This window comes from Trichomycterus rosablanca, chromosome 16 (genome assembly GCF_030014385.1).
Source record: "Trichomycterus rosablanca isolate fTriRos1 chromosome 16, fTriRos1.hap1, whole genome shotgun sequence".
In the NCBI taxonomy this organism is placed as follows: domain Eukaryota; kingdom Metazoa; phylum Chordata; class Actinopteri; order Siluriformes; family Trichomycteridae; genus Trichomycterus; species Trichomycterus rosablanca.
This window is the reverse complement of record NC_086003.1, coordinates 29,581,528-29,684,241: the sequence shown is the minus strand read 5'-3', so window position 1 is coordinate 29,684,241 and position 102,714 is coordinate 29,581,528. Positions and strand designations below refer to the sequence as shown.

At 42.5% G+C, this 102,714-nt stretch overlaps 4 protein-coding genes across 4 annotated transcripts; 3 read left to right on the top strand and 1 right to left on the bottom strand.

Moving 5' to 3' along the window:
- Positions 1-2,009: 2,009 nt before the first annotated feature.
- Positions 2,010-12,528, top strand: amacr (alpha-methylacyl-CoA racemase). The gene is made up of 6 exons (XM_063011245.1): positions 2,010-2,076; positions 2,856-3,110; positions 3,275-3,418; positions 5,158-5,318; positions 7,740-7,926; positions 10,156-12,528. Exons 2-6 carry the CDS (start codon positions 2,864-2,866, stop codon positions 10,563-10,565), a joined length of 1,149 nt encoding a protein of 382 aa, XP_062867315.1. The 5' UTR covers positions 2,010-2,076; positions 2,856-2,863; the 3' UTR covers positions 10,566-12,528.
- Positions 12,529-13,824: 1,296 nt separating this feature from the next.
- slc45a2 (solute carrier family 45 member 2) lies at positions 13,825-52,567 on the top strand. Its single transcript, XM_063011904.1, has 7 exons — positions 13,825-14,372; positions 19,092-19,268; positions 37,655-38,001; positions 44,770-44,913; positions 47,210-47,333; positions 50,060-50,265; positions 52,304-52,567. Exons 1-7 carry the CDS (start codon positions 13,907-13,909, stop codon positions 52,529-52,531), a joined length of 1,692 nt encoding a protein of 563 aa, XP_062867974.1. The 5' UTR covers positions 13,825-13,906; the 3' UTR covers positions 52,532-52,567.
- A 4,264-nt stretch (positions 52,568-56,831) lies between these two features.
- Positions 56,832-58,016, bottom strand: rxfp3 (relaxin family peptide receptor 3). The gene has a single exon (XM_063011850.1). It carries the CDS (start codon positions 58,014-58,016, stop codon positions 56,832-56,834), a length of 1,185 nt encoding a protein of 394 aa, XP_062867920.1.
- A 37,587-nt stretch (positions 58,017-95,603) lies between these two features.
- On the top strand, positions 95,604-102,128 carry LOC134330144 (granzyme K-like). The gene is made up of 5 exons (XM_063011140.1): positions 95,604-95,658; positions 98,979-99,123; positions 100,064-100,208; positions 100,853-101,131; positions 101,938-102,128. The coding sequence occupies exons 1-5, from the start codon at positions 95,604-95,606 to the stop codon at positions 102,106-102,108; spliced, it is 795 nt and encodes a 264-aa protein (XP_062867210.1). The 3' UTR covers positions 102,109-102,128.
- The last annotated feature ends 586 nt before the right edge of the window (positions 102,129-102,714 follow it).

Sequence of the window (102,714 nt, the reverse complement as noted above, 5' to 3'; positions counted from 1 at the left end):
TGATTGTGATTCAGCAGCTGGTTTGACTGGTCAGATTAAATCCTTCACTTGGGAGGAGCACTTTTCTTACAGTCTCTTGGTACAACTCTCTTGGCTGCCATATGGTATTAAACTCTATTAATGTTTTTTTAATAGTAGCAGCAACTGATAAAAGATCTTTAAAAAGAAAAGAAATACTTTTATGGTCACAACATTGATTGAGCCTAAGCAGGAGTTAAAGGGACAGAGTATCGTTATTTTCAGAGTATCTGTTGTTTGGGTGGTCAGCATATTGCAAGAGATTTATAAACGTTTGTGATCTCAGCATTAATTTTTATGGTGCACAAAATATTTATTGCTGAAAAACATGACTTACCTTCACCTGCACTAATGCACTGCATCAGACAGATGTTCTCTCTCTTTAACTTCTTTATTTTATACTGCAGTACATCTATTTTGCAAAGAAGCTCAGGTGAACACACCCAATAAAATGTGATAACAGTCGGGGCTTTAAGCATACAGAGGTGGGCGAGTGGGCACAGAAGTGGATGAATGAATAGATATTGTCAGCACTAGAACTGAAAAAAGTGAGTTGTTCCACAATATATTTTTACACAATATATTTTAATAAAAAAGTCAACTAGCACTTACTTCAATTGATTTAGGATATGGGCTACAAAAACATTGACGTTCTGTGAATCTGGTTGTGGAGCAGTGTACTAAACGTCAAACTTGTTGCCACTATTATAAACTTGAATATGGGCGACCCATAATTTTGTGCTGATGTGAATGAAGGCAAATACACTGAGACTCTCTCTACCTCAGCAGCCCTCCTTAACATGTGAACATTTTCCTGGAATAAAAAAACCTGATTTTAATTTTAGATTTTAAATCTGTAGTTAACAGAATGCTACAATAACTAAACACGATGGCACTAATGCAGGGTTTTACCTGGGTTGTTTACCTGGGCTTAGGTGCTTTAAAGCACACATAAAACCTATTATTTGAAAGAACATTTTGGACCTCCAGTATTTTAAGTGTAACATGCAGGTTAATGTCCACATTTAATTCATGTGTACAGATATGTGTATAGATATGTCATCAAAGGTGAATTGTGTCGTAAGAGATTTTAAAAGCATTTACAAACTTCTCTATGTTCATTTCTAAGTAATATTATCTGTAAACCTAAAATCATTAAAAGTCATAAGTTTATTATAGTGCAGTTCAGCACAATTACAGCACTATAAACTAAGTAATGCACCAGTCTGAACAAGCATTACTAAGTATTTAAAATGCACAGTGAGAAGGCTAATGTTAACGTTTAGCTAACGTCCCAAGTTACTCATTTGAAAACATTTCATGCTGGTACCTGGGTTGTTTTCGACTTTCTACAATGATCACTTATTTTTAATAACATTTCAGAGATAATATAGTTTTTCATGTTTATTATTATTATAAACTGTTTAAGTTTAGCAGGGCGCCGCTTGACGAACGTCTTGTTTTCATTTCTCACTGTAAGTTGACGACAACAGTTTAGCCGTCGGTGAGATCTTGTCAGATTCTTGTGTCCTTCAATAAGCTCAGACTCTTATTAACTCTTTAATTTTGTGGGCTTTAGACACAATCCTGACTAGCCACTGTCATGCCCTTCATTTTTGGGTTATTATAGTGGCCACCCCAGTGGTACTGGACATACCAAGATCCTGACCAACCCTATGTGGTTAGTAAAGTGAATAAATAAACGTGGTTAACATGGATTGTAACTGTTTTGGCAACATTTGCCCACTTTAAAACGTTGTTTAGTTGAATCTGGGGCTAATCTTGATTAGCTGAGGTTCGAACACAGAAGAAATATTACACATTAAAGCCAGATTTTAAGGGGTTAAAGCATGAGCACAAAGCAAGATTTAATACCGCAGCTACAAAATAAACCGAAACTAAATAAATCGCGATAATAATGACAACGTTTAAGCGATCGAGAAGAAAAACTACAAATCCCATGATTGTGTCGCTCCCCGTGACGTCATCAATGAGAGGCTACCAGCGTCAACCTTTACTCCAGTGTGCAGACTTTAGATCTGTGTGTTTGAGCGAAAGGTTTGTTATTATCATTTATTTACATTATTTATTTATTATTTAACTTTGTTAAGCGTCAAAAGTATTTGCACAGGCAGTAAAAATGCATTTCTGAGTTCATGTGCCGCTGTTAAACAGTTATAACAGTGATATTAATGTACTTTGACCTGCAGCTTGTTCATTATTCTGCTGCATTTAATGTATTTGTTTTGAAATTAACTACAATTTATTTCAATAAAATCAGCACCATTTAAAAATGTTATAATTCAGGAGATTGATATTTATACAGGTGCGAGTGCTTTTGTACAGCACGTTTTATGCACAGATGTAATTCAGATTGATTTGCAGAAATATTCAGTCAAAAGTATGTAGACACCCTGTTTAATTATTAACTTAAGGTGTTTCAGACACACCCAGTCCTGACAGGTGTATAGAATAAGTTATACAGATATGTATTATTCCTGAAGTCCTGGGTTTGATGTAAATATAAAAATATAAAAGATTAAGACTAAAAAGTGCAGTTTTAAACAGTTTGGTGTGCAGTTGTTCGTTGTGAAATGCCACAAGATGGGGATGAGGGTGGCAACTCCAAACTTCAAATAAATGCCCTTGGTTCTGGAATGGGATGTTTAACAGTCTTATTGTGAGTGTCAGGTGTCCACATACTTTAGGTTAATAAATAAAGACTTTTAAGGTTGTGGTACATAAAAATATCACCTATTTGTTGTCATTCATTCAAGCTAAGCGCTGCCATATCATCACCCCTGAAATCAGCGTCCACATATTTTCCTCTCCCGCAGGCTGTACGATGGCTCTGGCCGGAGTGCGCGTGATAGAGCTAGCCGGACTCGCCCCCGCTCCTTTCTGTGGGATGATCCTGTCAGATTTCGGGGCGAAGGTGATTCGCGTGGACAGGACGAACGTTGCCATGGCGATGGACCCACTGGGGAGAGGCAAGCGGTCCATAGCCGTGAATCTGAAGAGTCCTGAGGGCGTGGCCGTGCTGAGGAAAATGTGCGTCCAGTCAGACGTGGTTCTGGAGCCCTTCCGTAAAGGTCAGTGAGTGTAGAGATGATGATTTGATGTCTGGGGGAAAACACACTATATGGCCAAAAGTATGTGGACACCCGTCCTAATGATATAATACAAGATAATGCTTTTTTATTCTGGCTAACTAAAAATACTGATGATGGTTAATCCGCTTCCTGCTGTGTTCTAGGTGTGATGGAGAAGTTGGGTTTGGGTCCTGAGGATCTGCTGAAGGAGAATCCGCGCCTCATTTACGCTCGGCTCACCGGCTACGGTCAGAGCGGCTCGTTCGCCAAAGCTGCAGGACATGACATCAACTACCTCGCCATGTCCGGTACGTACCCACGATGGAGTGGCGTCCTGCCCGGGGTGCGTCACTGCATTATTATTATTACTTTATTATTGTTGTTAATATTACTACTACTATTATTATTATTAAATGTGTTGTTATTATTATTATTAACAGTGTTATTACCGTTATTGTTAGTAGTAATATTAATATTATAATTAATAAAAGTATTATTGCCGTTATTATTATTAGTAATATTAATATTATAATTAATAAAAGTATTATTACCGTTATTATTATTTTATTATTATTTTATTTTTGTAGTCATAGCCAATGCCGATTGAATTCCTCTTCCTCTACTGCTACAGACCTCCACTCCTGACCGAGGAGGGTCGTGACTAACACACGCCCCCTCCGACACGAGTGCAGTACCGACCGCTTCTTTTCACCTGCACCAGACAGGTTCATGCAGAGATCCGTATCAGGCACGGAGAGTCACGCACTGAGCTCTGTTATCCCTCATCTCTGCAGCAGCGTAACTGCAGCAGTTATGAGAAACCCCTACGGAACTTCCTCCCTCACTCGGACGAGCCAATTATCGTCTATATAGGCGTCTGGCCGGCTGATAGCGGAGCTGAGATTCGACCTCCCAAGCTCGAGACGTCAGCACTGATGGATTAGTGTGTTTTACTGCCACAGATTATATTTTCTTTATTAAAAATATGGGTGGGTTTAGGTGAAATGGGCACCACTAGTCTGCTGCGTGGAAAGAGATGGGACTAAAAAGTGGGCGGGGTCTTCAAGGCTGTGTAAGGACCCTGGTTAGTAGCCCAAGGCGCCTGTGGAGGAACGTGGAGATCAGCGCGTGATCCATGCGTCGGAGGGAGGGCGTGTCAGGAGAATATATCCTCCTCGTACACCATCGGGGTCTCCAGCAGAGGAAGAGGAACTGGGTACGACTGAACTGGGAGAAAAAGGGTGAAAATGTAGAAATATAATAGAAAAAAAGAGAAATGTCTTTTTTTTTTTTTAATGAAAGGAACCAGATGATTTAGATCTGATTGTGACTTAATTTGGTCTCGTTTCTTTATTCCTCCCGACGTGGCGTCTAAAGCAGAAGATGAAAAGAACGACGTCCCCCCGTGTGTTCCTCATTATTTTGGAACCAAATCGTCCACGTTCCGTGGCGCCCGAGTTCTGCTGGACATCAGATCCATATTTGTGATGTGGTGCCGTTAGTGCCTGTAATAATCAACAATGTGCAAAAATATATACAGCATACGGCCAAAAGTATGTGGACACATGACCAACAGCCCTCTCTACTCTGGGAGGGCTTTCCACAAGATTTCGAAGTGTGTCTGTAAGAATTTGTGCCTAGGCAGAAGTGCCCTGTACAGGATGTCAATTCTGTCAGGGCTGCTCTCCACGTTGGGTTGTAGTTTGGAGAAGCCGACAGTTTTGTCCGCGTGTGTATTTTTACGGCTCTGTTAGTGAGATGGATCGAGATTAATGGTGACGTTTAGAGGAGAAGAGAAGAGTGTGAGGGGTCTGAGTGGAGGAAAGCAACTTACAGTACTGTGACAGTACATTGTCTAAGCAATTGAGGGTTAAGGGCCTCGCATAAGGGCCCAACAGTGGCAACCTGGCAGTGGTGGGGATTGAACCAGCGACCCTTTGATTACTAGTCTAGTGCTCATGAATATAGTAATAAATGATAACAGTGGTATGATGTAGAGTGTAAATGTTTATCCGTCTGTCTTTCTGTCTGTCTGTCTGTCTGTCAGGGCTGCTCTCCACACTGGGTCGTAGTTCGGAGAAGCCGTACGCCCCCCTGAACCTGGTGGCGGATTTTGCCGGAGGGGGCTTAATGTGCGCTTTTGGTATCGTTCTGGCTCTGCTGGAGAGGAGCCAGTCTGGGCGGGGACAGATCATCGATGCCAGCATGGTAGGTTCAGCATTTTAGCTCAGCCTGAAACTGGCATCGTTTATTATTATTTATTATTATCGTTATTATTATTTTGTTTTATTATTATTATTTTTACTTTTATTCTTGTTGTCAATATTATTTTTATTGTTATATAACTGACATTATCATTTATATTATTATTATTATTATTATCATCATTGTAATTATTAACTTTACTGTTAACATTATTATAATGTTTTATTATTATCATTAGGGTCATTATTGTTGTTTTGTTATTATTAACAATATTATAATTTTTAGTAGTATATCATTGACATTATGATTTATATTATTATAATTTTTTTTAATAGTATTATTATTAATAGTAGTATTTTAATATTATTAATATTATTGTTGCTATTATGATTTTTTTTTATTATATTGTAATTTTTATTATTACTGGTAACATTATTATGAAATTTTATTATTATGATTATGGTCATTATTATTATTGTTGTTGTTTTGTTATTGCTATTATTATAACTGTTATTATTATTATTATTTATTATTATTGTTATTATTATTATTTATTATTATTATTATTTATTTATTATTATTATTTTATTTTTTATATTATGTATTATTATTATTTATTATTATTATATTATTATTATTTTTTTTGATATTATGTATTATTATTGTTTTTATTATTATTATTATTTATTATTATTTATTATTTTTTATTATTTTTTTATTTATTATCATTGTTATTTATTATTATTATTATTATTATTATTATTATTATTATTATTATTATTATTATTTTTCGGGTTGTTTCTGAACAGTCAAGTTTCCTGGTACCTCCTGGAGAAGGTTTGTTGTCTTTTCTAAATGACCGTGAGGGAACATCAGGGCGTGGTCGATGCTCTGTGATGGATCTTCGCTCTGTTTAAGATTTACACAGTTAAGGGTTCCTTCATTTTAGTCCAGGCCAGTTTCATTACTGAAACACCACAATTCAAAAGCAATGTCTGATTTTCATTAGTTGACTTTTATTTATTATTATTTTTGTCAGTTTTCAGTTATTTCAGTGACCGTTGTGGGTTTTTCTTTCTATAACTGAAGGGTGCCAACAGTTTTGTCCGCGTGTGTATTTTTACTGGGCGCTCAGTGCGGCTCTGTTAGTGAGATGGATCGAGATTAATGGCGACGTTTAGAGGAGAAGAGCGCGAGGGGTCTGAGTGGAGGAAAGTGACTTACAGGACTGTGACAGTACGTTGTCTAAGCAATTGAGGGTTAAGGGCCTCGCTCAAGGGCCCAACGGTTGCAACCTGGCAGTGGTGGGGCTTGAACCAGCAACCTTTTGATTACTAGTCCAGTACCTTATCTGCTAGGCTACAGCTTAGAAAAGCGGCTGTTGTTCTGGTGTTTGACTGTAGATAAGTAAATGTAGTTTTCTGTGCCAGCGCTGGTGTACGATAAAAAGGTTTGTCCCGGGCGTTCACACGGGTACGGAGTTGGCACAGCGTGAGCAGGCGCGGATGCCAAGCTAATTAGCTTGTTCAGGCAGTAACGATACGTCACGCGGTTCCTCGGAGTTAAGCGGCGATCGACCGAGTCGTGTCTGCATCGCTGTGTAAAAATCACGCCGTGCTTCATTTACGCTCCATTATCTCATCTGTTCCTGTTAGCGCTGCAACTCGCATTAAAGTGTCAGTCAGGGGTGCAAGACGCACCCCGCCGTGACCCCCTACCCACCCAAATTCCGTCTTCGCTGTAAAAATAATTGTTCTTTTTATTTATAACTGTTTGTTCATTTAGTTATTATTTCAGGACCTGTTCATCAAAAGTATGTGGACACCTGCTAAAGTCGAAGCAGGTTGCTTGTTTGAGTCTCAAAGCCACCGTGTGGCCCTTCAGCAAGGCCCCTATCCCTCGATATCTCACGGTTGTCTTTCTATTTTTGAATAAACACAAATATCATAGAAATGTTTTCGTTCTGTCAAAATAGCATTCGAGACAAGGCCTGGCTTGCAGTCGGTGTTCCAATTCATCCCACTGGAGTGAAATATGAGGCCTTGTTCTGAACCACAGACGTTCCTCCACACCAAACCTAGGAATGAAAGAAATGCGATCACAGAGCTGGGTTTGTGTACAGAGAGGCATATTCATGCTGGAACGTAAATGGGCCTTCCCTAAACTGTTGCCCTTGCCATTGATACTTGGCTTGGAGGTGGGCAAGGTGGAGACACTGAGATTCTGGGTGGGAGTGACGAGGACGGACCTCTGACACATGTGCAGTACCGACCGTAGAGTCCCGCACTGATCTCTATTATCCCCCGTCTCTGTGCAGTACCTCAGTCCGCCAGCAGAGGTCGTAACTGCAGCGCTTTACGTTGCTACCCTGTTTGGCGAGCGGCGGGGACGTGTAACCCGTGTTCTGTGTGTGTGTGTGTGCAGGTGGAGGGCGCGGCCTACGTGGGCTCGTACATGTGGAAGTCTCGCGCACTTGGGTTGTGGAGCCGACCCCGAGGGGAGAACCTGCTCGACAGCGGGGCGCCGTTCTACGACACGTACGCCACCGCCGACGGGAAGCACGTGGCGGTGGGCGCCATCGAGCCTCAGTTTTACGATCAGCTGATCCGAGGTCAGTGCGTCTGCTTCCTTCTGTGCTCGAGTGTAGAATATAATACGGCCAAAAGTAGCTGGACACCCCGGGCTTTTTGTTAACAGTAAAAACGGTAAAAACACACGCTGGAACCAGAGCTGGGGTCTCGAATACATCGTATCGTATCTCAGCTCAGCCTACCGGCTAAGGCTGAGCGGCCACATGAACAACGATTGGCCTGTTGTTCAGATATGGGCGGGACTAAGCCGGATGGGGTCTCTCTCTCATGACTGGTGCTATTACGACCTCTGCTGGCTGATTGATGGCGCCTGCACAGAGATGAGAAGAGAGTGCTCTCAGGGTGTGTCTCTCCATACACAGCGCTGAGCTGCACTGCACTCATCAAAGCGCAGGTGATAAGATGCATACGGCTGCTGCCCACGTGTCGGAGGGGGCGTGGGTTAGCTTCGTTCTCCTCAATCAGAGCGGGGATCGGCATTGGTGGAGAGGAAGCGTGACACAAGAAAATATAAACACTGTACATCCAAAAGTATTGGGACACCTGAGCTTGAGCTTGTCGGGTGTCCTATATTATTCCGTGAGATCTTGTCAGCTGGAACAGCAGCCGCTCTCATTGTCGGTATGTCTGTGGGAATTTGTGCCTGTTCCGTCAAAATAGGACCGCATTTTTTTATGGCTGGAGTTTCTTTAAACCGAGCTTCATAAGGGCCTTCCCTAAACTGTTGCTGTTGTCATTTCCTTTATGTCCCAATACTTTTGTCCATATAGTGTTTTCCACAGAGGACATTTTTGAGATGAATTGGAACGTCTGCGGCCAGCCAGGCCTCACAGATGCCCTCTACAGGCGGGGGGATGTGGGGCGTGTTTATAATAATGCACATGATTTCAGGACGTGATGTCCGAGAAGCTCACGGTCAGGCGTCCACATACTTCTGGAACGTCTGATTGGAAATGATTTATAGGACGAGCAGAATTTTATGAACGCCCCTCCAATCCTCTTAGTGATCTGATTACAGGTCATATATATGTGCCCCCCCCCTTTAATCTCGTTTCACAGCCATTACGACACCATTAGTGTTTCATTTTCCAAAAAAGTCTGGACGTGATCCGATTTCTCTCCCGTAAAGAATGGGGTCGGTCCCCGGCTGGCACCGCGGTCCGTGCCCGCCCTGCCGCGCCGTCAGCTCGTTCGTGTGCTCGACAGCGACCCCTGCTGGCTGCTCAGGGTGCCGACGGCGTGGCACGGCGCGTTCCTCCGTACCTCCCTGTATGAAGCTCCTCTCCGCCTCCTCCTGCTCAGCAGGGGGCGCCAGAGTGCGAAAGCCAAAATTCCCATGTTTAGTTACTATGTTTAATGTGCGACCCACCGACCCTGGTCTGGGTTGCAGTGAATCCAGTGCCGGTTCATCGCAGGACAGTTAGGAGCGGCCAATCCACCTTCTGCATGTCTTTGGGAGGTAGGGTGAAACCAGAGTAACCTGAGTACACCTACCCAGACATGTAGAGAACATGCCAAACTCTGGTTTAGCCATAGAAATGCAACACTGTGACACGGTTTTCAAGGTCCTTGGTTTAACTTTTGGTAGCTGCCTGCTTGGAGTTTTGTATGTTCTCCCGATGTTCCTCAGCAAGGTGGATTGGCTGTTCCAAACTGCTCCCAGGTTTGAGCGAGTAACTTCATTTGTGTGTTTTTGGGTGGCACTGGACTCACTGCATCCCCGACCAGGATGTGAACAAATCAAACTTTGTCATCCTGGTCAAGGTTTCGGTGGGTCCAGCGCCCCCCAGATGTTCAATTTGAGGTCTTATTCTATTCTTTTATCGTCTGCGGCTCTTTTTGTACAAATGGTACTGTCAAAAGTATTGGGACGCCCCTTCTAATTATTCAATTCACGTGTTTCAGCCACTACTGTTGCTAACAGGTGTAATAAATCAATAATATAAAGGACAGGATATGCTTCCAGCTTTGCAGCAACAGTTTAGGGAAGGCCCTGTCCTGTTCCAGCATGACTGTGCCCCTGTGCTTGATTTAAAGAAACCCCAGAGTCCTGACCTCAGCACCACTCAACAGCTCTGGGATGAATCGGAACACCGACACCAGTGGCCAGCCGTACACATGCTGTCATCTTGTGACTAAATGGGCACAAATTCCCACAGACGTACTCCAGATTGGATGTTCAGGCTCATGGTCAGGTGTCCGAATACTTTTTTTGTCTGATCTGTTTGTCCTGTTGGTTGTAATTTCAGGTCTGGGATTGGATCCCGCCTCCCTCCCGGCTCAGATGAGCGTCCCTGATTGGCCGGAGCTCAGACGGACGCTCGGCGCGGCGTTCGCTCAGAAAACTCAGGCCGAATGGACTCGGATCTTCGACGGGACGGACGCCTGCGTGACCCCCGTCCTGTCCCTGGACGAGGCCGGTCTGCACCCTCATAACCGGGAGCGCGGCTCGTTCGTGCGCTGCTCTCGGGACGAGGTCGGTCCGCGCCCCGCACCCGTCCTGTCTCGCACCCCGGCCGAGCCGGACCTCTCGCGCGACCCGCTGGTCGGCGAACACACCCGGCGCGTCCTGAGGGAGTTCGGCCTCGACCCGGCTCGCGTCGAGGAGCTGATCTGCTCCGGCGTCGTGGAGTGCAGCGAACCCAAATCTCGTTTATAAGGAGCGGCGGGGGAGCGGCGGCTGAATCGTTCTGAGCGGAAAGCCTCCCGCTGCCTTGAAACGCCGCCATGTTCGGGCGTGGAAGTGACGCGCGGAGGGCGTTTGAACTCAAAATAACCATGTTGGGGTTTTTTTTGGCCTCTGTTGATGCTCGGAGTCGAGCTGATTCATCCTGCGTCTTTTCGGCGGTTAGATTCAGTCTGCAGGGTCATGCGGTGAGAAATTCTGCTTCCTGTTGCAGTCCGAAAAATGATTCACAATTTTACTTGAACGGTTTATTTTCTTTATACAGAATTTAGGTGTCTCACTCGATCCTGAAGCAGTCGGACCTTTCTATCCTGAGTAAACGTACTCAGACATGTAGAGAACATGCCAAACTCTGGTTCAGCTGTACTAATGTAACACAGTACATTTACATTAAGGGCCTTGCTCAGGGGCCCAACAGTGGCAGCTTGGCTGTGGTGCGACTAGTCCAGCACCTTTAATCACTGAGCTATCACTGCCCTCTGCACAGTGACATGGTTTTCGAGGTTCTTGGTTCAACCTTGCTTTTGGTAGCGGTCTGTTTGGAGTTTTGTACGTTCTCCCGATGTGTGTTTATGTTTCCCTTGGGGGGTAGGGAGGGTTTGCTGCAGGTGGATTGGCTGTTCTAAATTGCCTAATGTGTGAGTGTTTGTTGCATCTGGGTGGCGCTGGACTGACTGCAACCCTGACCAGGATTTGAATGAACTACATTTTTTCATCATGGTCAGGGTTCCATTGGGTCCGGTGCCTCCTAGATGTTTAATTTAAAGTCTTTTTCTATTCTATTATCGTATGAGGCTGTTTCTGTACAAACGGTACAGTGTAATAAATCAATTATATAAAGGAAAAGGATCATGTGGTGAGAAATGACGCTTCCCGACGCAGTCTGGGCGCCGTTTTTAGCTTCGAACTGAAAAATGATTCACATTTTTACTCCACAGGCGAGTTTTTATTTCAACAGTTAGAATTTATACAGAATTCAGGTTTCTCACTCGATTCTGAAGCAGTCGGACCTCTTCTAACCTTCCTCACTGCCCAGAAATAAGACTGCTAGTTCATTAGAACTTTAATAATCATTATTATTATTGTTTACATTATTTTGATATATTGAAAAACACAGGTTTGAATAATGAAGTGCTTTAATGTACAGTATAAAACATTAATATTAAAGCTGTATTGTGAATCGTTGGTTTTGGAGCCCTCTCTGGTGGAAGTGTGGTATTGCAAGCAACTCGCACAAGAACTTTCTGTAAAACCTTGTTGTTCTGATCGAGTTCTGTTTTTTCGGCCACGCCCAGTCCTGACAGGTGTATAAAATCATTCATTCATTCATTGTCTGTTTTGCCACCGCTTTATCCTGGTCAGGGTCGCAGTGGGTCTAATTAAATTGGCGAAAGGCATGAAACACACAGGTCAGGTCGCCAGTCTGTACCTAGGGCGACTTTCGTAGCTCCAGTGATCCTGACTGCATGTCTTTGGACTGTGCGAGGTTCGTCCTGAAAATGATTCACATTTTTACTCAACAGACGAGTTTTTATTTCAGCAGTTAGAATTTATACAGAATTTAGGTGTCTCACTCGATCCTGAAGCAGTCGGACCTTTTCTAACCTTCCTCAATGCCCAGAAATAAGACTGCTAGTTTATTAGAATCTAAATAATCATTATTTTTATTGTTTATATTAATTTTATATATATAAAACGCAGGTCTGAAATAATGCAGTACTTTTATGTATAAAACACTGATATTAAAGCTGTATTGTGAATCGTTGGTTTTGGAGCCCTCTCTGGTGGAAGTGTGGTATTGCAATCAACTTGCACAAGAGCTTTATGTAGAACCTCATGGTTTTGATCGAGTTCTGTTTTTTTCAGCCACGCCCAGTGCAGACAGGTGTATAAAATTCAAAAAAATAAACAGATCTAATAAAATAATTTAAATCCATGCACCGCAAAGACGTTTGGCTTGATGACTTTGATATGGAGGAACTTCAGCCCCACCAAACTGCTGTTAATTAGCACAAATCCCCATACACAGACACACTTCAAAGTCTGGTGAGAAGCTTCTTGTTTGTTTTTAAATGTAACGTCCAGCAGGCTCACGGTCAGGCGTCCGAATACTTTTGACCCTATAGTGTATAGACAGTCCTCAGTAGGGGGTCTGTGGGAATTAGGTGGCCGGTTCGGTGCACCATGTGAACCGCTGTGCTGCATCTCACATGATCTCATGACGGAGGGGTGAGGGACCTCTACACATGAAAAGCAACACTATATGGTCAAAATTAATAGGACGCCACTTCTAATGATTGAATTTATGTGTTTTAGTCACAACAGTTACTTACAGGTGCAATAAATGAATGATATAAAGGATTTAAATGCTTCAAGTGTCCTACACAGAGCCCTGAGCTCAGCCCCACTCAACAGCTCTGGGATGAACCAGAACACCGACAGTGACCAGCAATATAAATCTTTTGATATAATAGGCACAAATTCCCACAGATACACTTCAAAGAAGAAGAGCGTACCATGTATTTAGCTTATATAGTTTTTATGGAAGGGGGGTTTCCTACATTAAACTTTTCCCTATAGTCATTCATTCAGGTACTGCCAGTCTGTACCTAGGGCGACTTTAATAGTTCTAATTATCTTGACTGCACGTCTTTGGACTGTGGGAGGAAACCGGAGCCCCAGGTGGAAACCCACACGGACACGGAAAGAACTGGAACGTACTGGGAAATTTCCTTGAATGGCGCAGCGGTGAAGTATGCTGGTCCACTACTGCTGACATCTGAGGGTATGGGGTTCGAATCTCAGCCGTACTATTGGTTCCAACAGCCTTGACATTGGGAGGTGCGCTCGTCAGTGCTCTCTAAGTGCAGGTCCCAAGCCCGGATAGAAATAAGAGGGTTGCGTTAGGAAGGGCATCCTAAATAAAAACCGTGCCGAGTCTGGTATGAGGACCAGATCTGCTGTGGCGACGCCTAAATACGGGCGCGGCCTTGTTTGAAGAGGTCACATGGTACCGAAGAATCCAGAGCATGAATTTAATTTAATACGCTTGATCGTTAATCTGGTACGGACTCGTGAGCACTCGCGTGTTAGGAGAAGAAGGTTTGAGAAACTTCTGTTGACACTCGGCGCTCGTGTAATCTCCAGCACGTGATCACGACCGCCCTGATGCCCTCTTGCAGCCGGGGCAAAACAGAGCCCCATTCATCCGAATCCGCCTCCCGCTCCCTCCTGACTCCCTCCCTGCTCGGTCCTGATCCTGTCTTACCCCCCCGTCAGATCTCTCAGACCTGCGCTGGAGATCAGCAGAAACCATGACTCTCCTGACCGAGGAGAAGCCCCGCCGCTTCCCCGAGCCGGTGAACCACCCCACCGTGACCCTAAAGTCCTCCTCCACAGGCTGCGAGGTCGACGGGAAGGGCGTGGACGCCACGGGAACAAGGCCGGAGTGCTCGATCATCTGCCCCGTGGAGCCCCCCAGGAGGTCCCGTGGGCGGCTCCTCATGCACGGCGCGGTGATGTTCGGACGCGAGTTCTGCTACGCCATGGAGGCGGCGTTCGTCATGCCGGTTCTGCTGAGCGTGGGACTTCCACGGAGCCTCTACAGCCTGGTGTGGCTCATCAGCCCGGTGCTCGGATTCCTCCTGCAGCCGGTCATCGGGTCGGCCAGCGACCACTGCAGGTCGGTGTGGGGGCGCAGGAGACCCTTCATCCTCACGCTCGGGGTCATAATGCTGGTCGGAATCACCATGTTCCTTAACGGCGACGCTCTGGTTACAGGTAAGAACTTCTCCAAGACGTTGGAAGCTTGGTTAGATCATAGTTGGCGTAAAGTTCTAAAGTTCTAAACACTTCTAGATGGAACTTTGATGTCTCGAAGGGTATCAGCATTATTGTAGATGGTTTTTCACGGAGCCTTCACCGAACTGATTAAAAAACCAAATACTTAAGATTCCTTAAAGGTTCCTCGGTTCTATTTCAATGTCTGGAACCATCTTTTGGACACAAAGCTTCTCCAGGTTGTACCTGGAACCTTTTTGGTTGGAGACCTCCAGATAGACCTGACGTTCCTCGTAGGTTCCTTTGATTGTTAATTATCCTGGATCGGATCGTTTCTATCCTGATGATGAACCTTTAAACGGTTCCATGACGTCAACATGAGGTTCCACATCAAACCTTTTCAGATATGAGATCCACAGTCATGTGTATTTTTGGCGTAATGGGTTCCGGAATGTGGAATCTTCTAGCCTGCAGCATTTCTCCGCCAGTGTCAAGAGTGGGGGTGCTAGCAAGGTTAGGCTAACATTGATGTGACATGAAGCTACATTTGGGGCCGTGACCACTACTATATACACAGTCGTGAAAAAGTTAGGACACGCCCACATTTATTACTACTTAAAATGTCTAAAATTAGAATCCGGTCACCACATCAGCTGCAGTGATTAAACCATCGTTAGAGGACATTGGAGTTTTATTTAAACCTCAGATGTTAGTTTGGTTTGCTCCTGATTGTTGAAGTGAGTGGTATCACCATGGTGAGATCTAAAGAGCTCTCTGAGGCTTCAGAAAGAAGCTTGTAGATGCAAATGAGTCTGGGAAGGGATTTAAAATGACCTCAGAACAATTAGAAATCAGCCGTTCCACTGTCCAGAGTGGAGAACATTTAAAACAACTGCCAACATGGTCAGGTCTGGCCGTCCTAACAAGTTCAGCCCAAGAGCAGTGCTGGGTTTTGCTCTGGAGCCCCTAGAGCTGGTTATTGAGCAGAGAATTTTGCACAAGCTGCTCAACGTAATGGACAATACCACACACCCGTTACACGACCTGCTGATTAAACAGCAAAGTGCCTTTAGTGGAAGGTTCCGCCAACTTCGCTGCAACAAAGAGCGCTATAGGAAGTCATTTCTGCCCACAGCGGTGGCAACCTATAATAACTCTCACTGGTGCAGGAGAAGGACTCAGAACCTATAACACCCACGAAAGACAATTAAACTTACAATTTGCACAGGGTACTGTTTTTATTTTTTATTTTTTATTTAAAAATTTCAAATTGCACAACGTCTGTAACTGCACCTTCAGCCCCCCCCCCCCTTTTAGTTTATTTTGTTCTTGTCCTGTTAGATGTTTTTATATTATATTATTATTTTTTATATTATTATATTTTATTTTATTTTATTCATATATGTATATTTTTAGATTTTATATCTTACTTGTATTTACATTTGTACTAATTTTTTTATTCTTTATTTACCTCATTGTAATGTCACTGTGTGATGTTTTTTGTCATAATTGTTATTGCTGCTGCGACACCACAATTTCCCTTCGGGGATTAATAAAGTACTCAATCAATCAATCAATCAATCAAGATGCATGAATGTTGTCACGGACCTACAGGAGCTCCTGCCACAGTTGATGTCAAGGCTCATGCATCTACCATCAGAAAGAGACACACAAGTTTGATTTTCATGGGAGGTGAGCAAGGAGCAAACCCTTACTGTCAAAAAAACATCAGGAGACTAAAGTTCACCAGAGAAACACAGAGACAAAGACCAGGACTTCTGGACCAATGTGCTCTGGACAGATGAATCCAAAGCTGAATTATTTGGGCGCAGTAACAGAAGACCACACACAGCATTAGAGCAGAAGAACCTCATACTACCTGTGAGGCATGGAGGTGGAAATGTCATGGTTTGGGGCTGATTTGCAGCAGCAGGGCGTGGCAAGCTCTCCATTATAAAATCCACGATGAATTTTTCACTGTATCAGAGGCTGCTTGAGGAAAATGTAAGACCATCTGTCCAAAAACTGAAGCTGAAGCAGAGGTGGACCATGCAACATGACAAAGACCCAAAACATTCCAGTAAATCCACCAAGGAACGAATCAAAAGAAAGAAACGGAGAGTTCCGGAATGGCCGAGTCAAAGCCCGGATCTTAATCCTATTGAGATGCTGTGGGGTGATTTGAAACGGGCTGTGCATGCAAGAAACCCCTCAAACCTCACACAGCTGAAGAAATTCTGCATGGAGGGGTGGGAAAAACGTTCTTCCAGTTGATGGCAGAGACGGTAGATGGTTATAGGAAATGTCTAACTGAGGTTATTTCAGCCAAAGGGGGAAACACCAGCTATTAGAGCATAGGGTGTCCTTACTTTTTCCTCACTATAAATTTCCAATTTTTGTTCTTTACATTTTACAGCTTGAGTTTAAAAGTAATTGTTTCAGTTTATTTGTTTAGTTATATAAGCTGCATCTCTCAGTACTGTTCAAATGAAGCTCAAATGTTCATATGACAACATATAAGACAAAGGTTCTCATGGGGTGTCCTAACTTTTGCACATGACTGTAGATCCCTCACCCTCACATGCACCATCAGATCAGTGGCGTCACTAGGAGCTCATGGGCCTCCTCAACGAATTTCATATAAGTATAAATAACAGTGCTGCTCGTCGGGCGGGGATGCGACGGGTCATGTGCTGCGCGCCGTGGTGGAGGTGTGAGGTTTGGGAATAAAGGGACACGACAGGGACTTCAGTGAGCGATACGACACATTAGACTGCCTAGCTCCAGCACCAGCACCCGAACTACCTATTGGGTTCAACGCTCTTCCAGTTCGATTCCCAGGTGGAGCGGTCCTGGTCCTTTCTGTATGGAGTTTTGCATGTTCTCCCAGTGATCGTGTGGATGTCCTTTAGGTGCTCTGGTTTCCTCCCACAGTCGTGCAAGTGAGATTAATTAGAGATACTAGAAATGATCCCAAGTGTGTGTGTGTGTGTCTTGTGATGGACTGATGACCTGTCCAGGGTGGAACTAAGTGTTGCAATTATGGTTAAGGGCCTTGCTCAGGGGCCCGAGAACGGCAACTTGGCGTTAGTGGGGCTTGAACCAACAGCCTATTGATTACCACTCAGAATAGTGTGAAAACAAAAACATCCAGTGAGCGGCAGTTCTGTGTGCTTGTATACTTAAAAAAAAAAAAAAAAAACATATATAAAACATATATTGTATACGTACATGATCAGATCAAATCTACTCTTTATGGGCATGTTGGAATTTGGAGGTGGACGGACTCCAAGAGCAGGAAGCCACGCCCATTTTTTCAGAATCGAATATCTATGAGATGTGCTAGCACGTGAGGTGTGGCACCTAATTGCAGAGTGAGAGCCACGTTCCAGGCGACCGTGCAGCTCTGGAAACGTCAAGTGTTCCACCTGATGGGGCAGGTCATGATCGTTAAGTGCAAATGATCCGCGCTGGTACTGAAGTGAGATTAGATCGTTAGCGTTTCCTCCGCCTGACTCTCATCGTTAAGTGCTCGGCTCTGCAGCTCCGCTAACGAACTAATCAGTCGAATTTCCTCTCGAAATCCCATCGCCACAGTCAGGCTGAAAACGGGGACAGACGTTTCATTTCTGTGGTTAAAAGAACAGCCAAAAGTATCCGGACACCTGAGCGTGAGCTTGTCGAAATGAAGTTAAACTGTGGGCTCTAAAAAGCTCCACTCCTCTGGAAAGGCTTTCCACAAGATTTTGGAGTATTTCTGTAGGAATTTGTACCTGTTCAGTCAAAAAAAAAGCAGTTATAAGGTCAGAAACTGATGCTGGACGAATAATCCCGGAATACAAGTAACGTTCCAGTTCGAAGTCAGAGCTGAAAACATCCAGTAAGCGGCAGTTCTGTGTGCTTGTATATGTAATAAAAACACAAACATCCAGTGAGCGGCAGTTCTGTGTGTTTATATACGTATAAAAGCAAAACAAAAACATCCAGTGAGCGGCAGTTCTGTGTGTTTATATACGTATAAAAGCAAAACAAAAACATCCAGTGAGCGGCAGTTCTGTGTGTTTATATATGTATATAAGCAAAACAAAAACATCCAGTGAGCGGCAGTTCTGTGTGCTTATATACGTATAAAAGCAAAACAAAAACATCCAGTGAGAGGCAGTTCTGTGTGCTTGTATTCGTATATAAGCAAAACAAAAGCATCCAGTAAGCGGCAGTTCTGTGTGTTTATATATGTATATAAGCAAAACAAAAACATCCAGTGAGCGGGAGTTCTGTGTGCTTGTATTCGTATATAAGAAAAACAAAAACATCCAGTGAGCGGCAGTTCTGTGTGTTTATATACGTATATAAGCAAAACAAAAACATCCAGTGAGCGGGAGTTCTGTGTGCTTGTATTCGTATATAAGAAAAACAAAAACATCCAGTGAGCGGCAGTTCTGTGTGTTTATATATGTATATAAGCAAAACAAAAACATCCAGTGAGCGGCAGTTCTGTGTGTTTATATACAGTATGTATATAAGCAAAACAAAAACATCCAGTGAGCGGCAGTTCTGTGTGTTTATATACGTATAAAAGCAAAACAAAAACATCCAGTAAGCGGCAGTTCTGTGTGCTTTATATGTGTAAGACAAACAAAAACATCCAGTGAGTGGCAGTTCTGTGTGCCGGTAGACACGCCCACGTGAGGTTCTTAACATGCTTCTTGTCTCTTTCAGCTGTGGTCAGTGGGCAGACCCTGAAGACCACCTGGTCCATCGTGGTGGTCATGCTGGGCGTGGTCATGTTCGACTTCGCGGCTGATTTTATAGACGGGCCGGTGAAGGCGTACCTGTTCGACGTGTGTTCTTACAAGGACAAGGAGAAGGGTCTGCACTACCACGCCCTGCTCACCGGTAGGTACAGGAGGGTGAAGGCAGGGGGGGGGGGGGGTACACACCGCTGTACATGGTCAAAAGTATTGGGACACCCGACCATGCCAGCTTGTCTGACACTTTTCATTCATTCTAATCCCATCATTTCCAGCTCTGTGGATTCAGCTGCTGACTATTCGGCCTCTTAGGAACTCTGTTAGTTGCTCTAATCCCCCTTTTCCACCGAACATACTCGGTTATTCAGTGCCAACCGTGACGTCAGCTGTGGGCGTGTCAGGTTGTGTGGACGTGGGGCGCTTGTGCCAAACTACTGACAGAGATACCAGAGCTTGTTGGCACAGATTTTACCAGCTGCAGCTCTGTGCCACCCACTCTGTGTGTGTGTGAGCATGTGTGTGTGTGTGAGCATGTGTGTGTGTGTGTGTGTGTGTGTGTGTGTGTGTGTGTGTGTGTGAGCGTGCTCAGTAGGAGGTTGGTGGTTTTGGTCATGTGCTGGATCATGAGTTAAACATGTGCTGGATCATGAGCAGCAGCAGCATCACATGACCACCACACATCAGAGGTGTGTGTGTGTGTGTGTGTGTGTGTGTGTGTGAATGTGTGTGTGTGTGGGTAGGTGTGATGTGCTAGTGTGAGTTAGCATACTTGCTAAGCTTTATTCACATGCTTACATGCACACACACACACACACACATTTTCAGCACTTTGGTTGTAAATGTGCTTTATAAATAAATTACTTACTTACTTACTTACATTTGAATAGATACACAAACAAGCATACACACACAAACTCACACAAGGTAGTGTTGGCATGTAACTCACACTAGAACATCACTCACACACACACACACACACACATACGCGTTTATGTGAAAAATGGGGACGTAAGAGAAACCGCAGTCATATCAGGACCTGCCTTTCTAAAGGTCCTGGAAACAAAATAAGACTATTTTTTGGATTTATTTAGCTCACATATCATCTCTGTCTGTTGATTTTTTAATTTTTTTACTTTTTTAAAATTTTTATATTTTTCAGGTTTATGTTAAATTTTAGGACCTAATTTCTGGTTTATGTTCATTTTTAGGACATAAAAGCACACACACTTTAAAGTCAGTTACTACTAACATATTTGGGACATAAAGAAAACTCAGGACCACATCGACAACAATTAATAGAGTATGATTAAGACACAGCTTGTTCTTATTATAAAAAACAAAACAACTAAATACTTATGATTTAAAACAGAGTTTTTAATATAGTGCCTTTTATAAACATGTAAAAGACATCACCATTCAGCATGACTTGAGAGTAACAGAAATATTGACTGCTTTTAACAAAGCTGCTTATCATTTAGACTATCAACATTGTAGTATGCATAGATTTATAAAACAGAATTATCTAAACACGATATAAAAGTGCAAACAAAATGTCAACAGATGTGCTAATATATAGTGAAGAAAATAATTATTTGATACACTGCCGATTTTGCAGTTTTCCCACCTACAAAGAATGGAGAGGCCTGTAATTTTTATCATTGGTACACTTCAACTGTGAGAGACAGAATCTAAAAAAAAAATCCAGATAATCACATTGTATGATTTTTAAATAATTAATTTGCATTTTATTGTATGAAATAAGTATTTGATCACCTACCAACCAGCAAGAATTCTGGCTCTCACAGACCTGTTAGTTTTTCTTTAAGAAGCTCCTCCTATTCTGCACTCATTACCTGTATTTATTGCACCTGTTTGAACTCGTTACCTGTATAAAAGACACCTGTCCACACACTCAATCAATCACACTCCAACCTCCTTACTATGGCCAAGACCAAAGAGCTGTCTAAGGACACCAGGGACAAAATTGTAGACCTGCACAAGGCTGGGATGGGCTACAGGACAATAGCAAGCAGCTTGGTGAGAAGGCAACAACTGTTGGTGCAATTATTAGAAAATGGAAGAAACACAAGATGACTGTCAATCTTCCTCGGTCTGCTGCTCCATGCAAGATCTCACCTCGTGGGGTAAGGATGATCCTGAGAAAGGTCAGTAATCAGCCCAGAACCACAAGGGAGGACCTGGTCAATGACCTGAAGAGAGCTGGGACCACAGTCTCAAAGATTACCGTTAGTAACACACTACGCCACCATGGATTAAAATCCTGCAAGGCACGCAAGGTCCCCCTGCTCACGCCAGCACATGTCCAGGCCCGTTTAAAGTTCGCCAATGACCATCTGGATGATCCAGAGGAGGCATGGGAGAAGGTCATGTGGTCAGATGAGACTAAAATAGAGCTTTTTGGTATCAACTCCACTCTCTGTGTTTGGAGGAAGAAGGAGGATGAGTACAACCCGTCCCAACCGTGAAGCATGGGGGTGGAAACATCATAATTTGGGGGTACTTTTCTGCAAAGGGGACAGGACGACTGCACCGTATTGAAGGGAGGATGGATTGGGGTCGTGGAAAGCGAGATTTTGGCCAACAACCTCCTTCCTTCAGTAAGAGCATTGAAGATGGGTCGTGGCTGGGTCTTCCAGCATGACAATGACCCGCAACTAAGGAGTGGCACCGTTAGAAGCATTTCAAGGTCCTTGAGTGGCCTAGCCAGTGTCCAGACCTGAACCCAATAGAAAATCTTTGGGGGCAGCTTAAACTTAATGTTGCCCAGTGACAGCCCCGAAACCTGAAAGATCTGGAGAAGATCTGTATGGAGGAGTGGGCCAAAATCCCTGCTGTAGTGTGTGCAAACTTGGTCAAGAACTACAGGAAACGTCTGACCTCTGTAAAGGTTTCTGTACCAAATATTAAGTTCTGTTTTTCCATTGTATCAAATACTTATTTCATGCAATAAAATGCAAATTCATTATTTAAAAATCATACAATGTGATTTTCTGGATATTTTTTTTTTAGATTCTGTCTCTCACAGTTGAAGTGTCTCTACGATAAAAATTACAGGCCTCTCCATTCTTTGTAGGTGGGAAAAGTTGCAAAATCAGCAGTGTATCAAATACTTATTTTCCTCACTGTATAAAACAGAAACATATCTGAACACGACATAAAAGTGCAAATAAACATCAACAGATGTGCTGTACTGTGCCAAAGTCTTGGGCATTTTATGTTTTTCATTTAATATTCTGTTTTTTTATTTGTTTTATTGGTCACTGCCCTTTGTAGTTCCACTATTACAGACTGTTGTCCATCTGTTTCTCTCTTTCTTAATCCCCTTTACTCTGTTCTGTAACTTTCAGTACCACCACAGAGCAGGTATTATTTAGGTGGTGGATGATTCTCAGCACTGCAGTGACACTGAACATGGTGGTGGTGTGTTAGTGTGTGTAGTGCTGGTATGATGGGAACAGACACAGCAGCGCTGCTGGAGTTTTTAAACACCTCAGTATCACTGCTGGACTGAAAATAGTTCACCAACTAAAATGCTGTAGGCCGCGTAAAAAAACTCCAGCAGCTCTGCTGTGTCTGATCCACTCGTAGCAACACTACACACACTAACACACCACCACCATGTCAGTGCCACTGAAGTGCTAAGAATGATCCACCACCTAAATAATACCTGCTCTGTCCTCGTAATTGTAATAGGAAATTGTAAAGCTGCTTTGAGACAATGCTTCATTGTAAATAAATTTTACTTTGGTCTTGTGGTGGTCCTGACCATTAGAAAACAGAGTAAAAGGGACTAACATGGAAACAGATGGACTACAGCCTGTAATTGTGGTACTACAATTACTGCAGTGACCACTAAAATGTAATTAAAGTCTTTTACACAGTACTTTAGAAACAGTGCTTTCTTTTAAGAGTGGTAATTCTGTTTTTGACATAGTATTTAACAGCTGTCCAGTCTCGATTTCTGAGTGCATGTGGTTCAGCAATGATGCATGAGACACGGTCTCTCTTTATGGGGACCCGACAACTCTGAATAAATGTCAGAAGATGTTTCTCAACAGCATTTACTTCTTCATTGCTCCACTTTTTCCTGTCCTTCAGGATACCTGATAAAGGAAATGTGTGCTTTGTTAATATCATATTAATATGGACTTAATTTGCAGTGCCTATAAAAAACTTTATACCCTATTCAAATTATTTTCTTTTCTCACATCATACCATGACAATAAAAATGTCTTACTTTTTTAACTGTATTTACACATTATAACACAAACTATTAACCTTGCATGAATAAGTAATCAGTCCATTAGAGTAACCATTTTTAAGTTGCTCAGGTACAACCAATCACCTTTCAGATCTTATCCTTCACTGACCTGGTCCTGACCTAAATCTAATGAGGAATAAAAAAATCGGTTGATGGATTTGAAGAGAGCAGTTTATTGCAGGTCCCCACGAAATTTGACTAACTAACAATTTTGCAAAGTTTGTTTGTTTATTATGATTTAAATGTCATGCTCAGTGATAGCTCAGTGGTTAAGGTACTGGACTAGTAAACAGAAGGTTGCCGGTTCAAGCCCCACCACCACCAAGTTGCCACTGTTGGGTCCCTGAGCAAGGCCCTTAACCCTCAATTGCTTATCGTGTTCAGCTCATTGTGTAAGTCGCTTTGGATAAAATTATAAAAAGGAGGGCGAAAAGGCAAAGATACTTCAAAAACAACTGAAGTTGGAGATTAAGGAGGGGAAACAAGCCTACAAACAGAGAGTAGAACAACAGTTACAACAGGAAGGAGTGCGTCAGGTCTGGAATGGCATGAGAAAGATCACTGGTTTGAAACAGAAGGAAGGAGGGCTGCTTGATGGTGACCAGGACACAGCTGAGGACCTGAATTTGTTCTTCAACAGATTTGAACAATCTACCTCACAATGCCTTCTACCTGTTGCACACAATGCCACCTTGTCATCAGTAACCACACCCTTAACACTTAAACCATATCAAGTGAAAACTGGATCGACTTAAGCAGGGAAAAGCAGCTGGACCTGACGGAATCTGCCCCAGGCTGTTGAGGATTTGTTCCAGTCAGCTTTGTGGCATTTTCACACACCTTTTCAACCTGAGCTTGCGTCTACAGAGGATCCCCACTCTGTGGAAAACTTCCTGCTTGGTTCCCGTTCCCAAAAAGAGACACCCAACAAATCCCAACGACTACAGGCCTGTCGCCCTTACTTCACATGTTATGAAGTCGCTAGAGAGACTAGTCCTTGCTCACATCAGACCCAGAGTGAAGGAACACATGGATCCTCTACAGTTCGCCTACCAACAAAACATCGGCGTGGATGATGCTCTCATCTATATGTTACAGAGGGCTCATGCTCATCTGGACAGTGTGGACACTACTGTGAGGATTATGTTTTTCGATTTTTCATGTGCCTTCAATACTTTACAGTCCCTGACAGAAGTTCTGTCGCTTATCCCTGTTGTGGAAACAAAAGCTTATAACCTGACTTTAAATTCATCCATTGGTTTTAGAAATGACTCATATGAAAGCTGAAACCCTCCCAAATGAGGTTTAATTTACGAAAATAAATTTGCTTCACTGCAGAAATATTGATCATTTAATGAACACAGAAAGGTCAGATTTTGGCAAGACAAAAGTTTTGTCGCCTTGTCATATAATGCACCCAATCCTAGTTTACATCCTCACCTGTGCTCACTAATTGATCGGTTAATTAGTGGGTGTGTATAAAAAGAACCCCAGCACCCCAGACCTTCACTTGAACTGCAACTTCACCTCTGACAACATGCCAAAAATCCACCCTGCGACCAAAGCCTTGATTATCAAGAGGCTGAAGACCAGATCCACTGCAGAGGTGGCTGGCACCTTTAATGTGTCTCAGCGTCAAGTACAAAGAATTAAAAAAAGATTTGAAGAGACTGGAGATGTTTTTGACAAGCCCAGGTCCGGCAGACCCCGCAAGACGACTGCTAAGGAGGAACGTTTGTTGGTTAGAAAATCCAAAGCCGGCCCCTCTTCCACTGCAGCAGAGCTCCACCAGGCCTGGTCACCTCAAGTCCCTGTGCCAACTAGAACAGTTTGTAGGATTCTGTCTCGAAATGGCCTCCATGGTCGAATCAGTGCCCAGAAGCCAGCACTAAACAAAAGGCAATTAAAAAACCGTGTGGCATTTGCCAAGGCCCACAGCCTGCTAAACGGATGGACGCTGGAAAAGTGGCAGAAGGTGGATTTCTCAGATGAATCTTCAGTTGAATTACACCACAGCCGCCACAAATACTGCAGGAGACCTACTGGAGCCCGTATGGATCCAAGATTCACCCAGAAAACTGTTAAGTTTGGTGGTGGAAAGATCATGGTCTGGGGTTACATTCAGTATGGGGGTGTGCGAAACATTTGCAAGGTGGAAGGCAATATCAATAGCCTAAAACATCAAGAAGTATTAGCTACCTCTTACATTCACAATCATAAAAGGGGTAAAATTTTGCAGCAGGATGGTGCTCCATCTCATACATCCATCTCTACATCAAAGTTCCTCAAGGCGAAGAAGATCAAGGTGCTTCAGGACTGGCCAGCCCAGTCACCAGACATGAACATCATTGAGCATGTTTGGGGTAGGATGAAAGAGGAAGCTTGGAAGACAAAACCAAAGAATCTTGATGAACTCTGGGAGGCATGTAAGACTGCATTCTTTGCTATTCCTGATGACTTCATCAATAAATTGTATGAATCATTGTCGAACCGCATGGATGCAGTCCTTAAAGCTCATGGAAGTCACACAAAATATTAAATATGGCTCTAATAGCACCACAACTTCATTCACCAATGTTATGAAACATATCTTTGTATTTGAAGTAAATTATTTGTTTGATTTTCACATTACTTTTTGTGGGCGACAAAACTTTTGTCTGGCCAAAATCTGACCTTTCTGTGTTCATTAAATGATCAATATTTCTGCAGTGAAGCAAATTTATTTTGGTAAATTAAACCTCATTTGGGAGGGTTTCAGCTTTCATATGAGTCATTTCTAAAACCAATGGATGAATTTAAAGTCAGGTTATAAGCTTTTGTTTCCACAACAGGGATAAGCGACAGAACTTCTGTCAGGGACTGTACAACCTGCACGGCTAGGTGAAAAGATGCTGAAGATGAATGTGGAACCAGCTCTAGTCTCCTTGGTTTTGGACTATCTATCTTCTAGACCACAGTTTGTGCGACTTAAAAACTGTGTCTCTGTAAAAACCTTGAGCAGTATGGGGGCCCCACAAGGAACAGTCCTGTCGCCTTTCCTGTTTACGCTGTATACATCGGACTTTCAATATAACTCTGTTATTAAGAAAACAACTGTTTTCTTCAGAAGTTTTCAGATGATTCAGCAGTCGTGGGTTGTATTAGAGCAGGATGTGAGCAGGAATACAGGGGCACGGTTAAGGACTTTGTGGACTGGTGTAGCAACAACCACCTACAACTAAACATCACAAAAACCAAAGAGATGGTGGTGGACTTTAGAAGGAGGAGGAGGGATCCTGAGCCAGTTACTATCCTAGGAACTGAGGTGGAACTTGTACCCAGCTACAGGTACCTTGGAGTTCAGCTGGACAACAAGCTGGACTGGTCTACACACATGGAGACGGTGTACAAAAAGGGGCAGAGCAGACTGTACTTCTTAAGAAGGCTGAAATCTTTTAACATCAGTAGGCCCCCTTTGTGCACCTTTTATCAGTCTGTGGTGGCCAGTGCTCTTTTCTTTGGAGTGGTTTGCTGGGGTGAGAGTGCTAGAACAATGGACTCAAACCGAATAAACCACCAGATCAAAAAGGCCAGCTCCATAGTGGGGTCTGAACAGGACTCAGTTCAGCAGGTAGCAGAGTTAAGAATGCTCACAAAGCTTAACTCAATTATCAAAAACCATTCACACCCACTTCACTCCCTGGAGGTGTTTCGACAGAGCACCTTCAGTCACAGACTGATTCCTCCTAAATGCCCAAGAAGGACAGGCCCTGCTGAGTCTGGTTCCTCTCAAGGTTTCTTCCTGTAATTTTCAGGGAGTTTTTCCTTGCCACAGTCGCCCTCGGCTTGCTCAACAGGGGTTTTTGTATCTGTTGGTCCTGGATTTTGTAAAGTTGCTTTGAGACAATGTCTATTGTAAAAAGCGCTATATAAATAAAGTTGACTTGACTTGACTGACTTGACTAAATGCAGGACTGAACGCTACAGAAAATCCTTTCTTATAACTGCTATCAGACTGTTTAACAATTCACAATAATCCAAATAAACCATTTATAAGAAATACTTACTTCTGTATGCTATGCATGCACCATTAAACCAATGGTTACATACAGTGTATCACAAAAGTGAGTACACCCCTCACATTTCTGCAAATATTTTATTATATCTTTTCATGGGACAACACTATAGAAATAAAACTTGGATATAACTTAGAGTAGTCAGTGTACAACTTGTATAGCAGTGTAGATTTACTGTCTTCTGAAAATAACTCAACACACAGCCATTAATGTCTAAATGGCTGGCAACATAAGTGAGTACACCCCACAGTGAACATGTACAAATTGTGCCCAAAGTGTCAATATTTTGTGTGACCACCATTATTATCCAGCACTGCCTTAACCCTCCTGGGCATGGAATTCACCAGAGCTGCACAGGTTGCTACTGGAATCCTCTTCCACTCCTCCATGATGACATCACGGAGCTGGTGGATGTTAGACACCTTGAACTCCTCCACCTTCCACTTGAGGATGCGCCACAGGTGCTCAATTGGGTTTAGTCCATCACCTTTACCTTCAGCTTCCTCAGCAAGGCAGTTGTCATCTTGGAGGTTGTGTTTGGGGTCGTTATCCTGTTGGAAAACTGCCATGAGGCCCAGTTTTTGAAGGGAGGGGATCATGCTCTGTTTCAGAATGTCACAGTACATGTTGGAATTCATGTTTCCCTCAATGAACTGCAGCTCCCCAGTGCCAGCAACACTCATGCAGCCCAAGACCATGATGCTACCACCACCATGCTTGACTGTAGGCAAGATACAGTTGTCTTGGTACTTCTCACCAGGGCGCCGCCACACATGCTGGACACCATCTGAGCCAAACAAGTTTATCTTGGTCTCGTCAGACCACAGGGCATTCCAGTAATCCATGTTCTTGGACTGCTTGTCTTCAGCAAACTGTTTGCGGGCTTTCTTGTGCGTCAGCTTCCTTCTGGGATGACGACCATGCAGACCGAGTTGATGCAGTGTGCGGCGTACGGTCTGAGCACTGACAGGCTGACCTCCCACGTCTTCAACCTCTGCAGCAATGCTGGCAGCACTCATGTGTCTATTTTTTTAAAGCCAACCTCTGGATATGACGCCGAACACGTGGACTCAACTTCTTTGGTCGACCCTGGCGAAGCCTGTTCCGAGTGGAACCTGTCCTGGAAAACCGCTGTATGACCTTGGCCACCATGCTGTAGCTCAGTTTCAGGGTGTTAGCAATCTTCTTATAGCCCAGGCCATCTTTGTGGAGAGCAACAATTCTATTTCTCTCATCCTCAGAGAGTTCTTTGCCATGAGGTGCCATGGTGAATATCCAGTGGCCAGTATGAGAGAATTGTACCCAAAACACAGCCCTGCTCCCCATTTACACCTGGGACCTTGACACATGACACCAGGGAGGGACAACGACACATTTGGGCACAATTTGGACATGTTCACTGTGGGGTGTACTCACTTATGTTGCCAGCTATTTAGACATTAATGGCTGTGTGTTGAGTTATTTTCAGAAGACAGTAAATCTACACTGCTATACAAGCTGTACACTGACTACTCTAAGTTATATCCAAGTTTCATGTCTATAGTGTTGTCCCATGAAAAGATATAATGAAATATTTGCAGAAATGTGAGGGGTGTACTCACTTTTGTGATACACTGTACCTCAATAAATACTAATTTTGTATGCTATGCATACACCATAAAAAACTTTACATGTATATAGTACCATACTGTACATTTTTATCTTATTGCTTGTTTTACACTGTAAGTTAATGTTGTATGTATACAAGAGGTTGTTGTTGTCTGAGCTGCTATAACAAAGAAATTTCCTGCAAAGGATCAATAAAGAATCTCTCTCTCTCTCTCTATTTATCTATCTATCTATAAGCGTCTGCTAAATGCCTAAAATGTAAATGTCATGTTTTATACTTTGGTTACATTCATGACAAAAACGGTAGTTACTCAGTACACAAGATTCATCAGTTCACAAGGTTATATTACACACACTCATGGACAATTTAGTGTCTCCAATTCACCTCACATGCACGTCTTTGGACTGTGGGAGGAAACCCGGAGCACCTGGAGGAAACCCACGCAGACACGGAGAGAACATGAAAACTCCACACAGAAAGGACCCGGACCGCCCCACCTGGGGTTCAAACCCAGGACCTTCTTGCTGTGAGGCGACAGTGCTACCCACTTAGCCACCGTGACGCCCTACCTCCAAAGTAACAGCTTTTAGGGAAGAAATAAATTCTTTCTTGTTCTGTTAAATTTAGGTGCAGCATTGGACACTATAGATCATAACATTCCAGTAGGAATGTCAGTGTTAGGTTCCATGCGACAGCTGGTTAAGTTTGGACATGGCACTAAAGATGTACAGTGGGGCCAAAAAGTATTTAGTCAGACACGGATTGTGCAAGTTCTCCTACTTAGAAAGATGAGAGAGGTCTGTAATTTTCATCATAGCTACACTTCAACTATGAGAGACAAAATGAGAAAAAAAAAAAAACCTTTGTTGGCAATGACAGAGGTGAAACGTTTCCTGTAAGTCTTCACCAGGTTTGCACACACTGTAGCTGGTATTTTGGCCCATTCCTCCATGCAGATCTCCTCTAGAGCAGTGATGTTTTGAGCTGTCGCTGGGAAACACGGACTCCACAAATGTTCTATGGGGTTGAGGTCTGGAGACTGGCTAGGCCACTCCAGGACCTTGAAATGCTTTTTACGGAGCCACTCCTTCATTGCCCGAGCGGTGTGTTTGGGATCATTGTCATGCTGGAAGACCCAGCCACGTTCCATCTTCAATGCTCTCACTGATGGAAGGAGGTTTTGGCTTAAAATCTCACGATACATGGTCCCGTTCATTCTTCCCTTAACACGGATCAGTCGTCCTGTCCCCTATGCAGAAAAACTGCCCCAAAGCATGATGTTTCCACCCCCATGCTTCACAGTAGGTATGGTGTTCTTGGGTTCTTCTTCTTCCTCCAAACACGACGAGTTGAGTTTTTACCAAAAAGTTCCATTTTGGCTTCATCTGACCACATGATATTCTCCCAATCCTCTTCTGGATCATCCATATGCTCTCTGGCAAACTTCAGACGGGCCTGGACATGTACTGGCTTAAGCAGGGGGACACGCCTGGCACTGCAGGATTTGAGTCCCTCTCGGCATAGTGTGTTACTGATGGTAGCCTTTGTTACTTTGGTCCCAGCTCTCTGCAGGTCATTCATCAGGTCCCTCCGTGTAGTTCTGGGATTTTTGCTCACCGTTCTCATGATCATTTTGACCCCACGGGATGAGATCTTGCGTGGGGCCCCAGATCGAGGGAGATTATCAATGGTCTTGTATGTCTTCCATTTTCTTACAATTGCTCCCACAGTTGATTTATTCACACCAACCTGCTTGCCTATTGTAGATTCACTCTTCCCAGCCTGGTGCAGGTCTACAATTTTCTTCCTGGTGTCCTTCGACAGCTCTTTGGTCTTGGCCATGGTTGAGTTTGGAGTCTAACTGAGTAGGCTATGGACAGGTGTCTTTTATACAGATAACGAGGTCAAACAGGTGCCATTAATACAGGTAACGAGTGGAGGACAGAAGAGCTTCTTAAAGAAGAAGTTACAGGTCTGTGAGAGCCAGAAATCTTGCTTGTTTGTTATTGACAAAATACTTATTTTCCACCATAATTTACAAATAAATTCTTTAAAAATCCTACAATGTGATTTCCTGGATTTTTTTTTCTCATTTTGTCTCTCATAGTTGAAGTGTAGCTATGATGAAAATTACAGACCTCTCTCATCTTTCTAAGTAGGAGAACCTGCACAATCAGTGGCTGACTAAATACTTTTTGGCCCCACTGTAGCTAAGTAGCTCTGTAAGCAGCTTCTAAAAGTTCTGTTATCACCCAAGTCTTTTGATGTGTGCGAGAGGGTTTTTTACCTTTTTTTAATTTTTTTATTTATGTATTTATATAGGGCAGTTGTAGCCTAGTGGTTAAGGTACTGGACTAGTAACCAGAAGGTTGCCGGTTCAAGCCCCACCACTGCCAGGTTGCCACTGTTGGGCCCTTGAGCAAGGCCCTTAACCCTCAATTGCTTAGACTGTATACTGTTACAGTACTGTAAGGGGTCCAAGGGGGCGTGGTCCGGGGGTACCTCCTGGAAATGAGTTTTTGCAACTTGGGATGTCTGGTATTACCACTAGGTAGAAACAACAATTTTACCTCTGCTTTAGTCAGGTCTTCCCTCTCATCAGTATCCAAAAAAGAATCGTGATCAAATATGTCACTGCTCTTTACGGTCTGAAGATCATCATTTACATTCTAATAGAAGAAAGATATTTAAACTGAACATCAAATTACAAAATATAAAACTTATTATGAACAAAATAGAAGATTGATTTTTTAAATTGGATTTTAATATACGCTAAGCTACAATATCAGGACTCGACACACACACACTTTCTGGTAATGACATTATCAGGACCTTGTAGACTTGAAGTAGAAAATCAGCCTTCACCCCAAAAAGTGTCTAAGAAAGTCATTTTCAGGACCTCCGTTTACTGACTGTTTAACTGGTTTAAAGTGTTTATTAAGGTAAAATTATTAACATTTTGTGTGTTTACACTGTGTTTAAATAATGCATGTTTACCTTCACCACTCTGATTTCTCCTCTCTGCCCATCAGAACAGTCAGGTTCAGCAGGTGACTTGCTGGTTTTTGTCTTTTCCTATAAAGTTAGAATGAAATAAGACATGAATACATTGCAGTAGCATTAATAACACCAATCTATTGTCATAAAACACAATTCAGAACCAAAATATGGTTTAATTTTAATGCGTTCTATTTCATATACGCTAAGCTACAATATCAGGACTCGACACACACACACTTTCTGGTAATGACATTATCAGGACCTTGTAGACTTGAAGTAGAAAATCAGCCTTCACCCCAAAAAGTGTCTAAGAAAGTCATTTTCAGGACCTCCGTTTACTGACTGTTTAACTGGTTTAAAGTGTTTATTAAGGTAAAATTATTAACATTTTGTGTGTTTACACTGTGTTTAAATAATGCATGTTTACCTTCACCACTCTGATTTCTCCTCTCTGCCCATCAGAACAGTCAGGTTCAGCAGGTGACTTGCTGGTTTTTGTCTTTTCCTATAAAGTTAGAATGAAATAAGACATGAATACATTACAGTAGCATTAATAACACCAATCTATTGTCATAAAACACAATTTAGAACCAAAATATGGTTTAATATTAATACAATGTATTTAATATACGCTAAGCTACAATATCAGGACTCCACACACACACACTTTCTGGTAATGACATTATCAGGACCTTGTACACTTGAAGTAGAAAATCAGCCTTCACCCCAAAAAGTGTCTAAGAAAGTCATTTTCAGGACCTCCGTTTACTGACTGTTTAAAAAAGACTATTTTGTTTTTCTGAGTATCTTCTTTGTCTTTCAAAGGACTCCTGTTGCGAAATAAGGTCCCCCCGATATTCGAGGACAAAGCTTCCTTTTTCAATAAGCACAAGGGCAAATACTCCCCTGCCTAGCATAAAAAACAAACATTATTTACTCTAAGAAAAAAACTGTTTAAATATCATTTAGTTGATTAAACAGTACTTAAAAGAAAGAGACTAAAATAATACTGCAAAACTACTGTAGAAAAATTAGACCTACCTTTATACTCGTTAATAAATCTCTCTTCAAACCATGGTTTATCTGTGCCTGAAAGAATGTGTTCAACAGCATCTTTTGTGGGGCTTCGCCTAGTTTTTCTTGACATCGTACATCCATACAGAATCCAACTTGAAGCTATGAATTAAAAGAAATGCATTAAAAATATAATTTGTAACATACTCATTCATGACCAAATAAATCTAACCACTTAGTGTACTGTACAATTATGAAATAAATATGCCTCCCTTTATCCTTATTGATGATGTGAGTACAGAAGTACACTCTGAACCCCAGTAAACATGCATTACATTTACTGAACAAACAGTGAACACAAATTACTGTATTACAGACCTGACAGGGCATAAAGATTAAGCATCAAATTTGCAAGGTTTAGGCCCTGTTCTTGCACATGCTTATAATATTTATTATAACCTGCCTTATTTCCTATTACCCTCAAATAGTGTTTCAATTTGAAATAAAAATAGATATCCTCAAATTAAAAAAACTTTTACTGTGTGCTTTATTTAGGCCTTTAATCCACTACCCTCTCTGTACATGTTCCACTTACATGTTTAAAGTTTAAATACATGTTTAAAGTCCCTTCTCTTACTGTGTGCTTTACTCAGGCCTTTTAATCCACATGTTCCTCTCCTACATCACTGACTGATATTCTCCTTCTCACTTTCTATATACCATTTTGTCTTCATTCCTTTACAACATTTTTGTCTCCTCCATTTTTAACACAGTTTGTATAACTTTATTTTACATTGAGCGTTTTCTCTCCTTTCTTTCTATAACGCTAAGAAGTGAGCACACAGTATGCTGTTTCCACTCTTTTAAACAGTCCTAACACCTTATATTTCTTTGTAATTAATAAAACAAAACGAAACACTAATGTAAATTATGCCGTTTTAAAACATTTTAAACACAAACTCGTTTGTACTCACCAGAGAACACAGTACACTGTCCCAAAATCACAAACGATGACGTCATTTTCCCGGGAAAATTCTCCTTCATCCAAAACGATTCAGTTTTTAGGATTCGACTCCAACTCTCGACTCTGCCGCTTGAATCAATCGAGTTGACTCTTCCAGTGACTTCCATTCACCAGCATGTATCAGTTTGCAGGAGTCGATTCCGACTCCTGCCTTTGGAATCACTAAAGTTGACTCCTCAACCTAAATTAATTTTAAACCACACCGCACTAAGGTAAAAGATAAAGAGCGATCTATATCCATATGTGCGCGCGTGTGTGTGTGTGTGTGTAAAATGCAAAATGCAAAATGTCAGTGTGTTGGCTACACAAAATGATATACACAAGTGATATACTGTACATGTGTTTTAATGTATGAATTTATTTGATGTTTCCATAAAAGTAAAGTGCTGGTGTTAGTGTCGCTTCTTTGCTTTGATTAATAGTCTATTGGTTCACATTTAAAGACAAGAATATGTCTGTGCTATGTTTATATTTTCCTTAATTCGCGCTAAAGCATAGCCTGATATGCTAATGCGGGGTAGCCTGCTAACACTGTGTATTGCAAGCGTTACTTCGTGACGTCAGGAAGAGCCGCCATCTTGAAGTGGGGTAAAACTTTTTCGAGTGTCCACTAGTTGGCGTGCACACTCGTGAGCCAAAAGTGCTACACCCACACCCCAGTCTGTTTCAGGCCTGAGAGAAATTTTAGGACATCAAAAAAACTCAGAGCAGATACGTTTTAGAGCATGCTGAACACGATAGCGTGGTCAGAAAAATCAGGACCTCATTTTTGGTCCTAACATGCGCCGAGGTCCTGATAGTGTGGGTGTGTTTTCTGATTCAAGTCCTGACTTTTCACAAAAACACACGCACATAAACAGATACACACACACACACACACACACACACACTTAAACAGATACACACACACACACACACTTAAACAGATACACACACATTTGAGTAGATACACACACAAGCATACACACACACACTAACAAAGTAGTGTTGATACCAGACACACACACACACCCACTTAAACAGATACACACACACACACACACACACACTTAAACAGATACACACACAAGCATACACACACACACTAACAAAGTAGTGTTGATACCAGACACACACACACACACCCACTTAAACAGATACACACACACACACACACACACTTAAACAGATACACACACAAGCATACACACACACACTAACAAAGTAGTGTTGATACCAGACACACACACACACACACTTAAACAGATACACACACACACACACACACACACTTAAACAGATACACACACACACACACTTAAACAGATACACACACACACACACTTAAACAGATACACACACACACACACACACTTAAACAGATACACACACACACACACACACACTTAAACAGATACACACACATTTGAGTAGATACACACACACACACACACACTTAAACAGATACACACACACATTTGAGTAGATACACACACACACACTTAAACAGATACACACACACACACACACATTTGAGTAGATACACACACAAGCATACACACACTAACAAAGTAGTGTTGATACCCAGACACACACACACACACACACACTAACAAAGTAGTGTTGATACCCAGACACACACACACACACACACACACTTAAACAGATACACACACACACACACACACACACTAACAAAGTAGTGTTGATATCCAGACACACACACACACACACACACACACACACACTTAAACAGATACACACACATTTGAGTAGATACATACACACACACACTTAAACAGATATACACACACACATTTGAGTAGATACACACACACACACTTAAACAGATACACACACACACACACACACACACTAACAAAGTAGTGTTGATATCCAGACACACACACACACACATAAACAGATACACACACACACACACACACACACACTTAAACAGATACACACACACACACACACACACACTTAAACAGATACACACACATTTGAGTAGATACACACACAAGCATACACACACACACTAACAAAGTAGTGTTGATACCAGACACACACACACACCCACTTAAACAGATACACACACACACACACACACTTAAACAGATACACACACAAGCATACACACACACACTAACAAAGTAGTGTTGATACCAGACACACACACACACACACTTAAACAGATACACACACACACACACACACACACACACTTAAACAGATACACACACACACACACACACACACACACACTTAAACAGATACACACACAAGCATACACACACACACTAACAAAGTAGTGTTGATACCAGACACACACACACACACACACTTAAACAGATACACACACACACACACACACACACACACACACACTTAAACAGATACACACACACACACACACACACACACACACTTAAACAGATATACACACACACACACACACACTTAAACAGATACACACACACACACACACACACACTTAAACAGATACACACACATTTGAGTAGATACACACACACACACACTTAAACAGATACACACACACATTTGAGTAGATACACACACACACACACTTAAACAGATACACACACACACACACATTTGAGTAGATACACACACACACACTTAAACAGATACACACACACACACATTTGAGTAGATACACACACAAGCATGCACACACTAACAAAGTAGTGTTGATACCCCAGACACACACACACACACACTTAAACAGATACACACACACACACACACACACACTTAAACAGATACACACACACACACACACACACACACTAACAAAGTAGTGTTGATATCCAGACACACACACACACACACACACACACACACTTAAACAGATACACACATTTGAGTAGATACATACACACACACACTTAAACAGATACACACACACACACACATTTGAGTAGATACACACACACACACTTAAACAGATACACACACACACACACACACACACACACTAACAAAGTAGTGTTGATATCCAGACACACACACACACACACACTTAAACAGATACACACACACACATTTGAGTAGATACACACACACACACACTTAAACAGATACACACACACACACACTAACAAAGTAGTGTTGATACCCAGACACACACACACACACACACACACACACACACACACTTAAACAGATACACACACACACACTTAAACAGATACACACACACACACACATGAGTGTATATGTGCTTGTGTGTGTGTTGTGCACTAGAGCGAGTCAGCATGTATGCTAAGCTTGTGTGTGTGTGTGTGTGTGTGTGTGTGTTTAGGTGTGTGTGTCGTGCACTAGAGCGAGGCAGCATGCAGGCTAATCTACTTTGTGTGTGTGTGTGTGTGTGTGTGTGTGTGTGTGTGTGTGTGCATGAGTGTTAGCATGTGATGTTCAGCATGTGCAGCTTATCATGGAAGGATTGATTGATTTGTGACCCCTGAAATCTCTCTCTGTGAGGCGTTCTGTCAAGGACGAGCTTGTGTAATCAGTAACAGAACCCTCTCGTGTTCCTCCTCAGGTCTGGGAGGGGCGTTCGGGTACCTGATCGGGGCCATGGACTGGGGCCACTCTGCGCTGGGGGCCCTGCTGGGCTCCGAGTACCAGGTGATCTATTTCTTCTCGGCTCTGACCTGGAGCATCTTCCTCACCGTGCATCTCTTCAGCATCCCTGAGAAGTCTCTCAGCAAGCAGTACCGGTCCGAGACGTCCTCCCCCCGCGCCCCCCTGCTCCCGGAGACCGCCGTCAGCACCTACGGCACCCTGCCCGAGGACCCGACACCCACGCCCGAGCTCCGGCCCCGGTCCCTCTCCGCCCTGAGCGAAGCCAACGCGGTCACGCCCAGCGCCAAGCAGCCCAGCGGTGAGGTGAGTCCACTGGTCTGTCAGGTACATCAGGATCCAGGTGGATCTCACAAGGAGCCAAGGTCATAATCACAGTTTATATTTGGGAAGCGGGGGGCACGTCCCCTTTTTACAATATTCAGATATAGTCAGAACGCTCACAAGTCACAAAATACGACTCCGAGTCAATATAATAAACACAGAACATATATTGTAAATGTAGCGTAGAAATAAAGAAATAATCTGTAAGTTCAGATAAAAACAACAACAGATTAGCGAGTGTATTTAGCCGTTTTACTTCGTGTCTTTACTTTCCTCCTCATTGTGTAAATGAATGTAATTTCTGTAACAAGAAGGTTCCAGTTAAAAGCTTCAACTGATACGTTTTGTTTTCATTACAGAACAAAAGCGCTCGATAAATCACGGCACAGCGGCCAAAATCCCAAACACAGCAAAAACAATCATAACCGCTGCTTACCTTAGCTTCTGTTCTTCCAGATGCTATTACATTTATAAGCGTGCGTCCCATTAGGAACAGAATCCGTTATTTTGTAAATGTGCTTATAATTAAAAACCTCCAAACTTTTCCCGGTTGTGAAGTAAAACAGGAAGTCGTTAGAAAGCCGATCGAGCGTTTCATTACCGCGTCATCTGTGTGACGCAAACTGAATAAATGCAAATAACAGCATTTCTTACTAACAATTAAAATCAGAAGCTCTGATTGGTTCAAAAAGCGGCTCTTTCAATCATTAGCACCGATTCTGTAGGAGCGTTCCATTCACATTATCTGTTAGTGTGAAGTGCACTATGTAGGGTATTCCACCATTTTAACTAGGGAGCGACGCTTCATCACTACGCCGGAAGCTGGCTGGAACATTTACACATTGTGTGTGTTGTGGGTTAAAACGGCCAGGGCGTTACTATTATTATTATTAGAGAGCAGAAAATGACACGATCAGAATATAATATATAATTAATTGTCACAGGTAACTAATGTTGTAACACGTGCTGACACTAGAGACTCTTGTTGTGCGCGAGTCATTTTTTGTGAGTCATAAACCGAGTCATTTGAAACGTTTCAGAGGGGCGTCCGAATACTTTTGATCATGTGTTATACATGTATGTGAGGGTATTAGAGGTTATTTGGGGTGTTTTTGTTCCTCCTGAATGAATCGGCTGTGGAACATCAGTCCCTCCTGGTTTTTTGAGGGTTTGTACGATGCAGTGAGGTGTGTAATTACGTGACGTGACACTGAATCATAATTAATTCCTCGTTTGTGCTGATAATGGATTAAATTTGGTACATGAATTGTTACAGGAGATCAAAAAGAGATAAAAAGCAACGTCAAATAAACATAAAAGTTCCTGAACGATGCGGCGCCTCCGTCTAAACCACTAGCCATATCTAATAATTTAGATATTAAAGATTCAATTTTAATCTATTTTTAAAGCATTTCCACCTTTAATTTACCAATTTAGCCATATCCAGTTCTCGATTGTGAATACACCGCTGCTTGCACGACCCCCGATCTGATCCAGGAGAGCCAGATCCCCACACACCGTTCTGTGTTTGATCTGCTACCGTTTTTTATCACCTGCCAGCGCCGGGTTCCTGCACTGGTTACATAGCGTATGGACGTGTTTGTGAGATCGGGCACTGACGGAGGCTCACAGTTGATGTTCCAGTTCATCCCTAAGATGTCTAATAGGTTTAATGTCAGGGCTCTGTGAGTGCAACACCAGTTTTGTTCTAGATTTGTATTTTGTCCGGTTCTGATTGTTTTTCGGAACATTTTATTAACATTCGTGTCCCTCTGTGTTGCCGTGTTGACTGGCACAGGGGGCACGGAGGCACAGATGCTTGCCGTGCCTCATGAATGTTAACTGGCTCCAGGTGGAAGGTTTTCTATATATCTCGGTTTCTCATTCTCAGACCACCAGCTCCTCTGTTTTATTTAATTTTGTTTTGTTTTCATCATCCGATTGTTTTAAAAAAAAATACATTTACCCTCTTTATCTTTCGATTTAGTCATATCCAGTTCCCATCTGTGAATACGCCGCTGCTTGCACGACCCCTGATCTGATCCAGGACAGCCGGATCACCAAGCGCCCTCTCTGTTCTGTGTCTGAGGTCAGGGCTCTGAAGGCGACACCAGTCTGATTGTTTTTCGGCCAGCGTGCGGTGCCAGCGTGCGGTGCCAGCGTGCGGTGCCAGCGTGCTTATTTCTTTCCGGGAACTCACCCGTTGTCACGGCTATTCGGACCTCGCGAAGGAACCGCCCTCAAGCTCGGGACTTGACAAACATCGAGCTCTGAAAAATCTTGTTTTGTTTTTATCATCAAAATGCATTTAACCCCCTTAATCTTTCAATTTAGTCATATCCAATTCCTAACTGTGAATACGCTGGTGCTTGCACAACCCCCGATCTGATCGATGTAAGTCGGATCACCACACAACCCTACGTTTACATTTGTGGCATGTAGAGGACGCTTTTATCCAAAGTGACTGAATACAATTCAAAGGGTTAAGGGCCTCGCTCAGGGGCCCAACAGAGGCACCTTGGCAGTAGTGGGGCTTGAACAGGCAACCTTTTGGTTACTAGTACCTGATGAGCTACCAGTGCTCACACCTGGGCTATAATGATTTTTTTTTTAAACCTTCCTCTACAATCATACTTATTTTTATTTATTTATTTTATTTGTCTTTACTGCCGTGTTCATGCTAGGTATTTCGTTTCAGTCGGTATAACGCGCTAGCAAAACACTGTGGATTGTGGAAACTCGGGCGGCCACACAGATGCAAATCGGGCGTGTCTGATGAAGGGGAGGTCGGACGGTGCCTCGTCCCACAACCGCTGCGATATCCGATCTTCAGGACCGGGTTCAGATGCCTGTGCGCGTCACATGGAGCTTAGTGTGTCTCTCCGTGCGCAATACGGCTCTCTGTGAGAAGCGGCGACGGACCAGACGGCTGTCTTTCAGACTACATTATAAAAAAAGAAACCTTGCACCAGCACTCGTTCAGTCGCCCGGTGCAGTCCCGGAGATCTCACATCGCTCGACGTCTCTGCATTCATGAGATACGAACTGGTGTGTTTGAACGTTCCGCTGTGGCGTGCTAGCGCGTTCTGATGAATCTTAGCATATTTAACAGCATCTCATATCTAGTTATATGCATGATGACATGAAGATAACGTCAGATATTCCGAAAAGTAAATATTAAACAAACACTGATTACATTTTTACGAGGTTTCCCTGCTGGTTTAATGCCGGAGACTCTCGGCAATAAAAGCGAATTAAAAACCGTCTCTGTTTTTCTGTTTACATTAGAAGTTCTGACGTCTGATTGGTTGAAATCTGTTCCCACGCCGATACTTAATAACCGCTTCGTTTATAATTCATGTGGCGGGACCGAGCGTCCGCAGTAATTATTCATGATCGTGTATGTAAGAGTCCGGGTCGTTCCACCGGGGACCATCTTGCGGTCAGAGAGATTCGTTACAGAGTCTCGCAGTCGTAGTGTTTTACACCACCATCACTAGAGCTCGTTCTCCACAGGGCTCGAGGTTTAACCCCACCATCACCAGGTCTCTACCATCGAACATTTAAACGAGACCCTGAACCCTCAGTGTGGATTTAATCCAGTCGTGGTCACTAATGCAGACAGGATTAAATATTGATGTACTCCTGCTGCACCCTCATGGACCTCCATTAACCTGCTGCACCTCTAAAAACCTTCTTACATCTCCACAAACATCCATTAACACCTCGCACCTCCATAAACCTTCTTACACCTCCACAAACCTCCATCAACCTGTTTCTCTTCCTGCACCTACATAAACCTGCTGTATATAAAAACCTCCTGCACCTCCACAAACCTCCATCAACCTGCTGCACCTCCAAAAACATTCTGCATTACCCAGACATTCTTAAACCTGATGCACCTGTTTCTCTTCCTGCACCTCCATAAACCTTCCTACACCTCCACAAACCTCCATCAACCTGCTGCACCTCCATAAACCTCCTCTAAATAAAAAACCTTCTGCACCTCCATAAACCATCATCAGCTCATTTCTCTTCATGCACCTCCACAAACCTCCATCAACCTGTTTCTCTTCCTGCACCTCCGTAAACCTGCTGTAAATAAAAACCTCCTGCACCTCCACAAACCTCCATCAACCCCTCACACCTCCACAAACCTTCTTACACCTCCACAAACCTCCATCAACCCCTCACACCTCCACAAACCTTCTTACACCTCCACAAACCTCCATTAACCCCTCACACCTCCACAAACCTTCTTACACCTCCACAAACCTCCATTAACCCCTCACACCTCCACAAACCTTCTTACACCTCCACAAACCTCCATTAACCCCTCGCACCTCCATAAACCTTCTTACTCCTCCACAAACCTCCATCAACCTGTTTCTCTTCCTGCACCTCCATAAACCTGCTGTAAATAAAAACCTCCTGCACCTCCACAAACCTCCATCAACCTGCTGCACCTCCTTAAACCACCTCTAAATAAAAAACCTTCTGCACCTCCATAAACCATCATCAGCTCATTTCTCTTCATGCACCTCCATAAACCTGCTATATATAAAAACCTCATGCATCTTCACAAACCTCCATCAACTTGCTGCACCTCCATAAACATTTATCACCCTGTAGCTCTTCCTGGACTTTTATAAACCTCCTGCTTCTCCACAAACCTCCATCGGTCCGTTTCTCTTCCTGCACCTCCATAAACCCACTACATCTCCATAAAACTTCTTAGACCTCCACAAACCATTAATCTGATGCGCCTCCTGCACCCCAATAACCTCCATAAACCTGCTGCATTACCTGGACCTTTATAAACCTGATGTACCTCCTTAATTTCCACAGATCTCCATCAACCTGTTTCTCCTCCTGCACCTCCATAAACCTGCTGCATTTCCTGGACCGCCACAAACCTCCGTCAATCTGTTTCTCTTTTTGCACCTCCATAAACATGCTTCATCTCCTGGACCTTCTGAACCCTGAGGTACCTTCCTCACCTCCATAAACCTCCATCACCACCATCACATAATCGTGTTATATTCAGCGCATAAATTATTCAGCTTTACGAAAAAGTACAAAGCGTAACGTTTCACCAATTCTTGAGACGTGAACAGTCTCACACTCGGTGCATTCGTTATCCCGATTACCCCCGACAGAGCGGATGCATATTCATGGGCCGAGCCGTGACCTTGATCTGTTTTGATGGACGTCCGCAATCATGATCCTGCATCGTTATCAGTTCCTACATCTGAAGCCCTGATGCGCGTCGAGCCCCGATGCATACACACGAGTACAACTCTTCCACACGAGCGCCGGCCTGGTGTTTTAAAACCGCGACTCCTTCAGCATCCTCCCCTCCCGGCAGCTGGTAATCGTTTTGGACGTGTCCCCGTCCCTCCCTGTCTTATCAGCGCAGGTTCGAGGGGGTTGGAGGAGACGGAGGATTGAGGATTTTCACTCGTAATGACCCGGATCTCCCTGAGCTGAATCTCTCTCCGTTTCTGATCCTATGGCGTTCAGATGAATCAGCTCTCACTCTCGTGGCTCCCCGGAGGTTTAAGGAAAATAAACGTTTGTATCTGAGCCTGCCGCCATCCGTCAGCTCCGTACACGCTTTAATAGATGCTGTTTGCAGAGTGTGAAAGTGCCGTTCTTACTGGCCGCAGAGAAACTGGAAATGTGCAGAATTGCAGGATTTCAGGATTGCAGGATTTTATGCACTATATGGCATTAAGTATTCGGACACCTGGCCATGATCTTTCTGAACTTCACATTTCAAAAGCAAATTCTATTAAAACAGACTGACATTAGGCTTCTCACAAGGCTGTATTATTATTATTATTATTATTATTATTATTTTTTATTATTATTTTTATTATTATTATTATTATTGTTATAACTATTTTTATTGTTATTATTATTTTTATTATTACTATTATTATTTTCACTATTATTATTTTTATTATTGTTATTATTTATATTATTATTATTACTACTACTATTATTATTTATTTTATTATTATTATTATTTTTTTTTTTTAATTGTTATTTTTATTGTTTTAATTAATATTATTATTTATATTATTATTATTTTTATTATTATTAATATTATTATTACTATTATTATTATTACTGGCCCGCCTGAGATTCTGAATTCTTCTGTAATGCGAGTTTACTAGCAAAAATCATGGAACAATCCAACCAATCAGATGTATGATTATCAGTAAGGGGCGGGTCCATAGCTGTCTGCCCCCTCTCAGCGTTCTGTAGAAGAGGAGACGCATTTGTTATTCGTAATAATAATAATAATAATAATAATAATAATAATAATAATGATAATAATAAATATATCCACTCACTCGCCTTGTGGAACGTTAGGATCCGTCAGTGTTCCCATCCAGTCGCAGGAATATTTTGTATTGGCAGAAACACCCCACCCTTCCTGATAGACCCCCCGCCCCCCATGTTTAATTCAGCTTACAGCCTTGTATTAAAATATAAATGAGAATGTTAATAAAACAGGAACGTACACAGGAGAAGTTCCTGAACTCCATACTAATGGGTTGTTTTGATTGGTCAGTACCTCTCCTGGAAGGATATGCCTCCTCCAGCAACCAAAAAAATACAGAGTAGAGTTTTATATTCTATATTTATCTTTTTTTTTTTCTGGGTGTTATTACGTTATTGATGCGGGATCGTGGTGAGATGATGGCAGATCTTCATCTTTCATGTGTGTTTGTGTTCCAGGTCCAGAAGAGAATGACCCTCAGATCATTACTGTCAGCCATGATTAACATGCCGAGTCATTATCGTTACCTGTGTATCAGTCACCTGCTGGGCTGGACGGCGTTCCTCTGTAACATGCTCTTCTTCACTGACTTCATGGGCCAGGTGAGTGTGTGTAGCCTTACCCATAATGCATCTGTACAGTGAGAACAGAACAGTACATATGATATAAAATAATATCAGGAGTCTAATAATAATAATAATGATAATAACAATGATAATAATAATAATAATATGATAATAATAATAATAATAATAAAGATAGTAGTAATAATAATAATAGTAATAGTAACAGTAATAATAATAATAATAATTATCATTATCATTATAATAATAATAATAATTATTATTATTATAATAGTAATAATAATAAAGATATTAATAATTATAATTATAATAATTAAAAAATAATAATGATGATTATAATAATAATAAAGATAATAATAATAATAATTCTAATAATGTTATTAATAATAATGATAATAATAATAACATTAATAATAATTATAATGATAATAATAATAAAAAATAATAATAAAGGTAATAATAATATTAATTATAATGATGATAATAATAAGGACATAAAAACACATTAATAACAATAATAATAATAATAATAACATTAATAATAATAATAATAAAAACTTTAATAATGACATTAATAATACAAATGTTGCAATCCTTGAGCTGAATGGACCCAAATTCCTGCAGACGTAGCTCACAGTCAGGTGTCCAGATACTTTTATCGACTATATGAGGATGCACCACATATTTTATTGTTCTTGAAAGATTGAATGTAACGTTATTATGTCCAGTATTTTATTATTAATAACACGTACTGAGCTGGAAGCTCTCGTTCGTTTTGCCTGAAGTTCCGTTTATCTCCGTTTATCTGTAATAAATCAATCGTTCTGGATTAATTGAATCTGATATAAAAGATTCCGTTCTTCCGAAAGAAGAAGGAATCACTCAGATCTGCTGCTCTTCAGCGGAGACGGAGCAGGAAGATAAACGAGGCCGCTGATAATGAATTTAATCAGGGACACGCCGGACGTTTCCTCTAAAGTAAAGAGAAAAGCTGCGAGTCTCGCTGAAGACACACTGTGAGAAACCTTAGAGAGAAATACAGAGACGGGAAGTTAAGAAATTCAGCAGAGGGACCGGACCTTATCTGCTCGCTTTTACACTGAGTGAATTAACCAACTGGGCGTGGCAGTGATGGTCAAGTCAGTATGAACCATCACAGAGCTACGACTGATGGAAGTCTTGGTCGGGCCAGTAGATGTGAAGGAAGTGATGCTCACAGAGGAAGATGGTCACCACTGAGCGAGTGGACCAGACGGCCAGAACAGGAAAAGAAGCTCCAGAACCATATTAAGCCTCGCAAGTTCTGTTTCTTTGGGCATGTAATGAGGCGCCACATGACCACATTCCTATTTTATTTCTGCATTTTCTCCCAATTTAGCGTAATCAATTCGTCTTCCGCTGCTGGTGGATCCCTGATTGCAGTTGAAGTGGGTATATTGCTGCTCACGCTTCCTCCGTCCCACGTGCAGCCCTTAGCGGAACCATTTTTCACCCATGCATTCCACACAGATGCCTCTCAATTTGTACCCTTAATTGTACCCTCAATTTGTTCCCTTACATTCAACAGTTGCTTTGTTCAGCGCTCGGCTTGAGCTGTAAAACCTAATCAGCGTGTGAATCTGATCTGAATCTGCATCAGTGTGGAATAAGGTGCAGATCCAGGGTTACAGCTCCACATGTATCTGTGTTTATCTGGATTCTCCTCCCTGTTTCACTTTTAAACTTGTGTTACAGCTCCAGCTTCTGAGAAACGGTGAGAATCAGAATCAGCTTCTCCCAGAGTCTAAAACGCTTCTGGTTGAAAATAAAGCTTAACGTGGTTTAATGTAGTAAAAGAAGGAGACAGGAGCACTAAACTTCTCTTCATTATTACTGCTCATAAGTTCCTCCACTAATCACATTCCTCACTCGCTGTTTTACTACAAGAAGTCACGCTAAGTTTTGTGCACCGCCGTTACACTTCATAGGACATAACAGCACATGTGAATGCGCCGGTGCTGAAGGGAATACGATATTCCGAGATCAAGAATCTCCAGCATTAAGAAGCTTCAGGAAACAATAAAGAAGTAAAACTAAAGTGCAGCTTTTATTGTATTTTTATTGATGTGTAACTGTTAGTAATTGTATTTCAGTGTGTTTATATTATATTTGTGTTATTTTCAGTGTTTAAGTGTCAAAAACAACCTCATTATTTTACATGAGACTAAAATATCTGCAGCTCCACGGGACCATGGACGCATTAACAGGTTCCCCAAACATCCTTATGGGAAAAAATACCTCGAAACTCAACGTCTTTAAAACTCTGTGTTTATAGATCGTGTATAAAGGAAACCCGTACGCTGCTCATAACTCCACGGCGTACGTCACCTATGAGCGGGGCGTGGAAGTGGGCTGCTGGGGACTCTGCATCAACGCCGTGTCCTCCGCTCTCTACTCGTGTGAGTATATCGTACACGGTGTTCCAAATCCCATCCTGTCTACTAAATCACGAGCTAAGTGACCAATAGCGGAGCTGCTTATTTTGAGCACACTGTGTAGTGGATTATGTGTGGATTGAGACACAGCCGTCCTCTCGGCTCCCTGTGCAGGAGATTTTTAGGACTAGTAATCAGAAGGTCGCTGGGTTAAGCCCCACCATGGCCAGGTTGCCATTGTTGGGCTTTTGATCAAGGCCCTTCATTCGTTCCTTAAATTGTATATGGTCACAAAAATCGAACAAAAGCGTATATAATATGTTTAGAGCAATTGACGGTTAAGGGCCTTGCTCAGGGGCCCAACAGTGGCAACTTAGCAGTGGTAGGGCTTGAACCTGTGACCTCATAATTACTAAACTATTGCCTTACCTGCTAAGCTACCACGGCCCTGTGGGATCACTTCTGAGCCCGGGATTATTCACCACTCGTCCAGGTTTACTTCAGTTGGAGATCTGTCGGTGTCTCTCACTGTGGTTCACTGGAGTCCCAAAGATACTGTATATAAGACAGATATATTTGTTTGCACCTTTGAAACTGAGGTGCAATGTTTAGATTTAATATAATAATCAAATATATGATTGAGATTAAGCTTCATTTATTTATTCAGTCATTCATTCATTCATCTTTTACCATCACTTTATCCTGGTCAGGGTCTTGGTGGGTCTGGGCCTTGGCCATCCCCAGACAGACAGTGGTGGGTAGTGCTGTTGTGTCAAAGCGATAAGGGCCCGGGTGTGGAGTTGAATGAATAAATAAAAAAATATACAAATATACAAATGAAAAAAAAATTTAAATAAATAAATGAATGAATGAATAAATGAATAAATGAATAGATAAATAAATGAATAAATAAATGAATAAATAAATAAACAAATAAATGAATGAATGAATAAACAAATAAATAAATGAATAAATAAATAAATGAAAAAATAAATAAATGAATAAATAAATGAATAAATGAAGGAAAATAAATAAATAAATCATTGAACGAATAAATTAAAACATAAATAAACAAATTAATTAATACATAAATGAATAATAAATGAATAAATAAATAAATGAATAATTAAATGAATGAATGAATGAATAAATAAATAAATATTAATATCTCTACATGATTGTTTTTGTTGTGTTAATGTTATTTTATAAAGTTTTCTGCATTATTTTCCACCTGATTAAAAAGTAGAAACATTTTAATGATGCAGCCCGGGATTAGAGATGATGTCGGGACTGTAGGGGGTGAATACTAATGTAACTCTGTTAGAATCTGAGTGCAGTCGTGTGTACAGATAACCGAATCGATGCAGATAAACACGTTCGCCTCTAACCAAACGGACCGAGGCCAGACTGATGGATCGATCATTACGCCCGGCGGATCCTCACAGACGTTTTTAATGAAGAAACGATTCTGCTGAAGTCGGATTTAATCGATCAGCCCAGAGCCGCTGTTTCATCTTTAATTACACCCAGAGCTCACGCTGGAGTTTTTGGAAAGCCATCAATGAGAGAGCAGAAGAACCTGATAATGAACTTATTAATGTTGTTTATTTACGGGTTCATTTCATGTGTCGTCCCAAACCACAAAATATTAATCTAGGTTTTTGATTTCACCACCACCATACAGGCCGAGAGTCAGTCAGGATTCACTTCTGTTCATGTAGCGTGTCCATCATTATAGATTCATTATAGATCATCGTGTTTACTACCTTACTTACCTATTTACCAACCTATATACTTACTTACCTGTTTACCAACCTGTCTACTTATTTACCTACTTATCTACCTACCTACCTTACTTACCTATTTACCAACCTATCTACCTACCTACCTTCCTTACTTACCTATTTACCAACCTATCTACTTACCTACTTAATGACCTATCTAATTACTTACCTATTTACTAACTTGTCTACTTACCTACCTACCTACCTACCTTACTTACATTACTCACCTATGTACTGACCTATCTACTTACCTACCTACCTTACTTACCTATTTACCAACCTATCCACTTATTTACCTACCTTACTTACCTATTTACCAACCTATCCACTTATTTACCTACCTTACTTACCTATTTACCAACCTATCCACTTATCTACCTACCTTACTTATCTATTTATCCAACCTATCCACTTATCTACCTACCTTACTTACCTATTTACCAACCTATCCACTTACCTGTAAATAAGTAGATAAGGGCAGTTGTAGCCTAGTGGTTCAGGTACTGGACCAGTAATCAGAAGGTTGCTGGTTCAAGCCTCATCACTGCCAGGTTGCCACTGTTGGGCCCTTGAGCAAGGCCCTTAAAGATCTATCTATTTACCTACCCACCTTACTTACCTATTTACTGACCTATCTGCTTACCTACCTACTTACCTACCTACCCTACTAACATATTTACCGACCTATCTATTTACTTACCTATTTACCAATCTACCTACCTACCTACCTACCTACCTACCTACCTACCTACCTACCTACCTACCTACCTTACTAACCTGTTTACCGATCTACCTACCTTATTTACCTATTTACCGACCTACCTACCGACCTACCTACCTACCTACCTACCTACCTACCTACCTACCTACCTACCTAACAACCGACCGACCCTTATAAACTAACCCATGCATCACTAACTCACCCACTGTTTGATGTGTACTGAGGTTTACTGTGTGTGTGTGCAGACCTGCAGAGGCTCCTGCTGCCCTACATCGGACTGAAGGGGCTCTACTTTGTGGGTTATCTGGTTTTCGGACTGGGCACCAGTCTGATCGGTCTGTTCCCCAACATCATCTCCACTCTGACCCTGTGCTGTGTGTTCGGGGTGATGTCCTGCACGCTCTACACCGTCCCCTTCAACCTCATCTCCGAGTACCACAAAGAGGACGAGGTGAGGGTCCCGAAATTCTCTACCGCTTCATTCAAGCAGATCTGAGGTAGTTCGGTTTGTCCTCGTTAGTGACCTGGAACCGTTTTACTCAACGTGAACCTTCATCCTGCTGGGGTTCCTCCTGGAAAGGCTTTTTATAGCATTTTTGAGTCTGTCTGTGAGAATTTTTGCCCATTTACACCAGAGATGGGGACTTGAGTCTGCGACTTGAGTCTGAGTCGCACGTAAGTCGCACACACAGCGACTTCGGACTCGACTCGGACTCGTTTCAAATGGCTCGTACTCGACTCGTGATTCACAAAAAATGACTCGTAAACAAATAAGTCCCTAGGGTCAGCATGTGTTAACATTAGTTACGTGTGACAATTATATATACAGTATATATATATTTATTATTATTATTATTATTATTATTATAAATATTCTGCTCTCTAATAATAATAATAATAATAATAATAATAACGCTCCGGCCGTCTTAACCCACAACACACACAATGTGTAAATGTTCCAGCAGCTTCCGGTGTAGTGATGAAGCGTCGCTCCCTACTCCCTACACAGTCTGAAGTTCACTTCATTTAAACATTTTCGTTACCTTTGGATCAGAATCTCACTTAAAATGGTGGAATACCCTACGTAGTGCACTTCACAGGAACAACCGGGGTGAATGGAACGCTCCTACAGAATCGGTGCTGATGGTTGAAAGACGCTTTCTGAACCAATCAGAGCTTCTGATTGTAATTGTTAGTAAGAAATGCTGTTATTTGCATTTATTCAGTTTGCGTCACACAGATGACGCGGTAATGAAACGCTCGATCGGCTTTCTAACGACTTCCTGTTTTACTTCACGACCGGGAAAAGTTTGGAGGTTTTTAATTATAAGCACATTTACAAAATAACGGATTCTGTTACTAATGGGACGCACGCTTATAAATGTAATAGTGTCTGGAAGAACAGAAGCTAAGGTAAGCAGCGGTTATGATTGTTTTTGCTGTGTTTGGGATTTTGGCCGCTGTGCCGTGATTTACACTAATCGTGACTTGACTCAGACTCTAGTCTAAAGACTCGTGACTTGACTCGGACTCTAGCCTAAAGACTCGTGACTTGACTCGTACTCTAGCCTAAAGACTCGTGACTTAACTCGGACTCTAGCCTAAAGACTCGTGACTTGACTCGGACTCTAGCCTAAAGACTCGTGACTTACCTCGGACTCTAGTCTAAAGACTCGTGACTTGACTCGGACTCTAGCCTAAAGACTCGTGACTTCACTCGGACTCTAGCCTAAAGACTCGTGACCTAACTCGGACTCTAGTCTAAAGACTCGTGACTTGACTCGGACTCTAGCCTAAAGACTCGTGACTTGACTCGGACTCTAGCCTAAAGACTCGTGACTTGACTCGGACTCTAGCCTAAAGACTCGTGACTTGACTCGGACTCTAGCCTAAAGACTCGTGACTTGACTCGGACTCTAGCCTAAAGACTCGTGACTTGACTCGGACTCTAGCCTAAAGACTCGTGACTTCACTCGGACTCTAGCCTAAAGACTCGTGACTTGACTCTGACTCTAGCCTAAAGACTCGTGATGTGACTCGGACTCTAGCGAAAAGACTCGTGACTTGACTCGGACTCTAGCCTAAAGACTCGTGACTTGACTCGGACTCGTATTTTGTGACTTGTGAACATCTCTGATTTACACCAAACTCTCTTGGACATTTGCTTGGTTCATAGAAGCAAATTGTTTATTTTGTATAATTGCAGATTTTAACTTTTTGATTTAATCAGTTTTAATACTGATTGTTTTTGATGGTTGGGCGTCCAAATACTTTTGGCACCTAGAGATTGGCAGTCCACCTTCTGCATGTAAACCTGAAGTAAACCTGACAGACAGGTCCTCATGACCCATGTTGCTGTTCACCACCCGCTCTACCCGCTGTGCCACCGCTGTGCCACCCGACAGATCACAATTGTGGTTTTTGATCTTGTAACCGTTTCCTGCTCTGATTGGTACTGACGGCGTGACTCTCTCTGATCTGTCCCGCAGGAGATGGTGAGGCAGGGCATCAAGGACCCGGCTCTGCAGAAGCGGGGTACAGGGATGGACTGTGCCGCTCTCACCTGTATGGTGCAGTTAGCTCAGATCGTAGTGGGAGCCGGACTGGGAGCTCTGGTGAATCTAGCCGGCAGTGTGGTGGTGGTGGTTCTGGCGGCTTCCAGCGTCTCGCTCCTCGGGTGTCTCTTCATCACCGTCTTCATCAGACACGTCCCATAATCTCATCTCCAAAATAAAAGCTCCACTTTTTCATTTTCTGTTGATGCTGTTGTTTTTATTTTATACTTCATGTTGTGTTCAGGTAGTGCTGCCGTCTCTTGGCCGGGAGGTCCTGGGTTCGATTCCCCAGGGTCCTTTTCTGTGTGGAGTTTGCATGTTCTCCCTGTGTCTGTGTGGGTTTCGTCCAGGTGCTCCGGTTTCCTCCTAGACTAATTGGAGATACGTGAAATTGCCCTGTGTGTGTGTGTGTGTGTTTGTGTGTGTGTGTGTGTGTGTGTGATGGACTGGCAACCTGTCTGGCCCTGACCAGGATAAATCGGTATTAAAACAGGCAATAAATAAATAAATTAATTACTTAATTAATTAATCAATACAGTGTTTGTCTAGGAGTCTGTGTCCAAAAGTATGTGGACACCTTGCTTGAGATTGCTGGACATTCCTTTCCAGAACCATGGCTATCGATCACTTACATTTCCGGCTATAACAGTCTCAACTCCTCCACGACTGCTCATTTATTTATTATCAATAATTAATTTTATTCACCTTTTAGCAAAGTGTGTGACTAAAACACCTGACCTCAGTAATAATGAGGCAGTGTCCGAACCATTTTGGCTATATAGTGGACATTTAGTCTTAGCGATTAATCTTTTTCTCCTAATTTAGTCATACCCACCTCCTCTTCCTCTGCTGGAGACCCTGATGGTGTACGAGGAGGGTATAAACTCCCATAATGCTTCACTCCGTTTCTTTAGATTCAGGATGCACATTGTTTCTGGGTTTAAAAACAAAACAAAGGTTTCCAGGTGTCCAGTCTTTTATTGAAAGGTTTGAGATTAAAACAAATAATTAAAAAAACGGTTTTATTTTATTCATTAGGATTTTTTTTTATGGCTCGTTTTTCATCAGATGGTAACAAAAGTGCGAATATTTCAATTAATAAACCTGAAAACAACAATGATGCTCAATTACTGTCACAGGTAAAGGTGTGTGTACAGGTGTGTATATGTGTGTATGAGTGTGTACAGGTGTGTATGAGTGTGTACATGTGTGTGGAGGTGTGTAGATGTGTGTAGAGGTGTGTACAGGTGTGTGTAGATGTGTACAGGTGTGTGTATGAGTGTGTGGAGGTGTGTAGATGTGTGTAGAGGTGTGTAGAGGTGTGTGTATGAGTGTGTACAGGTGTGTATGAGTGTGTACAGGTGTGTATGAGTGTGTACAGGTGTGTGGAGGCGTGTAGATGTGTGTAGAGGTGTGTACAGGTGTGTACAGGTGTGTGTAGATGTGTGTACAGGTGTGTAGATGTGTGTATGAGTGTGTACAGGTGTGTATGAGTGTGTACAGGTGTGTGTAGATGTGTGTACAGGTGTGTAGAGGTGTGTACATGTGTGTGCAGGTGTATCCTGGTGTGTACAGGTGTGAGTTAAGGTGTGAGTACAGGTGTATCCCAGTGTGTACAGGTTCGACTGTAGTGTGTACAGGTGCATGTACAGGTGTGTGTACTGGTGTGTATTGGTATGTCCAGGTGTATCCTGGTGTGTCCAGGTGTGTACAGGTTTGTTTACTGGTGTATCCCGGTGTGTACAGGTTTGACTGGTGCGTGTACAGGTGTGTGTACAGGTGCGTGTGTAAGTTTGTGTGTGTACAGGTGCGTGTACAGGTGCGTGTGTGTACGATGTGTGTACAGGTGTGTGTACAGGTGCATGTGTGTACAGGTGCGTGTGTGTACAGTGTGTGTACAGGTTCGTGTGTGTACAGGTGCGTGTACAGGTGCGTGTACAGGTGCATGTGTGTACGGTGTGTGTACAGGTGCATGTGTGTACAGGTGTGTGTGTGTACGGTGTGTGTACAGGTGCGTGTACAGGTGCGTGTACAGGTGCGTGTGTGTACAGGTGCGCGTGTGTGTACAGGTGCGTGTGTGTACGCTGCGTGTACAGGTGCGTGTGTGTACGGTGCGTGTACAGGTGCGTGTGTGTACAGGTGCGTGTGTGTACGGTGCGTGTACAGGTGTTTGTGTGTACAGGTGCGTGTGTGTACAGGTGCGTGCGTGTACAGGTGCGTGCGTGTACAGGTTTGTGTACAGGTGCGTGTGTGTACAGGTGCATGTACAGGTGAGTGCGTGTACAGGTGCGTGTGTGTACAGGTGCGTGTACAGGTGCGTGTGTACAGGTGTGTGTACAGGTGTGTGTACAGGTGCGTGTGTGTACAGGTGCATGTGTACAGGTGCGTGTGTACAGGTGTGTGTACAGGTGCGTGTAGAGGTGCATGTGTACAGGTGCGTGTACAGGTGTTTGTGTGTACAGGTGCGTGCGTGTACAGGTGCGTGTACAGGTGCGTGTGTGTACAGGTGCGTGCGTGTACAGGTGTGTGTACAGGTGCGTGCGTAGGTGCGTGCGTGTACAGGTGTGTGTACAGGTGCGTGTGTGTACAGGTGCATGTCTACAGGTGTGTGTACAGGTGCGTGCGTGTACAGGTGCGTGTGTGTACAGGTGCATGTGTACAGGTGTGTGCGTGTACAGGTGCGTGTGTGTACAGGTGCATGTGTACAGGTGCGTGCGTGTACAGGTGTGTGTACAGGTGTGTGTGTGTACAGGTGCGTGTACAGGTGCGTGCGTGTACAGGTGTGTGCGTGTACAGGTGTGTGTACAGGTGCGTGTGTACAGGTGCATGTGTACAGGTGTGTGCGTGTACAGGTGTGTGTACAGGTGCGTGTGTGTACAGGTGTGTGTACAGGTGTGTGTGTGTACAGGTGCGTGTGTGTACAGGTGTGTGTACAGGTGCGTGCGTGTACAGGTGCGTGTGTGTACAGGTGCGTGTGTGTACAGGTGTGTGTACAGGTGTGTGCGTGTACAGGTGTGTGTACAGGTGTGTGTGTACAGGTGCGTGTGTGTACAGGTGTGTGTACAGGTGCGTGCGTGTACAGGTGTGTGTGTGTACAGGTGTGTGTGTGTACAGGTGCGTGCGTGTACAGGTGCGTGTGTGTACAGGTGCATGTACAGGTGTGTAGATGTGTGTGTACAGGTGCGTGTGTGTACAGGTGTGTGTACAGGTGTGGCGGATTAACAAAAAATAAATCAGCACATGAAAGAGATTCATCCTGCTCTTGTACACACCTGCTGTGTGACCAAAATTATGTGGACACCTGATTATAAGCTTGTTGAAAATGGATTTGCCCTTCCCCTACTTTTTCAGACCATAACAGGCTCCGCTCCTCTGGCAGGGCTTTGCATAAGATTTTGTACATTTTGCGTCTTTGTGGAATTTGCATGAGACGGCCTAGCACCAGTCGACGTTCCAATTCATCCCAAAGATGTTCAGGTCAGGGTTCTAAGCAGACCACTGGAGCTCCTCCACACCCAACTCGTCACACAATGTTTAGAAAGAAAATAGAAAATATTTAGAAGGGTAGAAGGGGTGTCCACATATTTTTGGGACATTTAGTGTGGTGCAAAAAGTGTCCACTATTGTGGACAATAAATGCATAAAATGACGTCTATAAATAATTATGTTTTATTACAACAGTTTCCGTTTTTTTGTCCGTGAACCCCCCTGGTGTCGCTTTGAGACTTTGAGAATTTTGAGAAATAGGCTTATTGTTTGATTCAGTTCTTTCTCAGGTGTTTTAATGCAGTGGTGAACGTTTCTCCTCCTCAGTGTTCATGCAGCATCTAGGTTCTTCACACCACTGACACGGTTATTAACAGGCTGGTTATCCGGTGGTTATTAACCACAAGTGCTAACATCCGTGGTTGTGCCAGGCGGGCATTGTTTACGCAGCGTACACCCCTGATTTCCTGCATGGCTGCATCCCAAACAGCATCTCGCCCAGCACTAATTGTGGTTTGGAACGAAACCCTTTCTTTAGACTCTCTGCCCACAGGAGGTCGAGCTGCCTTCGGTCTCCGCTCAACCTTCAAGCCAAAATCCCCCCAAAAACCTCAATCTCACACGGGTCTTAAGGTTCCAAATCCCGTTAGAGGGTATTTTATGGATTAAAGGCTTCAGCCTTCTGAGATATCAGAGCTCTGGGGTAAATAAAAACCTATGCATGATTCTGGAGCATCTTGACGGGCAGCGCTCCAAACACCATCATCAAAACACTGCTGAGGAAAGATCTTCAGGACATACACAAGTTCAGACTGTAGAATTAATGCAACGGAGCAATAATAAGATGGTAGAGATGGTAGAAATCCAAACACCATGTTGGTCAGGAGCCATGCCCATCATGCAAATAACAAAAAGTCCACGTTCTCTTGGCGTACTGGTTTGAAAGCCCCAAGTGAGACTCCATACAGTAGAACCTCTAGGTGCTGTTGGGCAGAAAGTCGTTTCTGCCGTTATAGACCACGGCTCCCGGTGGGTAGAACACGATTCCGGGTTCAGGTGTGCTGAGCGGGATGACCGAGCGTACCTGTTTGTCGTGCTCAGGCTTTGTGGACGCTGTGAAGGGTCTCGTGTGGGTCAGAGACGGGGACGCGATCTGCCAGAAGAGCTCCTTGAGCGCCTTCCTGAACTCCCGCCTCATGAGGCAGTACAGGAGCGGGTTGAGGCAGCTGTTGGAGTGCGCCAGGCACACGGTGACCGGGAACACGTAGACCTGCGCGGCGTAGTATTCGTAGCTGAAGTGCACGGCGTTGAGCTTGATCAGGATGCCCCACGTGGTCAGCGCCTGATTGGGCAGCCAGCACAGGAAGAAGCTCAGCACCACGATGGTCACCGATTTGGTCACCTTGGAGCGCCGTCTCGCCCCGGACGCATTCGCACGCTTGTGGGTCACGAACCTCAGCAGAAGGAGATAGCACACTGATATTATTATGAACGGCACCAGGAAGCCCAGGAGAACCTTCTGAGCGTGGTAGAGTCCGAGCCAAAACTGGGCGTCGCCGTTTCGGTCCGGGAACTTGACCAAGCAGAGGTCTTCGTTCGAGACGGTGGCCGTCGTGGAGAAGATGGCATGCGGGAGCGCCGCCACAAAGGCCGCCGCCCACAACACGACGGTGGTGCACCTCGCCGAGGGACGTTTGCGCCGCCTGCTAGACTTCAGCGCCGAGGCGACCGAGCGGTACCTCGCAACGCTCATCGCTGTCAAAAAGAAGACGCTGGCGTACATGCTGGTCGCCGTGACGTACGACACGATCTTGCACATGGCCCGGCCGAACGGCCACGTGAAGTCCAGGGCGTTCTCCACCGCCCAGAACGGCAGGGTCAGGACGAACTGGAAGTCGGTGACGGCCAGCCCGGTCACGAACAGATTGATGGAGGATTTCTTCCACGCGTGTTTCGACTTCATGAGGTGCAGAACCAGCAGGTTGCCCACCAAACCCAGCGCGCACACCACCGAGTAGATGGTGGAGATGAGGATCCGCAGGATGGCCGAGCCATCGCCCACCAGGTCGGTCCGGTCCAGGTCCTGCAGCTCGGTCCATGAGTGGTTCACGCTTCTGTTAAGCATCAAACTGCCGTTGGGGTCCGTGATCTCCTGCTGCATCGCCGGTGCTCATGGTAACCACACTAGGGCTGCACAATTATACTCATAAGATCGGCTTCCTTTTCAGATTATTCATTTCTTATTTATTTTGATGCATACATATTTCTATTTTACCATTTAAAAGATCAGCTTTTTATTATGAGCCCCTCACAGATTTGTGCTCTATATTATCATTATTTAAGGTGGAACCAGTTCATGAAGGATTTCTAAAATCCCCTCTGAAACACAAAAGTCTATTTTTAATGTGAATTCCGTAACCCTTAAATGAGTTTATATAGAATTATATATTTTAAATCATGTATTGTTCTGCTTGTTTTCATTAACACTAATCATTAACGCTCATTAAAGCTTGTCTGCATGATTATTGAAATTTAATCTTTAAGTTTAATGAACTCTGAGGTCTAAATCTAAATCACGCCTGCCCAGTTTATGCCAGTCTGGTTTCATACAGGGGTGCATATTTATTTTCCAATTTACTTAATCCTCTTAATGTCTGTGACTCAGTCAGGGCTCGGTTTGTAGTCTAAAGAGTACAAATCTTTCTCTCAAGGTTTCTTCCTTGTAATTTTAAGGCAGTTATTTGCCACTGGATTCTGCAAAGTTGCTTTGAGGCAATGTCTATCATAAAAAGCGCTGTCCAAATTAATTTGACTCGAGTAAAGTTCCAAGTGTCCTTTTTACCAGAACATTGAGATATATAAAACCTCTTACATCTTACTGCTTACAATAATAATGTATTATTTAGTTATTCATTTATTTATTTATTTTCACTCATATTTTATGGTTTGCCTTAAATGAATCTCCTTAAATATATTAAAATAATTAATGTCTTTATATTTTGCCCTACAATTGTGCACAGCAGGATCTAGATCAGAGCCCTTAATCCACAGTCCCCTGAAATCGATCTTTATCCAAGTATTTATGTGTTTTCTTTAGGTTCTTATTTGCATTTATTTAGTCGATGTGCCTCTTAAAATAATACATAAACGGACAGATGCGTAATAAGTTCCTTGCAAATATATAAAAATGCATTTAATTTTCATTTAAACGAGTATTTCTGGAGATAAAACCCCCCAAAGACTCGATCTTATTAAAGGATTAAAATGCGACGTGGTTCTTAAGTCCTCAGAGTGTAAATATAAGTTTAGAATAAACACTGGGAGTAAAATTTCATATTAAATGCAACCAGTTTTGTTCTTAAATAACCGTAATCAATAATCATGCGTTTAAAAGGCACAAAATAATTGCGATTATACATGTTTCTGATTATTGTGCTGCCCTACCGTGCACACATGCGTTTTGAATGAATTTCCCAGCCAAATAAAGTCTCTTGCAGGTAGTTTTATATTCCACATTTCATCTGGTTCAGTCCTCACATCGCAGTGAACAGATAAATCCCAGAATCATCCGCAAGGTCGTCAGCATGTACAGGAAGGATCTGTGTGTTCTGTTAGTTCTGGAGAACCCGTGGGTTTGATTCCTGAACTCCCGAACCAGCAGCTCTGTAGATCCCGGAGCTTTTGCGCCTGATCCTGCACCTCTGCGTGTCTCTGTATGAGCCGCAGTTGCTCTCTTTGCGCGCCGCTCGCCGGAGCTGCGGGTTTTATCCATGCGCGCTCCCGATGATTGGACAGCGCGCTTTTACGCGCAGCTCTGCCCACCGAAGCGAGCGCGGTAATAGATTCTCTACACGGGCAAATAAACCCAGCACGACTGGTGCGGGGTGTGCAGAATGCATGCTGGGAGATTATACAACCCTGGAATAATAAAAGTGGCTTACATAGACCTTCCTCTAATATAAAAAATGTGTTAAACTGATTTCGTTCCTGATAATGAGACTTGCATCAGTCTGTCAAGTTTTTCATTTCCGTTCACTCTGAAGAAACACGAAACAGCCGAACATTTAGTTGTAGATCTGATAAATACACGCATGATAGATGAGTGTCTTCTGAATAAGAACGTTTCTTTTTTGTTTAAAGAATTATTTTAGTATTTGTTTATTAGGATTTTAACGTCATGTTTTACACTTTGGTTCCATCATGACAGGAACGGTTGTTACTGCTTACACAAGATTCATCAGTTCAAGTTTAATATCAAACACAGTCATGGACAATTTAGTATCTCCAGTTCACCTCACTTGCATGTCTTTGGACTGTGGGAGGAAACCGGAGCTCCACGCAGACACAGGGAGAACATGCAAACTCCACACAGAAAGGACCCGGACCGCTCCACCTGGGGATTGAACCCAGGACCTTCTTGCTGTGAGGCGACAGTGCTACCCACCGGCCCACCGTCTTCCACTGTGCACAAAGCAACCCCTTTAAACCTTTGCACCTTTGGGATGAATTGGAACCTGTCTGGCCTCACAAACGTTCTTTATTTCTGAATAGACACATTTCAACAGACACGTTCCAAAATCTTGGCGCAAGTCTGTCCCCGAAGGGTGAAGGCTGTAATAGCCGATTTGGTAGATTACATGCAGTCACCTCTCAGCAAGAAGGGTCTGGGTTCGATTCCCTGTATTCTTCTTGTGTCTGTGTGGGTTTCCTCTTAAAAGTCCAAAGACTTGCAGTCAGGCTACTAGATCTACTAAAATAAAATAATAGTGTGTGTGGGTGTGTTTGTCCTGTAATGGACTTGCAACCTGTCCAGGGTGTTTCCTACCTTTCGCCCGATGAATCGGACCCACAGTGACCCTGACCAGGATAAACTGGTGGTAAAAAAACACAAACAAATGGTACTACATAACATTAACACTCAGTTAAGCTTAATTACATGATACAAACTGCAAGGGCAAAACATACTCAGTGGTCAGAAAACTCCAAACACTGACTGTACTGCCCCTTCTTGTTGAGACAGTTGTAGCCCAGTAGGTGGAGCTGTGGGTTACCATCTATAAGGTTGTTGGTTCAGGTCCCAGCTCTGACATGCAGCATGTTGGGCTCCAGGACCACAGTACAATGGCTGTATTTAAGGCAAATGAAGGAGCCTTAGAGATGTGTTTTTGCATTCTTTCTCACTGGTAAAAGCAACACCTCTGAGAGACCTAAATCAAATGGTAAGTCTATTTCTAAATCATGCACTTTCTAAATGTGGCATGTTTGTGTTTACGTCTGATGATCTAAAACTAGATTTCTGAAGTGACCTTGGGATCAAGAAAGACATCGGTTCTGCCCGGCGAACACCGAGTCCATTAATCAGTCTGAAGCTGGTTGTCAGCTCACCATCTGTATTTTTGTGCTTTAGGCAGTAATGAGATTCAGAACAACGTGTCCTACTGGGGGTCTCTGCTGTTCCACCATGCTGAGGGAAGTAGCAGGGTGCCAACTGTTTATAAAGATACTATTAGCAGCTTTAAAGTCGCTGACCTTTAAAACGTACAAATACACTATATAAACAAAAGTATATGCACCTGTTTGCAATGGATGTGGCAGAAACAAATAAATTCAATCATCAGGAGGGGTGTCCACATACTTTTGGTCATAGTGTATGCCAGATTGTAGCAGCTGGGTTAAAAGCTTCACTCATTTAAAATACAGTTTAATTGAATTATTTATATTTCTTGCTGTTATTTATTAATCGTGCAGACTGTATTTTTCTTTTTGTGCTTAAGTGTTTCAGCATCAGTAAAAAATACTTATGTTTATTAATAGTGGATTAGGTAGAATTTATTTTTCCACTTTATGGCCACACTACTGGCCATTTAGCATGAGAGTCTGCCATGTTTGCATTTGTGGAATGTCTAGGGCATCATTTTCTCAGGTGTAAAATACACTCGCACTGGTCATCAAATGGTTTCAACAATTTAGTTCCACAAATATTCACGCATGATTTGCAATAGTAATTCCAGTTAAAATACTGTGTGGCATGGTGCCATGGTGGCAAAGCTGATGAAGTGGATGTCGCTCAGCAACAAGGGTCTAGAGGATCTGGGTTTGATCCTTTACTCCAATCACTCACATACATTCTCAACAGTTAATCCAGTTTTCCTTTCACCTCTCAAAACCTGCAGAAGGTGATTTAGCTTCCCTTTGGCACCCTGTACAGCAGCGCTCCCCAACTTCTTTTGCACCACAGACCGGTTTCATATAAGATATAATTTCACAGACAGGCAGGGGCGGGAGGATTTAAAATAGAATAACTATAGAATGGAAAATCCTGAGCTTTTTTTGCTGTAACGAGATGCTGCTCTCATTTAGTGGTGATTGAGGACAACAACATCCGATAAGTGTTGGAAATTTAATTGCTTTTGTAGCGATCTCTAATTATTTATTCTTTCTGTGCGGCCTGGTAATAAATGACCCACGGCCCGGTGGTTGGGGACCACTCTGATCTACTGCAACCCTGACCAGTAGAACAAGGTTAGCAAAACATGAATGAATAGACCAGTACAACTTTATTGCACATTAAGTTACTTGTTACCTCATCGTTTTCATTTTCCAGTGGCAGTGTTCTGTTGTAGGGAGTTATATCATCATTTTGATTTCTTTGCTGCTGTTAATGTGAATATAAATGATTTTGATGATTAAATTAATAAACAATAGAGAGGTGGTTAGTTATTCATGCTCAGTAGCATCTTCATCCTAATACAAGTAATTGTGAGTCTAAAGTCATTAAAAATGGCCAATGCAGCATGGTCAGTCAATCTGTTGGCATGTTTTTGCTTTTTGCTGAAGTACCTGGAGAAATTTTCTCTACTAAACCATTTAATCAATCCGTCATCAATCCTCTCTTCTCCCTCGCTCTCGTATGGGCTCTCTGGTTTCCTTCCGACTTCAAGACATGGTTGGATTTGTACATGGCAGTCACATAGTCACATGTGACAACGAAATAACTACTGTAGCATAAATTTACTGTTGGTTTAATGTTCTGACAATTACATGATGAATTTGCTTTTTTGCTAGACAACCCTTGTTGTCCAATTTTGCCTACAACGTTATCCGAAGACTATACTGTATTTTTTCAAATGCTAAATAAAGACGTTTCTTCTCATTTCGACTGTTCTATTCACTAAATATCATTTTGTTCTTTTATATCTGGACAAATTAACAGCGTACCTACCTAAGCCCACGTCTGCAGTTCTTTTAATGATTTTCTGGGATCTTTCGTGACCTTCTATAGCAATTTGAGCAAATTTTCTGGGTAGATTAATTAGTGTTTGATGTTTTTCCATTTGTAGATAATACAGAAGTTTTACCGTTCCTAAGTGAACATCTAGAGCCATCGAAATAGCTTCGTAGCCAATTTTATATCTGGAATTTATCTACTCCAGCAAATCAAGTCAGCTAATTGGCTCTGTTCAGTTATTGCTTAATAGACTAATAATGAAAGTAATTATATTTTTTTGCTCTGTGTAATTTACCTGTTTTTTTTCTGCAAGCTTTCAGTGTGTTAATTATGAATTATTGAGTAACCAGACATCTCTAAGTTTCTGGGACAGTCCCTGATTTTGGGAACCTGACTAGATCACTTTGTGCTGTAACCATTTCATTCATCATCTGTTCTTGTTTTTATTAGCTCATCTTCTGTCCAGTGCAGCACCTCATACTTTTGTAAGGAAATATAACATGTAATACACAGCTATCACAATTATTATAATATTATTAAGGAAGGATAGTGAGGAAGAATCCGACAGAAAGGTGAAGAAACTGCGGAGTCGTCCTGGGAGTCGACTCACTGATTCCCTGTATTGATAACTGGGAATTGAGTGAAACAAAGAGTCGATTCGATTCGATTCACAAAAATTGATTCAGTTAGAGAACTGAGGATTCGACGCTTTTGTTGACAAAAAGGTGAAGAAACTGCGGAGTCGTCCTAGGAGTCGACTCACAGATTCCTTGTATTTTTATTCAATTAAAACGCAGTATAACATGGCGGTAATGTCAAACAATAACATAAATACCAAACTAATGATTATAATAACCAAACAAGGAGAGTAACATGCAGTTCAGTACAATTATTCTCATCAAGATGCAACCGACATTATTAAGTATAACAAGAGTCCGTCCTTCACTCTGGTGCACCAGGTAAAACATCTGAACATCTAAACGGCATAGCTTAATGTTAATAAAATAACATTATTATATTTAATACACAGCTATCACACTTATTATAAATTTAATTAAAAACGACTGTGAGAAAGAATCCGAAAGAAAGTGAAGAAACTGCGGAGTCGTCCTAGGAGTCGACTCACGGATTCCCTGTATTGATAATTGGAAATCGACTGAATCAGAGTCGATTCAATTCACACAAATTGATTCCGTTAGTTCGACGCTTTTGTTGTTATTTTCTGATTAATATCTTTTCTTCACATAAATATCAGTAAGATTAGATCAAAACAAATAAATATGTGACAATTTTGACAGAAAATCGCTTACAATTAACAACATCATCATTGCTAAAGGCTAATGAGTAAACTGACTCATCCATTAGCCAGCAAAGCTAATTATGCTCGTATTAGCTGTCTGTTTACAAGCTACATTTCTATATTGTTAATTTCTGTTCTACTTTGACCCCTGGTTAGTTAAAACTACAGAAAATTTAACTTATATACACCTCACCTCTGTATTTAAAGGTAAACTATACAGCTGAAAGTAAATGGACCCTGTCAATCATAAAGTTTTTAGTTCCAGTTATTTTAAATAAATAAGGCGTGGTTAGAATCGGAAATGCTTGTAAGACAAAACGACTGTAAGGTGGCACAGCGGTCTATTCCAGGTTCAGATTTCAGCAGTACTATCGGCCATCCAGGCATCTACACAGGTGTAATTGGCTATGCCTGAGAAGTGGGGGATGGCTGAAGCCCTACGATGGACTGGCATGCTGTCTGGGGATATTCTGCCCTGCACCCAGTGTATTCTGGTGCAACTGGACCCACCGTGACCCTGCCAGGATAGAGTGGTTAAGGAAAATGAAAATTGTCGGCCCTGCAGCCGAGCAAAGCTTGATAATAATAATAATAAATTTTATTTGTAATGCACTTTACATTTGGACACAAATCTCAAAGTGCTACATAGTAAAAGGCATAGTAAAAAAAACTTTAAAACCATCAATTAATTAGGAATGGTAGGTTCTTCTAAAAAGAAAAGTTTTAAGTCCCTTTTTAAAGCTTTCTATTCTCTGAGGAGCTCTCAACTGGTCAGGTAGAGCATTCCACAAGCGAGGTGCGGCAGAAGAAAAGGCCCTATCACCCATGGTGCTGAGCTTAGTTCTGGGGAGGAGTAAGCGGTTTGAATGTACAGAGCGAAGAGATCGTGATGAGGTTTGCGGAGTGAGAAGTTCTTTCAGGTATGGAGGAGCATTGCCATGTATGCACTGGTAGGCAAGGAGCGAGACCTTATATTCAATTCTGACAGATACAGGAAGCCAGTGAAGTGATTGAAGAACAGGTGTAATGTGTTCATGTTTCCGTACTCTCATCAGGATTCGAGCAGCACTGTTCTGAATGTACTGTAGTCTCTGATCTATAGCTGAAGAGGGAACGTTTCAATTATAAACCACTTAACTCAGCCAATCCTCCCGCCTCAGGTGGTTCTCATTTCATTAACTGCTACCTGCCAAAGAAAATAAATGTGGCTTTAAAGTATTTGTTTTAAAAGCCATTAAAAAAGGTTGTTTTTTCTTTTTGTCAATAAGAAGCCAACAGGTGAGAACTCTTACCCGATCTCTACGGCTTGGCTATAGCACCCTCCCATGCCAACATCATGCCAGCAGGTGACATAATAATTTGTTTGTTAGTATTTCTTTTGCTTAACGACATACATTTGGGATGGCACAGATATAGAAGAATAGAACGCCTTTATTTGTCTCGTATACATACATACTTGTTTCTACACTCACTGTCCATTTTATCAGCTCCACTTACCATATAGAAGCACTTTGTAGTTCTACAATTACTGACTGTAGTCCATCTGTTTCTCTACATGCTTTGTTACCCCCTTTCATGCTGTTCTGCAATGGTCAGGACCCCCACAGGACCACAACAGTGTGTGTTGTGCTGGTATGAGTGGATCAGACACAGCAGCGCTGCTGCAGTTTTTAAACACCTCACTGTCACTGCTGGACTGAGAATAGTCCACCAACTAAAAATATCCAGCCAACAGCGCCCCGTGTGCAGCGTCCTGTGACCACTGATGAAGGTCTAGAAGATGAGCGACTCAAACAGCAGCAATAGATGAGCGATCGTCTCTGACTTTACATCTACAAGGTGGACCGACTAGGTAGGAGTGTCTAATAGAGTGGACAGTGAGTGGACACGGTGTTTAAAAACTCCAGCAGCACTGCTGTGTCTGATCCACTCATACCAGCACAACACACACTAACACACCACCACCATGTCAGTCACTGCAGTGCTGAGAATCATCCACCACCTAAATAATACCTGCTCTGTGGGGGTCCTGACCATTGAAGAACAGCATGAAACAGATATACTACAGTCAGTAATTGTACTGTAGAACTACAAAGTGCTTCTATATGGTAAGTGGAGCTGATAAAATGGACAGTGAGTGTAGAAACAAGGAGGTGGTTTTAATGATATGGCTGATCGATGTATACAGACAGTACAGGAGCGCAGGGTCAGCCTTTGTACAGCGCCCCTGGAGCAGAGAATGTTAAGGGCCTTGCTCAAGAGCCCGACAAACTCTCAATCTTTTAGTTAATAACCCAAAGCCCTACCCGCTAGGCTACCACTGTCCCTATAAGTGTTTAATGGATGTGCGCTTTTGTGTTTTATGTAGTTTGGATCAGATTATGTTTGTTTTTTGTTGTTTTGCTCGCTTTAGTCTCGACTAATAAAATTTTAATTGCTATTCAGGGACATTAAGAAAGGCAGGACGCAGATTTAGAGTTATTTATTAGAGCTATGGATGCAAATTTGGCCTTTGAACCGATAACAAAGCAGCTTTTTTCGAAAGATTAACTGTTCAACAACAAGCTTAAAGAGACATTAAAATATCAAACACGCCACTAAGTTTTATTTCAGTGCAGCTTTAGACTTTTTTTTTTTTTTAAAGCAAACAATAACATGAATATCAAACTAATGATTATAATAACCAAACAGGGGGGCGGCATGGTGGCTCAGTGGGTAGGACTGTCGCCTCACAGCAAGAAGGTCCGGGTCCTTTCTGTGTGGAGTTTGCATGTTCTCCCCGTGTCTGTGTGGGTTTCCTCCGGGAGCTCCGGTTTCCTCCCACAGTACAAAGACGTGCAAGTGAGGTGAACTGGAGATACACAATTGTCCATGACTGAGTTTGACGTTAAAACTTGTGAACTGATGAGCCTTGTGTAAGCAGTAAGTACCTGTGCTGTCACGAATGTAACCGCAGTGTGTAAAACATGACGTTAAAATCCTAATAAACAAACAAACAAACAATAATAACCAAACAAGGAGAGAATCATGCAGTTCAGCACAATTATTCTCATCAAGATGCAACCGGAATCTCAACACGACTCTGAACGACATTATTTAATATAACAAGTCTGACCTTCACTAAACTAAAGTATTATTATTATTATTATCTGTATATTACTACTATTATACTCATTCTCACCTACATTTGATATTATATTTTTTATATTTGATATGTATCCCTATATATACCTATGTATAATAATAACAATGTATATTATTGCTCCTATTGTTTATACTTATACCTATAACATATATTGTATATATTTATAGCTATAACAACATCTTTATTTTTATATTTATACTTATATATCTGTATATATTGTTTATAAGAATAGATCCACTACTGCTCCTATTATTATTATTGTACCATATGCACAATTGGGTACAATATCTGTCTGTCTGTCTGTCTGTCTGTCTGTCTGTTGCATCTCAAAAATGTGAATGTCAACACTTATTTTGTAAGTATCTGTCTGTCTGTCTGTCTGTCTGTCTAACTAACTAACTGAACTATAGCATTTAAAAAATGTGAATGTCAACACTTATTTTGTATCTGTTTATCTATCAATCTGTCTGTCTGTCTGTTGTCTATCTCTCTGTCTGTCTGTCTATCTAACTGACTAACTAATTAACTAACTACATGTAAACAATTATTTTGTAAGTTATGCATATCTCAGTCAGGCTTATATTAAACGTTGGACTAATTATAGTTGCACTTAGAACAGTGGTAACTCAGGGGTTGGGGGACTGGACTGGAATGTCGCTGGTTCAAGCCCGACTACCACCAAGTTGCTACTGTTGGACCCCTGAGCAAGGCCCTTAATCATTAAGTCTGACCTTGACACTGGTGCATCAGGTAAAACATCTGAACGTCTGAACGGCTTTTGCGTAGCTTAATGTTAATAAAATAAGTAATTAAATTTTTCGATTGATGGTGTACAAATATTCCAAACGCTTCTGATGGCCTCTGATTTGTTTCTTTATTTGTTGTCATTTGAGAAGTATTTAACTCTAAATAATAAACAGTAGTTAGTGTAATAATAAAGCAGTAGTGTGGATGGTAGAACGGTCGTGTGGGAGGGGAGGCTGGCGGGGGCTTCGTTATGCAACGGCACATTTTCTCTTAAAGTCTCTTAGAAATCCTGTTCGCTGTGGCTTCAGACACACTTCAGATTCTTCTTTTCATCACAGCTCATTAGAAAAGCGCGTTAGAAAAGAAAGATCATAATTGCATGAATATATATATATATATGTATTTAGATACATTTTATCCATAAAATGTGGAAAATATTGGATACAAAAATCCAATTCACATTTACACACACGTCTTTTTCATACACATGAAACCTTTTATTTTCTTTCACCAGATTTTCTCGAGTGTCCGTATCAATTGTGAGGTCAGGGACGGACGTTGGAGCATGAATTCCTCATTCAAAATCGATGTTACAATTCATTCCAGAGGTGGCATACATGTGAATGGGTTGATTTTTTTTTTTTAATTTAGTTTACACAAAACTCAAACCGTGTATTTATAAACGTTGCTTTGTGCAGTGAAGCAGTTAAGATAAGATAAGATAAGACTTTATTGATCCCCTTAGGGAAGGTAACTTGTTACAGCAGTATGAAGACAGGAAAAACAGAAAGAAATACAACTAAGTCAAAAATATTGCACACATAGTGTGATGTTATTTACTCTAAAAAATATCAAAAAAATAATATATACATTAAAAATATGCAAAATATATTAGGTTATTGCACTTATTGTAAATAAATTACATATTGCACTTGTTATTACACCCAACATGGAAGAATAGGAATGAGTGATATTTAAGCAATAGAAGACGAGAGGGAGTGTGTTATCGCGAATAACATCACGGCTGTGATTTGGTCGCAGGCACGAACCGAAGGTGAGTTATTCACGATAACACACGACCTCGAGTGTTCTATTGCTTTTATACAACAGTTTTTACAAAATAAAGAAAGAAAATAAATCAAAGAAGCCCTGAATTTCATGTTAAATATGCTTTAATATTGACAATACCTTCCGCCAAAAAGTAGTTCCACAACGAATATAAAGTTTAACACTACAAAGCAGACATCCCAAGTTGCAAAAACTCATTTCAGGGAGGTAAGAACAAGAAGAAGAAGAGGGCGAGAACCTCCGAAGAGAAAAAAATAAATAAAAAAACCTCTCGCACACACCAAAGGCTATGGATGAAAACAGAACTACTAGGAGCTGCTAACTGGCTTAACTAACTGTTCGCGTTACAAACACATTAATGTTCCCTAAATAGTGCACTAGATTGTGTATCAGATCATGGATATATGTTCCCTACATAGTGCACTAGATAGTGAATTAGACAACTGATTTATGTTCCCTACACAGAGCGCTAGATTGTATATCAGATAACGGATTTAAAACGCGACCGGGAAAAATAGGCTGTGTCGCCTGCGTGCGCGTTTGTGTGCATGAAGCTCGTCGTTACTGGCAACGCGTGTCAGCGGAGTAATACCATTGTGGTGTGAAAAGACCGTGCTGTTATCACCAATATCAGCACGTTTAGAACGCTTCTCAACCAATCAGATTGTAAGGTCGGAACTACCTGTTGTATAATATTATATATTATTATTGTTGTGAGCTCTGATGGCTGCTGGAATGATGGACCTGCGGTAGCGCTCCTTCTTACACAGGGGGTGGAGGAGTCTGGTACTGAAGGAGCTTGTTAGGTCTCCTACAGACTCATGTAGTGGATGTGTGGTGACGTCCAGGATGGATGACAGCTTGGCTATCATCCTCCTTTCTCCTACCTCCACCACCTCCTCTACAGGTTGGAGAGGACAGTTCAGGACAGAGCTCGCTTTCTTGATCAGCTTGTTCAGTCTTTTTCTGTCTCTCTCCGATATTGCACCACCCCAGCACACCACTCCGTAGAAGATGGCTGATGCTACCACAGTGTCGTAAAAGGATCTTAGCAGTGGTCGGCACACTCCAAAAGACCTCAGTCTCCTCAGTAGGTGGAGGCGACTTTGGCCCTTTCTATATAGGGCATCCGAGTTGCTAGACCAGTCCAGTTTATTATTGAGGTGAACACCCAGGTATTTGTTCTCCTTCACCATTTCAATGTCCAAACCCTGGATGCTCACAGGTGTGGTGTGATGCAACTTTTTCCTGAAGTCGGTCACCAGTTCTTTAGTTTTACTGGTGTTAATATGAAGCACATTCAGTTCACACCAGGTAACAAAGTCCTTGATGATACTCCTGTATTCCGGTTCGTTCCCGTCAGATAAACATCCAAATGAAGCTGACAGCGTATAACAGGTCATTTTCTACACAGACTGGCGATGATTGTGGTTGAAATACTGACCGAGCTGAATTCAGTGAGCTGCTGTTCTACCGGTCGGTGAGCAAGTAATCAAAATTACAGATCTCAAATGAAAGAAAAAAAAGAAAGAAACCTTAAATGAAGTTCATATTTAAATCTTTTGGTGTGTTGTATTAATTGTGACTCTGGACGACATTATTTAATATAACAAGAGTCCGTCCTTCACACTGGTGCATCAGGTAGAAACATCTGAACATCTGATCGGCCTTTGCAGGGTTTAATGTAGGGCTGGGCGGTACCACCAAAAATTTGTATCAGGGTATTTTTTTAAGATTCTGACGGTTTCACGGTATATCACAGTATGTTTTTTTTAGTACGACTGGGACTTTTTATCTGTCTGTGTGTGACTGATTTTGCTGTCATAAGTACATAGAATATACAACGTTTTAATTTCAGCATGTATATAATGAAGGGTCCACTGTACAACTTGACCACTGGTCTGTTGTAAAAAACTGGACGACTTTAAATCTCTCCGCTTCCAGTTCGCTTATAACGTTGGTTTAGCGACTGACCTGAAGTATTTTCACACTGTAAGACAAACCTGGAATCCAGTGTTTTAATTATGGCTCTGAAAGCTTCTCTCTGGACTGTCTATAGAGGAATCGTGTCCTTGCATGTGTGCACTGTTACTGCGTTCGTAATGTTGTGGTGTGCAACAGCCTTGGCTCGACAGACGGTGCAGTATACAGTGTTTTAATTTAGCGGCAAACGGTATTATGTGATTTGCTGCCTATTAAAGCAAAAGCTCTTTTGTTGTATTGTATTAATTGTGGATTTCATAAGACCTTTATGACCGTTAGTTAAAATAAACAAGAATGCTGCATGAAATTTGTACAGTTTATGTGACGAATGTTATTTGCACCCAGTGTTGATGATGCAGAAATATAGGTACACATTTTATTAGGGCAGTGGTAGCCCAGTAGAAAAGGCAATGGACTTATGAACAGAAGGTTGAGGGTTCATGGCCAAGCTGCCTTTGTTGGGACCATAAGCAAAGAGAGTTGTCTGATCCAATGAATCCTGTTTTTCATCAACCAGGGTAGAGGTGGCACCATCACAGCTGTTTTGACAGCATATTGGGCATCATGTTTTGGCCCATCTATGTATTTCCTGTGCCTCTCCAGTGTTTTAAAGTGCAACAAACTAAAGATTTGATTTGGTATAAAGTGTAGAAGATTGCCAGTTCATTTCTGCATGAGTCATGTGAGATCAGTGGCTCTCATCCTCTTTGTTCCACCACCATCTCCTCTTAAATGGCTCCTTATTCAAAGTGCCAAATTTACTCCCTGTTTATGTCAAGCCAGAGATGTAAGTGTATTTGAAACGGAATAAATTCCTTCATGTTTATATAACCGGGCAGGAAGATATTCAGTCATGTGAGAACTAAAAAGTGGAAGATTTGTGGACACCCATGGAGTCTTGTGGGACCTGACTTTAGATGAGAGGACCTAGAGATTTAATATCTGAAGACCTTTTAAGGGAAGGCGACTGAAATCAAGCTTTATTGAGGTGGGACCAAACTCAGCCTGAAAACGAGCTGAACCTCATATCGATCTTGATGCCAGGCTGACAGCCCGGTGTGCCAGCAATCGCCAAATGATTCTGTCAACACAGAGACTTGGTCTGATTTCAGCCTGACTGATGCGTCAGACATTTCTGTGACTCAGGAGCAACGTTCTCATCGCAAACCTTCGAGATTTTGAAGGTGAAGAGTGGATTTCTTTGCGGCTCTCGCTCAGACATCAAAGCAATCCTTCTTCAGCAGGATTACGATCCAATCCTTGTTCTATTTTACATTTGTGGCCTCATTTTCAAACCTGACAGCATTCGTGTATTTATATGTGGGTGGTGTTTGAATCAGATATAAAATGTGCACGTCAGTCTGCTCGGTGGTTCTACCTGGCGAACGAACAAAGTCAAAATGAGCCAGTCGGATCGATTCTTGAATCAATCAAATGACTAGACATGGTCATCAGTCAGGGTAAAACTTGAAAGGTTGTTGATTAAAGGACATGAGCCGAATGGCATCACTTGTCAGCATGGGATACGTGACATTTAACTCAGTCCACCTTAAATGAAATTCCAAGAGCTGATCTCCTTAACCAGTATGACACAAGTTTGTCAAAGTGGGATAATCTGCTAGCACACCAGCACTGGGATTCCGAGCTCCTGGTTTCGAATCTCGGCTCTGCTACCGGTCAGTAGGGCAGTGGTAGCCCAGTAGTAAAGGCAATGGACTGGGATTGGGTAAATGAACAGAAGGTTTAGGGTTCATGGCCAAGCTGCTTTTGTTGGGCTCGTAAGCAAGACCCTTAGCTGTCAGTAGGTTGAATTGGACGCCATCAGTCCCTGGACGCCATCGGTCCCCAGCAGCTGATTAGCTACACTAAATTGGGAGACAAATGGGGAACTGCAACGTAATTCATGACCGTTCAGTAATTTTATTAATTTATAGGGACGTTGTAGCGTAGTGGTTAAGGTACTGGACTAGTAATCAGAAGGTCGCTGGTTCAAGCCCCACCACTGCCAGGTTGTGGCTGTTGGGCCCTGGAGCAAGGCTCCTAACCCTTACTTGCGTACATTTACATTTTCGGCATTCAGCAGATGCTTTTATTCAAAGCGACTTACAGTATACGGTCCAAGCAACTGAGGGTTAAGAGCCTTGCTCAAGGACCCAACAGTGGCAACCTGGCAGTGGTGGCATTTGAACCAGTGACCTTCTACTTGCTAGTCTAGTACCTTAACCACTAGGCTACAACTGCCTACAGTGTACTGTAAGATAAAGCGACTTACAGTGCTGAAACTTTGCCCTGTTTTTCGTTGCTTACATTGAGCAAGGACGTGAGCCGAATGGCATCACTTGTCAACATGGGATCAGTGACATTTAACTCAGTCCACCTTGAATGAAATTCCAAGAGCTGATCTCCTTAAACACTGTGACACAAGTGTGTCAAAGTGGGATAATCGGCTTGCACACCAGAACTGGGATTCTGAGCTCCTGGGTTCGAATCTTGGCTCTGCTACTGGTCGGCTGGGCGCCCTGTAGCAGGCACAGTTGTCCAGTGTCTCCAGTCTGCTGGGTAGGAAAGACCAGACTAAAATGTGGGGTTATCAACATTGTGTAAGAACAGAAAGTGGAGGAGTGTGGAGATCGGAACGTGGCTCTCCGTATGCCGAGCCGACCTCACACACAAATCCACCGAAGTTTGGGTGAATAAGAAGAGATCGGTGTGTGTCCCGCCATCTGTCCCCAGTAGCTGATACAATGTTATTAGGGCAGTAGTAAAGGCAATGGACTGGGATTGGGCAAATAAACAGAAGGTTTATGGCCAAGCTGCTTTTGTTGGGCCCGTAAGCAAGGCCCTTAGCTGTCAGTTGGTTGAATTGGATGCCATCGGTCCCTGGATGCTATCTGTCCCCAGCAGCTGATTGGCTACGCTAAATTGGAAGAAAAATGGGGAAAATGCATAAAACCCCCCAAAAAACTGCAATGTTTAGTTATTTTATTAACTTTGCTTTGTTTGTTGTTGCTTATTTGGCAAAATTTGTGGCATTTAACAGACTTTAAAGATGCCACACAAAACAATTCAACTACTTTCACTAAATCCACTAAAGTTCTTTTAGTTTTGGAACAGAAAACACAACGTCCAGTTTCAGAGAAGTTGCTGTTTGTAGATGCAGCGTTGGACTGTGTTTACTAATAAGGGTTTTCTGAAGTGTTCCCAAACCCCAAGTACAGACAAATGTGAGTTTTTAATGCAGTTCTGTTGAAAGAGTAGAAAATCATGAGCATTCATTTGTTTTTTGGCATTGCCTAACTTCTGTGGAATTGGAGTTGTGTAAAACAATCTGGTATTCGGTCTCACTTCAGTGGGGAGTTTGTTAAAGATATTATGAAACGGCGTAGACGTGCCAACCGTAATGGCTCACCACCAAAGCACATAAGGAATTAAGATTTCAGCCTGACTACATTTCTAAAATGGCACGGCTGTTTTTTCCAGCTGCTCGCTCTACACGCATCTCCCCGCTAATCACAATTTAATTAGTGCTCTGTCAAAGCCGCGTTCGGTCTGGGTGCATCGCTGTGACTGAGCCTAGGACGTGTCGTAAACAACGCCTCCATCACCATGGAGTCGGGGGTTTAACTTAACTCTAGCTCCACAGTTAGACATGCGGTTTATTTTTGACACTTGTTGTTGTGAACTGAAAGTTGGAGCAGAACTCTTCATTGCATTAAGGAAACAAACAATCACTGCTAATTGGGTAAAGATTGTGTTTAAAAATAACCTTAGCTTACAGTTTGGTAGCGATGGCTTGAGGGGTAGAAGGTCCTGCGAGAAGGTCCTGGATAGATGGCTAGCACACCAGTGCTGGGATTCTGAGCTCCCGGGTTTTAATCTTGGTTCTGCTACCGGTCGGCTGGGCGCCCTCTAGCACGCACAGTTGTCCAATGCCTCCAGTCTGCTGGGTGGGAAAGACCGGACTAAGATGTGGGATTATCAACGTTGTGTAAGGACCTTGGTCGCCCAGGGCGCCTGTACAGAAAGTGGAGGAGCGTAGAGATCGGGGCGTGGCTCTATGTACGGCAAGCTGGCCTCATGAAATCCACTGAAGTTTGGGAGTGAGAAGGTCCTGGGTTCGATTGCCAGTTTCATGAGTAAGCTGTCCGGTCATGAATGAAACCAAAGTAACAAACATTACCTACAAATCCTTATAAACAAATAAAAACAATTTAATATGTTAACAATTTAGGGCAGATTCAGCCTGGTGGTTAAGGTACTGGACTAGTAATCAGAAGGTTGCCGGGTCAAGCCCCACCACTGCCAGGTTGCCACTGTTAGGCCCTTGAGCGAGGCCCTTAACCCTCGATTGCTTGACTTCTGACTTGACTCGGACTCTAGCCTAACGACTCGTGACTTGACTCGGAATCTAGCCTAACGACTCGTGACTCGACTCGGAATCTAGCCTAAAGACTCGTGACTCGAATCGGACTCTAGCCTAAAGACTCGTGACTCGACTCGGACTCTAGCCTAACGACTCGTGACTTGACTCGGACTCTAGTCTAAAGACTCGTGACTTGACTCGGACTCTAGCCTAATGACTCGTGACTTGACTCAGACTCTAGCCTAAAGACTCGTGACTTGACTCGGACTCTAGCCTAAAGACTCGTGACTCGACTCAGACTCTAGCCCAAAGACTCGTGACTTGACTCGGACTCTAGCCTAAAGACTCGTGACTTGACTCGGACTCTAGCCTAACGACTCGTGACTTGACTCGGACTCTAGCCTAAAGACTCGTGACTTGACTCGGACTTTAGCCTAAAGACTTGTTACTTGACTTGGACTCTAGCCTAGACTCGTGACTTGACTCGGACTCTAGCCTAAAGACTCGTGACTTGACTCGGACTTTAGCCTAAAGACTTGTTACTTGACTCGGACTAGCCTAAAGACTCGTGACTTGACTCGGACTCTAGCCTAAATGTTTTTATGTTTTTTACACGTATCTTCAACAGATCCCTGGAACTGTCTGTTGTTCCCTCCTGTTTCAAACGCTCCACCATCATCCCGATCCCCAAGAAACCCTCCATAACTGGACTGAATGACTACAGACCGGTAGCATTGACATCAGTAGTCATGAAGTCATTTGAACGATTGGTGCTAGCCCATCTGAAGGAAACCACTGGACACCTACTGGACCCACTGCAGTTTGCATATAGGGCTAACAGGTCAGTGGATGATGCAATCAACATGGGCCTTCACTACGTTCTGCAACACCTCGACTGCCCAGGGACTTATGTAAGGATCCTGTTTGTGGACTTCAGCTCGGCTTTCAACACTGTCAACCCTGGAATTCTCTCCTACAAACTCTCTCAGCTCACTGTGCCCCCTGCCATGTGTCAATGGATTACCAGCTTCCTGACAGGCAGAACACAGCAGGTGAAGCTAGGAGAAGTCACTTCTCACACTCGGACAGTCAGTACTGGTACTCCTCAGGGAAGTGTTATCTCACCACTGCTCTTTTCACTCTACACCAATGACTGCATCTCCAGTGACCCATCTGTGAAACTCTTGAAGTTTGCAGATGATACTACAATCATTGGTCTGATTCGCGACGGAGATGAATCTGCTTACCGGCGAGAGGTCGACCAGCTGGTGCACTGGTGCAGTATGAACAACCTGGAGCTTAACACGCTCAAGACTGTAGAGATGACAGTGGACTTCAGAAAACACTCACCAGCACGGCTCCCACTCACAATCTTAGGCAGTCCTGTTTCAACTGTGGAGTCCTTCAAGTTTTTGGGCACTATCATTTCCCAGGACCTGAAGTGGGAGTATAACATCAACTCCACCATCAAGAAAACCCAACAGAGAATGTTCTTTCTGCGGAAAATGCGAAAGCTGGGACTGCCACAGGAGCTGCTAAGACAATTCTACACTGCGGCCATCGAATCAGTTCTGTGCACTTCCATCACAGTCTGGTTTGGTGCAGCCACAACACAACAAAGGAACAGACTGCAGCGACAGGTGAAGTCAGCTGAAAAAATCATTGGTGCTCCTCTGCCCTCTATCCAGGACTTGTATACTTCAAGAACCAAGAAACGGGCAGAGAAAATTATCACTGACTCCTCACACCCTGGACATTACTTCATTCAACCCCTCCCCTCCGGCAGGCGCTATAGATCCATCCACATTAAAACCACCAGATTTAAAAGCAGTTTCTTCCCACAGGCCATCTCCCTCCTAAATAAATAAATGACTAATAATACATAACACGTAAGCGTAAAAATATTCATCTGCTGCCAAACTGACTACACTGTAGTACTCATCCTACATGTTGTGCACTTTACTGTTTTGTAAATATTTCAGATGCTGCTAAATTACATATCTGTATATTGTGTGTATATAATCTTATAGTTTGGATAATTTTGTGATTTTGTGTTTAATGTTTAATGTATACGTTGCTTGTACACTGTATCGTACCATTACTAGAGAGATACCATCAGCCGGAAACAAATTCCTTGTGTGTATCCACATACCTGGCCAATAAATCTGATTCTGATTCTGATTCTGATTCTGATAAAGACTCGTGACTCGACTCGGACTCTAGCCTAACGACTCGTGACTTGACTCGGACTCTAGCCTAAAGACTTGTGACTTGACTCGGACTTTAGCCTAAAGACTCGTGACTTGACTCAGACTCTAGCCTAAAGACTTGTTACTTGACTCGGACTTTAGCCTAAAGACTCGTGATTGACTCAGACTCTAGCCTAAAGACTTGTTACTTGACTTGGACTCTAGCCTAAAGACTTGTTACTTGACATGGACTCTAGCCTAAAGACTTGTTACTTGACATGGACTCTAGCCTAGACTCGTGAACATCTCTGCTCTGTCTAAGTAGAGCATCAAAATAATCTGCGTATGAGCTCTATGTCTTATTAGAATCCTCTCTACTGAGGCAGCTGGTCAGGTAGGTGATCAGGTAGGTAATACAGCAATGTGGGTACTGTAGAAGTTCCCATTATACCAACCTTAAAGACTAGACACCATTCCAGAGACATATTAACGTTGAACAGTCTGCCACCGTGAAGACTAGATGGCAACCGGGTGTCAAAGCAATGTAGAAATGACATCAAACTGCAAAGAAGATTTTAACTTGGCCGCCAAGTTCAACTTTTAAGTGCTTAATTTATTAAAAAAGAACTTTCTGAAAGTGGACAAGTCGTTTCATGTCTTCTTCTGTCTAAATGACTTCCCCAGCGAGTAGCACTCACCCTACATTATTAAACATCGTACAGACTCGGCTCCCGGAGCCAGAAACGAGAGCGTAGTGATCTGGACTCGAGCTAATGGGATGTCATCCTCAGACCTGGTTAATCTGACAGCTGGAAAGATAATGGCCGCGCCGCCAGTGGGAATAAAAAATGGGGAATAACATTTTTTCTCTTGCTAAAGGGACACGTCTCGCTCAAAAATTCTTGTAATCAAGCGCTCGCCTTCTGAAGCATTTTAAATGAATTCTGGCCCGGCTCCTCCGTCTTAGTGTTTTAATAAGATGTAAATAATTACAATAAGACTTATTTTACATGTTTGTTATTGTGTTTGATGATGAATCGGTGCTGCGTCCTCGCCGAGAGGGTAATTAGAATAAACAATGACCGTCTGGGACGCTCGGTTATGGAGCACTCGGCTCCAGGTAAACAATCCGCACTCTTACTCGTCCATTATGAGCGCCCTTCAGTTTCACCCAGAGATTGAAGTTGCCGTACAGTCGACGAGTATTAAATAAAACTCAAAGCAAACAGAAACGAGCTTGGACGGCTTCAGAATTATTGGAAACCTTGGCTGGAAGAAAGCGGTAAACAATGCAGAAACACCTGACCTGTCCCAAAACCATGGACATTTACAGTATACGAGGATTTGGTCTTACCCCTTGCGGCTAGGTTCCAATTCATCCCAAAGGTGTTTGAAAGCTCTAAAAACATCTAAAAGCTCGATGGGTAGCGTTTACATTTACATTTTCGGCATTTAGGAGACACGTTTATCCAAAGTGACTTACAGTACTGCGACTGTATATATTGTCTAAGCAATTGAGGGTTCAGGGCCTTGCTCAGGGACCCAACAGTGGCAGCCTAGCAGTGGTGGGGCTTGAACCAGTGACCTTTTGATTATTTATTTATTTTTAATTATATTTTATGCATTTTCTCCCAATTTATCGTACTCAATCTGTCTTCCGCTGCTGGTGGATTCCTGATTGTAGTCGATGTGGGTATATTGCTGCTCACGTCTCCTCCAACCCGTGTGCAGCCCTTAGCGGAATTTTTTTCGCCTCTATCTGCCAATCAGGGTCCTTACACATCCGGCGTTTGAAGACCCCACCCACACAGTCCGGTCATCCCTCCCTGGAGGCACTGGCAATTATGCCCGCTAGATGGCGCCCAGCCAACCGGTGGCAACGTCGAGTTTTGAACCGAGGAGTTCAGAACCTCGGCTCTGGTGTGCTAGCGTAACATCCCCACTTTTGATTATTAATCCAGTATCTTAACCACTAGGCTACAACTGCACTGTCACCTCACAGCAAGAAGGTCCTGGGTTTGATCCCCAGATGGAGCGGTCCGGGTCCTTTCTGTGTGGAGTTTGCATGTTCTCCCCTTGTCTGTGTGGGTTTCCTCTGGAGAATCTTGTGTAAGCAGTAACTACCTGTCCTGTCATGAATGAAACTAAAGTGTAAAACACGACGTTAAAACTTTAATAATAATAATTAATAAACTGATTTCATTCACCTGTGTGGCAAAACCTCTGAAGGGTAGTTGTAGCCCAGCGGTTAAGGTACTGGATTAGTAATCAAAAGGTCACTGGTTCAAGCCTCACCACTGCCAGGTTGCCACTGTTGGGTCCATGAGCGAGGCCCTTAACCCTCAATTGCTTAGACTGTAAACTGTCACAGTACTGTAAGTCACTTTGGATAAGAGTGTCCCCTAAATGCCCAAAATGTAAATGTAAAGCAAACTGGCAGTGGTGGGGCTTGAACCAGTGATCTTTCAATTGCTAGTCCTTAACCGTTAGGCTACAACTGCCCCATGGAACTGTGTGGGAACCCAAAACTGGTAGGTGATAAGAAGCGGCAGCAGATCGGCATTTAGCAGACACTCTTATCCAACGTGACTTACAGCACTGTGACCATATATACAGTATTCTCTAAGTCATAGGGCAGCTGTAGCCTAGCGGTCAAGGTACTGGACTAGTAAGCAGAAGGTCACTGGTTCAAAACCCACCACTGTCAGGTTGCAACTGTTGGGCCCTTGAGCAAGGCTTTTAACCCTCAATTGCTTAGACTGTAAGTCACTTTGGATAAAAAGCGTCCGCTAAATGCCGAAATGTAAATGTAAAGCGCCTTACTGTAGAGTGACCGTATACTGTCAGTGGTGGGGCTCGAACCCGGACCTTTTGATTACTAGTCCAGAACCTTACCTGCTTTGGATAAGAGTGTCTGCTAAAATGGTTAAGTTTTATGGTACGTTTGGTGGTATAGTGCACACACCGGTGTTTTTCTTTCACATCTCACTGCGAGAAGAACCGAGTGTTGGTGGGAAGCGCCGAAGGAAAACGCTTTTAAATCGTTCCTCAGGTTTGTGTTGATGTGCTCGGTGGATTCAGAAGGAACGGGTTCAGCAGGTCAAACATAAAATCTGTTATTCTGCGTCTGCCAGAACTTTTGTTTACCAAACGACATTTCAATTTGTTTTGTTCCGCTGTACTGCTGCAGCGATTGTTGTGGAAGGGTTTGATTGCTTAAGTCATTTTACAAGCTTTATAAAAAATAAAATGTACTCTTGAACGTTCTGGTTTGGCAACTTCAGAAACGTCCTTTTATTTATCGTTTCCTCATTAGCGAGCAATTATACCACAGGTGCTTCATCCAGCCGAGCGTTCAGAACATACACTGTGAGGCCAAAAGTATCTAGACACCTCTGCTTATTGTTGAGTCCTGGTGTTTTACCCACCTACTTCAGACAAATCAATTAAATGCTTCCAAGGCAGAAGATTTGGGTTTGGTGTGTATCTGGGCCATTCCGCCGAATTAGTGCCATTTCCATCCCCAGAACATTATATATATACATGATCAGCCATAAAATTAAAACCACCTCCTTGTTTCTACACCCAGCTCCACTTACCATATAGAAGCACTTTGTAGTTCTACAATTACTGACTGTAGTCCATCTGTTTCTCTTCATACTTTGTTAGCTCCTTTCATGCTGTTCTTCAATGGTCAGGACCACCACAGAGCAGGTATTATTTAGGTGGTGGATGATTCTCAGCACTGCAGTGACACAGACATGCTGGTATGAGTGGATCAGACACAGCAGCGCTGCTGGAGTTTTTAAACACCTCACTGTCACTGCTGGACTGAGAATGGTCCACCAACCAAAAAAATATCCAGCCAACAGCGCCACGTGGGCAGCGTCCTGTGACCACTGATGAAGGTCTAGAAGATGACCGACTCAAACAGCAGCAATAGACGAGCGATCGTCTCTGACTTTACATCTACAAGGTGGACCGACTAGGTAGGAGTGTCTAATTGAGTGGACACGGTGTTTAAAGACTCCAGCAGCGGTGCTGTGTCTGATCCACTCATACCAGCACAACACACACTAACACACCAGCTGTATCTATTGAAGCTCACGGGAAGAGCATTAGTAGGTTCTCCCCGTTTTCCCCTGTATGTTTGGTAATACTGTAACTCTGATTGAGAAGATTCGTCTCCACGTTTATTCCTGTTACTCACATTTATTCAGTCCTGTTACTCATGCAGCTCATCTTCCACTTAGAAACCTTGTACAGATGAAACAAAGATGCCTGAGATTCGACCTGAACACATTCTGAGTAGTGAAGTGTGTGTGTTACTAGACTCAGTGTTGAACAAAGATATAAAAAAATTAAGTTTTATTTCATCCGGTTACTCACGCCGGAAGAACGGAGGCAGTAATCCTGATTCTGACTGACGTCGTGGGAAATTGAAAAACGGATGTTCATGAAGCATCTAATGCTGGAGGAACGTGGAAAACATGTCGACCTGTTAGTACTGAATTTTATTCTGAGCTTCCTGATGGTGTTTATTTAATGTAAGAATCGATAGCTTCACATTTAATGATCCTACCGTTTCCTGAACGGAAATGCTCGGTCTTTGTTCGATTCACACCTCTCAGACGCCACGCTGTGAAGTATGAAACAGACGCCAATTAGGATTCACAGCCGGCCGTGGTGTATTTCATAAATCAAACACCTTAAAAAATAACTTCATTAACCCTTGTCCGTCCACATGAACCTTTAATAAAAACAGATTGCTGAAGACGTCTGGAATACCTCCGTTGTGAGATTACTCCTGAGCGATTCGCTCAGAAGCACACGCCCCAGATAGACCTGCGTCGCCCCGTGTGACTATTTTTAAATCCACAAAAGCTGCGGCGTTCTTTATCTGTAATTGTTTTTGGCAGCATGTGAGAGTAGATTTGCCGTAATTGGTCCCGTCGCTCTTCAGACCAGACGGTGGATGAATCACGGCTAACAAAAGCTTTCGGCTCCGAATGCACGCGCCTCCGCCGGTACGCACTTCTGCTCGATTTGTTTTGCGCCGGCCCCCGGGGGGAGGACGCTTCACCTGGAAATAAGTGTGATCCGCCCTCCGACGACTGCCTGACCTTTCCTTATTTTCAGCTGACTCTCATCTCATGAGCTGTATATAAGTTACCGGTCCATACAGGGAGCTGGAGAAATGAGGTGGCACTGACGAATATTCCGCTAGCACACCAGTGCTGAGATTCTGAACACCCCCGGTCAGCTGGGCGCCATCTAGCGCAGTGGTCCCCAACCACCAGTCTGTGGGTCATTTATTACCGGGCCGCACAGAAAGAATAAATAATTTGAGACGCAAATTAAATTTCCAAAACTCTTCGGGTGCATTTAAGGTAGAACCGTGTCAGAGCGTCAGCCGAGGTAAACATCAGGTGTGGGTAATGCTGAGGGTAAACATCAGGGTAATGCTGAGGGTAAACATCAGGTGTGGGTAATGCTGAGGGTAAACATCAGGTGTGGGTAATGCTGAGGGTAAACATCAGGCGTGGGTAATGCTGAGGGTAAACATCAGGTGTGGGTAATGCTGAGGGTAAACATCAGGCGTGGGTAATGCTGAGGGTAAACATCAGGTGTGGGTAATGCTGAGGGTAAACATCAGGTGTGGGTAATGCTGAGGGTAAACATCAGGTGTGGGTAATGCTGAGGGTAAACATCAGGTGTGGGTAATGCTGAGGGTAAACATCAGGTGTGGGTAATGCTGAGGGTAAACATCAGGTGTGGGTAATGCTGAGGGTAAACATCAGGTGTGGGTAATGCTGAGGGTAAACATCAGGCGTGGGTAATGCTGAGGGTAAACATCAAGTGTGGGTAATGCTGAGGGTAAACATCAGGTGTGGGTAATGCTGAGGGTAAACATCAGGTGTGGGTAATGCTGAGGGTAAACATCAGGTGTGGGTAATGCTGAGGGTAAACATCAGGCGTGGGTAATGCTGAGGGTAAACATCAGGTGTGGGTAATGCTGAGGGTAAACATCAGGTGTGGGTAATGCTGAGGGTAAACATCAGGTGTGGGTAATGCTGAGGGTAAACATCAGGTGTGGGTAATGCTGAGGGTAAACATCAAGTGTGGGTAATGCTGAGGGTAAACATCAGGTGTGGGTAATGCTGAGGGTAAACATCAGGCGTGGGTAATGCTGAGGGTAAACATCAAGTGTGGGTAATGCTGAGGGTAAACATCAGGTGTGGGTAATGCTGAGGGTAAACATCAGGCGTGGGTAATGCTGAGGGTAAACATCAGGCGTGGGTAATGCTGAGGGTAAACATCAGGTGTGGGTAATGCTGAGGGTAAACATCAGGTGTGGGTAATGCTGAGGGTAAACATCAGGTGTGGGTAATGCGGAGGGTAAACATCAGGTGTGGGTAATGCTGAGGGTAAACATCAAGTGTGGGTAATGCTGAGGGTAAACATCAGGCGTGGGTAATGCGGAGGGTAAACATCAGGTGTGGGTAATGCTGAGGGTAAACATCAGGTGTGGGTAATGCTGAGGGTAAACATCAGGTGTGGGTAATGCTGAGGGTAAACATCAGGTGTGGGTAATGCTGAGGGTAAACATCAGGTGTGGGTAATGCTGAGGGTAAACATCAGGTGTGGGTAATGCTGAGGGTAAACATCAGGTGTGGGTAATGCTGAGGGTAAACATCAAGTGTGGGTAATGCTGAGGGTAAACATCAGGCGTGGGTAATGCTGAGGGTAAACATCAGGTGTGGGTAATGCTGAGGGTAAACATCAGGTGTGGGTAATGCTGAGGGTAAACATCAGGCGTGGGTACTGCTTTCAAGAAAATGAAGTCGCTGTGTTTGCTATATAAAACCTTTCCTATTGTGTTGCTATATAGGTAATTGTATGCCTCTGTGCTTTTATAGTTCCGGAGCTCCTCACCGTCTACACCTTCGGAAAAGACGAAGCTACGAATCACAGGAAAGGTCAAAGTTCAGGAAAATTGTGGATACAAGACAATGAGGTTTGCTGTGCCAATAAATGTGTGCAGAAGCTAACTTTGGGTTAACGTAGCGTGATGAAAATGTTGGTCCTTCAAAGTCGTTGACGTTGTGGGTGTTTCTTTTGTGTCTGGGTCGGTGTTGGCGTACGTGTTTTGTCATCCGGAACTGAACTCGGTCCCGAGTGTCAGCTGAATGAAACGTTCCTGTTCACTGCACACAACGTCAAGGTTTCAGCCCAGACGCTTTTTTTTTTGACCATCGTTTCTCTTTGACGCTCACTGCTGAATGTGTTCTGTGCTGTCAGAGCTAAACATCCAGCGCTCGTGTCATGTACGTCATCGGGAAGTGGTTTCATCGGGGTCTTTACATCATTTGACATGAGGGCACGGGTCTCCAGAAGATTGTGAACATCTACATACAGCTTGTAAATACTAACGATCCTCGTAAGTGATGATTTACTACAGCTGGTTACCTCTCTGTGCCCGTAAATGTGACTCTTTTGACTGCATACATAAAAAAAGTGTGAGGATCTGAGGGCCAAATTGTCATGGCTAGACGACTGGGTCAGAGCATCTCCAAACCTGCAGCTCTTGTGGGGTGTGTCCCGGTCTGCAGTGGTCAGAATCTTTCGAAAGTGCTCCAAGAAAGGAACAGTGGTAAACCGACGACAGGGTCATGGGCTGCCGAGGCTCTTTGATGCACGTGGGGGGCGAAGGCTGGTCAGTGTGATCCGATCCAACAGACGAGCTCCTGTAGCTCAGACTGCTGAAGAAGTTCATGCTGGTTCTGATAGAAAGGTGTCAGGATACACAGAGCAGCACAGTTTGTTGTGTATGGGGCTGCATAGCCACAGACCAATCGGTGCCCATGCTGACCCCTGTCCACCACCGAAAGCGCCAACAATGGGCACGTGAGCATCGGAACTGGACCACGGAGCAATGGAAGAAGGTGGCCTGGGGAACACATGGCACCAGGATGCATTATGGGAAGAAGGCGAGCCGGCGGAGGCAGTGTGATGCTTTGGGCGACATTCTGCTGGGAAACCTCGGGTCCTGCCATCCATGTGGATGTTACTCTGACACGTAGCTCCTACCTAAGCATCGTTGCAGACCATGTTCACCTGTTCATGGAGACGCTATTCCCTGGACAAACAAGTCTGATCCATGGAGGGCCCATCCTCGCAAGTTAAAAGATCTGCTGGTGACATCTTGGTGCCAGATAACCCCGGCACACCTTCAGAGGTCTGGTGGAGTCCATGCCTTGAAGGGGACCAACACAATATTAGGAAGGTGGTCATGATGTTATGCCAGACTTTATAATCACTTTATAATCTTGTCCAAAACCTTCCCAGGAGATTGGAGGCTCTTGTAACAGTCCATATAACAGCTCATGGTTTTAGAACAGGATGTTCCATAGCAGCACATGGTCGTGTGTCCACACACTTTGGCCATATCATGTTGTCATGGTGGACGCTGGTGCATTTATCTGCCGTTGCCGTATTTTGTCGTATTTTACCGTATTTTGTCGTATTTTGATCATGTTTTTTCTTTTACTTTCATCTTTCTTTGGTCACTCCCGCTCCTGTTGCTCTGTTTCTTTTTCATTGGATAATCTCGGCGCCTGATGGATACTAGATGACTGCGGCGTGTGTTGGATCATTTTAAAAAATACGGATGCTGGCGCATTCCAATACACAGCTATGGAACTGTACTTACATCAAGATGTCGCGCTCCTCCCTCGCCGAAAATACATCCATCGGGGATCTCGTAGGAGTTTCAGGTTGGATGACACTAAACCAATACGGTCTCTCTGGTCATCTCTGCCTCGTCCATCCAGGGGAAACGCTGGTCGCACAGTTGACCATGGTGTACTAGCTAACCTGGCTAAATCAGCTGGCATGGAACATGACCTGAACTCTCTCCGCTTTGGATTACTTAACATCCGTTCGCTATCCGGCAGGGGTCCTCTGGTCTGTGATCTCCTGAAAGATCATGGATATGACTTCCTTTACTTGACAGAGACATGGCAACAACCTGGTGACTTCTCCCAGCTGAATCAGTGCACTCCACCTGGGTTTGTTTACGTCTGCGAAGCTCGCGTCACGGGACGAGGAGGCGGTACCGCGATTCTCTTTAGACAGAAGTGTAGGGTTTCCACAGAATCTGTTCCTGCTTACTCTTCTTTTGGATCAACGATTGATTCCCTCTCCACCTTCAAATCCCACCTAAACACTCACTTATTCAAACTAGCCTACAATTAATTCACTTGATTGTTCAATGTGTATTATACACTGTCTAGCCAAAAAAAAGGTCACCACCTGGATTTAACTAAGCAAATAGGTAAGAGCCTCCCATTGGATAATTACTGCATGGGTGATTGTTTCAGCTGGCAAAAAGTTATTTAACCCTAACTGATGAAGTGAGTAGCTTCTCATTTGTTAAACAACCATGTGGAAAGACACGTCCTGTTGTCGTGGAAAAGATGTTCATCTGTTTCAGAAGGGTCAAATTATCGGCATGCATCAATCAGAGAAAACATCATAGGAGAAGGTGAAACTAAAATCAGGTTAAGAACTGTCCAACGCATTATTAAAAAGTGGAAGGACAGTGGGGGGGGGGGGATGTGGTCAGAAAAAAATCTTGAATGATGGTGATCGGCGATCACTTAAACGTTTGGTGAAATGAAATGGTAGAAAAACTCCAGTAGAACTCTGGGATGTTTAATAGTGACAGTTTCCACACGCACAATGTGAAGGGAACTCAAGGGATTGGGACTAAACAGCTGTGTAGCCTTAAGAAAACCACTCGTCAGTGAGGCTAACCGGCAAAAACGGCCTCAATTTGCTAGGGAGCATAAAGATTGGACTCTGGAGCAATGGAAGAAGGTCATGTGGTCTGATGAGTCCAGATTTACCCTGTTCCAGAGTGATGGGCGCATCAGGGTAAAGAAGAGAGGCGGCTGAAGTGATGCACCCATCATGCCTAGTGCCTACCGTACAAGCCTGTGGGGGCGGTGCTATGATCTGGGGTCGCTGCAGTCGGTCAGGGTCTAGGTTCAGCAACGTTATGTGCCCAAAGAATGAGGTCAGCTGACCACCTGAATATACTGAACCACCAGGTTATTCCATCCATGGATTTTTTCTTCCCTGATGGCACGGGCATATTCCAAGATGACGATGCCAGGATTCATCGGGCTCAGATTGTGGAAGAGAGCTTCAGGGAGCACGAGACATCATTCTCACACATGGATTGGCCACCACTTTGGGATGTGCTGGAGAAGACTTTGTGCAGGGGTCCAAATCTCCCATCATCAATACAACATCTTGGGGTAAAATTAATGCAACTCTGGACAGAAATAAATGTTGTGACGTTGCAGAAGCTTGTGGAAACGATGCCACAGCGAATGTGTGCTGTCATCAAAGCTAAAGGCGCTACAACCAAATATTAGAGTGTGTGACCTTTTTTTGGCCAGGCAGTGTACATGTCTTGTATAGTCTGTGTATCGTTGTTTAACTGCTCTGTAAGATGTAAGGTGCCCTTGAGTGCTTTGAAAGGCGCCTATAAATCAAATGCATTATTATTATTATATCACTGACCTTAACTGTAGCTTTTACACTGTAAGACTAAGACCAGGCTAGTCTGAGTTTATTTAAAGAAATTAAAGCACGACACGAATGTGAATGCTGAAGAAAAACAACAGCAAATCCAAGAGGATAAAAAGAGAAACCAAAGCCCTCACTAATACAGAGCAGTTAAGCGTGTGTGTAATAATGAGGAAGGTACGAACACGTGCTGAGGGCTGTTTCATCACCAAAAACACAGAATAATAAGCAACACTTATCATAATAAGAGTCCACATTTCATTTCCTCCACTTCTGAGTTCTACAGCGCCTCTTCTTTTAATTCTCACCCACTTTACAGTCTTTGTTCCTTTTTTGTTCCTTATCTCCAGCTCAGTGTGACTGGCCGAAGGCTCTTTCTGTGCTTCAATAATTGAAAGTGTAATTTTACACCCGATGGAGGAATATTAATATTCATGAATAAAGAAATGAGGCTGCGTCTGACCTTAAAGCCGTGAGATTTACCTGCGGATGAAAGGAGAAGTCACCAGCCTGAGGTACCACCCTGAGTACGCTTCTGAGATACCAATGTTATTGTATATTAATGACTAACAACCTTGCCATCTAACAAACTCGGGTCAGACGTGCCAGTAGTAGTTCATTCATTCCTCATTGTGGACACAGGTGGCACAAACACACAGTTAGATTTAATGTTCTGTATGTATTATAGTTTTAGTTTGACTGATTTTAATGGTGTAATATTCAAACTGAATATTATGAAATATCCTCCCACAGTTTGCTGTTGTTTTTCTCCCATATTTCTGCGAGATATCTCACAATGGATGTCAGCTCATCATCTGAAACTTAATCCCAGCAAGACAGAGATGTTGCTCATTCCCGGAGATCAGTCTCCAACCCAGGACCTTCTCATTTCTCTTGATGACTCCCAGATCAGACCATCTGATAAGGTAAGAAGCCTTGATGTTGTCTGCAACTCCCTCCTGGCAGGAGCTCCCATGTCCACGATTAAACCCTTACAGCTCATTCAAAATGCAGCTGCCCGTCTGGTTTCTAACCAGCCCAAACACTGCCACATCACCCCACTGCTGCCACATCATCACCCCACTGCTGCGTTCTCTTCACTAGCTTCCTGTAGCTGCACGCATTCAGTTTAAAACACTGACGCTCGCCTACAAAGCCAAAAATGGACCAGCCCCAAGCTACCTTCGAGGCCTAATTAAACCCCGCTCTGTACCACGCAACCTCCGAGTCACTAGTCTCGCTCGATTTGAGCCTCCACCCAGGACTAAAGGAAGACGAGCATCAAGGCTGTTCTCTGTTCTAGCACCCAGGTGGTGGAATGAACTTCCTCTTCATCACCTCTTTACTCAGCACTTAAGCTGACTTGTACTTATTAACTAACATTTTTTTCATTTCCAAAAAACAAACAAACAAAAAAACACTTTGGTTCTAACAGGTTTCAGCAGATTTGTGTTCTTTGACTGTTGTTTACTTAAACTTGAGAAATGAAATGTTTACTATGGAAGCACTTCTGTAAGTCGCTCTGGATAAGAGCGTCTGCTAAATGCAGAAAATGTAAATGTAATATGCAAGTTGATTGAAGCATCTTTCAAACCACTTTCATCTTAAAGGGTTTGGAGGCAAAAAAACAACGATGTGCCAACAGGTTGGCGCCAGATGTGCCAGCTCGGAGGCAAATCGGCATTCGCATGAAAATCGTCTCTCAGTCGCTAAGTGTGAACTGTTCAACGACTCGATCTGATATCTGGACCTGTTGGCGTGTATTTTCTTGACAAAGTGAAGTTTGGTGGACCGGACAGACACGCCTGAGGTCCCTCCTGGTGATAGATTTAATGTGTGACCTCCCCTATCAACTTAAAAGACTACTGATTATATTTTATTTTTATTTATTAATATTTTAACGTCATGTTTTACACTTTGGTTCCATCCATGACAGGACAGGTAGTTACTGCTTACACAAGATTCAAGTTCAAGTTTAATATCAAACACAGTCACGGACAGTCACCTCACTTGCACGTCTTTGAACGGTGCTACCCACCGAGCCACCGTGTCGTCCTGACTGTCGATTACAAGACATCGAGTCGTGTAGTGTGAGCTGTAGATCAATCTGAACGCTTTAAAAGTCATGTAGTGTGAACTTGGAATAATCGGTTCATGATTGGATTATTAGTGTAACTGGCATGTAAACAGTTTTAGCGAAGAAGCAAAGTTGTTTTTTAATCAGAAAATCGCTTTCTGACCCAGTCAGAGCTTCTGATTGTAATTGTTAGTAAGAAATGCTGTTATTTGCATTTATTCAGTTTGCGTCACACAGATGACGTGGTAATGAAACGCTCGATCGGCTTTCTAACGACTTCCTGTTTTACTTCACAACCGGGAAAAGTTTGGAGGTTTTTAATTATAAGCACATTTACAAAATAACGGATTCTGTTCCTAATGGGACACACGCTTATAAATTCAGGCTGGAACCAGAGCTGGGATCTCGAATACATCGTATCGAGTCTCGGCTCTGCCTACCGGCTAAGGCTGAGCGGCCACATGAACAACGATTGGTCTGTTGTTTAGATATGGGCGGGACTAAGCCGGATGGGGTCTCTCTCCCATGACTGGTGCAATTACGACCTCTGCTGGCTGATTGATGGCGCCTGCACAGAGACAGGAAAAGAGTGCTTTCAGGGTGTGTCTCTCCGTACACATTGCTGAGCTGCACTGCACTCGTCAAAGTGCAGGTGATAAGATGCATACAGCTTTCGGGCAATTGGACGCACTAAAAGGGAGAAAATGCATAAACACCTTTTTTGTAATTGACTCCATCACAGGTCCCGAGGTCAGACAGAAATGGAAATGTTGCATCAGGAACACTACATATCGTGTATTGATAGAAAATTGATAGAAACTACTGAAACAGGTGAGATCAGGTGTATAGACGCGTAACGGCGCTAGCATTCAGCATACTTGAGGTCAATATTGGCTTCAGATTGGATCAGGGCGTCCCGGGTGGTGTGTAAACAACAATATTGCCTATAATCACTCTACACCACGATATTTCATCACACCCCATCAGAGAGAATTTCGTCTCCATCTCTCACCCCCGTGGTGGACGTTGAAATGTCGTCTGATGATTGCTTCTGTAGCTCTGAGGTCTGTGTAATCCACACCGCCATGGTGTAAAGAGATAACTCAGCACCAGGGAGGATCAGAACCGCACCGTTCATCCCTTCTCCCGTCGGATTAACGTTAAGCTCAGAGAAATTAGAGGGCTTTTGTTATGGGGCTCTGGAATGGGTTGCTGGGGGGGGGGGGACCATGTTTCTATCCAGCACAGACGGTCAGAGATCCGACTTCTTCGGTTTACATCTTCTTGCGTTTGCTAATGCTCAGAAAAGATCAAATAAACAATAAACAAATAAACACCCCACTGCTGCGTTCTCTTCACTGGCTTCCTGTAGCTGCACGCATTCAGTTTAAAACACTGATGCTCGCTTACAAAGCCAAAAATGGAGCCGCCCCAAGCTACCTTCGAGGCCTAATCAAACCCCGCTCTGTACCGCGCAACCTCCGAGCCTCTAGTCTCGCTCGACTTGATCCCCCACCCAGGACTAAAGGAAGACAAGCATCAAGGCTCGTCTCTGTACCTGCACCCAAGTGGTGAAACGAGCTTCCCCTGTCTGTCCGAACATTTGAGTCTCTTGCTTTCTTCAACAGATGATTAAAAACCTTCATCACCTCTTAACTAAACACTTAAGCTGACGTACACCTTTGGTTCTAACAGGGTTTCAGCAGATTTGTGTTCTTGGACTGTTGTACTTAAACTGGAGTAAGATAATGTTCTCTGTGGAAGCACTTCTGTAAGTCGCTCTGGGTAAAAGCGTCTGCTAAATGTAAATGTAAATGTAACTGTAAGAATTTAGACATGCCTTCTTCTCGGGAGTGTAGGATGATGTAAAATGTGTCTATGTAGAGAGATCATTAGGAACATTGTAGCCTAACTGGGCTAGTAATCAAAAGGTTGCTGGTTCAAACCCCACCACTGCCAGGTTGCCACTGTTGGGCCCTTGAGCGAGGCTCTTAGCCCTCAATTGCTTAGACTGTATACTGTCTGAGCCAAATGAATGAACCTGAGAGAGAGGTGGGAGTGATTTTGTAAAGGTGTGTGTGTGTGTGTGTGTCTCAACGCCAAACAGAATCTAAAACTAGATGTAAATTTATTGCTTTAATCATGGATTCTGTCTGTGAGATTTCTGTTTTGAACACAATATCAATAAAATTAATATAAATTGTTTATTTTCAATGTTTATCAAATTACTAAAAGTTTTAATCAGTATCGAGCTGAATAAAGAGGCACCGGGGCCTCAGGGGCCCCTAACAGAGCCCGCGGGTTAATACTCACCTCAAAGTGTTTTTGTTTGTTTGTTGTTTTATGATAATGCTTTTAAAATGTGTCGAGTCTTCAGGAGCGCGGCTCACCGTGGATTAGAATCGGCGCTTCTCTGCTCTCACAACAGACAGAATAAATCATCACGTCTTCTCCTCTTCAGTTTATTATTGTTTACCTCAGAATCCTAGTGAGGGGTGAACGGGATCAGATCCCCGAATCTCAGAATGTAAATTCATCCGAGTTCTGAGTTCTGCTCTGTGTGGACGAGACGTGTTTTAGTTCACAAGGAAGTCGAGACACGTTGTCTTATATTCATTCATTTTCTTATGTATTTATTCGTGTAGTTCTTTATGTATGTAGTAATGTATATATTTAGCTCTGTTCTTTGTGTTTAGTTTTGTATTTAGGATTTATATATGTATGTATTTATCCATCTGTGTTGTGTGTATTTTTATAATTATGTATTGACTTATGAATGTATGTATTTGATTATTTTATTTATTTTTGTATGTTTATATTTATTTTTATGAGTTTATGTATTTATGTGTATTTATTTATTTGATTTTTTTTGGTTTTTTTATATTTTGTTGGTATTTGTTTATTTATTTACTTATTTTTGTGTGTATGAATTTATTTCTATTTATTTATTTATTCATGTATTTATTTATTTATGTATTTATTCATGTATTTAATTATATTATTAATTTGATTATTTTATTTATTTTTTTATTTATGTATTTTTGTATGTTTATATTTATTTTTGTATGTATTTATTTTTTGTTTGTTTATGTATGTGTATTTATTTATTTGATTTACTTTTTTTATTCATTTATTTGATTTATTTATTTACTTACTTATTTTTGTGTTTATGTATTTATTACTATCTATTTATTTATTCATGTATTTATTTATTTATGTATTTACTGATGTAGTGATTAATTTTTGTATGTATTTATACATTTTTATTTTTTATGTATTTATTTATGTATTTGTTTATGTATATATTTATACATTTAAATATTTATTTATGTATTTGATCATTTATTTATTTATTTGTGTTTATGTATTTTTGTATGTTGATGTTTATTTATATTTATTTATTTATTTCATTTTTATGTGTTTATGTATGTGTATTTATTTATTTGTTTTTTGTTTTTTTATTTGTTGATATTTGTTTATTTATTTACTTATTTATGTATTTATTTGTATTTATTCATGTATTTATTTATGTATTTTTGTATGTGTTTATACATTTATGTATTTATTTTTGATGTATTTGTTTATGTATGTATTTATGCATTTATATATGTATTTATATATTTGATTATTTTATTTATTTATTTATTGTGTTTATGTATTTTTTCACTCTTTCTTAACCGCTTATCCAATCAGGGTCGCAGGAGGGTGCTGGAGCCTATCCCAGCTTTTCAATGGGCACAAGGCACACAGTAACACCCTGGACGGAGCGCTAGTTCATCACAGGGCACACACTCATTCACCTACAGGGTAATTCAGTGTCTCCAATTAATCTGACTGCATGTTTTTGGACTGTGGGAGGAAACCGGAGCTCCCGGAGGAAACCCACGCAGACACGGGGAGAACATGCAAACTCCGCACAGAAAGGACCCGGATCGTCCCGCCAGGGAATCGAACCCAGGACCTTCTTGCTGTGAGGCGACAGTGCTGCCCACTTAGCCATGTGTTTGTTTATAGATGTATGTGTATGTGTATATCAGTTAGTTGATTTTGTTTTTTTATTTGTTTGTATTTATTTATTTACTTACTTGTTTTTGTGTTTATTAATTTATTTTTGTATTTGTTTATGTATGTATTTATATGTTTATGTATGTATTTATTTATTTATGTATTTATTGATGTATGTATTTTCTGCAGCATCTCCTTAGGAAGCAGCAGCTCAGTTTTACTGTAGTCGTACGATGAGAATAAAGAAATGTATTTTATTATCATGACTGAACCCTCAGCGGCGCTTCAGGCTGCAGAATGTCAGAGCTTCGTGTCTGTAGATGAATTTTCTCCGACGTCTGATGTTGAGTGAGTGAGAAGGTCGAGAGGTGTGGAGGTGTGGTGGTGTGGTGGTGTGGTGATGTTTTCTACCGTCTCATTATTACGAGGTGTGAGAAGCGACACTTCTGCTTCCTGCTGCACTTTCATCTGCTTCATCACGTCTGCTTCTGCAGCCTGCTGAGACGTGAGACATGAGATGTGAGACTCTTCTCGTAACTCTCGGCCTTTTTCTCACGTCTCAGCAGCGCTCGGAGGCTCGGCTTCCTCAAACCCGGTTTAATGAGGTCGACGTTAATGCTGGAAACTCTGGAGACTCGGAGAAGATGAGCCGACGCGTGAGGGAGGCCTGCGGGCGCCAGATCCACACGTTTAGCTCCGTTTGTTGTGCTAATAACGGTCCTGTATTTATTCTTGTGTGTTTGTTGTTTACCTGCTGGGATTTCCTGCTGCTGCCTCGGTGCGGTGGGTTTTTCCGCTCTGTGTTTTCATGTCGAGGGTTCGAGTCTCGCTGAAGGTGTTTGGTTTGGTGATGCATGCATGGTGCATCTCCAACACCTGACAGCGGGTTTGGGGGTTTCAGATCGACCACGACGGTTGGCTCAGATTGCAGATGTGATGAATAACTTCTTCCTCCGCCTCGTTTCACCCCTCAGACTGATTCACTGATTCACTGATTCACTGCTCTGCATCCAGATATTTCTACACCGTGATTGACCTGCCAAGATGATCCAGCTACAGTCAGTCGTGGTTCTGATGCTCACCAGTATCCACACGGCAGGTAATAAGGTTTAATTTTAATATCATTTACATTTAAATACTTACTTTTCATTGTTGGTACTTTCTGTTTAAATATTTGAGTTCTATTCCTTTAACTTTATCCTGGTCAGGGTCACAGTGGGTCTGATATATTGGGTGGAAGGCAGTAAACACCCTTGACAGGTTGCCAGTCCATCACAGGGCACATTTACATTTTCAGCATTTAGCAGACGCTTTTATCCAAAGTGACTTACAGTACTGTGACAGAATACAGTCTAAGCAATTGAGGGTTAAGGGCCTCACTCAAGGGCCCAACAGTGACAACCTGGCTGTGGTGGGGCTTAAACCAGCGACCTTTTGATTACTTGTCCAGTACCTAAACCACTAGGCTACAACTGCCTTACCCGAAGGAAACCCGCACAGAGAACATGCACGGGGAGAACATGCAAACTCCACACAAAGGATCCAGACCACACCATCTGGGAATCGAACCCAGAAACTTCTTGCTGAACATGTACGAGCTGCAATCAACAGGAAAATCTGAACTGTTTTGAAATCCACAACCAACAAGACTTATAATGTAAAAAAAAACTACATGATACCCTGTAATATTAATACACTGTAAATAAAATTTAATAAAATGTAATATTTATACACTGTAAATAAACTTAAATATTTTAAATATTAATACACTGTAAATAAAATTAAATATTTTAATTATATATTTAATTAAATATTTTAAATGTTTATACACTGTAAATAAAATTAAATATTTAAAATATTTATACACTCTAAATAAAATTAAATATTCTAAATATTTATACACTAAATAAAATTAAATATTCTAAATCTTTATACACTGTAAATAAAATTAAATATTTAAAATATTTATACACTGTACATTTTCAGCATTTAGCAAACGCTTTTATCCAAAGCGACTTACACAATGAGCTGAACATGATGAGCAATTGAGGGTTAAGGGCCTTGCTCAGGGACCCAACAGTGGCAACTTGGTGGTGGCGAGGCTTGAACCGGCAACCTTCTGTTAACTAGTCCAGTACCTTAACCACTGAGCTATCACTGCCCTAATAAAATTATCACTGTAAATAAAATTAAATATTTAAAATGTTTATACACTGTAAATTATCAGGTTATTATGAACAATGGCTCCCACCCACTTTATGACACGGTGATGAGACAAAGGAGCACATTCAGTGCAAGACTCATCATACCAAAATGCACCACAGAGCGCCACAGGAAGTCTTTTCTACCTGTGGCCATCAAACTCTATAATTCCTCCCTTAATGTGTGACATTATGGTTTATCTGTGTAATATTCAGTATTGATATGTGCAATATTCAGTTTTGATATGTGCAATATTCAGTTTTCATATGTGCAATATTCAGTTTTGATATGTGCAATATTCAGTTTTCATACGTGCAATATTCAGTATTAATATGTGCAATGTTCAGTTTTTTCATATGTGCAATATTCATTTTTCACATGGGCAATTATAATAACGTAAGCATTTTAATTATTTAATTGTGTGTATATAACTTTTTAACTTTAAAATTTTCTTCTTTTTTCTTTGTTTTAAGAGAGTAGAGTGTTTATTATTTTAACATAAATGGGTGCTACTGTAAAAAACTGCAATTTCCCTCTGGGATCAATAAAGTATTCTGATTCTGATGATTCTGATTCTGAAATAAAATAAAATATTTAAAATGTTTATACACTGTAAAAAAATTTAATATTTAAAATGTTTATACACTGTAAATAAAATAAAATATTTTAATTATATATTTGATATACGTATATTTTCATACACTGTAAATAAAATAAGATATTTTAAATATTAATACACTGTAAATAAAATAAAATATTTTACACATATATTTAATAATATATTTTAATAATTATATATTTAATTATATTAAATATAGTATTTATGTATTTAATTATATATTTTAATATTTATACACTAAATAAAATTAAATATTTTAATATTATTTAATATTAATATAAAAAAAATGAGATGACACCAGTGACAGCTGGTAAAGTAATTTCTTCTCCTTATAATTAATTGAGTCTTAAATACAGTGGGAAAAGATAAATACAGATAATAAATACATACATAAATACATACAATATATAAATATTTAAAATAATACATTTTATTTACTGTGTACTGTGTATATAGTTTTTTTTACTGAATAATTATAAATCTTGTCGGTTGTGGATTTAAAAACAGTTTAGATTTTTTCTTGACTGAAGCTTGTACACATTCAGACGATTCATATTTAAGCCTCAAAATCTAGAAAGTCACGTCACGTCTCTGATACTGATATCGTGTTTCATGACACTGGATGTTCAGTGGAGGGAAAATAACATTCAGCCACTTTTAATGATTTATTTTAATATGGTTTAATAATGTTAGCAGATTGGAAGAGAAGAGAATATTTACCCACCACACGGTCTGTCTGCCGTCTCTTCTTCTGCTGTTTGTTTTCTGAGATTTGTTAAAGACCTTTTGGGTTGCTCTTGTGTGGAGAGACGAACCAAAATCTGCATGTTTGTTCATCGGGGGTCTCATTAAACACGGCGAAAAGCAAAGGCAGCATTTTTTTACAGTCGGACGTGCTGGTGAGATGGTGCATCAGGACCCCCGGCGTTACAGAAAGAGAAACTTGAGATGGTCAAGGTCTTGAGATGATTAAGAGGTCATGGAAAGTTCTGGACTGGTCAGAACTTCAGTTCAGAATCAGCTTCTCCCAGAGTCTAAAACGCTTCTGGTTGAAAATAAAGCTTAACGTGGTTTAATGTAGTAAAAGAAGGAGACAGGAGCACTAAACTTCTCTTCATTATTACTGCTCATAAGTTCCTCCACTAATCACATTCCTCACTCGCTGTTTTACTACAATAAGTCACGCTAAGTTTTGTGCACCGCCGTCACACTTCATAGGAAGTGACGGCACATGTGAATGCGCCGGTGCTGAAGGGAATACGATATTCCAACATCGAGCATCTCCAGCATTAAGAAGCGTCAGGAAACAATAAAGAAGTAAAACTAAAGTGCAGCTTTTATTGTATTTTTATTGATGTGTAACTGTTAGTAATTGTATTTCAGTGTGTTTATATTATATTTGTGTTATTTTCTGTGTTTAAGTGTCAAAAACAACCTCATTATTTTACATGAGACTAAAATATCTGCAGCTCCACGGGACCATGGACGCATTAACAGGTTCCCCCAAACATCCTCATGGGAAAAAATACCTCGAAACTCAAGGTCAACTCAAGATACCGCTGTATTTTAAACCAGATGTTTTCTGTTTCTGTTTCCAGTCTGCGAGGACGTTTCCATCATCGGAGGTCGTGAGGTTACCAAACCAATACCGTGGATCGTTTCCCTCCAAGTTTCCGACCAGCACAGGTGTGGAGGAACGCTGGTCCATAAGCAGTGGGTTCTGACGGCGGCACACTGCAAAAAGTACAGAACTCTTACTGTATCATTAAAAACACCTCCATGTTTCTACACTCACTGTCCATTTTATCAGCTCCACTTACCATATAGAAGCACTTTGTAGTTCTACAATTACTAACTGTAGTCCATCTGTTTCTCTGCATGCTTTGTTACCCCCTTTCACCCTGTTCTTCAATGGTCAGGACCCCCACAGAGCAGGTATTATTTAGGTGGTGGATGATTCTCAGCACTGCAGTGACACTGACATGGTGGTGGTGTGTTAGTGTGTGTTGTGCTGGTATGAGTGGATCAGACACAGCAGCACTGCTGGAGTTTTTAAACACCTCACTGTCACCGCTGGACTGAGAATAGTCCACCAACCAAAAATATCCAGCCGACAGCGCCCCGTGGGCAGCGTCCTGTGACCACTGATGAAGGTCTAGAAGATGACCGACTCAAACAGCAGCAATAGATGAGCGATCGTCTCTGACTTTACATCTACAAGGTGGACCGACTAGGTAGGAGTGTCTAATAGAGTGGACAGTGAGTGGACACGGTGTTTAAAAACTCCAGCAGCGCTGCTGTGTCTGATCCACTCATACCAGCACAACACACACTAACACACCACCACCATGTCAGTGTCACTGCAGTGCTGAGAATCATCCACCACCTAAATAATACCTGCTCCGTGGTGGTCCTGTGGGGGTCCTGACCATATGTAGAGAAACAGATGGACTACAGTCAGTAATTGTAGAACTACAAAGTGCTTCTATATGGTAAGTGGAGCTGATAAGATGAACAGTGAGTGTAGAAACAAGTATGGGACTATAAAAAAAAAGCAGAGAGGACGCCAAAGTGCTCCAGATATTAAGTTTATTCATTTTTGGAAGCAGTAAAATTGCAAATAAACAAAATATTACAGAATATTATGGTTAAAAATAAAAACTAAATGGTTTTTGATTTTCAGAGATGAGGACAAGTCCATGACGGTGCTGTTGGGCGCTCACTCACTGACGAAGGATAAAAACACCCAGCGTATCTCAGTTCTGAGTTTTCACAAACCCAAAACCTTGAATTCCAAGAGTAAACAGAATGACATCATGCTGCTGAAGGTAAAATAATCCCTAAAATTGATTATAAAATCTATAAATATAAATTTTTATTCATTTTTCCAATCATTTCTCCCAATCTGGCCATATTTAACTCCCCTGGACTGCTGCAGACCTTGTACTAACACACGCCCCCTCCGACACGTGTGCAGTACTGACCGCTTCTTTTCCCCTGCACCGGGCGGGTTCTCCGTTATCCCCCATCTGTGTGCAGTTCCATCCATCAGCCAGCAGAGGTCGCAACTGCAGCAGTTGATAAGCCTCTGATAATACAAGCCAGCTGGTAGCAGAGCTGAGATTGGAACGCATGAATACAAGTATGAAGGTGGCTGGCACAGGCTTCCTCCGACACATGGGACACCACTGTCTAATGATCCCAATACTGCCTTCCCTTCCTCAGGCACCAACTGTGTCGGACCGCTGTGCCACCGCATGAATTTAGTTGGTTTACCATGTGACAGCGGTGGCCCGAGTGGGTAGGGCTTTGGTCCATCAATCGAAAGGTTGTGAGTTTGAATCCCAGCTCTGCCATTCAGCCACTGTTGGCCTTCCAGATGAGCTGTGCTGTAGATGTATATATGACAAAGGCATTCTATTCTATTCTATTCTATTCTATTCTGATACAATAACAGTCTCTTTCTACGCAGCTCCAAACAGCAGCCCAGCTGAAATCAAAGAAGGTGAAAGTGATGTCGATTCCCAGTTCGGTTCCAGACGTCCGGGCTGGAACTAAATGTGTGGTGAGGGGGTGGGGAGTGACCAAGGTGGACCACAACCCCGTCAAGACACCCAGCGACGCCCTGCGAGAGGTGGAGGTGACAGTGGAGAACAGAGAGCTCTGTAACTGCTACTATAACCGTAACCCTGTGATCACTGAGGACATGCTGTGTGCAGGAAACAAGCAGGAAAACAAAGATGCATGCACGGTAAGTCCAACCGAATCTGGGGGCATCCAGGTGGAACAGTGGGATATTCTAGGGTTCTAATCTCTCAGAATTTGAATCTCAGCTCAGCTACCGATCAGCTGGGCGCCCCCTAAGGGGCACAATTGGCAGTGCCAAAATCGGCCGCTAGTCTGCCGGGTGGGAAAAGACGGGACAAAAAAGTGGGCGGGGTCTTCGACGCCGCATAAGGTCGCCTGTACAGAAGTGGAGGAACATCGAGATCGGTGCGTGACTCTCCATGTGCGAGACCGACCTCACGCACCGATCCACCGAAGTATGGGGGGATAAGAAGGAGTCGTAGAGCGCATGCGCTTACCCTCTGTATGCTATCGGGGTCTCCGGCAGAGGAAGAGGAACGGGCTATGACTAAATTAGAGAAAAAGGGAGAACATGCAGAGTCTGTGTAGGATCAACTTCAAAGTTGTACAGATTTGAAGCTTAGTAGATGGGTGGAACCCTCTCCCACCAAAGGTGGCGCTATAGCACAGCACTGTGCTCCACCACCAGCCTGACCAATCTGACCCGGGTCCAAGGATTTATTAGATTCAGGCCCAATTTGTTCTGACCTCTGACTGTCCAGCTTGGTGAGCATGTGTCCACCGTAGCCTCAGATTTTATCCATGCAGTGGTTCTGACCTCTCTTATTACCGAGGTGTTTACACCCACAGAACTGCCGCTTACTGGATGTTACGATTGGCTCAGCGCGATTCCGACGATGTGGATGGGTCTGTGACTTTCCGTGCACGATACGGATCTCCATATGTACCCGTATGTGTGTTGTGTTTCAGGGGGATTCTGGTGGTCCACTGGAGTGCAAGAACAAACTGGTGGGACTGGTGTCGGGAGGAATTGGATGTGGCAACCCAAAAAAACCCGGTGTTTACACTTTCCTCTCCAAGAAACATCTCTTCTGGATCAAAACTGTAATGAAGAAACACCTGAACAGCACAGAGGTTTAGAAAAGTGTAATATAACCTCAAGCAGATGCTTATTAAAGCTCTCTCTCTCTCTCTCTTTCTCTCTCTCTCTTTCTCTCTCTCTCTCTAAATATACATATATATATATCTTGATCAGCCATAAGATTAAAACCACCTTCTTGTTTCTCTACATACCAATTTAGCCCCCTTTCATGCTGTTCTTCAATGGTCAGGACCCCCACAGGACCCCCACAGAGCAGGTATTATTTAGGTGGTGGATGATTCTCAGCACTGCAGTGACACTGACATGGTGGTGCTGTATTAGTGTGTGTTCTGCTGGTATGAGTGGATCAGACACAGCAGCGCTGCTGGAGTTTTTAAACACTGTGTCCACTCACTGTCCACTCTATTAGACACTCCTACCTAGTCGGTCCACCTTGTAGATGTAAAGTCAGAGACGATCGCTCATCTATTGCTGCTGTTTGAGTCGGTCATCTTCTAGACCTTCATCAGTGGTCACAGGACGCCGCCCACGGGGCGCTGTCGGCTGCATGTTTTTGGTTGGTAGACAATTCTGAGGTGTTTAAAAACTCCAGCAGCGCTGCTGTGTCTGATCCACTCATACCAGCACAACACACACTAACACAC

Excerpts from the sequence above, each read along its gene's own strand:
- amacr (XM_063011245.1), top strand. The coding sequence starts at position 2,864 with ATGGCTCTGGCCGGAGTGCGCGTGATAGAGCTAGCCGGACTCGCCCCC. Across the intron at positions 3,419-5,157 it reads CAACTACCTCGCCATGTCCG|GGCTGCTCTCCACACTGGGT; the intron begins GTACGTACCCAC and ends TCTGTCTGTCAG. Across the intron at positions 7,927-10,155 it reads TTACGATCAGCTGATCCGAG|GTCTGGGATTGGATCCCGCC; the intron begins GTCAGTGCGTCT and ends TTGTAATTTCAG.
- slc45a2 (XM_063011904.1), top strand. The coding sequence starts at position 13,907 with ATGACTCTCCTGACCGAGGAGAAGCCCCGCCGCTTCCCCGAGCCGGTG. Across the intron at positions 38,002-44,769 it reads CCAAGCAGCCCAGCGGTGAG|GTCCAGAAGAGAATGACCCT; the intron begins GTGAGTCCACTG and ends TTTGTGTTCCAG. Across the intron at positions 47,334-50,059 it reads GTCCTCCGCTCTCTACTCGT|ACCTGCAGAGGCTCCTGCTG; the intron begins GTGAGTATATCG and ends GTGTGTGTGCAG.
- rxfp3 (XM_063011850.1), bottom strand. The coding sequence starts at position 58,016 with ATGCAGCAGGAGATCACGGACCCCAACGGCAGTTTGATGCTTAACAGA.
- LOC134330144 (XM_063011140.1), top strand. The coding sequence starts at position 95,604 with ATGATCCAGCTACAGTCAGTCGTGGTTCTGATGCTCACCAGTATCCAC. Across the intron at positions 95,659-98,978 it reads CACCAGTATCCACACGGCAG|TCTGCGAGGACGTTTCCATC; the intron begins GTAATAAGGTTT and ends TTCTGTTTCCAG. Across the intron at positions 99,124-100,063 it reads ACGGCGGCACACTGCAAAAA|AGATGAGGACAAGTCCATGA; the intron begins GTACAGAACTCT and ends TTTGATTTTCAG.